This window comes from Sus scrofa, chromosome 5 (assembly GCF_000003025.6).
Source record: "Sus scrofa isolate TJ Tabasco breed Duroc chromosome 5, Sscrofa11.1, whole genome shotgun sequence".
Lineage (NCBI taxonomy): Eukaryota > Metazoa > Chordata > Mammalia > Artiodactyla > Suidae > Sus > Sus scrofa.
In genome coordinates, this window is record NC_010447.5 from 23,425,754 (window position 1) to 23,539,658 (window position 113,905).

The 113,905-nt window shown below is 39.2% G+C and overlaps 1 long non-coding RNA gene and 1 pseudogene across 1 annotated transcript; one reads left to right on the forward strand and one right to left on the reverse strand.

Annotated features, from left to right (window-relative positions):
• LOC100151874 lies at window positions 8,386-9,231 on the reverse strand (annotated as a pseudogene).
• LOC110260854 lies at window positions 9,348-111,618 on the forward strand. The gene is made up of 5 exons (XR_002344374.1): window positions 9,348-9,486; window positions 90,222-90,267; window positions 90,958-91,112; window positions 91,772-91,921; window positions 111,244-111,618. It is a non-coding gene; the product is annotated as an uncharacterized LOC110260854 (long non-coding RNA).

A 113,905-nucleotide genomic window follows, 5' to 3' on the forward strand; every position in this document is an offset into this window, starting at 1 on the left:
AGAGTGAAGGGAAACGAGACTGAAGAGGGTGGCAGGGATAGATCATCCTGCACTTTGTTCTCCGTGTTAGAGTTTGAACTTTATGTTGGTACATGATAGCTCTGAAGAATTTTAATGTAATGAAATCAAATCATCATTTTAGAAATGTCATTTGGCAACAGTAGAAAGATGAACAACTAGAGGCTGATGAGACCGGAGCAGAGACACCGCAAAGAGCTATTGTGGAAGGGAGCAAGGCTAAGGATCTGAACTTAGTCAGTGACAGGAAGCATGGAGTTTATAGAGCTGCATTTGAAGGCTCCTCAGGTAGAATTAGTCAAACAGAGACACACTGTAGAGGAGTGAAGGCTGCCTTTTGTGTTTTTGGTGATGGTTAGGTGGTTGATGGTGTTTTATTTGCTAAGATAAGGAAAGCAGGCTTGCTGGGGGAAGATGAGGAGGTTAACTCTGGTGATGATGGACAAAGGTCTGAAGCACAGGATAGAAGTGTGGGCCCCTCGGGGAAGAGATAGGGTAGTGGAAATTCACAAATCTATCTCAATGATGTTAAAAATGATTTTGTCTACATAATATGGACTTCAGTGTGTTTCTGAAGAGACTCAGTCTGTGGTTCCTTTGCAACAATGATTAAAATAAAAGTGCTTCTACAATCTCTCTTTTTCCTGATGCATTGTGCACGATGGTTTGCAGGAGAGGCCGATGGTTTGCAGGAGAGGCCGAGCTGCACACAGAGGAGAACAAAAGGCAGGACTATAAGGGGCAACACCTCCAACTGCTCACATCACAGTCCAGGTTAGGGGGCATTAGCAATCACTCACTTGCCACCAGTCAAGTAGACCCCCCTCAGTGTCATATCCTTCCTTCCCCACCACCCTACTCTTCCCAAGTCTGTCTTCCAACCTCATGTAATATTTTCCCTGAGAGGAGTTCTGGAAAATACAATTTTCTCTGTCTCATTACATTTCTACCCTTTTAAAGCTGGATACGCATTTGATTAAATTCATCTATTTTTACTTCTGCATCTCTTATCAAATTACAAGCTCTTCATGGGGAGAAAGTACAACTTATTCATCTTTTTTTTTGGCCCCCAGCTCCCAGTTTTGTTCCTAATCAAGCTCTTAATAAATGTAATTGAAAAGTATTTTGTAGTTTCAAGTTTATAATTTTTTTCTAAAGAAGTTTTCTTAAGAAGTACAAGAAATTTTATGAAAGACAAGTGCTTTTTTCTTTCTCATTTATTTCATTCAGAAAAATTTCCTACATTATTAAAAGTGCTTAGAATATAGAAATACTTCTTAGAAAAGCTATTTTTTTGGAACTATGTCATCTATTTTCCTGGTGATCTTTGGATTTGGTAACATCTTTGATTTTATACTCATGGCTTTTAAACTAAAGAATGATTGCATTCCAGGCTGATTGAATTTATACAAAAGCACCTAGATCTCCCATGGGTGTTGGCAAGGATGAGTATAAGAGAATGCATTTACAATAAACAATTCAAACAAAAAATAAGCTGATCTCTGAGTCTCCTAGTTAGGAAAGGCTGGGGTGTATGGAGATTAATGCTGGGTAGCCTAACATTCCTAATGAAACTTGTTAACAAGAGAGAGAGGAATTTAAAAGGGATTTTTCATTTTTAAAGACATGGCAATGGGCAAACAAATCATCTTGTCTGAATGATTTTGTTTTCCTTCTAGGAGCCAGAAGTTTACTGTGTTATGGAGAAAAACCCCTTTCTTCACCCTTTGAAATAATAATAATAAAAAAAGACTTTCCTTTAGCTCACATTCTCTTTCAGTGTTCAGTTCTCTCACACAGCTTTTATTTTTTTATGAAAAGGAAAATTTTCAAGAAGTAATACATAAATTATTGCATGTTCTTAAGAATTCAAACAATACAGAAGTGCATAGAGCAGCTAGAGAAAGTCCTCTTAAACATACCCTCTTCCCAAACCACCTCTTCCTCAGCAGTGACTGCTATGAAAGAGTTTAATGTAAATATATTCAGGCCGTTTTCTATGTATTTACATACATACATATGCACCCAAATAAATTTGAATTTCTTTTTCTTTTTGTCTTTTTGCTATTTCTTTGGGCCGCTCCCGCGGCATATGGAGGTTCCCAGGCCAGGGGTCGAATCGGAGCTGTAGCCACTGGCCTACGCCAGAGCCACAGCAACGCGGGATCCGAGCCGCGTCTGCAACCTACACCACAGCTCACAGCAACGCCTGATTGTTAACCCACTGAGCAAGGGCAGGGACCGAACCAGCAACCTCATGGTTCCTAGTCGGATTCGTTAACCACTGCACCACGACGGGAACTCCTGAATTTCTTATTTTTTATATAAGTCTGAATATTAAATGTATTGTTTTGCAATTTTCTATTCTTAAATGATAATCTTACTTTGTGTCACGACATAAAATCTACCTTACTGTTTGACCTTTGCTCAGTTTTACAGAATATATGTGGTAGATGCCATAGTTATACATGATTTGCTGGTAATCCTTTGATTTTGTCTAGGTAGAGGGCAGATACCCCTTGATCTCAGGGAAGATAGGCTCTTTCTCCAGCCAGTCTTGGTGGCCTTTGCAGGTATTTATTTCCCACCCTTTGCAATAGCTAGACCGACCATGTGACACAATCTGGTCTGTGAAATGTAAGGGGAAGTTGGCAGAGAGGCTTCTGAGAAATCTCCTTCCTTTTTTTTTTTTATTTTTTATTTTTATTTTTTTAATTTATTTTTTTCCCCACTGTACAGCAAGGGGATCAAGTTATCCTTACTTGTATACATTCCCCCCCGCCACCCTTTGTTCTGTTGCAGTATGAGTATCTAGACATAGTTCTCAATGCTACTCAGCAGGATCTCCTTGTAAATCTATTCTAAGTTGTGTCTGATAACCCCAAGCTCCCGATCCCTCCCACTCCCTCCCTCTCTCATCAGGCAGCCACAAGTCTATTTTCTAAGTCCATGATTTTCTTTTCTGTAGAGTTGTTCATTTGTGCTGGATATTAGATTCCAGTTATAAGTGGTATCATATGGTATTTGTCTTTGTCTTTCTGACTCATTTCACTCAGTATGAGATTCTCTAGTTCCATCCATGTTGCTGCAAATGGCATTAAGTCATTCTTTTTTATGACTGAGTAGTATTCCATTGTGTATATATACCACATCTTCTGAACCCAATCATCTGTTGATGGACATTTGGGTTGTTTCCATGTCCTGGCTATTGTGAATAGTGCTGCAATGAACATGCGGGTGCATGTGTCTCTTTTAAGTAGAGTTTTTTCTGGATATATGCCCACGAGTGGGATTGCGGGGTCATATGGAAATTCTATATATAGATTTCTAAAGTATCTCCAAACTGTTCTCCATAGTGGTTGTACCAGTTTTCATTCCCACCAGCAGTGCAGGATGGTTCCCTTTTCTCCACACCCCCTCCAGCACTTGTTATTTGTTGACTTATTAATGAGGGCCATTCTGACTGGTGTGAGGTGGTATCTCATGGTTGTTCTCCTTCTTGATAAAAGCAAATCATCACAAGGTTTATCTGTGCCCTAGGCACTCTTTTCACATCCCCAACTTCTTGTCTTTGAAGAAATTGCAATTTCTGGAACTTGAAACTATTCTGAGACCACAAGGCCACAGGCCAAGGATGGAAAGTCAACATGTAAAGTTTGTTAGTGAACTTTCTATCTAACAAACCACCTTAAAATCTCAGTGGATTACAACTGTAAACATTTTTTCCTTGCTCACAGATATGCAGGTTTTCTCTGGCTCTGCTTGCTCACCTGAGATTGGCTGGGCTTGGTGCTAAGCTGTAAGTTAGGTTTAGGTCTGTTCTATGTAGTTCATTTTTTGTGCATCATTGGCTCTCTAAGGTAGTTCTTCTTATGATGGATCACAGGAGTGCTAGAGAGTGAAGAGAAACACAAGGTACCTCTTAAGACCTTGGCTTAGAACTAGTAGACACAGAGTTAACTTGTACTCACATTCAGTTGGCCAAGCCCAGCATCAGCCCATTCTAGCACACTGCAAGGTTATACTGCAGAGAGTGAAGAGCTGAGAACAACGGTCCAATCAACAAGCAAAGATGGAGGTGCAGAGGGACCCTGATGACAACATGGAACAGCTGAGCAAATAACTGCCATGAGTTTTATTTAGAATGTGTTCAATGATAAAAATGAGGCCCTATTTAAGGCACAATTTCCATGTTCAGTTAAAGGATTCCAAAATGATTAAATGCAGTTGTGTTCTAAATAAACTATTTCTTTGTTGATGGAATTTAAGTTGTTTCCAATTTTCCATTATTACAAATAAGGCTACAAGGAGCATTTTATATACAATTTGACCAAAATGTATGTGTATTTCTATCAGATAGGTTCTTAGATATGGAATTGCTGAGCAGAAGAGTATTTACATTTAAAATTTTCATAGATAATATCAAATTGCCCTCCATAAGACTTTGTCAGTTCATTCTTTATACTAATCCTGTTACTATCACATTAAAAAGAATGCTTCCAATCTATTGGGTGAAATATAGTTCTGCTTCTTTTGTATTGATTTAGTGAAGTGAAATGTTTTTTCATATATTTATTGGCCATTTGTGTTTCTTATTGCATGGCCTGTGTGTTTTTATCCTTTGCTCATTTTTCTACCATGTTTTCATTTTCTCTTAGTAAATTGGCAGAGGATCATTTTATTTTGTGATTTTAATTTTTATCTGTTTTGCACATGTGATAGGTATTTTCTGTCACTTGTATTTTATTTAAAATTTTTAAAATTAAATGTTGCAGAGATACAAAACAATATATAAGAAATATGTTTAAACTCTTAAGAAGGACAATAGAATAAATTCCCAGGAATTCATGACCCAGTTAAAGAACTTATACTTTCTCATTACTCACGAATTCTTCTGTGTGTCCCTCTGGTTCCATTCCCTTTTCTCCACATTTGGAGTAATTACAACCTTGAATTTTGAGTGTATCAAGCTCTTTTTTTTTAATTTATGGTTTTACTATATAAATCTCTGTCCACAAATAATATACTATATAGCTTACATGTTTTGACTTTCATATAAATGGAATCATACTATAAGTATTCTGTTATTCAATGCGTTTCTAAGGTTCATCCACTTTTTTGCATGTAGCTGTAGTTCGTGGCAGCATAGAATTCCATTGCATGAAATAGCGTAAGTTATTTATCTATTTCTCTGCTGATGCCCATTTGAGTTGGTCTGGTTTTTCACCAAGTAGTAGTGCTCTGCACATTCTTCTAGTGTTACTTGGTGCCCATGTGCAAGAGTTTCTCTAGTTTCTTTAGGAATGAAATAGATAGGTCTAAGTCATGTATACCCTCAGATGAACTAGGTAATGCCAGAGTGATTTTTACCAATTTATACTCCTACCAGCAGACATAACTGCTTCTGTTATTCCACATTCTTGGCAACATTTGATAATACAATTAAAATAATAATAAAATTACTTATTTTTTAAAAGTAATATTCTTATTTATTATTTATATATTCATTATTATTTAAATATTTGTTATTATATGACAGTTATATAAATTATTAACTTAATAATAAAATTAAAATAATAATAAAATAATTTTGCAAATCTGGCCCAAGTGAAGTCATGTCTTATGGCTCTAATTTGTATTTTCCTAATTACTAAAGAGAATGGTATCTTTTTCTGTGCTTGGTGAACATCTATGTCTTCTTGCTTTTTTTTTTTTTGTCTTTTTGTCCTTTTAGGGCTGCACCCATGGCATATGGAGGTTCCCAGGTTAGGGGTTGAATCGGAGCTGCAGCTGCTGGCCTATGCCAGAGACACAGCAACATTGGATCCGAGCCGCGTCTGCGACCCACACCATAGCTCATGGCATCACCAGATCCTCAACCCACTGAGTGAGGCCAGGGATCGAACCCGCAACCTCATGGTTCCTAGTTGGATTCGTTAATCACTGAGCCACAACGGGAACTCCCATGTCTTCTTGTTTTAAGAAACCTCTGTTCATATCTTTGCCCATTTTTCTATCACATTGTCTTTTTCTTATTAATATTATATTATTTTATTTTTTGCTTTTTAGGGCCACACTTGTGGCATATGGAAGTTCCCAGGCTAGGGGTTGAATCAGAGCTACAGCTGCCAGCCTACACTACAGCCACAGTACCACAGCAATGCCAGATCCAAGCCACATCTGGGAACTTACACCACTATTCATAGCAACATCAGATCACTGACCCACTGAGCAAGGCCAGGGATCGAACCCACAACCTCATGGTTCCTAGTTAACCACTGCGCCATGACCAGAACTCCAACTTTTCACTCTTTTAATGGCATCTTTTTGTATATAGAAGTTCTTAATTTTAATGTAGTAGAATTTATCCACCTTTGTGGTTAGATGTGCATGTGTACATGTGTATGTGTACTTAAGAAATCCTTCCCTACCGTGAAGTTATAAAGATAAATAAATTTTTTCTAGTCTTTTTCTTCTTCTTTTTTTGAATGTGGAACACGTCTTTATTATAGCAAGATATAAAACAAATATAGCTTGAAATGTTCATAACTGCACTTGGCATTAGCATGACTGATAGTGTTGTTTACTTTGCTCAAACTGGGGGGAAAAGTTAAATATATAACTCTTGAAATAGTTATATATATTATATATAATTATATACATAACTCTTGAGATAGTTTTATGTATAATTCCTGAAATTTGCAGACCATCTTCATAAAAACATTATGAAGTTTGAGTGTGGTACTGAAATGCAAGTACATGTTTGTTATGATATATACATTTTTGCTTTCCTGACTTTGTTCACAATCTTGACATTTTCATACATCTCAGTGAGTTAGCCAAACTCAAGGCCTTTTTTTTGTTTGTTTGTTTTTGTTTTTTAGGGCTGCAGGTGTGGTATATGGAAGTTCCCAGGCTAGAGGTTGAATTGGAGCTAGATCTGTCAGCCTACACCACAGCTCCAGTAACGCCAGATCTGAGCCGCGTCTGTGACCTACGCACAGCTCACAGTAATGCCGGATCCTTAACCCACTGAGCAAGGCCAGGGATTGAACCCATATCCTCATGGATACTAGTCGGATTCATTTCTGAGCCATAATAGGAACTCCCTCAAGGCCTTTTATTACTACTCTACAGTGGCAACATTCTTAAAAGTTAATGAATAAGAACTGACAGGTTACCAACAGGTTTTTGGCCTAGTTCCTCTTCCTATAGAGCAAAGTAAACTTTTACTTGGGTGTAAATATCCTTCAATCGATTCTTTTACAAGACAAACATCACAATTGAAAATGGGCAGTAGACCCAAATAGACACTTCTCCAAAGAAGACATACAGATAGCCAGCAGGCACATGAAAATATGCTCAACATTGTCAATTACTAGAGAAATGCAAATCAAAACTATAATGAGGTATCATCTCACACCAGTCAGAGTGGCCATCAACAAAAAGGATACAAATAGGAGTTCCCTGGTGACCTAGTGGTTAAGGACTTGGCATTTTCCTTGCTGTGGCTGGGGTTACTGCTATGGCTTGGGTTTGATCCCTAGCTGGGGAGCTTTCACACACCATGGCTGCAGCCAAAAAAAAGGTCTACAAGTAATAAATGCTGGAAAGGGTGTGTGGAAAAGGGAAACCTCCTATATTATGGGTGGGAATGTAAATTGGTGCAGCCACTATGGAGAGCAGTGTGGAGGGTCCTTAAAAGACTAAAAATAGAACTGCAATATGATCCAGCAATCCAACTCTGGGTATATACCAGAAAAGATGAAAACTCTAATTTGAAAAGATACACACACTCCAATATTGATAGCAGCACTATTTATGGCGGCCAAGATATGCAAGCAACTCAAATTCTCATCAACATATGAGTGGATAAAGAAAATGTGGTGTGTGTACACACATACACACACATGCACACAATGGAATATTAGACATAAAAAAGAATGAAATAAGGCCATTTACAGCAACATAGATGGACCTAGAATTATTACTTTCAGTGAAGTAACCCAAAGACAAATACCATATGATATCACTTACACGTGAAATCTAAAAAATGACACAAATGAACTTATTGACAAAACAGATACAGACTCACAGACATAGAAAACAAACTTATGGTTACCAAAGGGGAAGGGGTGAAAGAGGATTTGGGACCAACAGATACACACCACTATATATAAAATAGAAAATCTATAGGACCCATTGCACAGCACAGGGAACCATACTCAACATTCTGCAACAATCTACAATGGAAAAGAATAAGAAAAACAATATATAAATTCTGAACTGAATCACCTGCTATGTACCTGAAACACTGCAAAGCAACCATACCTCAATCAAAAAAAAAAAAAAAAAAAAAAAAGTACTCTAAACAGCCATTTCCATTTCAATAGTCATATGAGGACTGTAGCCTTCAATCTGAAAGTCTTCAGTCTTATATCACTCATGTTCTCAACTTTTCCAAGTATTTAGAGCTCTAGGAAAGGCCTTGGTTCTCCCTGAAGCTTCATTTTCAGCGGCTCAGTGTGGTTCAGATAGACGTGTGCATATCCCAAAGCGTGTACAAAGTCGCCCAGCTTCAGACCTGTAACGTGTGTGATCGTGTAGGTGAGCAGGGAGGTAGCTGCTGATGTTGAAGGGCACACCCAGGACCATCTCCCGACCTCTGATATAGCTGGCAGGGCAGCTCACAGTTCACTACACAGAACTGGCAAAGGGCGAGGCACAGGCAGCAGAGTGGGAGAGGGCCACAAGAAGATCTTTTGGATTCCAAGCACACAGGATGATTGTTGTGTTGTCAGTGTTGCTTACGATTGTGTCAATCACCTTTTGCAGTTGGTCCACTTTTCCACCTGAAAAAATCTGCATCCATATCTTTGTATTTGACCCTCAAACGCCCTCACGGTAAGCCATAAACTGGGCCTAAATCCCCTTCTTTGGTGGAGAACCCCAGGCTTTCCAGAAGTCTCAGGATCCAAGGGCATCCCAGATTTTCACTCCCTTGGAAGACAGGTCTTTAGCATTTGTGGATACCTTGATCAACCACAACTCCTTCCTAACACCGTTCTAGAAAACACGTTTGGTTGTCAGCAGGGGAAATTCATCCTTCAGGCTGTAGCGCGCCTGCTTGCTGAACGCCTATACGGTGGCGGTGCCCGTGAGGTCATCCTGGTACTGCAGCTCCCAGACGCCGCATTGGCGGCGACAGCGAGTAAGCACAGGTGCAGGGGCGGCTTGGCTTTGCGACGCGAAAGAGGCGGGCGAGGTGGCCCCGCCCTTTCCGGGAACCTCTTTTCCCGCCCGCTCCGCAGACTCCGCCTCTTCCTGTGACCACTGAAGGCTTTTTGTTAGTCACAGTTGCAAGTCCTTCTCGTATTTCTTAAACGTAGGAAGCATACTTGTAGGTTTCTTAGTATTTGAAGTTTATAGGTTTATGTCGTCTGCTGTTCCTGTTGGCTCTCAGTCACGGTGAGTTAAATCCTGTGGTTTGGGGTTTTTGACTCTGACTTCATATTTTTTTAGTGCTTTCTCCATGAGAATTTTTGAGGCCTTTGTTGAAGGTGGGTTCTTTCAGTTTATTAATTTGTTTCTGCTAGATGTCTGGGGCACTACCAATGTGGGACCATTTTATCCTGAAGTATTTATTTAAGTTTTTTCAATCCACCTAGGTATTTAGGCTGCAAATTTATATTAAGGATTCTCAACGAAGAATTAAAAATTCTCAAGGGATTTTTTTGTTTGTTTGTTTGTTTCCTCCCATCTAGTGCATTTAGGGCAGGACAGGCAATTTTATTTACTGCCTCCTTGGGCTGGCTGGTTTCTTGTTCATCCCAAAATTGTGACTTTAGTTGTAACTTACAGTTTATGGAAAATGCAAGGGAAAGAAGAACAGGTTGAACACTACCATTCAGAAACAGTCAGGGAGTTCCCGTCTTGGCTCAGTGGTTAATGAATCCGACTGGGAACCATGAGGTTGCGGGTTCGGTCCCTGCCCTTGCTCAGTGGGTTAACGATCCGGCGTTGCCGTGAGCTGTGGTGTAGGTTGCAGATGCGGCTCGGTTCCCACGTTGCTGTGGCTCTAGTGTAGGCCAGCGGCTACAGCTCCGATTTGACCCCTAGCCTGGGAACCTCCATATGCCGTGGGAGCGGCCCAAGAAATAGCAAAAAGACAAAAAAAAAAAAAAAAAAAAAAAAAATCAGACAAATCAGAATGAGGGTTATTCTTGGCATTCCCTCTGTGGCGCAGTGGGTTAATGCTGTGGCTTGTCTCTGTGGCTTTGCTGGTTGGATGGCCCATCTGATAGGGTGGGTTAAGGATCCTGGGTTGCCACAGCTGTGGCTTATGTTGCAGATGCTTGGATTTGATCCTTGGCCTGGGAATTCTATATGCCACAGGTGTGCCAGAAAAGGGGGGGAGGAGAATGAGGATTATTCTCCATGACAACTGACCTAGTCTTTTTAAACAAGCCAATGACATGAGTGAAAAACGGGGGTACAGGCGGGAGTTAAGGATACTGTTTGGCAGATGCCCTCAGAGTAAGTGTCAGCTTTGAGGCTCTGCTTCCCTGTTTCCCTTTGGTCTTGATTTTGGGGGTTGGAAAATTTTTTATTTTCTTGGTGAGCCCATAAATACATTGAGAAAAGATGTTTTCAATATTCCACCCAGAGTTTTTAATTGTTGTGGGAAAAACATTCTTGGCAGAGGCAGGTTTGGTTGCTTCCCATTTCTTTGGTCCCATTAGGAGACAAGAATTTCTTCCTTTTGGCTCTGAGTTATTTTCTTTGACAACTTAACAAATCTCAGTGTAACATTCACATCCTCTCTATGAACCTACATATGATCTCCTCTAAATTATGAACTTTTAAAAATGACTTGAATTTTTTTTTTTTTTTTTTTTGCAATATGCCCAAATTGGCTTATGTGTAGCTTTTGCGGAATGTGTAATTGGCTTCTCTTTGGGCCATTTTGAACCCTTTAATATACTGTCCTAAATGGAAATTGAAGCTTATTTACGAACAGAAATCAGTGTTGAGAAATGATGTCGTATGAAACAAAATTTCATGCATGTTTCTACTTTGGAGAACAGCACCCTTGAGTATAATATAGGTTACCCCTTTCTACTTATCATCCTCCATAGGATGGATACAGTAGTCTTTATCCCCTTGTTTCAATCCTTGACATAACCATTCTGGAAACTTTCTGCCATCTTGGTTGGAATAAGCAGGTGTTGAGAAGAATAAGAGAGTTTGAGGGGCTCTCAGATGTCTTAAAAAATCTTAGGAATAATAAAGTCTTGTGGGGGAGTGAGCTCTCAGGTCCAGTGATGGGGAATGATGCTCACACATGGTTACCTTAGATTTGAATTTGGTGAGTGTGGAATTTAGTGAGTTTAGATCTCACTAGACATTTCAGAAACATTCTTGGGGAAATTTTCTGCCTTGAGAACTGATCAAGGCTATTGTAAATGGTAGGTTAGATCCAAGGCAATTTGCTTAATATTATCATATAAATTGTTGATCTTTCTTCTATAGTTTAAGTTCCTTTTGAACATTTGAACATTAATTTTTGAGATTGCTTTAGGCTGTGTCTGTGAATGTTTATGTTAGATACATACCTGTGCATATTACTTTGGGATGGTATCCCTACTGTGCACCTATATATTTTTTTCTTAATCTTGATTACAATTTACAAGACAGATCACCTAGAACCAGTTTCTATCAACCTTTCTCTGGTTAATTCATTCAAAGAATATTTGAGTGCCTCCCTTGAGCCCAGTGCTGTGCTATGTGCTCACTCAAATTTATTTAGGTCAGTAAGTATTGTGCACTCTATATTTGCTAGATACTACATGGAAGAATAATGCACACTCCCTGGACCCAGGAAAATCAGTTTTGTTGGAGAGAAAAATTTAAATTTTAGGACAAATCATTTGGTAGTTTTGTGTCAACAAAAGTATAGCTTCTTGCTGTTTGTGAAAACCACATCTCATGTAATTATGGATTCCCCTTAATCCAAGTGAGCTACAAAAATGTTACTTTTTTGCATTCTCTTTTACAGTTTACCTCTCTTTGAAGGCTGCTAGGGTCTAATATCTCCTTTCCCTTCAGCAATTAGTAAATAGGACATAAGTATGATTTCCAGTATACATAAATGACCCATGCCAAAGACAAAGGAACTTTATCTTGGGTCCTTATAGTGGGGAATTTTGCAGGTGGGGAGATATTTTATAGGATCTTATAAGGATCTGACAGGACTCAAAGGAATTGGGTATTGGCTGGACAGCCTAGGTTTACTTTAAATATAGAAAAATATCACCAATAAAAAATAAGTAGGGTGGAGATCCCTTTGTGACTCAGAGTTAATGAATCCAACTAGGATCCATGAGGACACAGGTTCAATCCCTGGCCTCCCTTAGTGGGTTAAGGATCTGGTGCTGCCATGAGCTGTGGTGTAGGTGGTGTAGGTTGCAGATGTGGGTGGGATCCCCCATTGCTGTGGCTGTGGTGTAGGCTGGCAGCTGCAGCTCCGATTTGATCCCTAGCCTGGGAACTTCCATATGCCATGGGTGCAGCCCTAAAAAGCAAAGAAAAAAAAATGTGGGGAAAACCAAACTATAGAAAGTTGTTTGTTTATTTATTTATTTTTAAAGTACTGCAGTTTTTGTTGTTTTCTGGCTTTTTAGGACTGCATCTGTGGCGTATGGAAATTCCCTGGCTAGGGGTTGAATGGGAGCTGCAGCTGCCAGCCTGTGCCATAGCAACACAGGATCTGAGCCACATCTGCAACCTACACCTCAGCTCATGGCAATGCCAGATCCTTAACCAGCTGAGTGAGGCCGGGGATTGAACCCACATCCTCCTGGATACTAGTGGGTTCATAACCCACTGAGCCACAAGGAGAACTCCTCTTATTTGTTCTTTTTTCAAAGATACTTAGTATTGTGAATGAGGCAACATGGTACTGCCTGCTAGAGATTCTAAGGAAATCTGCTGGAGTAATTATTTATTATGTGCCAGGAAAGTATCTTGTTCTCTAATCTTTTTTTTTTTTGTCTTTTTGTCTTTTCTAGGGCCGCTTTTGCGGCATATGGAGGTTCCCAGGCTAGGGGTCTAATTGGAGCTGTAGACACTGGCCTACGCCAGAGCCATAGGAACGTGGGATCCGAGCCGCATCTGCAACCTACATCACAGCTCACGGCACCGCCGGATCCTTAACCCACTGAGCAAGGCCAGGGATCGTTCCTAGTTGGATTCGTTAACCACTGTGCCACGACGGGAACTCCTTGTTCTCTAATCTTGATGACAATCTACTATGAAGTGTGTGTTATTACAATCTCCATTTTACAGGTAAGAAAATTGAAGTAAGATTAAGTAAGTTGTCCAGTTCATGACAATGGTGAGACAAAATTCACCATGGTCCTAAGCTTTTCTGCCTCCAGTTTGCCTTTTAATTACAATGGTAAGAACATTAACGCTTTTCCATTTTGTTTTCCATAATATTTTTACTGTATTCACTTAGCAAATCTTTTTTTTTTTAATAGATTGTGAAAATACCCTAAGACACTGCCCAGTATATTTTAAGTTGAGATTAGTGGAGTCCAGGTGGGATATTTTTACTGCTGGTGGTTTACATTCTGAAATAGCTATACAGTATACATATATCTAAAAAGTATTGTTAAAAAAGCAGAGAGAGGAGTTCCTGTCATGGTGCAGTGGTTAATGAATTTGACTAGGAACCATGAGGTTGTGGGTTCGATCCCTGCCCTTGCTTGGTGGGTTAAGGATCCAGCATTGCCGTGAGCTGTGGTGTAGGTTGCAGACGCGGCTAGGATCCCGCATTGCTGTGGCTCTGGTTTAGGCTGGTGTCTACAGCTCCGATTAGACCTCTAGTCTGGGAACCTCCATATGCCGCTGGAATGGCCCAAGAAATGGCAAAAAAAAAAAAAAAAAAAAAAAAAAAGGCAGAGAGAGAGGGAGAGAGGCACCTTACATACACACAAAACTCTGCAGTGATAAATTGGATAATTCACAGTGATGTCTAATCATCTTAGGGCATGGACTGTTTCTTCTAATCTTTGAATGTTCATACTGATATTTAGAGGAGCATATCCTCATTAACCCCTTCCATTAGATGGTGTTCTACAACTATGCTTCCATTGTGTTTCTGTCCTCCCTTGGGAAGAGAAAGATGATGGATTCAGCATAAAGCTGGATCTCACTGTATAAGTAAGGAGCCTGACTGCTGTGCACATCAGGATAACTTTCATGATACATAGAGGTAACACAATGGAAATCACAGTTTAGAAATCCAATTTATCTTGCTGTGAATAGAATTGCCTCCAATCCTGATGACAATTAGTTTTGTTCCATAACACTGTTATAGAAATGTGACATTGAAAAACTACTTGCAGTCTACTAAAGCATTCATCTACTATGAGTTCATGCCAGGGAGGGAAAAATGTTAATTCTACTTAGGTGAAGAAACATAAAAGAGGTTTTTACAAAGAGGGGCCACAAGGTCAGTGTATGGCTGCTGAGGTAATGAAGTGAAGGCTTCCCTGAAACTTTTAGTTGCTAATACATTCTATTAAAGCTGCAAAATTCTGCTGATTCTTGTTTCTCAAAACCACTGGGGTTGCAGCTCAGTCACATTATAGATTAAGCAGGAAGTGATGCCAGCCTTTAATGTTTCCTGGAACTGCCCCAGAGCCTGCTGCTGATGCTCTTGGCTGGCCTTGGCTTTCCTTTCTGGCTCCAGCATCCTCGTCTTCTGACATTGCTGGTGAAGTCTGTTTAGTACTTGGACTATTATGTTGAAAATCCCCAAACCTTCACACTCATTGTGAGAATAAAAAGCCCCCTGCTATTGAATAGTCTAGAAATTTAAAAAACCTGAAATGTGGAGTTCCTGCTGTGGCTTAGTGGGTTAAGGATCCAGTGTTGCCATGAGCTGTGGTGTAGGTTACAGAGTTGGCCTGGTCTTGCATTGCTGTGGCTGTGCTGTAGGCTGGCAGCTATAGCTCACTGATTCAACCCCTAGCCTGGGAACTTTCATATGCTGCAAGTGCAGCCCTAAAAAGCAAAAGCAAAGCAAAACAACTCCAAAAAACCCGAACCTGAAATATGGGTAACTTAATTTTCCACCCATTTGTAAGCAAGCATAAATCAAAATAAAAATCTCTAGTTTGGTAAGATTGGATTTAGACATCTTGCAACTCAACTGTATGTGTGTTTATTGGTCACCACAGGAGTGAGGCACTGTCCATGGAGAGATCTGGAGCAGGGCAGACTTGGGTGGGAATCCAAGCATCACCATTCACCACTTGTGTGGGCTGGTGCAAATACTTATTTGGGCATATGTTTCTGAATTTGAGTTTCCTCTTTGGTAAATGGGTGATAATAGCTATCTTGTATGATTATTGTGGAATTAGACATTATGTATATACTGTGCTTGGTATATCCTAAGTGGTATGTGTTAGCTACTATTATTAGGCAATGTGAGATTTTTTTTTTTGTCTTTTTGCCATTTCTTGGGCCGCTCCAGTGGCATATGGAGGTTCCCAGGCTAGGGGTCTAATCGGAGCTGTAGCCACCGGCCTACGCCAGAGCCACAGCAACGCGGGATCCGAGCCGCATCTGCAACCTACACCACAGCTCACGGCAACACCTGATCCTTAACCCACTGAGCAAGGGCAGGGATCGAACCCGAAACCTCATGGTTCCTAGTCAGATTCGTTAACCACTGCGCCACGACGGGAACTCCTGCAATGTGAGATTTGATTACCACCTTTAAGGAAATTGTTCTGGAAGGAGAGAGAAAGCATGTGCATAAATATCTATTCCTCAAGGCAGAAGAGATGAAGGTTATGAAGGAGCCTCAAAATATCTTGATGCAGAGGCTATGGAGAGAGCCTATTGGCTGGGGTATGGCAACAACCTCCTATCTGGTCTCCCTGACTCTTGTCTTGCTCCCTCTAATCTACTTTTCATAAAACAGCCAACGTGTTTTTTGTTAAAAGCAAATATGATTACACTTAAAGTTCTCCTACAGTTTTGCATTCCCTTTGGGAGGTCACTATATGAACTTCCTAATTCTCCCCCTTCCTCTCTTTCCCTTCCCCTTTCTCATTCCCAAATATATATATTTCATGTGCTAGCCCTACTAAATCTTTTTTAGTTCTGTATTAGTCAGGGATCTCCAGAAAAACAACCAAATATATATCCTACACATTACATAACACACACACACACACACACACACACACACAACATACAGTTGACCCTTGTCCAAATTTACAAATTGCAAGATGGGATTTTTTAATGATGGTGATTTACATTCTGAAATAGTTATACAGTATGCATATATAAAAAAGTGTTATTAAAAAAAGCAGAAAGAGTGAGAGGCACCTCACATACAAAACTCTGTGGTGATAAATTGGATAATTCGCAGTGATATCTAATCATCTAGGGAACAGTACTGATACTTAGAGTAGTGTATCTTCACTAACCCCTTCCATCAGATGCTGTTCTGCAATTATGTTTCCATTGTGCTTCTGTCCTCCCTTGGAAAGAGAAAGATGATGGATTCAGCATAAAGCTGGATCTCACTGTATAAGTAAGGAGCACTGTAAAAAATCCAAGTATGATTTCACAGTCAGTGTTCTGTATCCTCAGTTCATCCCCAATTCAACCACCCTTGGACTGTATGGTTCTATAGTACGTATTTACTGAAAAAAATCCACAAGTAAGTGGATCTCTGCAGTTGAAACCCATGTTGTTCAAAAGTCAACTGTATATATATATATATATATATATGTATGTATATATATGTATCTATGCAAATTATTATTATTGTTATGCTTATGAATTGTCTCACATAATTATAGAGGCTAAGAAGTCCCTAGATCTACAGTTCGTCAAGCTGGAGACCCAGGAGATCCAGTGCTTTTTTCAGTCTGAATCTGAAAGTCTGAGAACCAGGAAAGCTGATGGTCTTAAATTCCATTCTGAGAACAGGAAAAGACACTTGTCGAAGTGTCAAGCAAGTGAAATTCTCTTTTACTCGGCCTTTTTGTTCTATTTAGGTCTTCAGTTTATTGGATGAGGCCTGCCCACATTAGGAAGGGCAATCTCGTTATTTAGTCTCTCAGTTCAGATGTTAATCTCATCTAGGAATATTCATAGACACAATAATGTTTGACCAAATATCCGCGCATCCCATGCTGAGTCAAGTGGACACATAAAATTAACTATCATAAGTTTTAAGAACATAGCTTGTTCTCATTTACTGCTGTTCTTTTGTACATTCCACTCCCTATGCCTGGACTATGCTTGGTCCCTGGACCCCTACCTAGCTTACTCCCACTGGATCTTCAGGTCTCAGGGCACAAGTCACGCTTTTTAGAATGGGTTAGGTCCTTCTCCTGTGGTATCCTCCAGCTTCCTGTCATAGCTTGCATCTTTTTTCTTTTTCAACCTGCACCACAGCTGCAGCAATGCTGGATCCTTCACCCATTGCGCTACAGTGGGAGCTCCCATAGCTTCCTTCTTGGTGCATTCTAACTTCCTATTTACTTGTCTCTGTCACATAGACTATCAGCTCAGGGACAGTCAAGAACTTGTCTTTATTGTTTCTATATCTCCTGCATCAGTGCAGGATCCAGCACATTGAAGTTACCCAGTAGTTACTCTAAATGAATGGGTGGACTTAGTGAAGAAGATGGCAGTTGATATGGGTCTTAGAGGAAGTGGAAGTTTTCAGAAAAAGTATAATGCCCAATTTGGGAAAAACAATGACAGGGAATACCAAAATATTCACTGCAGAATTAAGACTTCAGATGTTTGTGGGGAGATTCTGAAAGCCAACAGTCACTTTTCTACACCAAAATTATTGTCATTATGAAGTAGTCTCTGGGAGGCAAGGGGCTTTGTTTTTCATCATATTTGAAGAAACTTTTAAATTCTTACTGATGAAAAAATTCAAACATATAGAAATTGAAAAATAATGTAGTTCTATATACTTTTTTTTTTTTTTTTTTTTTTGTCTTTTGCCTTTTCTAGGGCTGCTCCCGCAGCATATGGAGGTTCCCAGGCTAGGGGTCTGATTGGAGCTGTAGCCACCGGCATACGAAACAGCCACAGCAGTGCAGGATCTGAGCCTCGTCCGTGACCTACACCATAGCTCACGGCAACTCTGGATCCTTAACCCACTGAGCAAGGCCAGGGATGGAACCCGCAACCTCATGGTTCCTAGTCGGATTCGTTAACCACTGCGCCACGATGGGAACTCCCTCCATATACTCACTTAAACCATTATTAACATATTGCTGTATTTGTTGCTTTTTTTTTTTGGCTAAAGCATTTTATTTTATTTTTTCCAACTGAGTTTGCCATTTATTCAGACATGCAACACAAATCTCTATTTCATCTTTCTTCAAACTTTATATAACTCCACTTTAAAGTCATAATCAAACTAAACATTTTATTGAGAAAATAGATGCGATCAAACAAAATCACCTCATTTTTATAGATTTACCAGTCTAAAGCATTTTAAAGCAATCCTGGACAACCTGATATTTTTTTTGCCCCTAAATATTTCAGTGTATTTATATAGCTTTAAAAATAAGAATATCTTGGAGTTCTCTTGTGGCACAGTGGTTTAAGGATCCAGTGTTGTTTACTGCAGTAGATTGGGTTGCTGCTGTGGCATGGATTCAGTCACTGGCCTAGGAACTTCCATATGCTATAGGTGCAGTCCCTCCCCATGACAAAAAAAAAGAATATCTTCTTCTTAACCCCTATACTCTTATGATGCCCCCCAAATTAGAAATATTTCCTTAATATCATTTAATATGCAGCCCAGGTTCAAATTTCTCAAAAATGACTTTTTAAAAAATTTTAGCAACTCTTGAGCCCCTTTAAATCTTTAAGAGTCTCTTTACCCCTTCTTTTTCTTATTGTCATTCACTTGTTGAAAAGACCAGGTTATTTGTCATGGAGAATAACCCACACTCTAATTTGCCTGATTTTTTCTGAATGGCAGCATTTAACCTGTCCTTTCCTTTGTATTTTCCACACACTGGAAGTTAGAGCTAGTCTTAAATTCAGATTCAACATTTTGACAAGAATATGTCATAGGTGAGTTGGGTACTTCATGTTACATCATATCAGGAGGCATCTATTGTTCTCTGGTTTTAGGGATGCTAATAGCGATTGTCTGATCCTTTTGTTGTAAAGTTGCACATTCCCCCTTATATCCAAAAATAATCAGTGGGGTGTTACTTTGGTACCCCATGGATATTCAGTTATTATTCTTTCATCTAACTGTTTTAGCACATGTTGATGGTTACCTGAACAATTATTCTATTAGGGGTTATGAAATGGTGATTTTCTAATGCTATAATTCCTGTTGCATTTATTAGTTGGAATCCTTGTGAAAAGAAGAGGTGCTTTCTCTTGTCAACTAGAGCTGTTTGGTTTTATGAAATTAAGCTTTTTTTTTTTTTTTTTTCCTTAAGAAAATAAAGATAAATTCTAAGTTCATTCCCTTTAAAGCTTTTTTTTTTTTTGTCTTTTAAAAAAGTTTCATCATGAATTTTTATATATTCAGTGTATTTCAACCAGGTGTGATCATTATTGTTTTTGATGCTCAAATTGTCCCATTTCTGGCCGGTGAGAGTTTCCTTAAGGTGGTTTCTGTAAGTTTTTGACAAGTCCCTTTAAAGTTTGATGATTTCCTTGCTTTCTAGAGCAACAAAGTGCTCCAAGCTCATCTTATATAATTTCCTGCCCTTGGCCTGGAATCAGCTTTTTCTCCAAGGAGTCCTGGTTCCTTTTAGTGTTTCTTTTTCTTTTCTCTTCTTTTCTTTTCTTTCTTTCTTTCTTTTCTTTCTTTCCTTTCTTTCTTTCTTTCTTTTCTTTCTTTCTTTCTTTCTTTCTTTCTTTCTTTCTTTCTTTCTTTCTTTCTCTCTTTCTTTCCTTCCTTCCTTCCTTCCTTCCTTCCTTCCTTCCTTCCTTCCTTCCTCAAGTCTGGTTAGTAGGTGGTTAGTAGGGGTTCTCATTGCTGAGCTGTTATGGTTTCTAAGACTTTTCAGTAGACAAGAACTAGAAAAAAAAATCCATGAATTCATCTTGAAATTTCCAATTCAGATTGAATTTTGTAGGAGTTTTACTTGAAAAATTATACGTTTGGCTCTTTTCTGAAAAATCTTGGTTCTTAATAACATACTTTTCTAAAGCATTATCGTACTACATGTATGAATAGTTAAAAATAACCATACCAGTATTACTACCAGCAGTTAGACTACTGAATAAAGATTAAGTTGTTTGTTTGTTTTGTTTGTTTTGCCCCTAGACTGTATCTTATTAAATAAGTATGGTCAAATACTGTGTTTTAATTATTTCTTTGAATTATTGGAATTATTTCACTTCTCTGTGTGGTAAATTATCTTTTCTAATGACTTATACACTACCACTAATGAGTTTTCATTATACTTGAATTCTAATAGACTTGGTTCCTAGTGGGGAGGGAAACTGGAGATTAGAATTACATTCTAAATCAGAACAATAGAAGACAGAGAAAATCTGTTATGTAAATATGTGGTCACACAGCAGATTCTATCTTACTGAGCCTTGTCAGGGAGTAGAGAACAGCAGATGCAGAATTTTCTTGGCTTCCTGGTTAATATCAGACTTTTGCATATTTCTTAATACACAGCAAACTGTGGATAATATCAGATTTTACTTACTTGGTTTCCAGGTCATGTTGGTGTAAGCATGTTCTGAACAAAGAAAATGTGGAAATGTGGTCAGAAGCAAAGAAGGCAGTTGTTTTTCACTAGTGTTGAAATTTGGGGAGTTCCCTTGTGGCTCAGTGAAAACAAATCTGACTAGCATCCGTGAGAATGCACATTCCATCCCTGGCCTGCCTCAGTAGTTAAGGATCTGGGGTTGCCATGACCTGTAGTGTAGGTCACAGGTGTGGCTTGGATCTGGCATTGCTGTGACTGTGGCATAGGCCAGCGGCTACAGCTCCTATTCAGCCCCTAGCCTGGGAATTTCCATAGGCTGCAGGTGTGGCCCTAAAAAGACAAAAAAAAAAAAAAGTGGAGATAAGATGCCTGGTAATTTTGCTGCTTCAATGGTATACCCTTTGAATCCAGCTTGGGTAGGAAGAGTGAGAATGAGAAGTCAGATTAATTTTAGGGAAAAGAGATGGAAAGAAAGGGAGGAGGGATAGGAAGGTAAACATTATAATAGCTCTTTACCGGATACTGTTAGGCAATTTAATTAATTTAAATAGTTCTCAGAACTTAAATCACTTCCACACTATATCTTTAGAATGGACTGGAGGGTGTGTATTACTATTCCCATTTTAACAAAAGATTTTGCCTCTTTCTGGGTTTGGTATATATAGTGGTCTCTTGAATTAAACATTTTTCTTAGACTAGGTGTATACTTTGGGTTGAGGTTGAGACCAGGTCTCTCACTCAGTGTTTTTGTAGAGAAATAATTAGTAACATCAATATTATAATCACTTTCATTTATTTTCCCAAGCCCCTAGCTTAGGCCCTGGCACATAATAAATGCTCAATATATGTTGAATGATTGAATTGCCCAATTACTTTTCAAATCCTTCCAACCCCAAGATGGAAGGAGGAACTAAAAATATACTCATGAAAATTTTATACAGGCACACAATTAGATAAGCAAATATACTGATTGGAAATACCTTAGTTGTTGAAATAAGCATATATTCTCTACTAAAAGGAAATATCACAAAAAAACTGTGGATAATATAATTAGTTTTCAGTGCTAGAAGGAGCCATGGAAATCATCCAAATATCCTCATTTTGTAGATAAGAAACCTGGGAATCAGACATGACTGTAACTTGTGCAGGGCTACATCCCTGATTAAGGACAGAACCAGCTGGACCTTGTTTTCTGATTCTTCCATTCAGGCACATACTACACCCTAGCATCACACCTAATGCCTAACTAAGGACAGAGAGGAGGAACTGATTTCCACATTCACTGAACTCCATATAATTAATTTAGAACCCTGGGAGAAATCAGGTAGTTTTCTGAGATGAGAATTAAGTCCATAGGTCATGCATTTCAGAAAATAAATGAGAAAATTCAGCAGATCAAAATAAGCCTGTTTAAACTTGAACCAAATACGGAATAGTTTCTCAATAGACCATGTAGATCTTGCAATATTAGAAACATTTTTGCAGTGATGACATAAAACTATTAGGGTTTCTGGGAGAGAGTTAGTCTTCCATCCCACCAACAGCTTGAATAGAATGACTGGTTCTATTTTCAGTTTCCCTCATTTTCATTATCTGTGTTTGGGATGGACAATCACAATCTTAATTATTTCTGGGGTAAGGGTGGAGGACAAAACTAATGATGTCATCAGAGGAAGCACACAGAGAGTATTTACTATCCTGGAGATCAGTCAACTGAAAATTTTGCTAGCACATCACTCCTAGGGCAATGAGCTCGGTGGGAGCCGAGAGTAGCAATGAGTTGTGCCAGCTACCCACGGAGGGTGACAGTTTAAAAACAATGGACTGAAAAATGTCATAAATTTGAAAAACAATGAACTGCCTGGTGTCAGGGTTTAGAGATTGATGGGACTGTGCCTGGAAAGCCAGAAAGCAGTATAGAAATTCACACCATTTTAACATTCAAAATGTCCCTTTCAATGATTCATTAAGAGCCATGTAGATATAAGTACATGTCTATGTATGTATGTGTATATATATACATACACACATACATTATTTATACTATTTCTATCTGTGTTTAAAATGCTCAAGAGCTGAAACTTGTTTGGAAATGTTCAGTCAAGCGAAATGGTTCCTTTTGCAAAATGCTGTTAGCTTGGGTAGCTCAAGCTGCCTTTAACTTTCTTTTCTCTACTCCCGTATGTAATTAAAGGTGAAGGGCAAGCAGGAGGGAGAGGGTTTTGCTTATTCTGGTGCTCTCCCAGCAGTGTTGCCGCATACAGCCATAAAGGCTCTGCATTGCACAATATAAATTATGATCTGAATGGTCCTCTTACTTCTCAAAGTGGTACGTGAGGCTCCCAGTCTTATGTAGTCAGAGGGAATTGGGGGTTTAGAAGTATTATCAGCTAGTTATTTAATACCCTCAAAGTTTGTGGTTTAAAACAAAAGCCATTTATTGTATTTTAAGAGTTTGGTGGTGCCTGGGATCTTCTGTGCATCTGTGTGATCATCTGATGGGTAGACTGGTGGCTCGTGGGTTTAGGATGACCTCGACAGAAACAGTTCATCTGTCCTTCATGTAGCCTTCCAGCAGGTTAGCTTGGGTTTGTTATGTTAGTGGCAGTTGATGTATAAGTGTATGTATGTATTTATTTATTTATTCATTCATTTCTTTTTCAGCAACCCCACAGCCTTGGAGTTCCCAGGCCAGGGATCAGATCCAAAACACTGTCCTGATCTAAGCCACAGCTGGGGCAACACCGGATCCTTAACCCACTGTGCCGGGCCAAGTATTGAACCTGTGTCCCAGTGCTCCCAAGATGCTAACGATCCTGTTGCGCCACTGCGGGAACTCCAATGTACAAGTGTATTTAAAGCTTCTGTTCAAGTCAGATTTGCTGCTTCCTCATTCACCAGAGCAGATCACATGGCCAAGTCCAGAGTCAGTGTGAGAAGGCAGCTACCAAAAGGTATGGATACAGGGAGGTGTGAAAAATTGGGATTCTTAATTCAATCACTCCAATAAAGTAAGTTAGCAAACGAAAGGCTCAGGAGAGACTATCACATGTGCCAACAGTCATTATTGTTCAGGTCAGTAATGTTTTACTTTGGGGTTTGTGTTTATTCATTTATTCGTCCATCTGATATTTATTAGGGGACTATCATGTGTAGGCACTGTTTTAGAGGCTGGGACCAACTTTGTGCTTAAAATGATTTCCTGACAGGACAGGATTTTCTTTGCTCCTACCACCTTCTATTTCTTTTCTCATCTTAGGTTTGAAAGGGGTCTTTTATAAATTGGAATAGAGAGGTAGAGATTTTGTTAACATGGTAATAAATCCAGAGTTTACTCTAAGAGATGGTCAATGTTAACTAAAGAAGATTGGAAGGTCCTAAAGCCTAAAGAGGAATATATAGCCCCTCTGAGTGGAGCGAGGAGGTAGAAAAGGACCAATGAGATGGGGTGGAGCAGGAAGAGAGGGAAGAGGGAAGAAATCCAGAGAGAGAGAGAGTACAACTTTAGATGCTTATCTGAGGTGGACTGAATTAACTGAACTATGACATTATGGGAAAGCAGAGAGGTTTTGCATTTTCCTCTGGTTTCCGTGTGTGTATGCATAATTGGTGAGTGCTTTTCTTTAATGTGTTGTCTTAATGTGATTTCCCAGATGCGATGGGGATAACTAAGGTATTTCATTATGTGGGAATATTGAAGAGTTAATAATTTAGCTTGCTTTGTTCTTTGCCTCACATCCCCTTACGCCTACCCAAACTTCTCTTCATCCTTATCATGGGCCGGTCACCATCAACTGCCTTTGGCTTGAGGAGTCTCCCCCTTCACAAGGACCTCAGTTATTAGTCATTTTAATTTTGCCTCCTGTAGAATTCTAGAATTCTCATCCTCTTGACCTTTATTCTTCACCAACATTTCCACATCCTAGCCCCCAGCAGATTATCTTGATTCTGATTTCATTTGTTCATGGGACATTTAGGAAGCTCCAGTGATCATGCGAAGCACGCTGGCTACAAACAACACTATGCGAAGAATAACAGTTGAAAGGCAGCTATGCACAACACTCTACCAACCAATGCCTCTACAAAGAATAACATTTGAGTGCTTATTATGTAAACACTCAGTAAGCATTACTATTCTTTTTTTTTATATATAATGATTTTTATTTTTTTCCATTATAATTGGTTTACAGTGTTCTGCCACTTTTCTGCTGTGGAGCAAAATGACCCAGTCTCATAACACACACACATACCCACACACACACATTCTTTTTCTCACATTATTCTCCACCAGTAAGCATTACTATTCTAAGCACTTTTGCTTGTATACACTCAACTTTACACAATGATATGATTATCCTTATTATAGATGAGGAAATGGAAGCACAGAAAAGTCAAATAACTTGCTCAAAATAACAGAATGGGTAGCAGAGCTGGGATTTGAATCCCAAGTGATCAGGCACATCTACACTAGATAAAAAAGGGCCATTCCTTCCTGTAGGGAGTGACGGTGCCTTAATTTCTCTGCATAGCATCTGTACCACAACCTCTCATTGCTTCACACATTTTCTGCCTTCATTCCTTTTTATTTTAAAAAAATTTTTATTTTTTATTACTCAATGAACTTATTACATTTATAGTTGTACAATGATCATCACAATCCAATTTTATGGGATTTCCAACCCATGACCCCAGAGCATCCCCCCACCTTCCAAACTGTCTCCTTTGAAGACCATAAGTTTTTCAAAGTCTGTGAGTCAGTATCTGTTCTGCAAAGAAGTTCAGTCTGTCCTTTTTTCAGATTCCACATGTCAGTGAAAGCATTTGATGTTGGTGTCTCATTGTATGGCTGACTTCACTTAGCAGATAATTTCTAGGTCCATCCATGTTGCTAAAAATGCAGGTATTTCGTTCTTTCTTTTATTTTTTGCCTAGGGCCGCTCCTGCGGCATATGGAGGTTCCCAGGCTAGGGGTCGAATCGGAGCTGCAGCTGCCGGCCTACGCTACAGCCACAGCCACACGGGATCTGAGCCGAGTCTGCAACCTACACCATAGCTCACGGCAACACTGGATCCTTAACCCACTGAGCAAGGCCAGGGACCGAACCTGCAACCTCATGGTTCCTAGTCAGATTCATTAACCACTGCACCATGACGGGAACTCCTATTTCGGTCTTTTTAAAGGCTGAGTAATATTCTATTGTATATATGTACCACATCTTCTGGATCCACTCCTCCGTTGATGGACGTTTAGGTTGTTTCCATGTCTTGGCTATTGCAAATAGTGCTGCAATGAACATCGGAGTACATGTGTCTTTGCGACTCGTGGTTTTTTTCCTGCATAGATGCCCAGGAGTGGGATTGCTGGATCAAATGGTAGTTCTATTTTTAGTTTTCTGAGGACTCTCCATACTGCTTTCCACAGTGGTTGCACCAATTTACAATCCCACCAACAGTGTACTAGGGTTCCTTTTTCTCCACACCCTCTCCAGCACTTATTGTTTGTAGACTTTTGGATGATGGCCATTCTGGCTGGTGTAAGGTGGTACCTCATCGTGGTTTTGATTCGCATTTCTCTAATAATGAGTGATGTTGAACATCTTTTCATGTGTTTCTTGGCCATCTGTATGTCTTCTTTGGAGAATTGTCTGTTTAGATCTTCTGCCCATTTTTTGATGGGGTTGTTTTTTTGGTATGGAGCTGTATGTCTTTGGAGAACTCTCTGTTTAGATCTTCTGCCCATTTTTTGATGGGGTTGTTTGTTTTTTGGGTATGGAGCTGCAGAAGGTGTTTATAAATTTTGGAGATTAATCCCTTGTCAGTTGATTTACTTGCAAAGATTTTCTCCCATTCTGTGGGCTGTCTTTTCATTTTGTTTAGGGTTTCCTTTGCTGTGCAGAAACTTTTAAGTTTGATTAGGTCCCATTTGTTTATTTTATTTTATTTTATTTTTTTTTTACTTTTGTAAACAAAGTTTTATTGGAACAAAGCTTGCCCATTCGTTTACGTATTGTCCACCGTGCTTTCAGGCTACAGGAGCAGCGTTGAGTATTTGATCACGAAGAAGAGGCACTCACATGTAAACTCGTTGATGAATGAGGGTGCAGATTGTTTCTGGGCCACCCGTGTACCCACAAGGCTCACACGTTTCTGTGTGTTTTTTTTGTTTGTTTGTTTTTACTGTTATTACCCTAAGAGGTGGATCTGAGAATATGTTGTTTATGTCAGAGAGTGTTTGGCCTATGTTTTCCTCTAAGAGTTTGATAGTGTCTGGTCTTATATCTAGGTCTTTAATCTGTTTGGAGTTTATTTTTGTATATGGTGTTAGGGAGTGTTGTAATTTCATTCTTTTCCATGTGGCTGTCCAGTTTTCCCAGAACCACTTGTTTTTTTTTTTTTTTTTTTTTTTGTCTTTTGTTGTTGTTATTGTTGTTGCTATTTCTTGGGCCACTCCCGCTGCATATAGAGGTTCCCAGGCTAGGGGTTGAATCGGAGCTGTAGCCACCGGCCTACGCCAGAGCCACAGCAACACAGGATCCGAGCTGCGTCTGCAACCTACACCACAGCTCACGGCAACGCCGGATGGTTAACCCACTGAGCAAGGGCAGGGACCGAACCCGCAACCTCGTGGTTCCTAGTCGGATTCGTTAACCACTGAGCCACGACGGGAACTCCCCAGAACCACTTGTTGAGCAGGCTGTCCTTTCTCCATTGTATATCCTTGCCTCCTTTGTGATAGATTAGTTGGCTGTAGGTGCGTGGGTTTAATTCTGGGCTTTCTATCCTGTTCCACTGATCTATATTTCTGTCTTTGTGCCAGTACCATACACTTTTGATGATTGTTGCTTTGCAGTATTGTCTGAAGTCCAGGAGCCTGATTCCTCCAGCACCATTTTTCTTTTTCAGGATGTCTTTGGCTATTCTGGGTCTCTTGTGCTTCCAAAGAAACTTTAGAATATTTTGTTCGGGTTCTGTGAAAAATGTCCTTGGTAATTTGATAGGGATTGCATTGAATCTGTAGATTGCCTTAGGTAGTATAGTCGTCTTGATAATATTGACACTCCCAATCCAAGAGCATAGTATGTCTTTCCATCTATTTGTGTCATCTTTGATTTCTTTCATCAGTGTCTTATAGTTTTCAGAGTACGGGTCTTTTGTCTCGTTAGGTAGGTTTACTCCTAGGTATTTTATTCCTTCAGATGCATTGGTAAATAGGACCTTCATTCATTCTTAAGAAAAGTTCCATTTATAGCTGTCTCTACCATTTTCTTCCCTCCTTTCCTCACTTCCTCTGAGACCATTCTCTTTTCATTATCTTGGCTTTTACATCTATCTTCTATCACTTTATCTCTGCTAGTTCCTTCCCCTCAGTCAGCAAATATACTTAGCATTAAAAAACAATCCTCTAACTAGTTACTTTCTTGAATGACAAAATAAAAAAAAAAATTGGACCTTTGATAATCCACTACTTGTTGGAATATGCTCTCCTGGGGTCTCTGAAGATCACATCAAAGCTGACCATCTTTCTCTAGTCATACTCCTCCTTCACTTTTCTGAATGTACTTTCCTACTTTTCTGATTTGTTTTCCTATTTCCATAACTGGCTTTTACTCCTTCTATTCTTAGCTCTCTGTGGGCATTGCCCAGTGTTCTGTCCTTTGAGCTCTTCCCTAATCTTATTACTTTCTAAGGGATAATGTGGCCAAAACATTTATTGCCCAAACTGGGACACTGTTGTCTGGAACAAATGCTAAACTGGATGGGATGCCAGGACAGTAGGAGTAAACCAGAATTGCAACCTTTCTTCAGGCTCTTTCAGTTCCACTTTTTCACCCCCTCACTGGTGGTTTCTGTGTTTGTTAAGGGCAAATGCCATCTACCCTAAATCACTCTCTTCATTATTCTCTTTCCGTTCTAACTATTCCTGATTTTCTTACTTTTGCCATCTTGTAATGACTGAGACTTGAAAACTTGAGTCATTTCTGAATGCTTCCCTTACACACTGCCTTGACATTAGTGTCCAGGTCTATTGATTTGGCTTTTATAAAGTTTTCTTTTTGTCTTTTGTCCTTTTTAGGGCCACACCCGCGGCATATGGAGGTTCCCAGGTTAGGGGTCAATAGGAGCTGTTGCTGCTGGCCTATGCCACAGCAACACCAGATCTGAGCCAAGTTTGCACCCTATACCACAGCTCACGGCAACACTGGATACTTAACCCACTGAGTGAGGCCAGGGATTGAACCCACAACCTCATGGTTCCTAATTGGATTTGTTCCCGCTGCGCCATGATGGGAACTCCCATAAAGTTTCATCTTATTCCTTCCTTTGCATTTTAAATGCTGCTATTTTAGTTCATGTGTTTATCACTCCTATCCAGAACGATTTTTGTAGCCTAATCCCAAACATTTTTTTACCTTTGTCTTCTCCTACTTCTCCCAGAACTCTGAATATCTACTCCAGGCCCTTTACTGTCGCCTATCCTGCACTGAATACTTTGGTTTTCAGCAGTTTGACTATGATGTGTCTAGTTGTGAATGTCTTTGAGTTTGTCCTACTTGAAGTTTGTCATGCTTCTTCGATCTGATTAATGTTTTTTTCCTTCAAATTTGTCCATTATTCTTACAAATATTCTTTTTGCCCCTTTCTCTTTTTTTCTCTTTCTGAGACTCATGTTGTGTGTATATTGGTAGTTTGATGGTATCACATAAGTCTCTGAGGATCTGTTCATCAGACTGGATAATTTCAATTGGCCTATCCTCGAGTTCACTGATTTTTTTTCTCTACTCAAATATGCTAAGTACTCTACTGAATTTTTCATTTCAGTTATTGTACGTTTCAACTCAAGAAATTCTCTTTGGTGAGACATTGTGCTCCTATTCTTTTTTAGCTTTGTAGTCATATGTTCCTTTAGTTCTTTTACCATCTTTATGTAAGTTAAAGTCTTTGTCCAGTAAGACCTATATCCAGCTATCAAAGGCACAGTTGATATTTACTGCTTCTCTATCCCTTTCCAACCTGTACGAGCCTTATTCTCCTGCTTCTTTGAATGTCTTATAATTTTTTTGTGAAAATCCGGACATTTAAAATAATATAATGTGGGAATTCCGGAAGTCAGATTCCAGCTCTACTCATCCTTATCTGGGTTTGTTATTGCACTGTGTTGTTGATGCTGCTGTTTTTCTTAATGACTTTCCTGAACTAATTCTGTAAAGTCTATATTCTTCATTGTATATGTGGCCACTGGAGTCTCTGCTCAGTTAGAGTAGTGGTCAGTTAATGATTAGACAGAGATTTCCTTAAATGCCTTGCACTAAGTTTCTCTGTGGAGGGAGTGTATGTATATGTGTGTGTATGTGCATGTGTGTGTGTCTTTGTGTTTGTGTGTGTCAGGGAATGTCTATAATGCTGTGGCAGACAGTTTACAAACTACCTTAGCCTTTACTTCCCACTTTCCCAGAGCTTCATGGACAGTCAGAGGTGAGGATTATACCCAGCCCTGCTGAAGACCTTCTAAATATTCAGAAATAGGCCATAACCCTTTAAGTTTCCCTGTGAACATTCCATTCTCCAGCTTTTCTTTTTAAGTTTTTTGATTAACTTCTCATTTGTCCTAGATGTTATTGCTATCTCAGGTAGCTGTAATATTAAACAATTGCTGTTGATTGTTTTTGAATAATGCCCCAAGGGAAAAAGGCTGTTTTTGCTGAATGAGCTCTGGGTTGGAAAATAAAGATGAATCTTGAAGTGGGGGTTTTCAGGGAAGTGCCAGATAGGTCAAATAGTGGGATAGGGCTTTAGAGGAACTCTTAAGTTTATTCTACCCATTCCAGTGGTTGCTAGGCTGCTGGTTTTCATGACTCTTGTGATTATAAGGCTGTTGGTTTTCAAGATTACCACAGAACTTGGGAGAGAAAGGTGGGAACAGGGCAAACAAAATTTCCTGTTTCTTATGGGAGTCAGCTACTTTTTTGAATGAATACATCTTGGATGATTATAAGCCTTTGGCTAATTTCTGGAGTATTTAAAAAGATGATTTTGACAATTTTTGCTAGTATTCTCATTGCTTTTACAGGAGGAGTGGATTTTTGGAGTTCCTTACTCTATCATTCAGAAGTCAGAATCCCTGCATAGAATGTTTTGAGCTTCAGTTCCCATATAATGAAATTCTATTAATCAATTCTAAATTTCTAAACCTTTCCCTAACCATAGCATCTAAAAGAGATTTTTTTTTTCTTTTTATAATTTCAACAGTACATTGCATGTATCACTTATACTATTGTCCTGAAACTTTCGTGTTCATACAAGTCACTGGTTTCAGGAGAGTTAGAGAAAGACTAAAGGATCTACATTTTAAACAAGTCCTAGGGAATTGGGGTGCTCACTAGCTCATGGACCAAATTTTAAGGAACAGAGATCTAAATGATATTATTAGTACTTAATGTATAGAAATATGTTACATATATTTATTATTATTTTTTTCATATATGTATCTTCCCTACTAAAATAGAAATTCTTTGTGTACAGGAACAATGTCCTGCACCCTCTGAATCCCCAATGGATTCAGTATTATAGGCAACCTAAAAGTTTGCCGAATGATTCGATAAATAAGAGCAATGTTTTCATCGGCAATAAGTTCTTAATTCCAAACTAAGGCTGACCAAGTAAAAACTTTTGGAGTTTTGAAACACATCGGTAAATTGAAAATTGCGAGCAATTGCTTTCTTAATTAAGAAACCAGTTAATTTTGTAGAGATTTGAACTTGGAAAAATGACTTCAATTGTTTTTGCAAATTGTTTTCTTAAAAAGTGCTAAGTAGTCAAACCTGCAAAAGGCATAAATGAAGAAAGTTTCATCTTAGATGCTTTGGGAGAAAGGAGGGGAAGCATTGAACTGCAAAAAGGTATATGTACTGCTAGTTAGTAACTTCTTTTTCACTCAACGTGGTGGTTTTAGGTGAAATGTCAACAGCTTTGTCATAATTCATCTCTTTAGTCTCAAAGCTGATAATTTACAGGCTTTCTCTACTTTCTCTGCCATATGGCTTTTTGTGCATAAAATAGGTGTGGGTTGCCAGGACTGGTGAGTCTGGCTCAGACACAGATGGCAGTATTATCCCTGGTCTCAGATGGTCTTTATAGTCCTGTGGTGTGAGGTGGTTTCCTGGTTGATGAATTGACATTCTCTTGCCCAGAGAAACTATAGGATATTAAAGGAGTCTTGTGGGAGAGAAAGGTGCAATAGGATGTTAGACCATATGGGCATCACTCCAGTTCTCTGCCAGAGAGAAATAGATTAAGTTGTGAGTCCAGCAAGTATCCCATAGAATTTAATTGTCTTGCTTCACAGGAAAGGAGCTTATTTAGAATTTGTTAGGTGTGTCTATTTAAAATTTTTAAACATATGAAATACAGTTATAATAACTGTTTTAATGTCTTAGCTGCTGATTCTAACATCTGTGTCAATTCTGATTTACTTTTCCTCCTCACTTTTGGTTGTATTTTTCTGGTCCTTTGTATGTCTGGTAATTTTCTGTTTGGATAGAAGACATTGTGAATTTTACATTGTTAAATGCTGGATATTTTTGTATTCCTAATAATATTCTTGAGCTTTGTTTACAGGCACAGTTAAGTTACTTGAAAAGATTTTATCTTTTTGGTCTTCCTTTTAAGGTTAATTTCAAGGGGTAGAGCAGCATTTAGTCTAGGGCTGATTATTTTCCATTGTTGATACAAGTTACTTCTGTGTACTCTACTCAATACCCTATGAATCATGAGGTTTTCCAATCTGGTGGGAACAGCTGGGCTCATTATATTTAATCTTTTCAGATGGTCTTTTTCTGGCCTCCCAGAGAGTTTCTTCACACACATGTACTCATCAGTACTTAGCTGAACACTTGGGAAGACCCTCTTCAGATAGCTGAAGTTATGTCTCGGTGCCTCTCTCTCCTCTCTAATACTCTGTCTTGTGAATTCTAGCTGTCTTGGTCTTCCCACACTCCCAGCTCTATCTCTTTGTCTCAGGTTGTCAATGGGCTCTACCAAGATTCCTCCTTCCTGTGTTGTGTCATGGAACTCTTTCAAGGTAGTAATCTAGAGCAATGATAGGGCTCACCTCATTTATTTTCTTGTCTTTCACCGTTCTTTGTCCTGTGTCTTGAAAACTATTATTTCATTTACTTGTCCATTTTTTGGTTTGAGTGCAAAGGTAAATCTAGTCCCTGCTATCCAATCTTGTTGGACAGTGGCACTCTCTGGGAGTGCTTTAAATACCAGCTTGCTTCATTAGTACTGTGACCAAGCCTGAAGACCAAGTTACATGTAGTTCCTAAATAGGTCTTTTCTTCTCTTAAAAAATATTCCACTAATTTCTTACTTTTACCATTTGATGCCCATGGTTATATCGATAATTTTTGCCTTCATCAACTCAATTTGCTGTTTAGCAGGGTGCCGGTAGAGTGGATTCTATTTTTAATTGAAAAGATATTATTGTGCTCATTCTGAGAAGAAGAAAAACTGCTCTCTTTGTGGAAGAACATCAGTGTTTCAGTTCTTTTTTACATGTGGGAGTGAAATTCTATTCAGTGTACTGGCCTGACTTGAAAGAGTTCACCTGTCTTTAGATAGTGGGCAATTATTCACTGGTTTAACCAAGCTCCAAATTTGTCTGATTTTGCCTTTCTTGGATATTTCCCTCTGTTTCTGAGAAGATGATAGATGTTCTATTAAAAAAGGTTGTTGTTGCCAATATTTGTGCATCTCAGCGTAGATCAGGTACCTTCTCAGAGCCTTGCTATGCTGATGTGTATCTGGTTCTCCAAGCAAGTATACAGTATGAGGCCTTTTCCAAACTTGTAACTATTGGATCATATTTTCTTGGAGCATCTCTTGGGGTTAGCACTCCACAGAGTTGTTATGAAATGCTGTGTTAGAGGTACATGAAAATGTAGATTTTAGATTGCTTTCTAGAATACACCACCAAAAGCTTTTCAAGTCAAGATCCAGGAAATTTTCTTTTCCTCCTTATTTCATTTTATAATTTCCTTCTCTAATCATTCTTCAAGTCCTTGCCAAACAGAAATTCTGAATCAGGCACTTGATACATACCAAGACAGTTAAGACAAGTTATTTGTTTGATCTGGGCCTCAGTTCATTCATGTGTGTAGCAAGAAGGTTGGATTATGGTTGTTAATATCTCTTCCACCTCTTTAATTCTGTGCTTTTTTGATTCAGAGAGCATGATTCCTGACCCCAAGGTACTAACTACATTTTGGGGTACAAGGGTAATGCAAATGACATAACTAGCAAGCAATTCAAAATTGCACCTATCTCTGTGCCAAGTTGTGCGGTGCAGATAACGGGGCTATACAAGTGCAAAGAGGGGAAACCAGTGAGGCCGGAACACTTCTAACTCTCTGTTGTTTTTTTTTTTTTGCTACATTAGGCACTCAACAAAGCCCCTAAAACAATGATTTAATGGAAATGTACTTGGCTATGGAGATATAAAATACATTTAATTCATGGAAAGACTTTGTTCCATGTCTGCTTAAGCTTACTTAATAAGAGTGCAGAGGTTAGCTACAATGTGAGATTAATGAAAACACTTCTGTCATTATAAGCACTTAATACTTATTAAAGCAATCATTAGATCACTAGTCCTTTCGTGGAACCCAAAGACTTGAACTAAGAGATGTTCTAAAGGCATGAGTAGAGTCCCAGAATGTTAGAGCTGTAAGAATGCAAAGAGGTCAGCAGACTTTTTCTGTATAGGGTCAAATAGTAAATATTTTAGACTTTACAGGCTGTTAGCTCTTTGTCACAATTATTCAACTGTACTATTGAAGTGCAACTGCAGCCACAGACAGTATGTAAATTGTATGGGGTGTGGCTACATTCCAATAAAACTTGTTACACAGAAACAAAAAGCCTCTGGGCCCTAGTTGCAGAACCTTGATCTAGATGAAGACAGAGGAGTTTGGGTTTGATCAAGGTCACATAGATATGGATTGAATTGTGCCCCTCACCTTCTAATTCATGTGCTGAAGCCTTAACCCTCAATGTGAATATGTTTGGAGATAAGGACTACAAGGAAGTAATTAAGATTAAAGGAAGTCATGGTGGAGAGGTCCCTGATACAATAAGATGTAGTGTCCTTATAAGAAGAGACACCAGAGAACTCTTTCTCTCTCTCTACCATGTGAGGACATGATGAAAAAATAACTGCGAAATAATAGAAAAAGACTTGTTTCTGCCCCTGGTTCCCAGCACAGATCTCCAAAATGCTTTGGAATTTCCCCACATGATAGGAGCAGCTTTTGTTCTGATGAGGTTACTCTTGGTGGACTCCTGGATAGAGGCTGGTCACCAGAAGGACCAAGCCATTATTAGAAGCTTGGAAATTTCAGCCCCATCCCCCATTCTCCAGAGGGAGGGAGAGGAGCTGGAAATTGAGTTGATAATTGATCATACCAATGTGTTGAAGCCTCCATAAAATCCCAAAAGTACAGGGTTCATAGAGCTTCCAGGTTGGTGGATATATCAACCAACCTCCTGCTGGGAGGGTAGGACACCCAAACCTCATAGGGAAGACCCTTCCAGACCTCACCTGTGTATCTCTTCATCTGAATGTTCATTTATATGCTTTAAAATATCATTTGTAGTAAATTGGCAGTAGTAAGAACTGTTTTTTGGGTTCTTTGAGCCACTCTAACAAATCGTTAAGCCTGAGGTGAGGGTTATGGGACCTTCTGATTTATAGCCAAGTCATAATAGAAGTTGTGGTTAACCTGGGGACCTACTACTTATGATTGGCATTTGAGGTGAGGGGCAGTCTCATAGGCCTGAGTTTTTATCCTGGGGGGTCTGCACTAATTCCAAATGGTGTCAGAATTGAGTTGAATTTTAAGACACTCAGCTGATGTTGGAGAATTTGTCAGGGCAGGGAAAAAACTCACACATCTAGTGTCTGAAGTGTTGTACATGTGAAAGTAAAGGAAAAAAAAAAAAACAGTGAATTTCCTTGACATTGGCCATCTACAGGCCAGGTAACAAGCTCTCACCAGAGCCTGGCTATGCTGGCAATCTCATTTTGGACTTCCAGACTCTAGAACTATGGGAAAATAAATTTCTGTTGTCTAAACCATCTGGTCTACAGTGTTTTTTAAATGGCATCATGAACTAACACACACACAGCAAGTTTGGAGCAGAATTAGGGCTGATGTTCAGATCTTCTGATGGCATCCCAAGGAGCTTTGGGTAGAGAAGAAAGAACATATTGACTTAGGTTTGAAAAGGGAAGTGATAACTTTTTTCCATTTCACCTTTTTATACTTTGGTCCAATATATGAATTAATTGATTAAAGAATTAGATCTTTATTTTGGAAAGCTAAAGCATTGAGTAGGATATAAAATCTGATAGGAGATTGAAGAAAGCATAGATGAAAGTTGGGGCTTTAGATGATATTTCCTAACTTTGCCCCCATCTCTTTTGGGGAATTAGTATCTTCCTTCTCTGGCTACTTTTGTTATTCATGTGCTTCTCCCATCTTGTCTGTTACTCTATGTCTGTCTTCATCTCTAAATCTTGAGGGTTGGGTCATATTTTATTACTTTACATTACCACAGTACCTAGCTTGTGTCATGCATAGAATGGAATGAATAGTCATGAGTAAGTATTACAACCCATTCATTCATGAGGAGCATTTACTGAGCATCTCTTAGGTGTCCAACTCAGTATTAGCTGATGACAGTGACGGGAAACTTAGAAGATACCACCCTTGCCCTCATGGAGCTCATAGACTGATAGGAGAGATTGATCCAATAATATAATCATCCAACTTAAAGTACATTCACAAACTTTGATAAATGATACAAAGGAAAGGTACGATGCAGTGAAGCTATAAAATAGGGAACCCCCCCCAAACTAAATAGCTACATGCAAAAGAATCAAACTGTACTACTTTCTTACACCATATACAAAAATAAATTCAAAATGGATTACAGACTTAAATGTAAGATCTGAAACCATAAAATCCCTAGAAGAAAGCAGAGGTAGTTTGCTCTTTGACATTGGTCTTAGCAATATTTTTTGAATCTGCCTCCTCAGGCAAGGGAAACAAAAGCAGACATAAAAAAATGAGACTATATCACACTGAATAGCTTTTGCACAGTGAAGGACACTATCAATAAAAGGAAAAGGTAGCCTACTGAATGGGAGAAGGTATTTGCAAACAATATATCTGATGCGAGTTAATATCCAAAATACACAACAAACTTATATAACTCAATGTCAAAAAACAAACAACTCAATTAAAAAATGGTCTGAGGACCTGAATAGTTATTTTTCCAACATCTTTAGAGATGGTCAACAGACGCATGAAAAGATGCTTAACATCACTAATCATCAAGGAAATCAAAACCACAGTGGGATATTACTTCACACCTTTCAGAATCTCTATCATCAAAAAGACAACAAAAAACAAGTGTTGGTGAGGATGTGGAGAAAGGTAATGCTTGTGCACTGTGGGTGGGAAAGTACACTGGTGCAACTACTGTGGAAAACAGTATGGAGTTTCCCCCCAAGTTAGAAATAGAACTACTATGCGATCCAGCAATTCCATTTCTGTTTTTCTGACGAAAAGAAAAACGCTAATTTGAAAAGATATATATACCCCTGTGTTCATTGCAGCATTATGTAAATAGCCAAGATAGAAGGGACCTAAATGTCCACTGATGGATAAATGGATAAAGAAGACATGGTACATATATAATGGAAAATTAACCATAAAAAGAATGAAATCTTGCCATTCATGGCAGTGTGGATGGGCTTAGAAGGTATTATGCTGAGTAAAATAAGTTAGGCAGAGAAAAACAAATATGATTTTACTCATATATGGAATCTAAAAAATAAAACAAATGAACAAACATAACAAAACAGAAACAGAATCATAGATAGATACAGAGAGCAAATAGGTATTGCCAGAGAGGGATAGGGTAGGGGATGAGAAGAAAAAGTAATTATGTGAGGTAATGAATGCTAATTTGCTTGATTTTTGTGATCATTTCATAGTGTATACTTACATGAAACCATCACATTGTATACACTCAATGTATGCCATTTTTGTCAATTATACCTTAAAGCTGAAAAAAAATTAATTTTTTTTTTTTTTTTTTTTTTTTGCAAAAAAGGGAAAGAAATTCTGACATATTGTACCATGGATGAACCTTGAAGATATTATGCTCTGTGAAATAGCCAGTCACAAAAGGACTATAAAATATAGTAAAAAATGCATCATGATTAATTCGGATGAAGTACTTAGAATAGCTAAATTCATAGAGACAGAAAATAGAATGGTGGTTGTCAGGAACTTTAGGGAGAGGAAAATGAAGAGTTTGTGTTTAATAGATGTCAAGTTTCAGTTTTTCAACATAAAAAAGTTCTGTGGGTATTTGGTGGTGATGTTTGCACAACGAAATGAGTGTAGTTAATGCCACTGAACTGTAAAAATGTTTAATAAGGTAAATTTTATGTTGCATATTTTTGTCATAATTAAAGGAATCATGTTATATCTGTGACTCAGGAAGCAAGGGGCACTGATAGTACTAAGATATATTATGTCCTGTGCAGTGTTTGGGATATACTTATACGAAAAAGTGATCTGTTGTTTATCTGAGATCCAGATTGTTTGTCTTACTTTTTTTTTTTTTTGTCTTTTTGCTATTTCTTTGGGCCGCTCTCGCGGCATATGGAGGTTCCCAGGCTAGGGGTCGAATCAGAGCTGTAGCCGCTGGCCTACGCCAGAGCCACAGCAACACGGGATCCGAGCCGCGTCTGCGACCTACACCACAGCTCACGGCAACGCCGGATCGTTAACCCACTGAGCAAGGGCAGGGATTGAACCTGCAACCTCATGGTTCCTAGTCAGATTCGTTAACCACTGCGCCACGACGGGAACTCCTGTCTTACATTTTTATTTGTGAACCTTAACAAAGGACAAGAGGCCACACTTTCCATTTGAACCAGAACTTGCTTTGAATGATGAAAGCTAGCAATAGCATCCTAAGAAATATAAAATACCCCAAGAACTCTATCTTGTCCTTTTCCACTTGTGTAATTTCCTTATGTTTTTCAGCTACTAACAGTGAAAATACTGGTGTTAAAGGAAAGAGAAAGACCAGGCCACCTAGGTTCCTATTCCTTTCAGTCCTTCCTTACTCATCGTTTAGCCTAAGATAGAGAGTTGCTAGAATGTGCATGTATTAAGAAATGCAATAAAAACAATTGGATTAATTTTGTGCAGTGTTTCCATTGTTTTCATGAGAGCTAAATGAATATACAAGCTATAAGAAAATAAAATAGAGAATACAAGGAAGGATTCCTAAGGAAGTGATGTGTGTGGTGAGATCTGAAAAAGGAATAGGCATTAACCAGGTGAAGGAAAGGTATGAGGTGTAAAAACAAGGGCAGAGACCTTGAGATTAACGGAAGCATGATAAGTTGAGGAATTGATTGGGGCCAGGATGAATGAGTCTGGAGCGAGTAACATGGCCTCATCACTAAGAACTTCATAGGCTGGATTAACAGTTTTCCTAAGCATATTGAGAAGTCACTGGAGAGCTTAAGCATCTTTAAGACTATTCAGCCTGCAGTGTATTTCAGGAGAACAAAAGTGACTGTGAAAAGGCCAGTTCAGAGGTGCTTGCTTTCTGATGGTGGTTCGAATCAGAGATCTCCTTGGTTGAGCTGGAGAAGCAGATGGAACTGAGAGTTTTAGGAGAACTTGGTGAGGATTAAATATGGGGGTGAGGAAGTGCAAGGTGTTGGGTAATTCCCAAATACCTGGCTTGAAACTGGGAAGGTGGGGAGCACTAGGAGAGAGCTGAATTTCAGAGGACAGGTGGGAGTGGGCTGTGATTGAGTTTGAGGTACTATGAAGGTATTGGCTAGGTCACTGGGTATGTGGAAGTTTGTTTAGGTTCTACCCTAACCATAATTAAGATTGTGGTACCTTTCAAAGGGAAAGGGAAAGTAAGGTATTTTGGGTAAAAAATGAATAGAGAAGGACTCACTTGCCTGCTTCTGAGTGGTGATCCTAGGCAGGTACACTGGAGCTGTGCCTAATGGGAAACCCCAGTGCTGGGGGTGACTTGAAGTAAAATGATACAGACCGGGATCCTCCTTCCTAAGCTTTATAGATGAGGTGGTCGTTTCTTCAGATTGTGATACCATAACCTTTTGTATCTTCCCATTCATATTTAAAATAAAATCTGATCTTCCTTCTTATAAGATCTTGCCTGATTTGGCCTCCGTATACCTCTGTCCTGTCATCTGGCCCGCCTCTCCTTAGATTCTAGCCAGCCTGGCTCCCTGCTTGTTCGTCTCACAAACCAAACTTGCTTTGCCTCAGGCCTTTTGAACTTGCAGTTCTCTTCTTGGAGTGTACCTCCCTTGCTCCGAGCTCCTTCTCTTGCATTAGCTTTTAGCTTAAATTCTTCCTCTTCAGTGGAGCCTTCCCTGTTCACCCAACCTAAGTACTTGCCCCACCACTTTCTATTCCAGTACCCTGTTTTATTTTCTTTGTTGATTTCACACTTGCTGAAATTTACCCAATTTCGTCTATTTCTCCTTATGGAGTGAACTCTTACGAGAATGGCAGCTGGGTCTGTCTTGTTCAATGCCTTTAAACTAGCACCTATCATAGTGCCTGTTAATTTGGAGGTGCTCAGTATGCTTCTGTCTAGGGAATGTGTTCTGTTGGGTATTGGGAAGACACAGATAAATGTTGAGTAGGACTCTAAACCTTGAGGGCTACAAGTGTCAGACTTTGGAGAAATGTTGGTGCTCTGGAGAAGGCTGGGTGTGGGGTTCAAGTTTTGAGCAGAGACACTAAGACCAAATAGTTCTGGAAAGTCCACCAGAAACAGTCTTAGCCCTCCTCAGCCTCATTAACCTACTATGTTAACCCAAATCCCCTTCCTTATGAAAACGTGTTCACAATACCTCCAGCCCCTTGAACACCACGGCTCAAAGGGGACTGTCTAGTACCCTACCGTTGGTTCTGCTATTGTCAACAGGTAAGTTGTATATAGAAACAACAAGTTCCCTTTTTGAGAAGGAAAATATAAAATCAGAAGCATGAATCTCCTTTAAGAAGAAAATCATCTTTAATTAAAGGAAAACTAGTAAACAGTCTACTTTGATCTAAAATTGGTTAGTTTCTGTGTGCCATAAGATCAGATTTATGATCTAGTAAAGCAAACAAAGGGCTTTGGAGAGCTGAACAGTCAATCGAGATGAAGATTTTTGAGAAAGATGAAAATTGATAAGCTCTCTGTTCTCTACCATAAGGGACAATTTCTTCACTGGATTTTTCTTCCACACAATATAAAGAGATAGGGACTGTCTTGCTGTCATATTGTCTTGTTACAAGACTAAACTTCCATGCTTGTAAACCCTATTTTAATTATGGTAGAAAATCATAAAAGATGGCCAGGATAGGCAATAATCACAGGTTAGAAATCTTACCCACTTAATCAATTCAGATACAATTGAACCTAAAATGAACTTTCTAGCAACAAGGTAGAGCATGAACCCCTCAAATGAAGAGCTGGTTCTCATCTGAATCCGGAATAGTATCAGTCAGTGACAGACTGTGGCACTTGTCTTTAGTATCAGGTGGGGTCATCTCCAAGGTCATAGCCCAGATGGAACTTGGAAAGTTACTGTCAAGTCTGCCTCTCTAATCCTTTAGGTCATCTTTTATATGCTTAAATCCTTGATCAACCTACTTATGGTTGAGATAGTCTCTTAAAAATACAATTATTTTTCTGAATGTAAGTTATATCATGTATATATTGTAGAAAATATAGAAAAATATAAAGATAAAAATCCCTGTATCATATCATCAAGGGGAGGAAAAGGCTGATATTTTGGGATATTTTTACCTGGGTTAAGTTGTTTTATTTTTAGAAACTTTGTTTTATGATGTATTAGTTCCTGTTTTTTTTTTTTCACTTAATATATTATGAATATTTCCCCATGACATAAAGTATTTTTTTATGTGACAGTGATTTTAATGACCCCACAAATATCCCATTATACAGATTACCATTCCCCTACCTTTAGACAAGTGGATTTTTTTCCAATCTCTTCCCTCTCTTTTTCTCTCTCTCTGAATTTTGTAAACCTCAATTCATCTGTTAATTTGTTTTGAAGAGACCAAATTGAGTTATTAGTTTGTCATAACTTGATAATCTCTAGTATTATATCACATTTAATTAAAAGCAATTTATTCATCAGTAGTCACAGAAAAATGAAAAAATACAGAGCTGGGGGAGATGCTTGAGTATGTATTGCCAAATTCCAAGCTTTCATTTTCAGTGAAGGTAAAGTTTAGTTTTAGGACAAACATTATACAGAGAAAGGTTTTATTGTCATACAGACTAGTTTCCATTCAGACTACAAACTGCTTCCTGCTCTGTCATGTAAAATGAGATGCATTTACAGAACTTTCTTTTTTGCAACTTCAAATAGGAGTTGCTCTTGGTATTTGTCTCCTTTCCTGCCAGGTAGAGATGCTCTCACAGTTTCTGCTCCACCTCACTGGCCATTTGATTCTATTCCTTTTGACATGTTATATTCTGCATGAAATTGTGGTAGCCCATGTGATTATTTTTTTCTTTGTATTTTTTATCATATTGCCATTTTGGGAAAGAATCTTTGAAGACTGTGAATATTTTCCTCATGAACATCAAACAGATAGAAGGACATCTGAACCAAGACCTCTTACCTTTTCCCAGTCAGTGAAATCCTGGATGTGCTTGATCAAATCTTGCTTCACTCTTCTAGCTAGGTGAATTGTTGCCACTGGGTTTATTGGCTAATTCTCCTAGAGTTAATCCATATTCTTTCAGTTACAGGGATGAGCAACAGAATGTTGCAATGATAGAAAAGGTTAGGAGTAACAACAGAGATATCTTTGAGTAGAAAATGTAGGATAAACTCTGTGCAAAGCCTATAAAGTTCAGATTACAGGTTTAGGATGAGACTGAAAGAAATCCTCAGGGGTCCCTCATGACAATTTTTCTTCTTTGTTCAGGAGGAGATGATAAAGGATCAGATGTGGTAGCCCTTTGGTCTTATTTACTCCTTTTCCAGGGAGAGCTGCATTCTTCAAAGAAGGAGCTGCAGTACTAGTATCAGAAAACGCCACATGGAACAAAATAATGAAAGTCCAGGCAGTGAGCAGCCTCAGTGCACTTGTGGTTCAGATAGCAGACCTAGTCAGCTGTGGCGCTAAGAAGGTGGATGCTGATTTTTTTAATCAATAATTTAAATAATGTAATATACTCAATCCATTTTTCATGTGAAAACTCAGCTGCTTTTTCTCTGTTTCTTTTTTAAACCTATGTTGGTGGAAATCATACACTCAGTCCTTGGGAGGAGTCTGGGAGAGTTAAGGCCAGCTCCTGGAGTTCACAGAGCCTGTGGGGATGGCGCTGGGGTCCAGGCTGCTTCTCTGTGTCAGCAGGGACATGCTAGGCTGAGGGCTCTGCTTGCAGCTGGCATTTCCTTTGAGAAAATATTGAGCCTTTCTCAGGATTTCAGGTCTCATTTCTTAACATTGCTGCAAGTTCAGGAAGAGGTGGTGTAATCAGGGCAAAAACGGGTACTTGGGGCCACATTAGGAGTGAGCAGGAGAGGACTGTGTGTAAGTTACAGGTGGAAGCATCCTCACAGCATTGATTGTGTGTATTGATGGAAGTCCTGGCTGATTATGTTATTATTCATGGCAGCAATTTTGGGTAGTTAATTATTTATTACACCTTTTCCCCCTAGTGGATGTAATGAAGCAAGAACCCCTTTATACCAGGGCTATATAAATTGTTGTCCTTTTACCTTATGTAATGGAAGGCACTTTTGCCAGTTAGAGATAATAGCTATCATTAAATATTGATAGAGCATTTTAAAAAAGTTTCCAGAAGTAAAGAATGAAGAGAATAACTCTGGGAAATATAATCAATGTGCCCTGGGCTTTTCATCCAGTGAGACCTGGACCTCAAAAAGGAAGAAAAGTATTTGGAAGGAGGATGCCTTCCTTTTTGTTTGTTAATAACAGACCTCCCAGGTCTGAGATATGAGAGAAAGGAGACATTTTATAAGGCAGAACATGAGAAATAACTAATTTAAATGATCACACCAGAGCATAACTCTGTCTTCTGTGACTGAGGGCATGCTCCCCAGGAAAGAGTACACAGGGAAAGTATAAGTTGGCTTTGGCAATTGGAGTGAGGCTAGTTGGAAGAAAGTAAAAGTCTCTGACATTTTTGCACAGAATGGAGTCTGAGACCTGAACACCGGAAGCAATGGCAGGCCAAGGACAGATGAAAGTGAAGGGAATTGTGTGTGGGAGTGGACCTTGACTACAGCACTAGCAGGAACAGAGCAGTAGAATCCAAGAACCCTCTTCTGCAGGACCTTGGCCTGCCTGGAGAAAGGCACACACCTTGCCCTCTTCCTCCTGTCTCAGGTTAATCTAAATGGCATTTATTTTTATAAAAATAGAATGAACTTATTCACTTTCTCTTTCAAAAAGGATTTGAAGAAGTTAATGAAACATCAAAGGTTAACTTTTTAAAAATTTTTTTTTTATAATTTATTTTTTTCCCCATGGTACAGCAAGGGGATCAAGTTATCCTTACTTGTATACATTTTTTCCCCCACCCTTTGTTCTGTTGCAGTATGAGTATCTAGACATAGTTCTCCTTGTAAATCTATTCTAAGTTGTGTCTGATAAGCCCAAGCTCCTGATCCCTCCCACTCTCTCCCTCTCCCATCAGGCAGCCACAAGTCTATTTTCCAAGTCCATGATTTTCTTTTCTGTGGAGATGTTCATTTGTGCTGGATATTAGATTCCAGTTATAAGTGGTATCATATGGTATTTGTCTTTGTCTTTCTGACTCATTTCACTCAGTATGAGATTCTCTAGTTCCATCCATGTTGCTGCAAATGGCATGATGTCATTCTTTTTTATGGCTGAGTAGTATTCCATTGTGTATATATACCACATCTTCCGAATCCAGTCATCTGTCGATGGACATTTGGGTTGTTTCCATGTCCTGGCTATTGTGAATAGTGCTGCAATGAACATGCGGGTGCATGTGTCTCTTTTAAGTAGAGTTTTTTCTGGATATATGCCCAAGAGTGGGATTGCGGGGTCATATGGAAGTTATATGTATAGATTTCTAAGGTCTCTCCAAACTGTTCTCCATAGTGGTTGTATCAGTTTACATTCCCCAAAGGTTAACTTTATTGGAGGACAATAACTTACAAATGGTTAATATGGAGTCTCAGGTAGGGGATTATGATGAGAGAGGGATGGGTTTGCCTGTTGTCAAGATGATGGCATGCTATGGGGGTGGGGAGCTGTTTAACAGAAGATTGTGAGGGTGTGTGTGTGTGTGTGTGTGTGTGTGTGTGTGTGTGTGTGTGTAGAGGTGGTTCCATGTAACCTACTACCACTGGGGCAGTCTGCAGCCTCTGTTAAGGCTCCATAGATTTGGAAGTGATGTGTGTCTCGTTTGGGGCCAACAGGATGGGGAAATTTAAAAGTTTCCCTTAACATTTAGACACCCCTGGAGCCCCCCAATCTGGTTATGAATGTTTCAGTGGATGAGTAGCAGAGTTCTTTGGCACTGACAGCTGGAATCATGCACATGCACACTTCTTCCTTTCTCTGTGTTAAGTCATCATAGCCCTTGGACCCCAGGGCTGGCAGTCTGGGGACGTCCCTCCATTGGTTGTGTCAGGGCAGTGTTGGGAATTTTGGGGGCATCTTTTCCAGCTCTCCAAATTTTCTCAGGTACATCTTGATGAGACCTACAAGAGAAAAGGAAATCTTATTGGGATTGAAAAAAAAAAAACCCCAACATTTGAAATTAATTGAGTATCTTAATGTTGGTTGATAGCAAGGGAAAGCTCAGGACTGTGGGAAGTTGTACAATAAATTCACACGCCTCACTCAGATATGCAAAGAAAAAGGAGTTTCTTTGTTTCCTAAAACTGATGTGATCTTCCTTACTAGACCGTACTCAGCTGGGTAGGGCTAGGTAGTGGGAGGTGTGGAAATTAAACTTGTCAACTTATGCTGTCCTTGCACCTTTGGGTTTAAATATTCTCTCTTGGATGACCAAGTCCCCTTCGAGTAAATATTCAGTCTTTTAGATGCCCAGTCTCTGCTCCTCTCACTTTAAGATGGTACCAATGTAGATCAAAGTGTGGGCACATGTGACCTGATGTTAGCAGGAGTTGCCAACCTATGCGGTATCCTTTGGCTCCTCACTGGTCTTCACTGTGCCATAGCTGATCTGGTCTGTTCCCTGTGCTGCTGTAGGAGATGAACCTTCCTGGTCATTTGGAGGTAAGTTTCCCAATATTGAGTTCATGCTTTTGCCTCTGATCATGAAGTCTTTGATTGCTGCAGCCATTTTGTCCTAATTGCAGCCCTCCTCAGGCCCCCTCTGGTCTCTAATACCCTGTTCCAGAGCAGGTAGAGGTCCCAGATCTCTTGCATGTCTTGCTCAATCCTTGGGAAGCCAGGCACACTGCTAGAGCTCCTCTGGGCTCTTCTTCCTACCAGGGCTACACTTTATTCCTCTGCTACTTAGAATGAAATCTTGCCTGTAGCCTCACAGGCTTCCCAAGCTCTGCCCAGGAAAGCACACCAAATCACAGATCCCACTAAAAGCTGTTTCCTGGTATCTGTCTGTGTGGGTGTTTCTGTCATGCCTCCTCCTCTCAGAGTTCCACTTCAGAGGGGTCCATGAATCACGGACATTTGATCTCTCCTCCCCATATTCCACTGGGATTTGGAAGCAGAAGTCTTTCCATTTTCTCTTCCTGTCTGGAAGGACCTTCCTCCACATCGTACTCTCCTTCCTGAGATGGCATTGACTTTCCCCTTCCGTCGCATCATCATAACAGAGTGGCTTCCGGGGAACATGAACCATACATCAATTATAGTTTCACAAATATTTCCCCAGTTATGTGCATATCCGGGACAGTGGAGACCCCCTTTAGTCCTTGCAATTATTGTGGAAGTTTTCTGTTGTTAACAGTTGTTGGGAATGGAAGAGGAGTGGTGACTGATCAAATTCTATTTATGGTTTTACTATTTGAACATGAAAATCATGAATGTGGGAACGGGAAACCTTTTGCCTCTGCAAATTGAGCATCCACAGCTTTTGTGTTAGAAACTGCTATTAACGCTTCCTGTTTTCAGAACTTGGGATGCTGTAAAGGACCTAAAAAATTGCGGTTGGGCTGGAAATATTCATGCTTGGTTTCAGCACATTTACAGAGCATTCACAGGAAATAATTGCAAGTTCACACAATATGCTCTGTGGGTATGATTTGGATCAGCTCTCAAGAGCACAGAATGAAGGCTCTTAGCCATTTCTGCAAAGAAATAGTATAATAATGATAAAAGGATTCAGTATGATTGAGAGGAGTAGAGAAAAGTTAGATATTAAGGCACAGTTTTAAAAATCTTTTTGGGGATCAAAAGCTTCTGGGCACACCAGTGGATTTGAACTTGTATTCTCTAGAGAAGAACCCTTAGGGGTTTAAGGATTTGAGTTATGTTAGTTTTGTTTGCTGAATCCTGGTCATAATAAAATTTCATTTTGTGGGGGAATAATAGGAGGCAGGAACAATAAAGGAACACAGAATGGGGCTTACTCTTTACAAGACAAAAGGTGCTGAAGATTTGAAGCTTGATTCTTGGCTAATGGGAAAGAAAGTATCTGTACAGCCAATCTTGTCTCCTAAGAGTCCTTTGAGTACTGGTCCTTGGTCTAAAAACTGTGAAGGCTGAGCTGATGAATGCAAGATGGGACCCTGACTTTAAGATTTATAAGCTATTCTGGGAGGTTGAACATGCTCACATGGAAGGATGCCTTCACAAAACTAAATACAAGTTAACACAAATTAAAGTTTGTCCAGCTGAAAACAGAAATCTGAAGACCTGAACCTGGAAGACTACAATTGTGTATATAAAACAGCTGTTTGTATGACTAATGGTCAAATATAGTTTAAAGATGTAAATATATAGTTCAATTTAACAATAATTATAGCTCACATCTGTGTTGTACTTGAATGTTTCCAGAGCATTTTTACATACTTATTTTCACCATTTGACTTACTGGCCCATTTTTCTGGGATGCAGCTAAAGTGGGAGACATAACCCCCTTAACTAAGAGACATAACCCCCCTTGTCTGAAAAAGCAGCTGCAGTGCCTTTTCAGCTCTGCTGGCCTCATACCATCCTTCTTGTAATTATGTAGCAACTATGTGCCCTATGTCCAAGCCAGCAGCCCAGCTAATCTTGCTCCAAGCATTGCTTATCAGTTTTGCTTCTGTAACCTTGCTTGCTCAGTTTCTCAGGCTGGAACACTGTCTGCTCTGGGAAGGGGGAGGTCCTGGCTTCTTACATGGGAAAAACAAGACTCTATATGGTATAAAAGTTGCTAAGGCAAGGACCTGGTGCTCAGACTCTGGAGGTGACTCCTCTGAGGCAGACACCAGTGCTGAATAAACCTTGCTTTTCCCCATCTCTGAGTTCCCTTTGCCTCCTTCTGCTGCCACGGTTTCTGCAACATTTTCAGCTATCAAGCAATTATTAGTGCTTTATACAATTGTTACAGCGTAGACTCACCACTGCTGTCCTTCACCACTAGAACTGTGCCTTATTTGTAGCGGGCACTCAGTTTTTTTTAACAACTTAAAACAAAAAACATTTATCATCTCACACAGTTTCTGTGTGAGATGCTTCCTCCAGGATGAGCAATGCAAGAGAGAGCAATGACTATTTGTTGATGAATGAATCACAGAATTTTAAGGAACCTTAGAGATATTCTAGATCCTCCTTCTGGACTCAGTTAGGTCCCTTCACTCATAGTGTTTATTTATTTGTTATTATATATATGTGTGTGTGTGTGTGTGTGTGTGTGTGTGTATTCTTTTTATCACATTATCCTCCATCATGTTCCATCACAAATGACTGGATATAGTTCCCTGTACAGCAGGATCTTATTGCTTATCCACTCCAAGTGCAATAGTTTTCATCTGTTAACCCCAGACTCCCAGTCCATCTCACACCTTCCCCCTTCCCCTTGGCAACCGCAAGTCTGTTCTCCAGGTCCATGAGTTTCTTTTCTGTGGCAAGTTTCATTTGTGCCATGTATTAGATTCCAGATGTGTGATATCATATGGTATTTGTCTTTCTCTTTCCGACTTACTTCATTAGTATGAGAGTGTCTAGTTCCATCCATGTTGCTACAAATGGCATTGTTATTATTTTTTTTTTATGGCTGAGTAGTGCTCCATTGTGTATACATACCACATCTTCTTTTTTTTTTTTTGTCTTTTTGCCTTTTCTAGGGCTGCTCCCGTGGCATATGGAGGTTCCCAGGCTGGGGGTCGAATTGAAACTGTAGCCACTGGCCTACGCCAGAGCCACAGAAATGCGGGATCCAAGCTGCGTCTGTGACCTACACCACAGCTCACGGCAACGCCGGATCCTTAACCCACTGAGCAAGGGCAGGGATCGAACCTGCAACCTCATGGTTCCTGGTTGGATTCATTAACCACTGCACCATGACAGGAACTCCCATACCACACCTTCTTAACCTATTCATCTCTTGATGGACATTTAGGTTGTTTCTATATCTTGGCTATTGTGAATAGTGCTGCAATGAACATAGGGATGCATGTATCTTTTTCTTCTTTATTATTGTCTTTCTAGGGCTGCACCAGAGGCATATGGTGGTTCCCAGGCTAGGGGTCCAATTGGAGCTGTAGCTGCTGGCCTACACCACAGCCACAGCAATGCCATATCTGAGCCATATCTGCAACTTAAACCACAGCTCACGGCAATGCCGAACCCTTAACCCATTGAGTGAGGTCAGGGATTGAACCTGAGTCCTCATGGATGCTAGTCGGATTTGTTTCCACTGAGCAATGATGGGAACTCCAGGGGATGCATGTATTTTTTTCAGTAAAAGTTTTGTCCAGATAAATGCCCAAGAGTGGGATTGCTGGGTCATATTGTTGTTCTGTATTTAGTTTTCTGAGGTACCTCCATACTGTTTTCCACAGTGGTTGTACCAATTTACATTCTCACCAACAGTGTAGGAGGGTTCCCTTTTCTCCACACCCTCTCCAGCATTTGTTATTGGTTGACTTGTTAATGATGGCCATTCTGGCAGGTGTGAGGTGGTACCTCATAGTAATTTTGATTTGCATTTCTCTTAATAATCAGTGATGTTGAACATTTTTTTCATGTGCTTCTTGGTCATCTGTATATCTTCTTTGGAAAAATGTCTATTCAGTTCTTTTGCCCTTTTTTAGTTGGGTTGTTGGTTTTTTTGCTGTTGAGTTGTATAAGTTGTTTATATATTTTAGAGATTAAGCCCTCGCCAGGTGCATCATTTAAAATTATTTTCTCCCATTCTGTAGGTTGTCACTCAGTGTTTCCAGTGAGCACATGGCCTCTTGAAGTGGCCCATTCCATTGTCATTAATGAAACCAGCTACCTTGTTGGACATCACGCTAGATGATCTTCTTACAAAACTGTGCTCCCTTTTGTTGAATACCTCTGGTTATAAGAAAGCTCTTGCTAACTTTGAAGTGAAATCTGCCTCTTACCACCTTCCTCTGATTGTATTAATTTTGTTTTTCTAAGCTTTAGATGGGGTGCCTATAAGGACACTTTTGAGAGAAATTAAGAGTTTTGTGAGAGAAAGGAGCTGCAAATAATTAAAATGCAAAGTTTTTGAAGTATTTTTCAATTAATGGGCAATTTTTTTACATCTTACATCAGTGTCATTAAAATTTTTTCGAGTTCAATTACTGTAAACATGTACATAAATAAAAAATTACCATGCTTATATTTTTATTGGTGGAATATTACAACTTAATTGGATATAATTACATAATTATAAATTATGTTGTACCATACTCAATGCCAAGTCATTTCTGTTCATAGGTTGTATTGATACACACACACACATGTGTGAATATACTTGTTTGGCACTAGGAAATACATCAGGCTTATCAGAACAGCCTTGGCACAGTGGGATTAGTATACGTGGACTTTTTTTTCTGGAATATTTTACTTTTATTAACTCATTGAATCTTAACAATGCTACAAAGCAAGTACTACTTTATTATCATCCCTGTTTTATAAAACCGAAGGTCAGTGAGGTTGAATAACTTGCCTAGCTCACATAGCAAGCAAGAAGCAGAGCCTGAGATCAAACTTAGGCAGTCTGGCACCAGAGTCTGTACCTTTATTTCCCTCTTCCACTTGTCTGTAAGTTAGGAGGTATCTTTTTATTTTTGACCAATTTTTCAATGGAACCACAGATATGTAGATTTACAAGTTTATTTTGTTTAATCAAATTATTTACAATTATTGTGGTAATTAAGGCGATTTGCACTTTTAAGAACTTAAAAGTTATTACTAGTTCTTTGAAAAAATGATTGTAGAATTATAAAATGTTTTATTTTGTGGATAAAGATTGAGACAGATGAGGGAAGTTACACTCCCACCTCCCTTCATCTTCATGTTATATTCTTATTCATCCTTCAAAACAGCAGTTCATTACTTACTCCTATCAATCTATACACGTATCCCATAATTTCACTCATTGTATTGCATTGTAATTATTTGTGTGTCTCATTTATTTTTATCTTATTTTGTTTTTTTGGGGGGCCACACCTGACAGGACGATTTTTTCTTGTCAGATAAAGAAGAGGAACACATTATCTTGGAGACAGAATTGAACTTAATTCTCAGACTTTGCTGCTTATTGCCTTGAAACGTGCTGTGTGCCTTTATAGAACTGCTGGTTGCTCTTTAATTTACATGCCTGTTGTATAAACCATCAGGCATGAGGAACACACTCTCTAGTCTCCTAGAGAGCTTTCCTTCAATTCTTTTCCCTGCCTCACCTGTGCTCATTCCATTCCTGTCCACACGGCTCCAGGCAGAGCGTGAAAGAACGGGAGGGAGATATCAAGGAGATGAGTGCAAGGCTGGACAGCTTTACAAAGTGGTTAGTCAGAGCAGAAGACTGTAGATTATCGGTGATGTAGGGGTTCCACTCTTCACCCCAAAATAGGGCAGAGGTTAGATTTGCTAATGGAATCACAGAGTGCTATTCCTGATCAGAATCTTTGCAGTCGTTTCCAATCCTTTCGTTTTATAGAAATCATAAGTTCAGGGAGGTGTCAATTTGGAAATAGAGTATGGGTCTCTTGATTATGTTCATTACAGTGTCTTCTTATTTGTGGGTACATGGCATAGTAGAGGTTGGGGGACAGTAGAGAAAAGAGCAGGAATGTTGGGAAGAGCATTGGTCTGGGAGTTAAGAAATTTCTATTCTAGTAGCAGTTCTTCCATAAAATATTTGCTTGTTTAGGAAGTCACTTTCCCTTTTTAGGCATCAGTATCATTATTTGTGAATCGATGATGTCTAATGTCTCTTCCATCTCTTAAGTTCCACCATGTCTTTGCTTTTCTTCTAGCGTTTTCTGAGACTTACTACTATGAGCTAGATCCTCTGCTAAACACATAATTACATTTAACCTGTAAATGATTCTGTTATTATCCCATTTTATAGATGAGGAATCTGGAAAATAGAGATTGAATAAATTGCTCAAGTTTCCAGAGCTAATAAGTGGGGAAGTTTGGAATATAACTACAAAGCCCACCCAGTGAATGGAAGATAAATGTGTGTGTGTGTACGTGTATCAGTAAAGAAGTTTCTGAAACTGCAGTATTTATCAGGACAGTTTAGTAATAAAGGCTGGGCAGTATTGAATTGAGTCTTAGAAGCAAATATAAGATAGAGGTTTTGGATAAATGTGTTGACCACTGATGCCAGTTTAAGTCTTTGCAAAGATTGTTGAAAATGAAAGTATTTTCTTATTGAGCAACCAGGCATAGGCTATATAGCTCTTAATTCATAGATCTCAAAGCACTTACCAATCACTCCAGCTTCATAAAATGCCTTTGTTTGCTGTCATTTGCAATCACATTTCCCTGATTGCCTCCTCAAGTTAAAATATTTTTCTCCACTCTCATAAAAAAGAGGCTAAAAATAATAGGCAATATTATAATAGGCAATTCATCATCAGAGAATTAAGATCTCTTATGACAGGCAAGCAAAAGTGAAATTTTAATGAAGGCTTTTGAACAACACTTTTTCCTCTTTGATTCCTCAATAGACCAATAGTTTGTCATTTTCAAAAGGGTTTATATTTTGCAGTGTCATTATGTTGGGTATAGCACCATATTTTCTTTCCTATGAGGTGATGTCTGAAATAGAACAATACTCCAGCTTTCCCATCTCCCAAGGAAAGGTGCATATAGCATTATTTCTTGAAGGTTTTTTGTTTTGCTGCACTTGTGGCATAAGGAAGTGTCTGGACCAGCCAGGGATCAAATCCAAGCAGCAGTTGTGACCTATGTCACAGCTGTGGCAATGCCTTAACCCACTCTGCTGGGCAAGGGATCAAACCCACACCTCTACAGCAGCCTGAGCTGCTGCAGAGACAGTGCTGGATCCCTTACCCACTGTGCCACAGCAGGAACTCCTGAAGTGCATGGTTTTTATAAAGCCTTTATCCTCAAACTTTTTTCTTTTTGAGGAATAATTTACATACAGTAAAATGCACAGATCTTAAGTTCAGTGACTTGTGATAAATATACACCTGGGCTATTGTCATTCAAATCAATATGCAAAATGTTTTTATTATCCTTGAAGGTTCCCAGGTGCCCTCTTTTAGTCACATCTTCCAACCCAAGGACAACCACTGAAAATACTTTTTTTTTCCCCCTATTGTTCAAATTTTATGTAAATGAAATAGTCAACATATTGTTGTGAGGTTCATTTATGTTGTTGCATGTATTCATAGCTTTCTTCTTTTTCTTGCTAAGTAATATTCATATCCCATTGTGTGAACATACCACAATTTGTTTACATACCTGTTGGTAGGTGTTTGGGTTGTTTCTGGTTTTTGAGTATTATTAATAAAGGTCTATGTATATTCATGTACAAATGTTTGTGTGGACATATGTGTTCATTTCTCTTGGGTATAAACTTTGGAGTGAAATTGCTGGGTCATCAGGTATGTATGTGTTTAATGATCCTCAAATTTTCACATCCTGGTTCTACCTACAAAAAATAGTCTAAGAGATTTGCTAATATAATATGTGACTGTGGTAGGGTGTTCCTTATGTCCAGTATCTGATTTATTTTGGGGGAAGGTAACCTTCAAGTCAACTCAGATCATGAAGTCATACCTTTAGCTAGATAGCCGGTTATTTTTTTTTTTGTCTTTTTAGGGCCACACCTACAGCATATGGAGGTTCCCAGATTAGGGGTCGAATAGGAGCTGTAGCTGTCAGCCTACACCACAGCCACAGCAACGCGGGACCCAAGCCGCATCTGCAAACTACACCACAGCTCACAGCAAGCCAGATCCTTAACCTACTGAGCAAGGCCAGGGATTGAGCACATTTCCTCATGGATACTAGTTGGGTTCGTTAACTGCTGAGCCACGACGGGAACTCCTGGTTACTTTTTCATTAATCGATAATAATTTATCAGTAACTTGTTCAGAGTCTAAGATGTCTGAGTCCTCCTGAGTGTTGGTGATGCAAAGATGTGTGATCCCTTCTCTGTAGGAGCTCACAGTCAAATGGGGAAGACAGTCATATAAACAATTGTAGCATCAGGAAAATGCTGCAGTGGTTAGTTTGTTGTCGAGGCATTAATCTCTTTCTGTGGGGATCATGAGAGGCCTTACAAAAGAGGAGACATTTGAGCTGAGTTCTGAAGTATGTCTAGAAGTTCAGTAAGTGGCAGAAATGTGAGCCATTGCTAGAGGTAGGAAGACGTGAGGGGAGCTGTATGTTTGAAGGACTTTTATGGACCTTTGAAGGTGGGCAAATGTCAGGTTGTGAGAGTTTTTATAAGCTCTTTGGACTCATGATTATAGAAATAGTGATTTTGTAAAAGGAAAATAATATCACAAAACTAGGTGTGGCTATGATGGTAAAGAGAACACTTCACAAATTCAGATTTTTGAATAACCCCCATGTCACTTTGGATTACCCAAGGCATCAAGAAACTTTATGTTCTGTGGCCACACTGAGGACTCAGGCACCAGAGCCTCTGCTTCTGCCCTGTCCCCAGTGCTCTGACTGCCAGTTTGAGAAAGAAAGGGTGTTAAAGAATGACCTCTGAAGATGGTATCCTTCTTATTGCCTTTCCCAGGATGAACATTCTTCAGCCTAAAATAAACCTGGGAATCCTCAGCAAGGACAGTGACACATAGATGATGCTGACTTGTTCTCTGTCTCCACTGAGGACCAAGCAGAGGGCAGTGGCTCAAATCACGGTAGAAAGTATTAGGTCAACAGCATTATAAGGCCATGCAATCATCTACCCAAGAGCAGGATAAAATGACCTTCCTGTAATCCTGGAGCTTCAAAATACAGTTGAACTGTAATAGCAGAGTATATATTTACTCATTCATTCATCAAATATTTTTAAAGCTCCTGTTGTGTGTCCAGGGCTTTTCTAAAAGTTTGGGAAAGAGAATCAATAAGATTTGATTCTTTCCCTCCTGAAGCTCACAGTCTAGTTGGAGATACACATGCACATACATATAATACCTCACAAGGTATTGAGTCTTATTACAGAGTCATGTACAGCATATCTGAGAAGTAGCACAACACCACATGGAGATGTAGGCAAGGTCTTTCATAGATGGTGATGCCAAGTTGAACTTGAGAACAGGTAGGAGTTCCCCAGGTGGGCTTTAGGGTAAAAGTCTTTTATCCCTTTTCCTGACCTCAAAGCATTGAGGCCTAGGATGAAAGAGATAACATTAAAGGTGGAAAAATGGGGAGAGAGAGGACACAATTTTTCTCATTGAACACTTGCGACTTATATTAGTCCAGGTGAGAGTGAAGTAAGTTACCTGTGGTGGGCAGAAGTGGCAGGAGTTGTTTTTCAAAGTAAAGATCATTTGATGCAGAACTTTGTGCCAACTTTGATGAGAAGAATTTCAGGGGCCATTGCTCTCCACTTAGGTCTACTCTTTGGATTCTCAGGGTTATCATACAGGATCATTGACCATGATATTGGAAGGAATGTTAGGAAGAGATTTTCTAGTTCTTCATTTTTCTTTAGTTGCTTTAATTAATTATCCTAGTTTTATTGAGGTGGAATTAATACATGCCTCCAATTTTAAAGTTGAAGAAACAAAGTGACTTGCCCAAAGTCACACTATTGAGCAGGCAGTGGTGTGCACATCTTTGCAGCCAGCAGTCTGCACTGAGAACAACAGTGATAAAGGCAAATGACAAGGCACTAGGTCTGCGGCGCCTCTGGAGAGAGAATGGGCAGGAAGGAGGCCAGATTTGAACAACAATGCTCAGGAGAGGGTAAGGAAAGTCAGTCTGCCAGGGACACACTTGGACATCAGTAGCACACAGGACTGTGCTCAAGTTGGGCAGGTGGCTGTAAAGCTGGATCCCTGCTCTGAGCCAGAGGGTGAGGAGAGTTAATTCTTTGTGGTCTCCACCACTCCTTTTGCCTGGCTTACAGACTTTTATCTCCATATAACAAACCCATCTCTGGAGTCCTAATTCCTCTAGGCTCTGCACTGTCACACTCCCTGCCAACTGGATGGTGCATTTTCTGGGATGGTGATCTTAAGCCTTCCTGGTGTGTGGACTCTTCTTCTGAGATCACATTCTGTGGGAATAACAACAACATTGGAGTGATGGAATCTTAGCATTTTAGAGCTGGAGGCTTGACCATGTGCAAGTAGATATAGAGGAAAAGAGAGGCCATACATTTACAACCTGGGACCCTCAAGGAACATTTGAGAAGATCCTGGTTTGCTGAGCTAAAAATGCTTTCTTCTCCCTTCCTTCATCCTCCACCACCCCAATGAGATATGTGCTTGGTTGGTATTTTAGCAATAACAGAGCTATATAGAAAACCAAACTATACCAGTGAATTAAACAAGATAGAAGCTTGTTTGTCTTTTTGGTAAAGTGTGGGAAGATGGATCAGGGATATATCACTCCATAGAGTCAGAGAGCCAGGCTCCTTCTAGCTTTCTGCTGTCTGTGTGTGACCATAACCCCATGGTCCAATATGGCAACCTGGTGCTCCAGCTCGTGGGAGAAAGGGATTAAGGAGAGGCAGAGCCTGCATTCATGAAGATGACCGAGTTAAAGGTGGTGAATGAAAACTACCACATGACACAGCTCTCTGCTTCCCATTGGCCGTATTGTAGTTCATGCCCATACTTAACTGCCAGGGAGTCTGGGCAGTAGCGTTTATTCCAGGTAGCTAAGTATCTAGCTAAAAATTGGGAGTCCTCATAGCAATGTGTGCCGCATATACATTATCTTACTTGATCCTTACAGTGGTTCAGTCAAATGTGTGTCATTGACCCCTTTTTTCAGAGGGAAGTAAACATCAAAAGGCTACACAGGGGAGTTCCCATTGTGGCGCAGCGGAAACCAATCCGACTAGGAACCATGAGGTTGCAGGTTCGATCCCTGGCCTCGCTCAGTGGGTTAAGGATCTGGTGTTGCTGTGAGCTGTGGTGTAGGCTGCAGACGCGGCTTGGAACTGGCATTGCTGTGGCTCTGTCATAGCTGACAGCTGTAGCTCTGACTAGACCCCTAGCCTGGGAACCTCCATACGCTGTGGGTGCGGCCCTAAAAAGACAAAAGACAAAAAAAAAAAAAAAAAAAAAAAAAAAAAAGCCTACACAGGTGGAAGTGTCAAAACCAGACCCTGGGCTGTCTGACTAGTAGTACTGTGTCTGTCTCAATATGTTACATTACCCCCAGTGTTTAGCACATAGTAAGTTCTCGGTAAATGATAATTATTTCTATTTCTGCAATCATATGTAGTATAAATAGAGGTCTACTATTTCTTTGGATTATTTTAAGCCTTCTTTTTGTTCCCAGGGTGCCATTTTTTCCACAGTGTGTATGCTTTCTTGTACTGCAGGATGATTTCAGCCCTGTGACAAGACCGTATCTCTCCCAGGGAAAAGAGTCTACTTACATATTTGAATTGTTTGGATCTGCATTGCTTTCCAAAGTGAATCTAGCCAATAGTGTTTGAAGGGCAGTGGATACACCCAATTCTTAATAATTGGATGGGTTTTCTCATTTTGGTCTTGTTAGCCAATTCACTGCAGTACAATTAAATCAGGAGAGACCGGGCATCCAGTTAAATGGCTTCTTTCCCAGACTCCAGCATCTCTCTTCTGTACTGGAACATTGTTTGGATGAGGGATTTTTCTTTTTTTCTACCTGAGGTAGCCAGTGTGCAGTGGCTTAATTGATTTCCATGAATTTTATTTCTATGGGGCCAAAGGTTGCGAGATCATATTAGGAAAAGTGTTCACATAGGTAGTTGAATTATTTAATTATTTGGCCGATTAACTCTTGTAAATCTTGTCCTCACAACAATTGAGTGCTTAAATAGAAGTGGCTCACAGTAATTGAGTACTGCGTGAACTGTGATATCTCCTTATTTTGCTTTTAAAAATCATCTTGTCCTGTGCCCGAGAATGTACTGTGGGCACCAAATTAAATATTTATTCTCTGAAATTCAAATGCATTGTCTTACACTTGTTAGTTTTCCCATAGCCAGTTAGATATTATCTGACTAAAAGAAAGGTCTTGGAGTCTATATATATTTAAAAAGCCATTTTATTACAGTCATAACATTTTTCACACTTTAAGATTTTTCTCTGCTCTTTATTTCCCCTTTAGGTCTTACCTAAGAAAATACAAGTCCAGAGTGTTCTGTACAAAAAAGTACATGAGCATACAAACAGAATATTTATTTATTGAATTGAATAATTTATCTCTACATTTCCAAATACTTTGTCAAGAAGACTTTTTTTTCCAAACCTCAAAATAGTAAAGCTGCTTCTGAAAGCCTTGGTCATTGCTTTACCCAGAGACAGTGGGAGGTGTGAAAATAGGAGCATAGTCTCTGTGAGAGGGGGTGTAGGTGGTGGTCAGGACCTGGCCCAAGGCATTAGCCTGTCTGCCTTTGAATCTCAGCATTTCCATTTGCCAGCCATGTCACCTTAGGCAATTTACTTAGTTTCTCTGTCTTAAATTACTGTCTGTAAATTAGTGCTGACTGTAATAATACCTAATGCATAGGCTTTTGAGGATTGAAAATAAATGTGTATTATATTTAGGGAGTGTCTGATACATAGTAAGTGCTACATTAAGTGCATGCTGTAATCATCTGGTCTTTCTCTCTAAGGCATGGTTTTTACTTGACATGAATGTTAATAGAAGACATGCAGCAGCCCCAAGATGGCCTGAAAGATACACAGCACCACTACAAATGGCCTGAGGCAGTCTCTGGGCCATTTATCTTTCAGAATAATTCAGGGCTCACATGAGTTGAGCCCAGAGTGGAGCTGTCATGAGTGAGGGCCTTTGGAGTCAAGCAGGATAGGGATTAAATCTTGACCCTCTGACCTGTAAACTGGGTGACCTTGGGCAGGTCACTTACTTGTGAGCCTTGGTTTCTTAACCTGTGAAGGATCTTTGGAGAGGGATTAAAAGAGGCAAAGTATGGAAAGCACTTTGCACTTGGTCCGTGGTAAGTGCTCAATAAAAGCTAATTTATAAAATCATTATGACTAAGTCCTGGAGGGAGGCAATTCAAAAGCTTAGACTAGGAAGAGTCAAACAACATTTTCTCCCTTTATGTCTTTATTTTCCCTGGGTGTAAGGTTAAAAAAAAAAAATCCTTTGCTGGAAAAAAAGTCTCAAAAAGCTACTAATGTTAACTGCATGTTGATTAGTTAAATTCAGTTATTCAGGATAGGTGGGAAATGTTTGACAGATTAGACCAAATTACAGCTGAAGTGTAAGAACATAAACATTCCTGTTTGCAGCGCAAATCAGCATTTTACTCTAGGGCTGTATCTATGTACATATTAAAAAACCTATGTTCTTCTAAATCACCATTTTGATGGGGTTTTTAAAACTTTTCAAAGAGTTGCTTTTCTTCCATGTTTTAAGGGAAATTAAACTATATATACAAATTAAACTATATATACATTTAAGTGCAAAAATCACTGTTGTTGATATTTGCCTCTAATTTCATAATACAGTTGTAGTTATTGTGAGATGTAGCATACTTATATGAACAGTGTTGAATACAGCTGCTTTGTAGCTGTAACAATCACTTTTTGCTCTTACAGTCAGCTCAAATTTTAGATATCACATCAACAAATGCTTAGTGCATTTCATAAGCAGAGGAGCATGATAAACAGAATAAAACTTAAAGCAAAGTCTTAAAAACTTGTCTCAAGTAAATGGCCTTTTATTTTAGCCCAGTTGAAATAATTACCCAAAAGTGAAAGACATTCTCTCTGATGGGACATGATATAAAAAGTGATGGGGAAAGTAATTGAGCCCCCAGGAGTCTGGGAACGAAGCCCTGGCCTTTTCCTCTCCCTTTGCTTCCCTGGGTACCATTGATTCCTGTCCCAGAAGGCACATCAGCTTCATGGAGAAATCACCTGTTGATTCTCAATGGCTCCTCATGAATTGCTGGTCATTTGAGACAGACATTAGTGCCAAGATTTTGCTTACTTCATCTAGGCTGTTCAAAAAATGTCCACTAATGATTAGAAAACTTTATTAAAGAGTTCCCAGCTTTCAAAATCGACTTCATTGTATTTTATTTAAAAATATTTACATAAAAACTATTCAAAATAAAACATTAAAAAGGTTTATGATGAAAAAATTAGAAAATATTACTATGGTACACTCACTGTATTGTATACCTGTAACATATATTATACATCAACTGCGATCAATAAAAAATAAAAATAAATTTAAAAAAATGGAATAAAGGTAGGATATACTATTAACATAAAAAGGTAAGACCCAGAATCATAAATTGATTTGTAAATGCTATTAGTAACATCATGTGTATATTTTATTGTAAGGACTTAAAAAACCACATAGTCTGTGAACTAAGAACTAAGAAAACCTAGAATGAAACTACATTACTTTAAATGGAAAGTGCTGAAATGGAGCACTCAGCATTAACTAGTCTCTGGTTCCAGCCTATTCTGCTCTCTAATACCCTTTTATTCACATCGCTTTGTACATGTTGCTTTTTTTGCCTCACCGTCTCCCACTCAAACATAAGTTTAAATCTAACTATCACAACTATCTAACTGGTGATAATAACAGTTCCCATTTATTCTTAGCCAGCTATACACTAAGCGCCGTGTGGGGTTTTCTAACATTCCATCCTCACAGCTACTATATGAGGCACATACCCTCATGTTACAGATTAATACAAGATAAAATGCAGGCAATTCATTTTCTTGTCCAAAGTCACATGTTAAGTGGCAGACTGGGAGAATCAGTTCCCACCTGACATTTAAGGCCTTCTTCCATCTGGACCATGCTTCTATTAAGAAATGCTACACTGTAGCCCCATAGGTCTATTTACTGTTGTCTAAACTCTCTATGAGGGTTTCTTGTACTACAGCTCCATTCTATGAGAGCCAGTTATGTCCCATCTTCATTATCCATCCATTTGTTCATTTGCTTCATGGAGAAATCACCTGTTGATTCTCAATGGCTCCATATGAATTGCACACCTCAATATGCCAGGCACTGTGGTAGGTGCCACTGTGGATCATTTCCAAGTCTATGTTGACTGCTCCCTGATTGTTAAGGTCTTTTTGTATACTTTGTCTCCCCAGTGGTTTACAACTACAGGTGGGAACCTTTAGGGAACATTTGAAAATGTGTGATATCTTTGTTATTATAGTGTCTCTATACAATAACTATGATGTATATTATAGAGGTGCCACTGGTACTTGGTGCCTGAAGGCCTGGTATATTAAATAATGCACAATGTATGGGATAGTCCCATACAGTGTAGAATTGTCCTACCCCAAATTATAGCAGTGCCCTCCTCCAGAAGCTCTGCTGCAAATGGATCTAAGGTAAAGGGTTTTTTTTTTTTTTTTTTTTTTTTTTTTTAACTAAATCCTCTGTATCTTTTCCAAGCTTTGTATACTACTTATTGAAAGCGGCTTTCTATAACGATGATGTTCTTGTGATTAACCACAAAGCTTAGGCAAGATTTTCAGAGAGATTCATTCTGGGAGACCTGGGATGCGATGATTTCTAAGACTGATTTAGATGAAAGAAAATTATGTTTTCTGGAGCAAATAGGAAACTTCTTTCCATTCATATGTGAAAACTTGAGACTATAGAAATATAGCAACTCCTTCCTTGACTCATTAAACATTCCCCCCAAATATTTCCATGTACCTCCTAAAGGAGGCAGTAGAGTTCACAACTGTTTCGAAGGTTATGTTTACTTGTTTTCAAGTCACCAGGCCATGAACCGAGGCCACAACCCCTTCAAGATGCACTGATTTTAAGCAGACTAATAAGATGCTCTGATAAATGATATTTGAGAGAAACAGTCTGTTCCTCATAGGCAGTGGACATTTGTCATTTTTATTTGGTCGCCTAGTATCTAAACTTCTTATTCTTGGGGAATCCTTGATCAGGTGTAGTCTTGGTGGGAGGCAGGATTTCCAACTCACCCCTTCTTAGCTGCCAGGACACGAGCACAGGATTTAGGCCTGGACAGTCAGATACTGAGGCTCAGGATCTTGGCGCTCAAGTGGGTGACTCAAAGATGAAAGGTCAGCTAGAATTTATTCCTGGTAGTAGGAAGTGATGCCAACTGCTGATGGTGGCAGTGCCCTGCACCAGGGCTACTAGTGGGAGCCTAGCCGATGTCCTTGTTCAGAGATAATGTCTCTTCTGCTTCTTCATCCTCTAGAGCTTCCTGGGGTCTTGGTCTATTCAGGCTGCTATAACAAAATGCCACAGATCAGGTGGCTTATAAACAATAGAAACACTTTTCACAGTTCTGAAACCTGGAAGTATGACATCAGGGTGCCAGCATTGTTGGGTGAGGACCTGTTTCCGGCTGCAGATTTCTTGTATCCTCACAAGAAGGGGCTTGGGACATCTTTGGGTCTCTTTTATAAGACCCGCATTCATCCAGTTCAGCAGGGCTCCATCCTTGTGACCCAATCACCTCCCAAAGCCCCTACCTCCTAATACTATTACATTGGGTGTTAGGACTTCAACATATGAATTTTGGGGAGATACAACCATTCAAACCATAACATTGGGTTTCTGTGGCAGAGACTACTAGATTCCTCAATATACTTTTAAGAAAAATTCCCCCTACATCCCAAATTTTAGCTTGGTGTTGAGCTATCTACCTAGAGACTCGATTTTTCTGGCTTCCCTTGTAGCTAGGTGTGACCAAGTGACTAATTTTGGCCAGTTGGCAGAAGGTGGGAGTGACGGGCACAACTTTTACATCACAGCTTTGAAAGGAAGCTGTTTACTCATTATTTCCTCATTCTCCTTTCATTGGCTGGATGTGGTGCTAGTGAGGCAACCTCGTTGATGAAGACAACATCTTAGAGAATAGAAAGCCAAGGGGAAGGAGCCCGGTTAGAGCAGCCTATATTCCTTGTTCCCTTCTCTTCACACAGGAAAGAAACAAATTTTTTGTGTTGGTTAAGTCACTGTTACTTGGCCTCTGCTAAAGAAGCAGGATCTATATCTTAATTACTAGATTTACTACTATTTTCTAAGTCTAGAAACTTCCTGTTGTTCCATAGCCCCTCAATGACTTTCCAACAAGTTTCCTTTTGTTTAGAATTATCAGAATCTATTTCTGTTTTTTGCTACTGTTAATAGGCATATTTAGATAAATACACCTAAAAATGTGGAATTGGCTGATTCCAGGGATTTGAGGTGAGAGCAATGAAGTCTCACTATCCAAATCTGGAAAACTGTTCTTAATCCTAGTAATGGAACAGCTAGTTGACCTAAGCCCCACTGTGATTTGATTCTTAGATCTTTTGCCTACAAGGGCAGCAGCATTAGGAAATTTGGCAGACAAAAATGAGGATATTGGAGTATTTTGACTCCTTGCAAGCTTTAGTAAGGTCTTACTAAAAAAGGTATGCTTAGCCTGAAATTGAAAAGAGAGAGAGGGAGTTCCCATTTGGGGCACAGTGGAAACGAACTGGACTAGGAACCATGAGGTTGTGGGTTTGATCCCTGGCCTCACTCACTGGGTTAAGGATCCGGCATTGCCATTGAGCTGTGGTGTAGGTTGCAGATATGGCTCAGATCCTGCATTGCTGTGGCTGTGGTATAGGCCGGAAACTGTAGCTCCAATCTGACCCCTAGCCTGGAAACCTCCATATGCTGCAGATGCAGCCCTAAGAAGCAAAAAAAAAAAAAAAAGAAAAGAGGGGAAAAAACCCACAACTTTGTAGAGAGGGCTTTGATGTAGTAGTCTATAAAATAGTTTAAGGTATAGCAGAATTCAAAATCTCTTTCCAAACTAAAGTTAATGCAAGCAAAAGCAAAGAAGTAAAAGACTCAGGTGCAAATAAGGTCAGAACTGAGAGAAGCCTGATTCTTCTAGTCTCCTCTCAGATACCTCCTGCTGTGTACTCCCTGCTAGAAACAGTGCTTGCAGGAGGATGCAGCTGGGCTGGGGCCCTTGGAGAGGAAGTCTGTTAGTGGTGCCTTCCTTTCATAGTCTGCTTGAAAGTGGCCCAAGGTGAAGGTCACTAAATCCAGAGCTATAGCAGATAATTAGAAAAAAAGTTTTAGGGTGTTCCTGTCCTGACTCAGTGGTTAACGAACCCGACTAGCATCCATGAGGACTTGGGTTCAATCCATGGCCTCACTTAGTGGGTTAAGGATCCAGCATTGCCATGAGCTGTGGTGTCGGTTGAAGACTCGGCTTGGATCCTGTGTTGCTGTGGCTCTGGTGTAGGCCGATGGCTACAGCTGATTGGACCCCTAGCCTGGGAACCTCCATATGCCACGGGCTCTAAAAGACAAAAAGACAAAAATGAAAAAAAAAAACCTTAAAGTCTATGACATGACAAAATATCTGCCTTGGTTACTAGTCACATTGATTAGTTTGGGGATAAGCACAAGATTCACACCACTAAGAGTCAAGAAAATGTTTCTAGAATCTAGAAAAGGAGCTTTGCTGAGGTTTTGTGTGTGGTACTAGAAAACTACCCTTTGCTCCTGAGCTTGAATAAGGAAACACAGACCCTGGGAACTCTCTATGACCATGAAAGAGAAAGGCCTAGGATAAACCTGACCCTGTGGGAGACAGAGAAGAGAGATGGAAATTTTTTTTTTTTTTTTTTTTTTTGTAATATGGTTGAGTGGTATATCAAGTCTCTTTATCTCTGGACTTTTTAGTTAAGTGGGCTAATAAATTTATTTTGCTATTTAATCCCTGCCAAACAGAATTTTCTCTTAGTAGCTACAGAAAGCAAAAATGATATATATTTTTCTCAGTCATCTAATTTAGCAGCTTGGCCTTTTAACCTGTAAGATTCCTCAGGTTCTGTGAGGTTCTATACCAATATTACCAAAACTGTTTTATGACAGGTCTTATCGACAAGAGATTCTTATAGGTACTAAATATTTAACACTAAGTCCAACTTTCTTCCAAGAATTCACTCCCATATTAGTTAAGATCTGGGTGGTTCTTTTGGATAGTTCTAAAACCCCAGGTACCTCCATTCCATCTTTACGATTAGCCCACTCACTCTGTGAGTAACATTCCAATTATTTGTGCTACCTGGGGCAGAGTACTTCGCAAAGATTTATCTTCAAACTTTATACCTGCCAATGAGAACTTCTGTCGTCATTCGTTCCAGGAGCCCTTAGTGAAGTCATCATAAGGATCATCATATTTAATATTTCTCTTCCTTTTCCTTGGGAAAGATTTAAAGCTAACAAATTGTTTTGTGTAAATATCACCAAAACTGGTGCACACCTTTCTCAGAAGACAATGTTTGCATTATTGTACCAAATAGAATATTTATTCTTGCAAAATTGTTGTGAACATCTTGTTCCAAAAACGGAGCCAGATCATTCCTTCTTGTGTTTAGTAAAGATCAGCAGTTAAAAATCTGCTCATTTAATAATCCTTAAATGGACTAAATGAGTGATGACTGGATTTCATCATAGCCAATCATTTCTGTCCAAAAAGATTTAGAAGCATTGGGTCCTTTCCTCTTTCAAGGAGCCATTCATCTGAGTGTCAAACCCTGTATATTTACTTGCCAGGGTTAGAAGTTTCAAATCCTCATATGAGAAAAAGAATCCAGTTCATAAACAGGGCTCAGAAAAGAGCATTAACACCTGAATGCTGCATAGGGTTTTTTTTGTTTGTTTGTTTTTGGAGTATGGAATTAAGGACAGAGTAATTCGTGACTCTCTAGGTCTTGTGGTCAGTTTCGAAATTTCTACCTCGTTGCTTACATTTAAAGAACCTTAAACCAAGCCTAACCTAAAGAAGGGAATCACCCCAAGTGTGGCAAGTACCTAGTTACAGGTTACACTAGTGAAAATCCTCTGGCAGTGGAGGTGATGCTCTTTCCTAATCCTAAGAAGTAGAAGATGCATCATGGATGCTGTTTACATTCCTTTGAGGCTCAACAAAGTTAGTGTTTATCCAGTGATTTCAAAATAACCTGATGAGAATAGTCTTTGGAGTAAGTCATCGGGTATGCACAAAGGAAATGCATTTTGCTTTGACACCCCTTCTTCTACTCAGAAATGATGATCTGTGCCCTAGGCTATCAAACATCAGTGCTCAGAATTATTCACAAAGCGTTTGTGGTTCAAGTGGTAAATCTAGGCATTTGCAAAATGTTGACCCAAGTGAGTCAGCATGGAAAGCTTGATCTTTCAGTTTGATGAAAATGTAATTTTATGGATGTCAAGTTGAAGTTCAAAAGTGACATATCGTGTCACACAGATAAATTGTTTTGCCAAAAGCAATGCCATAATTCATAAGCACTTGTCTAGCCAATATTAACTATCTGGCTGATTAAGTGAAATACTTGATAATAAATGCAATCTTTATCATACATTATTATATGTATTTATTGATAAATACATTATTAATAATGTATTTATGATACATTTAGTCTTTTCTTAATAAATATTGTCTCATTTAAGAATTGAAATTAGTGATAAAAGTCAATATCCAACATAAAACACATTTGTTTCTTTTGTGCTTCTTTTGGCCTCACAAGATTAATTTTAGAACAATACCAAACAATGAAGTATCTGATAGTGGTTCCCATCTTGTCTCCCCTTAGACCAACTGGATAACAATGCTGGGGGTAAAAAATACATATAAAAAAAGTTATTCTCAACGTGCATTTAGTGCTGAGAAGGATAGACTTGTACATAAAGAACCTTCTTTATATTCTGGCCCAGATCTACTTTCTATCAGATCTTCTGTAGTTCCTGACACTTCTCTGCTCTCAGATTCTGGAAAGCCCACCATGGAGCCCTGCAAACGTTGCATGGTTATTATGTCTGGTACGGCCTTCTCTCCCACTTTTATGGAACCGTCTGTTCTCCTCTTAATACTTAATTCAGTTTCTGCCTTTTGAAAACATCTGTCACTTGCCAGGTAGAACTATTTTTTCTGCTATAACTTGATTACACTGTTACCACTCTACTCACCTTTTTTTTAAAAAAAATTGAAGTATAATTGATTTACAGTATTATATTCGTTTCAGGTCTACAGCATAGTGATTCAGTATTTTTACAGTTTCTACTCCATTGAAAGTTATTACAAGATAACAGCTATAATTCCTTGTGCTAGCCAATATACCCTTGTTGCTTATCAATTTTATACATAGTAGTTTGTATCTCTCAAACCCATACCCCTAACTGCCTCTCTTCACTGGTAACCACTAGTTTGTTCTCTGTATTGAGTCTGCTTCTGTTTTACCATATATATTTATTTGTATTACTTTTTAGGTTTTACATATAAGTGATATAATATAGTATTGGTCTTTCTCCACCTGACATTTCACTAAGAATAATATTCTCTAAGTCTTTCCATATTGCTGCTAATGGCAGAATTTTGTTCTTTTTTATGGTTTAGTAATATTTCAGTGTATATATAATACATCTTCTTTATCTCTCCATCTGTTGATGGGCACTTAGGTTGCTTCCATGTCTTGGCTATTGTAAGTAGTGCTGTTCTGAACATTGAGGAGCATGTATCTTTCCAAATTAGTGTTTTCATTTTTTCCAGGTATATGCCCAGGAGTGGTCTGTCTCCTTTGTTATGCTTTCCGAAGACGGGATTCAGATACTTCATTTTTTGTATTTAAAGTGCTCAATGCAGTGACTGGCACATACTACATAGTGAATGAACCAATTGGGGCTTAAATAGAGCGATGAGTAGAAGATCATTACAGGAAAGCAATGTTCTGAGACACACCTCCCTCTAGACTCTAGTCAAAATTTAACTTTTTAAAAAATTTTCCCTAGCATAACAGCCTGCCAGCTCCCTAATTCAACAGCAGTTATTCCTTTATTTGTAATTCCTCCAACTATTAGAGACATTCTTTGTATCAAATGATCTTACTCTTGTAAAATCATGTTACTTTGCATTTTTAACCTCATCTTAATAATTTTGCCTACTTAAGCAAATTCTTTGGCCTCCTTAATAAAATTTTTGCCTTCTTAAATAGGAGTCCCTATTTTGTATATATTTTGTCTAACTCTCTTCTCTCATGTTATAGATGTACAGTGCCCTGCTCCTAGGAGGAACTGAGTACATATTTGTTGAAGAAAGGAAATTAAAGAGATTATCTGGTATATTGAAATTCTGTTTTTGATCTTCTCTCATTTCATTATTCAATAAGAAATCAAAATGGTGGTACACCTTTAATTTTAACAAGTTGATTGATATTCAAAAAGTTAGTGTGGTCATTATCTTGAATTTATAAGGAGAGCGGCTCTTTGAATTTCTGTGAAAAGTAAAGGTCAAACCATAAATAATTAAGTGTATTAATATTGGCTATTCCTGTCAGTCATGAGACAGAATGGAAATGTATATATTTTTGATGGAAAGAGCTTTTGATCACAAATCACTCTTTTAAGACATCCTTGATAAATTGATAGCAAGGCTTTTTTTAAAAAAATGGATTTACTGCTCTTTAAGTATTTCATTTGGCACATTTCTTGAAGTGATACAGGTGAGTTCCTTAATTCCTAAATGATGTGGCCTTTGAAGGTGCATAACAGATGGTGAGGAAGGGAGATAATGCAATGTCATCACCAGGAATATTCTTTGTTTCTTTGAATTTAGGCCATTTGATATCACTCCATTTCTCTGGCACACTGAAAATGCGTATCTTATGCATGAATATCTGCAGTGTTGGTGCAAATCTGAGGCTTCCTTACAAATAACAGTAGAGATGCTTCTGGAGCAGCAAACCCATATTGTTGGGGAGGCCAGCCACTGACAACACACTTTGTACTCACCATGTCATGTCTGCTAGCTAGGTGTTGACAGCAGAGAAAGTGCCACCTCCTTGGCCTGATTCATCCCTTATGTGATTTCAGCCTTGGGAGCTCATAAAAAATATGTTTTTGGTAATAGCCCAGATAGCTTCTATAGATGCATTCCACTTTAAGAGAATATTTCTCATATACTTTCTTTACTAATTAATTCAGCTGCCTGTGCCATAAATCTCCACCAAATCATGAAGCTCTTGGCTTGGCTGTTTTCATGAGGGCTGTGTCAACACATCTGTAATTCTAGAACATATCCAGCTTCTTGCCAGTTTCCCTGTCCCTCACAAGATTATTTAATGCTTAATTGTGAGTGTGGACATACTAAGGAGGACCTTTCAGTGTCAAGTTTTATCCTATCCAGAGCCTACATTTCAGTTTAGCAGATGTTGTACTTTGATTGATGCTCAGCATGATGATCCTGCCTCATTCCTATTTCCAGGGAATATTATGAGGGAGAGTTAACTTTTTTTCTTTGCACAGTTTCTTTTCAAACAATTTTCTGTTATTTGAAAAGCCCTGACATGTAGATTTTATCCAGAAAAGCATTTTATTAGGGAATAGATAGTGCAAGAAGTGGAATTGAAGTAAGCTTAGTTTGTCCTTTTTTTTTGGTCAGGGAGCTTTTAAAGTTATTTTAATTCTGTCTGTATCTTATTTCCTGACATGTTACCCTTTCTTTGTTTTGGTAAGTCGCTGTTTGTTACAAGATCAGGAGCCACTCAGTTTCATTCCAGAATTATATTTTATACTATTTACTTCATCACATCGACTAGAGCCTGAATTCAAGGCTCTCTGGGCTGATTTACTGAGCAAGGCCTTTTCATCAGACAGGGATGTGCTGCTGTGAAGTCATTGCTTCTCCTCATTTGTAGGTCTCTCCCGGTCTCTTCTCTAAGTTAAACCTGCCTCAAGTGTTCAATGACCCACTATAGACTCTGCTAGCAAAAAGACAGTCACAAAACCAACTGCACCTAGTGGGGATATAATGACATTACCGATCACTCAAATCTACCTGAGGAGTGTGGTAAACTATCTTTCCCACTCTCCCTCTCCCCTTCAAAAGAAAATCAAAGCAATGAAATGAAAATGAAATTATTCATATGCAGCAAAAATCAAGTAAAGCTGACTCATAAAGAAGGCAAAGAAACTCATTTGTTCAGTTTAATCCCCATCACCAGAAAGTGCCCACTTGGATTTGACACCTTAGAAGGCAAGTTCAGAGAGCATGATTTTTGTCCTTTGGGGGGTTTTTCTGTTTGTTTGTCCTTTTGCTTTTTTAGGGCCAGACCTGTAAAATATGGAGATTCCCAGGCTAGGAGTCTAATTGGAGCTATAGATGCCGGCCTATGCCACAGCTACAACAATGCAGGATCTGAGCTGCATTTGCAACCTGTACTACAGCTCATGGCAATGCCAGGTCCTTAACTCACTGAGCGAGGCCAGGGATTGAACCTGTGTTCTCATGGATAGTAGTTGGGCTAGTTAACCACTGAGCCCTGATAGGAACTCCAGGGATTTTTTTTTTTTTTTAACATGTAAACAGATGTGTAAAAGATTTGCTATGAACATTAAACAAATAAAAGAATAAACATTCATATTTTACAGAGTAGCTAATGATGGACTAATGCCATTAACATCTACAGCAAAAACATACTTTAGAATTATTTTTCTATAGTTTGGTTTTAGAATTCTGTTTGTTAGCTTTAACCAGAGCATAATTAGAAACTCATCTTGGGAGCTCCCATCGTGGCGTAGCAGAAACAAATCTGACTAGGAACCCTGAGGTTGCGGGTTTGATCCCTGGCATTGCTTAGTGGGTTAAAGATACAGTATAGGTAGCAGATGTGGCTTGGATCTGGCGTTGCTATGGCTATGGCATAGGCTGGCAGCTGTAGCTCCGATTAGACCCCTAGTCTGAGAACCTCCATATGCTGTGGGTGAAGCCCTAAAAAGCAAGGAAAAAAAAAAAAAGGAACTCATCTTGCCAACTCTTTCATGGGGTTAATATCTGGCTTTATTTGTATTAACTCATGCCTATGTAATACCTATCATGTGTCAGGCTAGTCTCAGCCCATTATAAGTAATAACTCATCTAATCCTCATAACAACTCTAGAGGTAAATAACATTTTTTTCTCTTTCTACACATGGGGAAATTGGGACATAAAGCAGTTAGTCAGCTTGCCCAGGTCACTTACCTCATGAGGTTCAGAGCCAAAATAGAACCCAGACACTCTGGGGCTCAGGAGGCCAACATTTAAGAACTAAGCTATACTTACCTTAGTGTTCAGAGACATTTCCAAAAGGAGAGTTCCAAAGCTGATGTGGGCAATGCCCACATCAATGTCAATGACACTGTATATATTATTGACATTAATGTCAACAACTTAAGTATGTGGCCTTCCGAAAAGACCACACTGATTTTGCTGTTTTCCTGTCACTGAAAAATCCATCTTATTCTATCTGATATAGCTCATATTTCAGAAACTATTAGAGACATTGACCACATTAGTTGTTGATGTAAAATGCAAACCAAATAAAATTCTTATTTCAAGCACAATTCTGACACATATGACAATGATGAAAATAAAAGATTATTATTGGCAGTAATTATCAGCCTGGATGCTCATAAGTCTTATGACCAGAGGCAAAAGCATTTTACACTCTTCATGTGTAAAATGTGGTTATTGGATAGATGATCTCTAAACTCTCCTTTCCAAAACTAATACTGTAGTAGTTTATAATTCCATGTACAAATATTAATTTGTGAATCAGTTTTCCATACTGTAAACCATAATGGACAGTCTTTAGCTGCTATGTACATTTAGAATCTCTGGCCATCCCTCTCTACATATATTTATAATTTATAAACACACACACACCCCTTACTCTTTAATGGATTCCAGTCATGTTCAGGATAAAGTTGAAGTTCCTTGGTTTGGTACACAAGGTCCACCATCATCTTTGCCCACCTCTCCAGTCTCTTCTCTTGCCATGTTTCCTCCAATTATGCCCTACAAACTACTTATTATTTCATTGAAATGGGTGTTTTGACACAGGTGTCTGCCTTGAACATTATACTCTCTCTCTGGAAAAATTTTCTCCTTTTTTTCCCACCCATGTAAACTTATCTCTCAACATTCAGTTAGCTTTTTGGGAGCATTCTTTGAATTCCCCTTCCCCATCTCCTGTGTAGAGGGAATCAAGAGCCCATACTCTGTGCCCCCATAGGACCCTGTGGACCCCTTCCATGCCACCTGCCACATTCTCTGGCAATCATTGGCTTTCTTGCTTGTTTTCCCCATTGGACTGTGATTTGAAGACAGACGGACTATTTCAGCTATGTCTATCTTGTGCCTCCTAATGATTGGCAAAGTGACCATTCTCAATGCATGGTAGTTGAATAGAGGAACAAATGAAATACAAAGGTCACCTTTGTCTCTGCAGGATGTAGTTAGATATAATGATCAGTTGTCTTCAGGTTTCATATGGGAACTATTTTGGAGGTGGAATTTCTAGGATGGATTCAATGTGAGGGAGTGGGGAAGAAACAGGGGTCATGGAGTTGGGACCTGATATACTTACAGAATGAGGGAATGTCAAAGAAAAGAGTTGAAGGAACAACTCAAATTTTTTGTTGACTGAAAATTATTGTCCATTTTTTCAGCCTAGGTATTGTGGAGGACGCTGACCAAGAGGAGCACACATAGTTTCAGTCCTCTAGAAGTTCTCTAACATGGGGAAAATGATATGAAAATATATGAATACCGGCAATTTCATATACTCAGCCTATGTAAGGCAGAGTAAGAGGATAAATGGAAAAGTTCATCCATGAGGGTTCAAGGGAGAGTAAAATATTAGTCAATTGGAGGATCCAGAAAGGTCTTCAGTGGGAGATAGTCTTTGAGATGAATCTGAACAGGTGGGAGGGCTCTCAAAGAGAGAACATCACAGGAGGCCTGTTTCACAGAAGTGAGACCCACCAGGGCATGTTCAGGAAAGAACAGTAAGCCATTGTGCCTGTATCCACAGGGGAGAGAGTAGTCATTGATGAGGGTTTTGAATGCCAGGCCAGGATAGACAATATGGAGCCCTTGATGCTTTCTGAGTAGAGGAGAGATTTGATTGGAGCTTCACTGTAGAGGAATCTGGTGACAGTTTGAGATTGGATCTGTATGCCCTGTCTTATTCTTCTGTCCCTGCCTTCCCCATTCCTCTCAATTGGGCACCTGCATAAGGCACATAGCTACTGAGCCTCTGCCCCATGGATACTGTGCTAGGCTGTGGTATATAAAGAAGACAGAAATCTGATTCTTGTGCTCAAGAGTCTTAAACAGATGTCCACCAAGCCTGCTTTCCAAACTGGTGCTTTTCTCTGGTTTGCCCTTGATCCAGCTAGGTGGGAATTTACATGCTATTTTGCGGAGCTGTGCTTTGGGGAGCTGTTTACCTGGTGTCTTCCTCATGTTGTATAAGGTGCTGGCTGTGCTCCCAAATCTTGAGAGAGGCAGTCACCTCTGAACTCATCACTGCTGTCTTGGTCTTGACATGGACCCACAGGTAAATGTGGTGTGGACAGAGTTCTGAGACAGCCTGTGCTCAGCCTGATCCACCACTGACTAAAACTGTGACTTCCTGCCAGGGCTTTAATCTCTTTGAGACTCTATTTCCTCATTCTTAAAATGGAGATAATACCATTGGCTCCGCCTGCCTTGCTGAGCTGTAGTGGGATAAATGGGCTACATGTATGTATTCATGTTTAGATTGTTACAAAGTCCTGTGCACTTTTATTGGCTCATTTACTCCTGGAGAAGATTCTTCTGGAACTTACCTGCTGTGTTTATTACATAAAGAATATTGCCTAATTTTAAGACTTAAAAGTATATAGTAAACCAACCAGGAAAGCTTAAATTTGCCTCCAGTGTCAGGTGCTTAGACTCAAAAAAATTAAAAGATTTAAATCAAAACTAGGCCAAGGCTTAGCCCTGTTAACAGGCTTTTTAGGACTTTAGCGATTAAGGCTACTGTAGCTATTTTTCCTGCACTGAATTTGCTAAAAGCAATTTCCTGTTTGTAACCTAAGTAGATAGGCCTAGTCCCCCAGGGGTTCATTAGCTTGGTGTTCCAGGGGCAGTCTCTTTCCTGCTATTTGTCTGCAGCATGAAGGTAGAACAACAGATGGAGAAGGTTCAGCTTCACCTTTGTGGTTAATGCTTACAATCTTATTAAAGGCTAAAGAAATACACGATCAGCTCTTTGTATCACTAAAAACTGATTTACCAGTATCACATCAAATATTTACCTTGCCCTAAGCTATCAGTAATTACAAGCTGATATTGTTTAGGCTCAAACACACACAAGAGTAATGAATTTCTGCTAATTATTAGGCACTGATGAAAAATGCGATTTGCCCACTCCCAGAGCTATCCTGGGCACCTCATCTTTCTGCACAAGGGAAAACTTCAATTGATATGAATATATTCAGTGCTGCTGGAAAGCACTTCAGTGGTGTCAACCAGAAGTAATTACCAGCGTGTCTGGGAAAGTGATTAAAATGGCTTAAAATTAAGATTTTGGTTTGCTATAGTTATTTCTATGCAAATATGCCACATTTTTCAACTGACATGGGTGTCTTAATTAAAAACAGGCTAAAGTTGTAGAATAACAAAAGATTTTTAAATTCCGCCAAACCTCACACTATAAAAATAATGATTCCAGCCTTAGCTGCAAATGAAAGTAATTTTTCTCCTAGTTTTAGATCTTTCTGGGCTTTTCAAAAAAGTCCCAGTGCAGACTTACTGAGTTGGGCATTTCCTGATGGAATACTCAAATATATCTGATATTTTATTTTGTGGCCACTGTGTTCGAAGACGGGGGAAGAGTACCTGTCCTGTCTGTCTGTCTGTCCCCTTGGTAAGAGTCAGATGATGCCCTTCTACAGTTGGCACCAGCAATGGACCTCCAGAGATGACTGATTTCTTTTCACTTCTGACTTGAAGTGGGATGGGGGGAAAGAGCACAGAAACCCACATTGGGCCCAGAACCCTGATCCCACCTTGAGGCCCTCCTCTTTCTTTGTACTTCCTGTTTGTTTCTCTTAACTCTCCCATTCAACCAGCTATGGAGGATTCAAAAGGTATTATCAGGGACCTTTCATACTCTGTAATTCTTTCAGGCCCACCCTGAGAAATCAATTATAGACCAAGGTTTTTTAAGATGGTCACAAGCCCAACGGTAGCGCCTGTTTGCTCCTTTCATTTTCCCACTCTCCTTTTAATTAGGTGCTTTATGTCTTTTTTTTCTAGGTGGTTATCCTAGCTCTGTTAGTTTGTATTCTTACAGTCCAAAGTTATAGAGATAGCATTTGATTTATATCAGAATGCTTTTAGTGATTCAATCCGAGGCAGAAGCATATGAAAATTTTAGGAGTTAAAAAGATTTTTTAGGAGTTGTAAGATCAATAAGGAAGGTATTTTAGGGCCAGGATTAATTTTTCAAATTGCACTGGGGAGAGCTTCTAATGATATCAATTCTATCTTCAGTCCTCTCCCCCACTTTGTACACACCCTCTTGGAAAACTTGTTAATTCCCAGGTCTTCTGCTATCTCTTATGTATGCTAATACCTTCCAAAGCCGCTCCAGTCCTGATCTTTCTTAGGAGATTTGGATCCTGTTGTCTGCTGGATATTGCCACCTCAATGTCATTATGTTTAGAACTGCATCTCTTCCTCACACTTGCCTCCCTTCAGTGAATCACCAACCCGCTCATATCTTGAGATCTTAAGCTTGTTTATTGTGCTCCCATCCAGCTGCTAGAGCCAGAAACTGGAGAACCATCTCTGACTATTTAACATTTCTCATTTCCAGTCTCTCAAGTTCTACTGATATTCCTAACTACTTCTCAGTTCTGTCCCCTGTGTCCCCCATACTCCCTCCCCCATCCCCAGCTGGCACTGCTTTATGTATGTGTTTTACCATGTCTTGCCTGGGCTCATAATACTTCCCATCCCTGACTTTCCTTCCTTTAGTCTTCGCAACTTGTCTTTCTATCCATTGTTTATGTCTCTTGCCTGGAGTCTTTCATAATCATACATTGCCTACAGATAAAGTTGAAACTTCTGACCATTCTGTGATGGGCATCACATTGTGCCCTGTCCACCCCTAGCAGCCAAACATTCCTCTAGTATCAGTAGCACAATGACTGATTCTGTCTTTATTTAAAATTTGTATGAGCTTGAGGCAAAAAGAAAAGTCAGTAATCCTGATCTTATGTCTTTAAAATTTTGATGTATTGGAGTTCCCATTGTGGCTCAGCGGAAACAAAGCCAACCAGTATCCAAGAGGATGCAGGTTTGACCTCTGGCCTTGTTCAGTGGGTTAAGGATCCGGCATTGTTGTGAGCTGTGGTGTAGGTTGCAGATGCATCTTGGATTCCGTGTTGCTGTGGCTGTGGTGTAGGTCGGCAGCTACAGCTCCAATTCAACCCCTAGCCTGGGTACTACCATATGCTGCACCTGAGGCCCTAAAAAGCAAAAAAAAAAAAAAAGATTTTTTTTTATCACAGATTTCTTTGCTTTAATTTTTAAGATATTGGATTAAAATTTTATTTATATTGATTACTAATTTTTCAAGCGACCCCCTCAAATTTTGTGCCTGAAGTAATGAGTGCTTTCCTCATCTTAGTCTGGGCCCTGGGTGGATTCTGGAGCTAGGCTTGTAAATTTCCAGGTAGAGTCTGAGGATGAAGCCAACTAACTCAGCAGAAGGCTGGGAAGACCCTATGCCCTAAGGATATCATTTGAATCCTAAATGATATCCAGCTGTGTCTGAAGTCAACACCTGGATCTTTCATTTTTGTGAAACAATAAATCCTGCCCACTCCCCCCCCCCCCTTTTTTTTTAAGCCAGTTGGAATTGGGTAGCAAAAAAGTTCTTGAATGATAAAAGGGGCATATGAGGCCTTTGATGACACAACCCCTCCTTTTACTTCTCCAGCCTCATCTCCATGCTGTTTATAAGAGCACCTGTGCCTCTGTCCCACTGCATGGCATGCTGGTCCCTGAAGAAATCCCTCCTTTTTGTGCTGTGTTCCTCTGTGTATGGAGTTCCTTCTCCCAATGTTCTTCCCCTCCTGGTCTCTCTGGTGAAAACCCACTCATTCTTTTTTTTTTTTTTTAATTTATTTAAAAAAATTTTTATATAATGATTTTTATTTTTTTCATTATATCTGGTTTACCGTGTTCTGTCAGTTTGTTCTACTGTACAGCATAGTGACCCAGTTACACTCATTCTTTAACATAACATTTAAATGCCATCTCAGGTGTACCTGAACGACATCTATGGTTATTTTCTTTGTTTTAGAGGTTTTATTTTTCCTTTAAAATTTCAAATGTATGAAATAACAACTCATTCTGTTACAGTGCTGTTAAATTCCCTACTCAGCCTATTCTGCAGAGTTAGACTTTTCATCCCCAAATTATGTCCTATGAAATATAATGCAGCTTAACTGTGGAAATTAAAAACTTGGGACACTCCAATGGTAGGTAGTGCCAAATTCTAGATGTTTCTTCAGAGAGGCCCTCAGTGCCTTTTCTCTCTCTCTCTTTCTTTTAATACACCCTAACCCAATAATGGAAATTTTCTTCTTACAAAATAAATATGGTATTTAATAACATAGATGGTAAATGCTGGGCTTTCTATATCTTAGCCAGTCTTAAAAGCCTCATGATTATGAAAAGAAAATGAACAAAGGAAATAGTTTAGCAGCCCCTGGACTTCTAAGATTTAAGCACCCTCTTCCATGGTATTTTTTGTGCTCATGAATTCACAGTTAAACAGATTATAAAATCCTTGGGACAGCATTTTTCCCTTCTAGCGTTTATTTTACACCGCATGCTCTGTAGCTTCTGAACATGTGCTACTTCAGCTGCTCTATGGGGGAAAGAGTCACTTCTTTCCAAGGTTAGAGCCCAAAGTACCATTCCAAATACTAGGAATCCATTTTCGTTCCCACAGTTCTGCATTTTGCACTTGGATTTCTTAAACTATAGAAAGAAAGGTAATGAAAACATAAAAGACAAAAGCAAGCCTGACACTTGAAGGCCTTAACAGTGTTTTCAGAGACTAAAATTTAAGCATCCAAGTTTCTGCTAAATAATGCACATGCTCAATCAAATTCAAGGACCCTGATTTCTGGGTGTGGCTCCTTAGGGGTCCTGAGCCCTCACTGTGAGGACTCTCTTAACCCTTTCCTAGAGCCTCCTGTCTATCACTATAGGTAATGAAGCTAAGGGAAGGCAGGTTCCATCAGATTTAGTGACATTGGAATTGGCATCTGGGAAGGTGAGGTGGGGAGAAGTGACAGGGTTCTAGGAACCTAGGGAATATTTTAAAGTAGGCTCCTTCCCAGATCTCTCTTTGTGTCCTGGTTACTTTGCCACTTATGAGACCTTTTTGCTCCGTCCTCTCATGCTGTGTCCCACATGTATCAAGCTCCTCATTTTCCTCAAAGATGCCCATGCTCCTTAGTTACCTCCCCTCCTCTCTGGAGTAGCCTTAAGAATGTGGATGATGTGGATGATGTTGAATTTTATAAAATTGTAGATCAATGTTGGATTTTAGAAAATACATTTTCTGTACTTTTAAAGATGGTCATGTGGTGTTTCTCTTCAATTCATTAATGTTGTAAATTATACTCATGGAATTCTAATGTTAAGCCATCCTTGTACATTAGGAAAACTCTTAAGTTGGTAATGGTATATTGGGGTATATATTGAAAATATTGCTCCATTGTCTTTTATCCAAAGTTATCCATTTTTTTGTTTCTTTTAATGTTGACTGATCTTTCTCTAAGATTTAGAGTTTTTCTTTTTGACATTTTTTATTTTTTTTTGTTTTTGCTTGTCTGAATTTTTTTTAAATTTCATTTTATTTGTTAATTATTTCCCCAATACAATTTTTTTCCTACTGTACAGCATGGTGACCCAGTTACACATACATGTACACATTCTGTTTTCTCACACTATCATGCTCCATCATAAGTGACTAGACATAGTTCCCAGTGCTACACAGCAGGACCTCATTGCTAATCCATTCCAAAGGCAATAATTTGCATCCATTAACCCCAAACTCTCAATCCACCCCTCTCCCTCCCCCTCCCCCTTGGCAACCACAAGTCTATTCTCTAAGTCCATGGTTTTCTTTTCTGTGGAAACATTCATTTGTGCCGTATATTAGATTCCAGATATAAGTGATATCATATGGTGTTTGTCTTTCTCTTTCTGACTTACTTCACTCAGTATGAGAGTCTCTAGTTCCACCCATGTTGCTGCAAATGGCATTATTTCATTCTTTTTTATGACTGAGTAGTATTCCATTGTGTATATATACCACATCTTCCTAATCCGATCATCTTTTGGTGGACATTTGGGTTGTTTCCATGTCTTGGCTATAGTGAATACTGCTGCAGTGAACATGTGGGTGCATGCATCTTTTTTAAGAAAAATTTTGTCTGGATATATACCCAAGAGTGGGCTTGCTGGGTCATATGGTAGTTCTATGTATAGATTTCTAAGGTATCTCCATCCTGATCTCCATGATGGTTGTACCAGCTTACATTCCCACCAACAGTGTAGGAGGGTTCCCTTTTCTCCACATCCCCTCCAGCATTTGTTAGAAAAGCTGAAAGCCTTCCCACTAAAATCTGGAACAAGACAGAGATGTCCACTTTCACTACTGTTATCCAACATAGTACTGGAAGTCCTAGCCACAGCAGTCAGACAAAAGAAATTAAAGGCATCCAAATAGGAAGAGAAGAGGTAAAACTGTCACTGTATGCAGTTGACATGATACTATATATAGAAAACCCTAAGGACTCAACCCAAAAATTATTTGAACTGATCAACAAATTCCGCACAATAGCAGGATATAAGATCAATATTCAGAAATCAATCTCATTTCTGTATACTAACAATGAAATATTAGAAAATGAATACAAAAATACAATACCTTTTATTTTTTATTATTTTTATTACTCAGTGAATTTATTACATTTATAGTTTTACAATGAAAAATATAATACCTTTTAAAATTGCACCCCAAAAAATCAAATACCTGGGAATACACCTGACCAAGGAAGTAAAGGACTTATATGCTGAGAACTATAAAACATTAATCAAGGAAATTAAAGAAAATGTAAAGAAATGGAAAGATATTCTATGCTCCTGGGTTGGAAAAATTAATATTGTAAAAATGACCATACTACCCAAAGCAATCTACAGAGTCAATGCAATCCCTGTCAAATTACCCATGAATTTTTCACAGAACTAGAACAAACAATCCAAAAATTTATATGGAACCACAAAAGACCCAGAATTGCCAAAGCAATTCTGAGGAACAAAAACCAAGCAGGAGGCATAACTCTTCCAGACTTCAGGTAATATTACAAAGCCATGGTAATCAAGACAGTGTGGTACTGGTACCAAAACAGACATACAAACCAATGGAACAGCATAGAGAACCAAGACACCTATGGTCAATTAATCTTTGACCAAGGAGGCAAGAATACAAAATGGGAAAAAGACAGACTTTTCAGCAAGTATTGTTGGGAAACCTGGACAGCTTCATGCAAATCAATGAAATTAGAACACACCCTCACACCATGCACAAAAATAAACTCAAAATGGCTTAAAGACTTAAATGTAAGACAAGACACCATCAAACTCCTGGAAGAGAACATAGGCAAAACATTCTCTGACATCAACCTCATGAATATTTTCTCAGGTCATTCTCCCAAAGCAGCAGAAATAAAAGCAAAAATAAACCAATGGGACCTAATCAAACTGACAAGCTTTTGCACAGCAAAGGAAACCAAAAAGAAACCAAAAAGACAACTTAGAGAATGGGAGAAAATAGTTTCAAATGATGCAACGGACAAGAGCCTAATCTCTAGAATACACAAGCAACTTATACAACTCAACAGCAAAAAAGCCAACCACCCAATGGAAAAATGGGCAAAAGACCTGAAGAGACATTTCTCCAAGGAAGATATACAGATGGCCAACAAACACATGAAAAATGCTCAACATCCCTGATTATTAGAGTAATGCAAACCAAAACTATCATGAGATACCACCTCACACCAGTCAGAATGGCTGTCATTAATAAGTCCACAAATAACAAGTGCTGGAGCGGGTGTGGAGAAAAGGGAACCCTCCTGCACTGTTGGTGGGAATGTAAGCTGGTATAGCCACGGTGGAGAACAGTATGGAGGTACCTTAGAAATCTATACATGGAACTACCGTATGACCCAGCAGAGCCACTCTTGGGCATATATCCAGACAAAACTTTCCTTAAAAAAGGCACATGCACCTTCCTGTTTGTTGAAGCACTATTTACAATAGCCAAGACATGGAAACAACCTAAATGTCCATCAACAGATGATTGGATTTGAGAGATGTGGTATGTACACACAATGGAATACTACTCAGCCATAAAAAAGAACAAAATAATGCCATTTGCAGCAACATGGCCATACAGAGTGAAGTAAGTCAGAAAGAGAAAGACAAATACCATATGATATCTCATACTGAGTGAAGTAAGTCAGAAAGACAAATACCATGTGACATCACTTATATCTGGAATCTAATATACAGCACAAATGAACATCTCCACAGAAAAGAAAATCATGGACTTGGAGAATAGACTTGCGGCTGCCCTCGGGGAGAGGGAGGGAGAGGGAGGGAGTGGGAAGGATTGGGAGCTTGGCGTTAACAGATGCAATCTATTGCTCTTGGAATAGATTTACAATGAGATCCTGCTATGTAGCATTGAGAACTATGTCTAGATACTTACATCGCAACACAACAGTGGGAGGAAAAAGTATGTATACATGTATGTGTAACTTGGTTCCCATGCTGTATAGTGGAAAAAAAAAACCCCAAAAACAAAGAGTACTGGGAGATCATCAGACACTGGTAGCTGATCTGTACTAAGTAAAATGCACATAGGGCTGGTTTAAGCACAAAAAATGTCAATTTATGAACTTAGAGTGAGAAAGTACTTAGTAGGAACCAGAATAAGCTGTCTGATTAGGACTGTATGAGCAGATCATTTTTCTCTATTCTTTAACAAATCAATAAGTAGGTCAAAATGAAAAGGATTTGGTTAATTGCAAGAAAAATCCTTTAACAAAATCTCTCCAGAACCTCCCCCCTCTAGAGGCAGCCCTGATTCGGGCCCAATATACTTGGAGTATGCTGGCCAGGGCACCCTCTTCTAGACCAGTGTCTGCTTTTTCCCTGGGGCAGTTCTGAATATTTTCTACTGCCTCTCTCTCTGTCTCTGGACTTTAGATATTTCGCAACTTTAACATGATAATAAGTTTTGCTTTGAGTTGTCTTCACATTACTTAATTTCAGCCGTTATGGCCAGTAACTTCTCCCAGTAGAAGTTCATTTCTTAATCTAACTCTCAAAGGGAGGTCTTGTTTGTCTCACTTCCAAGTTCTTGAGAAATAGCTTTCTGAAGGCTTCCAGTATCAATAGGAAATTAATGAACAAAATGTAAATACAATTATATAACTCAAAGAAAGCATATATACTGTGATAATAATGTCCTGTAAATATTAATTTTAGTTTGATAAACTCTATGTGAACAAAGGTGCATAGAAAAAGAAAAATCCAAACTTACTTTTTTTTTTTTTTTTGTCTTTTTGCCTTTTCTAGGGCTGTTCCCACGGTACATGGAGTTGCCAGGCTAGGGGTCTAATCAGAGCTGTAGCCACCGGCCTACACCAGAGCCACAGCAGTGTGGGATCCGAGCCGCGTCTACGACCTACACTATATCACAGCTCACGGCAACGCCGGATCGTCAACCCACTGAGCAAGGCCAGGGATTGAACCCACAACCTCATAATTCCTAGTGAGATTTGTTAACCACTGTAGCACAATGGGAACTCCGAAAAATCCAAACATTTAGTGAGCTTTTAGCAGAACTGATAATTTACCTAGTATGCTGTGGTCTATTCCTACTAAAAGTTTATAGCTAGTGTTTATTGTGATTGGTGGGTGACCATGCCATAATGATGATAAAATATTTTGAGTATCATCCCTGGCTTCTACCAGGTTCTGGACATGGTTCTAGGTGCTTTTACCATGTTAGGCATTTGAAACTCTAAGTATTAAATTCTGTTTCCTCCTGGAGTCCTAATAGGTAATGCTTTGGCACTTTTAAAAGTTTATCATCTACTCAAAATCTATAGTAGTTTGAAGATCAGAATTTAGGAATAAAGGGGTGTGTGTCTGTGTTTGTGTGTGTGTGTGAGTATGTATTTATAGGACTACAAAATATGTGATAGATTTGAATGAAGCATAAAGCTTGAAGGGGCCTCCAGAGAGCCCGTGTCATCTCTCTGCTGCATAAAAGAAGTTTGATATATTTTATATGATGTATTGACCAACCTGTGATATAAGAAGAAATACATGTTTGGCCCCTGCCTCTAGTTCCTGATGTAGAACTCCTAAAACCCATGTAATTTCCCGAGTGATGTGAATGATAGGGAGCATCTTGCACAGAATTCCTAAATCCCTTGGAAATTCCTGGATGATGGGATGTCTTCTGTTCTAATGAGGTGACTCTTGGCGGACTCCTAGACAGCTTCAGGATGGGGCTGGTCACCCAAGATCACACCATGATTCGAAGCTTGGAGCTTTCAGCATACTCCTCATGCTCTGGGGAGAATGGAAGTGCTGGAGATTGAATTAATAATCACTTGTGGCTCTGTGATGATGCCTCGGTAAAGATTGCTGAACTGTAGGGTTCAGAGAGCTTCCAGGATGGTGAAAATACTGGGAGAATGGTGCACTCCAGCTGCACAGGGACAAAAGCTCCTGTGCTCAGGACCCTTCCAGACCTCAACCTATGGTACCTCTTCATCTGGCTTTCATTTGTATACTTCGTAATCGCATTTATATTAAACAAGTAAACATAAGTAGTGTATTTCCCTGAGTTCTGTGAGAAATTATAGAAAATTACTGAACCTGAGAAGGGGTTGTGGGTACCCCCGATTTGTGGCCAAGTCAGACTGAGGAGTGGGTAACCTGGGAACCCCCTACTTGAGATAGGCATCTGAAATGGGGGGGGGGCAGCCTTATGGGACTGAATTAACTTCTGGAGTCTGTGGTAATGCAGGATAGTTAGAGACCCATTAAGAAGCATTTCTTCACATATAGACCCCGCTCTCTTACTGAATTCTTTTATTCAAAGTGCATTCAAAATATATAGTGTAATTTACATTTTGGGTCCTAAGCTGTGGAAACAAGATTGACGTTTGGTTGCACAAAAATCTTTCCCATCAATTTACAATGAAAAAGCTGTCAGCTAACTTAAATACAGTATTCAAAACAAGAAATCAGATTTTCAGAGATGGTAAAGATGGGTTGTACCATGTAGCGGAATTGCTTGACAGCCTCCCTATTTTCTCTGGAGACAAAACAGCCTTTCTTCCACCAAGAAAGTTTCAGTTGGGATGGTAATAACCATAGCTGTATTTCAAATTATAGTTGATGCAGTTATTTTTTTTGTCCAGCTGAATTTAAGATACACATTTATTGATGTAAATTGTCCTCCTCATATTGTTTCGATTAAATGATCATCCTTTCAAAACGTGGGGGGTGGATACAGTTTAGGAGGCCTTAATAGGAAATTACAATGTTAAGGAGACAGTGTCATTTGAACTGATGTGTGAGTGAGTCAATCACAAGCACCCCTTCTTCAACACATTCACTGAATTGAAGAGGGTAACTGGAGAATGGGTCAAGGTATTCATTGTAATTATTTTTGTAATAGTTTATAAAGATAAAATATGCTCACTATAAAAATTAAAACACTGAAAGGCAGTTTAAGTAGAATAAAAAGTGATCCCTACTTCACATTTACCTTCATTTGTGAGCATAACCACTGTTAATTGTTTGATATAGATCATTCCAGTTCATTGTGTATTAACTTGTAAATTATGTGCACATTAATCAGTAGGTATGTATGTATTTATGTATACATATTTTATTAGTATGAAATTAAAATTATTTTATATGTACTCATTATATTAAATATGCAAAAACATATGCGGGATGATTTTCAAGATGCTGGATACAGGATAACAAAGGCCAGGGCTCCCTGAGAGGAAACAAATGAGGCAAGTTCTGTGATTGTACCACCTTATTGTCTTTGGCATCTGTTCAAATCTTTAGTATATCACTGTGCTAAAGATATACATGTAAATATTGAAGGTGCTAGAAGGATGCATAGGAGGAAGTTTTGTTATATTGAGTGTAGAAGGTCTTAGAATGGCGTGCAAAGCCGAAGTATTAGAAAGTAATTTAAAACTTCTGTTGGGTGAAGTATTTCACAAACTTAACAAAAGAAGTGTCCAGCAAAATGTTGAGGCCTGTGGCCCACCTCTAAATGCTTCAGGGCTCAGATTGAGGCCCTCTTCCCCTCTTAGTTTCATGTTCCATGCGTTTAAACACCATAAACGTGCTCATGACTCCCAAATCTATATCTCTAGTCCAACATACATACAGTTTCTACTTGGCACCCATCTTGGGCACTTGGCTATCTTATAGGCATGCAAGATGTAACATGTCCTAAATGCTTGATTCCTAATTACTTGCCCCATCCCAAGATCTTTCCTTCTCCAACCCCTCTGTCTCATTTGAGTAAATGATGATCTACCCAAGTGCTCAACTAAAATATGTAGTGGTAATTTTTGATTCCTTTCTCTCTTCATGCCTCATCGTCAATTTATCAGCAAGTCCTATTGGTTCTACCTTCAAGATTGCAAATGCAATCCCATTTTTTTCTGTCTTCACTGTCCAAGTGGCACCATCACTTACTTGGACTATGGTAATAGCATCTAATTGTTCTCTTGCCTTCCACTCTCTTGCTCTATTATCCATTCTACACAGAGCAGCCAGGGTAATGGTCTCAGTGTTAATTCAAGTCACACCATGTGATTGAAAACTTTTAGTGACTTCCCAGTGAATATGTTAAGGTATCATTTGTCCATCTTTCTGTGTTAGAAGTTTGTGTCAAGCCTTGTCTGAGGTTATTTCTTATTCTCTTATCTTTGTCTCTGCTTTTTAACACCTTTTCAGTCCTTGGCAGTGGTTTTACTGGAATTTTGAAGAGAGGGGCATATATAAGGGGCTCGCTTGCTTTCTTTCTTTCCTTCTTTCTTTTTGACATTTTATTTTTTAATTTTTTCCAGTGTTTTTTTTTAATAATGATCTTTATATTTTCCATTGTAGCTGGTTTACAGTGTTTTGTTAATTTCTACTGTATAGCAAGGTGACCCAATCACACATACATGTATACATTCTTTTTTCTCACATTATCATGCTCCATTATAAGTGACAGATCCTCTAGACAGAAAATCATTAGGGCCTCTTTTCAGTTAACTGTTTATCTAGTCACTTAATTTTTTGCTTATTGTCCACCCTGCCCCCATATAAATACCTTGAGGGTAGGGACTATGTCTTTTTTTTATTATTCCATATCAGGCCTCTAACAGTGCCTGGCATAGAAGAGGGGATTAAAAAAATATTTGAATGAATAGATAAAGGAGTTTCATAGGTGTGGTCACCTTGTGACTTAATTTTAAAAGTGTATTGTGATACAATTCATATATCATTTCACTCATTTAAAGTGTATAGTTCAATGGTTTTTAGTATATTCGCAGAATTGCATAATAATCACCATGATCAAGTTTAGTACATTTTCAATAACCCCAAAAGAAATCCTGCACCTATTAGAAGTCCTTCTCCATTTTCCCTTATCCCTCAGCCTTAGGCAACCACGTATCTACTTTTCGTCTCTATAGATTTACTTATTCTGGATCTTTCATACAAATGGAAAAGACCAAAGGTCTTTTGTGGTTTTCTTCTTTCACTTAATGTTTTCAGAGGTCATCCATGTTGGTGGGAGGAGGTCAAGATGACAGCACAGGAAAACCCTGAGCTCACCTCCTCCCATGGGCACACAATCTACAGCGTGTAGAGAAATTCCTTCTGGAGAAAACTGAGAACCGATGGAACAGCTACTGCACATAGGAGGACAACATAGAAACTGCTGGGAAAGATGGGGACGTGGTATCCACAGGAGCCCCACCTGTCACAGCTACCTGGAATAGGGAGGGATAGAGCTGAGGGACCTGAGGGCAGACTCACCCACCCTGGGACACAGCAAAAAAGCACAAGTTTAAAAGGCACCTAAACTATATGGGAATAAAGTTCACTTACTAATGTAAAGCTTCTGCCAAATGAGAGCCCTCTCTGGATTGGAGGCACTGGTGAGTGCCATTGGTGGAGTTCCCCTAGCCCACATCCAATCCAACTCCAGTCCCAGCCATCTCATCAAGGCAGCCTCAGGTGCAGTGCTCTTCAGGGAATGCCCTCCACCCCGCCCCCTACTCAGCCCTGACCTGCACTGCTCTGGCCTCAGCAAGCCTGCCCAAGCTGCCAGGTACAAGCAGTCTACACAAGGAATGCTCCCACACAGGGCCACTCCTTCAACCAGGAGAGGTAGCTCTTTTGCCCATTTCATAGAAACAAAAACTGAAAGTCATACAAAATGAGGAGACAGAGGAAGAGGTTCCAAAAAAGAGACCAAAATAGGAGTTTCCTGGTGGCTCAGAGGGTAGAGGATCCTGTGTTGCCATTTCTGTGGATTGGGTTGCTGCTGTGGTGCAGGTTTTATCCCTGGCCTTGGAACTTTTGGATGCCTTATGCATAGCCAAACAAAACAAAACACAAAATAAAACTCAGGAAAAACCCTAATGAAATGGAGACAAGTGGTTTACCTGATAAAGAGTCCAAAGAAACCATCATAAAGAGACTCACCAAACTCAGGAGAAGAATAGAGGAACTCAGTCACTAAACAAAAGCAAGAATAAATGGGACTGCATCAAACTAAAAGCTTAAAGGAAACCACTAACTAAATGAAAAGGCAACCTGCTGAATGGGAGATGATATTTGCAAATGTTGTATCCAATAAAGGGGTAGTATCCAAAATATACAAAAAACTCATACAAGTCAACATAAGAAAACAAATGATTTTATTAAAACATGGTCAAAGGACCTGAATAAACATTTTTCCAAAGAAGATACCGACCAAGCAGATGGCCAAGAGGCACATGGAAAGGTGCTCAGCATCAAAAATCATCAGAGAAATGCAAATCAAAATCACAATAATATATCACCTCACACTTGTCAGAATGACTATTATCAAAAAGACAGGAAACCACAAGTGTTAATGAGGCTGTGGAGAAAAGACCTGGTGCACTGTTGGTGGGAATGTAAATTGGTGCAGCTGCAATGGAAAACGGTATGGCGGTTTCTCAAAAAACTGAAAACAGAACAACTATAAAATCCAGCAATTCCACTTCTGGGAATATATACATGTATATGGGATTGCTACATAAGTGGAATTGCTATATGTAATATGTATACTGTACACACACACTACCCAACCATAAAAATAATTACATATGTATATTATATATATAGTCTCATATATGATGACTGAAATAGCTACATGTGATGTGTATATATATGTGTGCATATGTATATATGATGAATGAAATCTTGGCATTTGTGAGGGCATAGGTGGGCTATATGTTTTCACTCATATGTAGAATCTAAAACACAGAACAAATGAAACAATAAAATAGAAACAGATTTGTAGATATAGAGAACAAACTACTGGTACAAATTCCAGCTGTAAAATAAATAATTCACAGAGTTGTACATGCAGGGAATATAGCCAATAATATTGCAACAACTTTGTATGTATAGAATTACTATGTTGTACTAATATTGTAGGTCAAGTAACTTAAAAAACCGAAGTTTATCCATGTTGTAACATGTATCGGTACTTCACTTCTTTTTATGACAGAGTAATATTTTATTGTAGGGGTAGACTGCATTTTATTTATCCATTCATTAGTTGATGGACATTGGGTCATTTCTACTTTTTGGCTATTATGAATAATGCTGCCAAGGACATTGATGTACATACATTTCTTTATGTGTGGATGTGTTTTCATTTCTCTTGGGTATATGCCTCAAAGTGGAATTGCAAGATCATATGGTAATTCTATCCTTAACTTTTTGCAGAACTGTGAAACTATTTTCTAAAATTCTTGAACCATTTTACATTCCCACCAACACTGTATAAGGGTTCTGATTTCTCTACATTTTCTTATATCCACACTTGTTATTACTGGTATTTTTTGTTATAGCCATGCTTATGGTGATAAAGTGCTATCTCATTGTGGAAATTTGTGACTTTAATTCAAATAAACATTTGCTAAGTACCTAATACATGCTTTGAAAATTCTGAAAGTGGTTGCATTAAGAACCTGGCCTCCTACATGGATGGCAAATACATGCATTTGAGCTGGATCTTCCTCTCCCATTTTTGGTTCTTACTCATTAACCTTTTCTTCTTTTGCTCCTTTTTTCTCTTTCATTCATAACTAAATCCAATTTTTATTATGACTGAGGAGCATGAAAAGTGCTAGGGAAATATCTGTATTTAGCAAAAAGCGAAGCTCCACGTTCTTAGGTGGAATGAGAAATAATTAGTCCCTGAGAGTGCTCAAATTCTCATCAGAATAGCCTCAAAACATTTCTGTCTACTTCCTGGAGTGACATTCGTTTTTTCGTCTTCTTGTCAACCTTCTGCTCATCCTTTGAGGATGGGATCAGAAGTTACCTCCTCTGCAAGGGCTCTCTTGGTCTCCCCAGGCAGTTGTGTTCTGTTACCACTTAGGGCATATCTCTAACCTTCTCATTTTCTTTGTTTTCTTGTCCCTTCCAGGTTTCTGGAACTTCTTTGAGTCAGTCACTCAGTCTGGCGGTACCCAGTATGTTCTTGTTAAATAAATACTTAAACCTGTTTTTCATTAAGCATTAACATTCAAGAAACTTAACACTGATAACTTTTTGGAAAGTATTGCTTTTTATCTTGTTTACTGCAAGAATTACAAAAGTATTACTGTTTACTGTATTTTCTATAACACCTATGGCATTGAAGTGTTATCCTAATTTAAATAAATTTTTACAATGAGTTGTGTTGGTGCCATTCTACCATTTCTAATACTGTTTCTATGAGAAAAATAGAGCTCAAGTTCTAAACCACTGATTTACAAAGATTTTGAATACAGTTTTGGTTATAAATACTGAGGTCCTTATCTATTAAACCAGGGTATTGAGCATACTGTCCCTTTAAGAGAAAAAGGAGTCCTCTAGTACCAAGTGAGAGGCTGCACTGGGAATGGCATTTTTCTTAACAAATTTCAAATTTAGGTCACTGTTATATAGAGGAAAGAGTACTTCTAAGGGGAGAGGTAATCTTGGGCAAGTCACCAGTGCTCTTTGGATCCCATCTTCCTCATCTTTAAAATGAAAGAATAGGATGAGGTGATTTCAGAGGACTCTTTTAACTCTTATGGGCTACAGTATATAAAAGGCAGAATTACTAGGTTCACTTGTGAGTTTTCATTCCAAGTTTAAGATCTTTTGTTTTAATAATTGATTCTTCATTCCTCAAACAGACTCATCAAAACACTACCCAAGGTAAAATCCGACTCCAGCTGAATTGAGGTCATAGCCCTACTATAGAACGTCGGAGCTGTTGGAGAGTTTCCATTTATCTGCTGGAAGTGCTTCCTCCTGGTTTATCCTTGAAGTCATTGGACTGCTGACAAAAGTAATTAAATCCAAGTGTATACTTCACACAGTCTGCTTTTCCATATTAAAAATCAATAGTTCTTTTCCATGGATGATATATTTTCCTCATCCAGGAAAGGGCACATTAGGGATATTAGCTAAATAAATCCCAAGTTTGCAGCCACAGACTGGGGTTCCAGAGCACCAAGTGCTGTGTATAGAATAGGTCTGTGGGGGATTTTCTTTGGATACTGAGGGTGTTTTCAGGACTTGTTAGAAACTTCCTTTAATATTGTAACCTCAGGAGAAGGAGTCTTTGGGACTTTTTAAGCTGTTTATTCTGTTTTCCTCTTATGGATGGTGAAAGAAATTAGAATTAAGATTTTTTTTTTTTTTTAGTCTTTTTAGGGCCGCATCCATGGCGTATGGAAATTTCCAGGCTAGGGGTTCAATTGGAGCTGCAGCTGCAGGCCTACACCATAGCAACACAGGATCCAAGCTGGGTCTGTGACCTACACCACAGCTCATGGGAATGCCAGATCCTTAACCCACTGAGTGAGGCCAGGGATCGAACCTGTGTCCTCATGGTTATTAGTCGGGTTCTTTACAGCTGAGCCACAATGGTAACTCCTAAGGTGGTTTTCTGTGTTGCAGCTGTGTTTTGTTAAACTTTTAATTGTACTCAACTTCTTCCCTCAGGAAGTTCCTGGACTTTTGTTTGGCAGATGACCATTAATTTGACAGAGTATGTGGATGCTACATATAGACTAAGGGTCTGTCACTACATAGATCACATTTCTTGGAAAAGATGGCATTCAGTAAAGTCCTGAGGTCCTTGGAGAAATACTTGTGAGTGACTATTTGCATTTTGGTCCTTCCAGTCAGTGCAACCATTTCTATAGAGTAGCCCTGAAGCAGTGTTTTCGAATTTTCCTAGGTAGTCACTGCTGCGGCCTTTTCATTTTCTAGAGTCTTAAGCTCTGGTCACTTTCAGAAAAGCCAAGGTATGCTGGGATTCTTACACAGGTACTGAATTCCTCAAGTCAATGTCAGAGGAGTTTTGGAGCCTGTGGTTTAAATGTGGCCCCATCCATAGGGGCAGGCACAAGTCCCATAGTCCTTGTTTGTTTTAAACAATATTGTTGCCATGCTTCTCCTGATAATTTGTCTAGTCCTGATCCTCCTGTATAGCCTCAATATCAACCTGATCCCTGTGACTGCTGTTGTCCCCATCCTGTCCCTACATTACACTTCACCAGTACTCTCCACCCTTGGTGCATCCTGGGGACTTCACACCCCTGACATCTTTCAGATGTTCCAAATAATAAAATAGTATAGGTGTGAGCCGTGCTTCCCCAGTACCACGCTAATCAGTGGTATATTGTGTGTGTGTGTGTGAGCACGCGTGCGCATGTGTGTGTGATAAAAGCATATCTTTGCTGGTGCACATACATCTGTTTCTCACATCCTTAGAACCTCACTTTTATTGACTTGGCTTTTTCTAGTCCTGCATTCTGGGTGCCAGATCTCCACAAAAATCAATTCATATTCGTTTCTACTTTCCCCTTCCCATGTAAGTGGGGCTTTGAGTTCTAACATTTCCCCAGAATGGTAGAAAAAGGGTTCTTTTTTATCAAACAGTTTGAGAGTAAAATTTTTCTGACTCTGTCTCTCTCTCTCTCTCTCTCTCACACACACACACACGCTACACACTGGAGCAGGGAGGGTTTGTGTCTTTGTGTGTCTTCCATTCTCTGAATGCCTTACAGAATTGTATAGCTGACCTCTACTGCCACGTAAAGTTATTGGTAATAGTAGAAATCCTCTCTAGGGCTCCCTGGGCTAAGTTCCCTTTCTTGCATTATCTCATCTCCAAGAACCCTATAAGGCAGGTACTACTGGCAGTCCCATTTTACAGACAAAACTGAGGGCCAGAGAAAGTGTAACTTTTTTAGGTTCACACAACCGCTAAGTATATACTGAAACTGGCATCTGTCTGACTCCAAATTTGTGTGTGTTATTAACTGCCGTTCTCACTGCCTATGGATCTGTTGAATCCCTGAGAAACCTGGAGCCTCCCTCACCAGTTGACCTTCATCTTCTGCAGGGGAGTTTCAGTGGTGGAGGAGGGCAATGGCTGGGTAAGCAGACTTCTTCCCATTGTCAAGATCCACTGATCCTTTCCTTTGGCCAATCATCTGCTACTGACACTTTCTGCCCCTACTTCAATTTTTTTTCTCTATTCTTCTGTTTATTTTACTTTGAGTGTATCACCAATTAAATCTTCTAAGGAGGATAGGAAGTGAGAAAATGACTTGTCAGGTGTTGAATCAAATTTTAGATGTGGGCAGCCGCCTGTCAAGAGGCAAGGAAAGAGTGGGAAGATTGGCCAGTGCATTCATGAATGCAAATCACATTTTGTGGTTTAATTTTAGAATTTTCCACTCAGTGAAACAGCTCTTTGAAAGGTCACCCCTTAGACACAGACTCCTCACCGTGGTGTGCCAGGCCCTCCACAGTGTGGCACCAATCAACTGCATTTCATTTTGTAGCCCAGGAAACCAAGTGACTGTTCTAGAAGATACCCACCCTTTAATGGAGCCCCTCATCTGCCTGTTGACATTCCACCCACCTCTCTATCCCAAATGGTACCCATGGGGTCATTGTTGAGAATGTCTAATTCTTTATGACATGTGTGATATTATCTATAAATGCCATGGTTAATGTGTTTGCCTTATTTCCCACTGTATCTCCCTAACTAGACTGTGAGCTCTTGGAAGGCCAAGACTATTGCTGAGTCAATTCTAGGTTCCCAGTGCATAGTACAGGGTTTAGTATGCCAAGTGTTCCAGAGATTGGAGAGACAGGAATTAGATTAGGAAAAGCCATGTTGTAACAAGTGTCTGATTGTGCCTTTTATTCTGGGACCATGCCCCTTCATTTTTCTAATCACTCCTCTCTTCTGGTTTTTGGTAAAAGAATAGGTATGCAGGGTATAGAAATGATGCCTCTACTAGGCCTCTAAATTTTATTGGTTAGTGTACCTTCACAGAGAAGGTGGCACTATATCATCCTTAACAGAGACTTAATTTATTCCACTTGTTATTTTGCTTTTGCTAGTTGTTTTCAGGTAGATAAAATTGTTTTGGCAAACACCTTAGAGCTCATGATATAGTTGGATGAAAAAGCACTATAAATCACTTTATGACTTTGTAATTCTCTGCTAAATTAGATATTTTGTAAGTTTTTATCTATGACTTCATGACTAGGCTGAAATTTCCTAGGATCTTTGTGGGCTAACTGGAAAAGGCATTGATGATCTCCTGTGTTCTAGTCCCCTCCTGGATGTCACATTATCTCTGTCTTCACAAACTTGTTGACAGGAGAGTCTTAATTTAAGGAGGCCACATGGTATAGCGAAAAGATCATGGCCTTTATCACAAACTATGAGCTCCAATTAAGCCACTTAGGAATGTCACTCTGATCCTCAGTTTCTTCTTCTTTGTTCTTTTTTTTAACTGCTGTATGCAGCGGCTTGATGTGGCATCTCATTTGCCAGACCAGGGATCACACCTGGGCCACAGTGGTAAGAGTGCTGAGTCCTAACCACTAGACTACCAGGGAATTTCCTGATCCTCAGTTTCTTAATCAGTAAAATGAAAAGTAAAATACTCACTGCATGTGGTTATGACACGAGATAACATGTTAAAAGTGAGTGATAAACTCAAGTCAGTGCTTAATTAATATAAATCCTCTTCATCCTAATTAGAACTAATATTATTCAGTATCTAAAATGTAAGAAATTCATCTGCTACATTTAAATAGTAACATTTATGTGACCCATCATAATGCTGAAGAGGATTTGTGTGAGGATATGAAAACATTTTAAATTTCTCAAGTTTATCTTATGAAGGTAGTGTTTTTGTTTGTTTGTTTTGTTTTGCTTTTAAGGGCCACACAAGCAGCATATGGAGGTTCCCAAGCTAGGGGTCGAATCAGAGCTACAGCTGCCATCCTACTCCACAGCCATAGCAACTTGGGATCCCAGCCGCGTCTACACGCCAACGCCAGATCCCCAACCACTGAGTAAGGCCAGGGATCAAACCTGCATCCTCATGGATCCTAGTCAGGTTCTCTAACTGTTGAGCCATGAAGGGAATTCCCAGTAGTTAACCCTTTAATTAAATTTTCTCTGGGTGCACTTAAACCCATGAATGTATTTTTTTTTTCTATAGAAAGTGTTGAATATCCTGTGTTGCTTGTTCTTAGTATAGATTACATTAACAATTATGATTGTCTATTTTGTAAAGATTTTAGCATTTTTTTTACTCCTTTTTCAGATTAATGTTGTCAGTCAATATCTATAACCATTAAAAAGCATAATGGGGAGTTCCCGTCGTGGCTCAGTGGTTAACGAATCTGCCTAGGAATGATGAGGTTGCGGGTTTGATCCCTGGCCTTGCTCAGCGGGTTAAGGATCCAGCGTTGCCATGAGCTGTGGTGTGGGTCGCAGACGTGGCTCGGATCCTCCGTTGCTGTGGCTCTGGCATAGGCCGGTGGCTACAGCTCCGATTAGATCCCTAGCCTGGGAACCTCCATGTGCCACTGGAGCGGCTCAAGAAAAAATGCAAAAAGACAAAAAAAAAAAAAAAAAAAGCATAATGGTAGGAAACAAAGACTTGAAAAAAATTTTAAAGAATGAAACAAAAACCTAACTTAAATATCTTTATGGATAATATGAATATAAATAATGAGCTAATATACTGAATTCCTTATTTTGAATGCTTTCGAAGGTGAACACTATACATTTTAGTCATGTAATAGACCATAGGTAAGAGAAATCTAATTTCTTAAAACCAAACCAAATCAGAAATAGTAAAAAATAGGAGTTCCCATCATGGCGCAGTGGTTAACGAATCCGACTAGGAACCATGAGGTTGCGGGTTCGGTCCCTGCCCCTTGCTCAGTGGGTTAACGATCCGGTGTTGCCGTGAGCTGTGGTGTAGGTTGCAGACGCGGCTCGGATCCCGCGTTGCTGTGGCTGTGGCGTAGGCCGGTGGCTACAGCTCTGATTGGACCCCTAGCCTGGGAACCTCCATATGCCGCGGGAGCGGCCCAAGAAATAGCAACAAAAAAGACAAAAAGACAAAAAAAAAAAAAAAAAAAAAGAAAAAAAAAGAAATAGTAAAAAATAGCTATTTTACTGTTGAAAAAATAAGTGTAATACAGAAGTGATATTGCTTTAATTTGGTGACATGAAAATTAAAATGAATACATGTGAATACATGGTTTACATGTATTTTCTAAGTCTGAAATGCATTTTTAAGGAAAAATATAGAACAAAATCCACCTTAGCTCTTTCGTTTGAAAGATTTCATAGTATAGTAATGGAGAAAAGAGTAAAACTGGTATAAAAGCTGAGTGAAGATAATAGAACAGGGCGAAATGCAATAGTGAGAAGATTCATTTCCCATTTATGAGGAAGCAGCCTCATTCCAATGTTGGCAAAAAATATTCGCTATCATTAGTTCCAGGCTAAAGTAATTTTCTTTAGAACTTGTAAAGTGTTAGAATACTAGAAAACCATTCCTTGGCAGAACTGGTTAGAGCTAGAGACCTACACTAAAATGCACCGAGTGCCTCTATCTTGGGTTATCCTTGGAACTGGGATGGGTGTTTCCTATGCACCACCTGCCCAGGCAACATGGACATCCAGAGGTTAGATAACGTAACTCTGCTGTATCGATGTGCTGTTCTCACACATACACACTGTGATTTATAGAAACATACTTTGGAGGTTTTGAAGGGGGAAAGATCAACCTCTGAATCTTCACAGAGGAGAGTGATAGGAGTTGGGTCTTGACTGATGGGTACCATTTAGCTAAGCTGTTAATGGTGGGAGGGCTTTTCTTACAGAGGGAACAAGATCAACAAAGGTAAGAAGATGGGATTGCACTTGAATATTTAAAACAAAATGTATTTAGAAATGAAAAAAACTCACAATTTCATAAAATAAGAAGCTTATAGGTGTAGTATCCAACAATTCAAAACCCTTGCATTGCGGTGGTGGTGACAAGAGCCCTGAAATAGATGGCAAGGAAAGCAGAGGGTTCCATGTTTACTGCCTACACACCCAAAGACACCTGAGGCTCTCTTATCACCCTCAGGCTCCTGTTCCAGATCTCAGAGCTGCAAGTTCAGGTAAAATTTTAAATTAGGTTAAGGGAGTTCCTGTTGTGGCTCAGCAGAAACAAATCTGGCTCGTATCCATGAGGATGCGGGCTGGATCCCTGGCCCCATTCAGAGGGTTAAGGATCTGGTGTTGTGTGAGCTGTGGTGTAGGTCACAGATGCTATTTGGATCTGGCATGGCTGTGGCTGTGGCTGTGGTGTAGGCTGGCCGCTATAGCTCTGATTCAACCCCTAGCCTGGGAACTTCCATATGCTGTAGGTACGGCCCTAAAAAAAGAAAAAAAAAAGTAGGTTAAGATTATCTTTAGTGAATCCTGTGTTGTGTCTTTCCAGAGCCTTCCTTGTTTTCTCCCTTCCTTGTTAGACACCCACTGTTTGGTGATGACTGTCCAGACCGTCTCTCTGGCTTGTCCACTTTACTCTGTTCTTATTAACAGTACCACCACTATAATTCCTTGGTCCTTTTATCCCCAAAAGGAAAAAATTCAAATGAGAGACATAGAACAGTTTTAAGCAACAGAAATTTTATTAGGCAAAGCAAACTAACGTATGCCCCTAAAGAGAAGAGAAGAGAGCAGGCTGTCTGGCTGGAAACTAGAAGCAGCCCAGCAGTGAGGGGAGGGCTGGTTTTTCAGAGTAGAGAAAAGTCCCTCCTTGTGTCCTCCAACATTTATTTGGCAAGGTGATTGACAGCTTTAGGTTATATACCTTTTCTCCTTTTGTGCAGACACTTACCCATAAGCTTCCAAATGAAACCCATGGGGTGGCTGTGTGTGTGTGCGCATGCATGCGCAAAACCACAATGCTAATTTATTATAAATGAACCTGGGTCATTTTGGGTCACCTCTTAGGTCTTGGTGTGCCCTGTGTCAACTGGTGCTGGCAGCTGTGTTTTTGACCTTCTACTTGGGCCTGATAAGGCTGGGGACTTTGTAGTCTTTAAACCACAAAAGGGAGGATCTCTGGGTGTGTTCTGGTGTCAAGGTGAGGGAAAAAAAGAGAAAGATGACTCTGTCCAGGATGGGGTGGGACCCACTCATGTCGACTAGTTACCTAATACCATGTCTTGGATGTTTGGTTATGGGAAAAGCTATCACTCAAAGAATGACTCGTTGTCAACAGCAGACCCTTGGGGGAGGCAGCTTTGGCTGGTGGAGAGGAAGTGTGTGGGCTTTCTCAATCCCTCACAGGTCACCGTCTCCGAGCCAGTGATCCATTCAGGGGAATGTCGAGCATCCCCCTGGGAGGAAGTCATAGTCACAGTGGGTGCTGCTTGCCTCTCCATGTCATGGGAATGAGGCTGTTTAATCCTTAGGGAGAAGTTAATTATCCTCCTGAGTGTGGTTATATTTTGTACGTCTCACATGCAATCCTCGGAGCCTGATGACAGTAGGGGAAAGCTAAAAGCCTGGAACTGAACTTGTCACCTTGAGTATCCAATCATTATTGATAACCAGAGTGCCCTTTGTGTTTGAGACCTGTTTGATGTTTGAGAGATTTTGGAATATAAATGTTTTCCAGCTCTTTGTCTTGACAGACTGCGATGATTAATGATATGTGATGTCTAAGGAAATGAAATGAGCAAGGCTACAACATGTGGAGTTTTCCTGACAGGGGACTTTTAGAAGGCATTAGCAAGCACGGATATGTTTCTATAACTGACACCTTGGTTTTCTGTCTTTCACCCTGACTGACAAATAAGAGACCTCCCAATCTCCTTGCCAAAGTGCACTCGGGAATAAACTGATTGTGTGTTGCAATGGCCATGGCTTAGGTTTAGAATCCTGCTTACGTTTAAATCAAGTGGAGCTTTAGTTTCAGTTATTTCACTGTGAAAACTGTAAAATTGTGTTTGGAAAGGATTTCCTCCCTTCTGTTTAAATGTTCTTTCTCCTTAAAAGTTAAGCTTGTTATTTTAAAAAGAGGTGATTTTCAAGCCTTATGAAATGAATTCTGATGTTTTCAATTCTATGACTGCTTCGCTAGGGATTAAAATCTCTCATCTTGCAAGGAAACTTCATTAACCAAGGTAACAATCTTGGTGGAAAGCTTTTGAGGCACCACCTGAGTTCGCGATTGTTAGCAAGAAATTTTATTTCAAGGCATCAGTCGTTTAAGGTGTAACTGGAGAGATGAGTAGTACCACCTATTAATTTTGGGGTTCTCCCAATTACAAACTGGGCTCATGCTCTTATATTCAGGAGAATATTATAATGTATTTTAATTTGTTTCTTCTGAGTGGGAGAAATGAGAGTCCCAAGGGCTTCTGTTCATCGTGTTTCTTAGTTATATTAGTGATAATCCCCACTCTTCCATTCCCCCACCCCCTGCAAAGGAATGCTTTTGTGATATTTTCCTAGGGAGACTGTAAAACCCCTATGGAAGCTTTCAGATATTCATTCACTCACTGAAGAAATTGTTGAGTGCTTCTGTTTTGCTAGGCATTGTGTTAAGTGCTAGGGGAAAGAAAGAAGAACTGGCCACAGATTTGCCTTCAGATTACTTCAAGGTTGGTAGGGGAGGTAGGGCGCACACACACACACACACACACACACACACACACACACACACAGAGGCACATCATAATTATATAGCCCTCTACTTTATCCTTCACTGAGTTGGAATCAAGGCAGTTGTTTAGTCAGTGTTTTCTGGCTGAGGGTTAACCATAAGAGATTGTGGATATCATCTTGTCCAGTTCATTCATATCACTAGGGAGGCAAATCCTCAGAAAGACTTAACAACATGCCAAAGACAACACAGCTAATTAGAGGCCATGCCAAAGACAGATGATTATGAGTCTGAGGACTTTCTGCCTCCTCTAGAAGCTGTATTGCCTGATTTCACTGCATACAAATTTGTACTCCAGATTCATAACTGGCTTTAACTCACTGACTTCGCTTGAGGATTTTGTCATGCCCCAAATTAATTAGAAGTTGTAGACACTGGATTGAGTTAATGCAAAGACATCACAGCTGGCTTTTGTATGTTACAAATCTCATTCAAATATGCAACAGTTTCTCCTTTTCCTTATTATTATTATTTTTACATCTTACATTTTTATCCTCAGAAATGGAATTGGTGAGAAGATTGAAGATGTCAGTTTCAGGGCCTGCCAGCCCTGCTACGAAAGCTAATTATTTTTCAGAGTGAAAATAATGTGATTGAGGCAGGGAGGAGTGTGGAGAGAAGGGAGGAAAGCACCTCAGGAAGTATAAGTGTTTGTGATTATATATATATATATATATATAATATATATATATATATAGCCTTTAATTAAAAGTCAGGTTGAAATAAATCCTGGTTTACAATTAATCTTTTTCACTGAGCAGTTATTGTTGAATTCTCTGATTTCAACTTATTTTTTCATAGGTGTCACACCCGGTCAGATACTAAACTAATGTGTGTGAAATAGATTTCTCACTACCGAAATACATAGATCCCTTTGGGAGAAATATTTTCTGTAAATATGCCTGTTTCCCCAAATGTAACACAAAACCTGTATATTTAAAAAATATAAAAGACACCTCCAAAGCACATTGCAAAAGTAAAAGGGGGGAGGGAATCAATACTCTATTACCTATAACATTACACAGAATTTCTATTCATAGATAAGGAAAAAACCCTTTGATTTCATCTTTTATCAAAATAAATAAATAGCTTTATTTTAAAATCAATTTTCCCCTTTTACATTTACGTTCTTAAGCCTTTAAAACTGTATACAAAATGACAAAACAGGAACTGAAATAATTAATATCACCAATAAATTGCAATTATCATGTAGTAAGTTTTAAAAAAAAATCAATTCTCCAGTGCTGTCTCTAGTGGAGTGAAATGCAGAACTTAAATGAACACATTAAATTCAACACAACCTGGCTATTTGAGGAGTAAATATTATAAGAACTACTTTTCTTTCATTGTCAAAAGAAAGTGGCTATCTAATTAGAGAAAAAGGGTACCCAGAGAATATTGTCAAATTATTGGCTAAATAGGCCTTTGTCTCCTTTTGTCTTAACTCAAATTGTTTTCACAGAGAGGAATGTAGGTTTGAGTGTCAGAGTGTAGGAGAGAAATGCAGTCTTTGAACAGCTTTTAGCCACTTCCATTTATTCCTCTTCCCTGCTTCCCTCCAGTTCTCTTTATTCCCAAGTGTGACCTAGATTAGTAGAGTGACTGCACTTGGTGGGGAGGAACAAAAAGAGGAGCAATTTATGGTCCTTCTTGTCCTTGGCTTTTCATAAGCTAACAGAGTTGCTTCTAAAATCAGTTATAAGCTTAGAGAAACAGTTTTTAGTATGTTTCTGCTACTGATTTCTGCCAAGGCAAAAACCTATGACATATTTGCATATTTGGTGCTTTGGAGAGATGTCTTTTAAATAATCACATTTTTCTTTTGTTAGCATAGTTCCTGTGAATATCTTTCAAAATTCATAGTAATTGAAGTGAAATCTCATGCGTGACCAAGCTCTACCTTAGGCCTCAGTCATTTAGAAGGCCCTACAGTGTTTGCTGAAAGGTCTTATAACAGGACAGAGGTGCCCAAGGCTGGCCAGGTGTACATTTAGTCCACACCATGTCCTAGTGCATTTGAGAATCCCACAGTAGGAAGATGTAGCACCCCCCCCCCGCCCCCGCCACCTCCAGGACGAGCAAGGTAGTCAATTCCCAAACATCACGGTTCTCCATGTCAACTACTGCATGAAGACAAAAGAGCCCATGATAAGAAACACTTGTCAGGAACAAGACAAGGATGTCCACTCTCACCACTTTTATTCAATGTAGTTTTGGAAGTCCTAGCCATGGAAATCAGGGAAGAAAAAGAAATAAAAGGAATCCAGATTGGAAAAGAAGAAGTGACTCTATCATTGTTCACAGATTACATGATACTATACATAGAAAATCCTAAAGATATTACCAGAAAACTACTAGAGCTCATCATTGAATTTGTTAAAGTTGCAGGATACAAAATTAATGCACAGAAATCTCTTGCATTCCTAAAACCAACAATGAAAGTTCAGAAAGAGAGATTAAGGACATAATCCCATTTACCATCATATCAAAGAGAATAAAATTCCTAGGAATAAACCTACCCAAAGAGGCAAAAGTCCTATACTGTGAAAACTATAAAATACTGATGAAGGAAATCGAAGATGACACAAACAGATGGAGAGATATACCATGCCTTTGTATTGGAAGAATCAGTATTATCAAAATGACTATACTACCCAAGACAATCTACAGATTTGGTGCAATCTCTATCAAACAATGACATTTTTCTCAGAACTCTAACAAAAAATTTTAAAATTTGTACGGAAACACAAAGGCCTCTAATAGCCAAAGCAATCGTGAGAAAGAAAAGTGGAGCTGGAGGAATCAGACCCTCTGACATCAGACTACATTATATAGCTACAGTCATCAAAACAATATGGTGCTGGTACAAAACCAGAAATATAGGTCAATGGAACAGGATAGAAAGCCTAGAAATAAACCCACCCACCTATGGTCAACTAGTCTATGACAGAGGAGGCAAGAATATACAATGGACAAAAGACAGCTTCTTTTTGATAAATGATTCTGGGAAAACTGGACAGCTACATGTAAAAGAATAAAATGAGAATACTCTCTAACACCATACACAAAAGTAAACTCAAAATTGATTAAAGACCTAAATGTAAGGCTGGATGTTATAAAACTCTTAGAGGAAAACACTGGTAGAACACTCTCTGTCATAGATTGCAGCAATATCTTTTTCAGATCCACATCCTAGAATAAGGAAAATAAAAATAAACAAATAGAACCTAATTAAACTTAAAAGCTTTTGCATAGCGAAGGAAACCATAAATAAAATGAAGATAACCCACAGAATTAAGAAAATACATTTTAAGCAACTGACAAGGGTTTAATCTCCAAAATATACAAACAAATTATGCAGCTTAGTATCAAGAAAACAAACAACCCAACCAAAAAATGAACGGAAGATCTAAATAGATACTTCTTCAAAGAAGATATACACTTGGCCAAAAAACACTTGAAAAGAGGCTCAGTATCGTTAATTATTAGAAAAATGCAAGTCAAAACTACAATGAGGTATCACCTCACACCAGTCGGAATGGCCATCATCAAAAAGTCTACAAGCAATAGGAGTTCCTGTTGTGGCACAGTGGAAATGAATCTGACTAGGAACCATGAGGTGGTGGGTTCAATCCCTGGTCTTGCTCAGTGGGTTAAGGACCCGGCATTGTGGTGAGCTGTGGAGTAGGTGGCAGGTGCTGCTAGGATCCCGCGTTGTTGTGGGTGTGGTGTAGGCCAGCAGCTACAGCTCCTATTAGACCCCTAGCCTGGGAATGTCCATATGCTGCGAATGCAGCCCTGAAAAGACAAAAAGCCCCTTGCCCCTCCCCAAAAAAGTCTATGAACAATCAATGCTGGAGAAGGTGTGGAGAAAAGGGAACCTTCCTACACTGCTGGTGGGAATGTAGGTTGGTGTAACCACTGTGGAGAATGGTATGGAGGCTCCCTGATAAACTAAATATAGAATTACCTTATGATCCAGCTGTCCCACTCCTGGGCATTTATCAGGAGAAAACCATAATTTGGAAAGATACATGCACCCCGGTGTTCATTGCAGCACTATTCCCAATAGCCAAGACATGGAAACAACCTAAGTGTCCATCAACAGAGGATTGATAAAGAAGATGTGGTACATATATACAATGGAATATTACTCAACCATAAAAAACCTTGAAACAATGCCATTTGCAGCAACATGGATGGACCTAGAGATTATCATACTAAGTGAAGTCAGAAAAACACAAATATCCTATGAGATCACTATGTAGAATATAGTAAAAAATGATATAAAAGAACTTAGAAATCAGAAACAGACTCAAAGATTTTGAAATCAAATTGTTGGTTACCAAAGGGGAAATGAGGGGTAGGAAGGATAAATTAGGGGGTTGGGCTTGACCCATACACACTGCTATATATAAAATAGACAGGTAACAAAGACTTACTGATTAGCACAGTAAGTATTGAGTAATTTACTCAATACTGCGTAGTAACCTATATAGGGAAAGAATCTGACAAGAAATGGATATGTGTATGTGTACAACTGATTTTTCCTTGCTGTACACCTGAAACCAACACAACTTTCAAAGTCAACTATACTCAAGTAAAATTTATTAAAAAAAGAAAAACTTAAAATAATACAAATGCTTTATGTATGAGGGGGAAATGATCAACAAAACATTCTGAAAGTGCTAATGTTTTATCTTTTTCTTTGAGTGGGGATTTGTTCTTGGGACTATTTTATCCATTGACTATTGAAAAAGTACTTAATGGAATACAGGCTTTTCAAGGGCCTACAATATTTGAAATTTTAAATTTGTTTCTTATCTCTAAAATTATCCCAATTCTACAAAATTGAAATTAATTAATATTTAACTTAAATATCTTTAGAGCATAACTTTATATCAGTCTACTGCAATTCAACCAATGAAGTTGTTAGTGATTTTCATGACTTATTTTAATATGTTTGATATATTACAGTGGTGGTACCTCTGAAGTAAGAACTCCTAATTTTTTTTTTTTTTTTATGTCTTTTTAGGGCCACACCTGCGGCATATGGAGGTTCCCAGGCGAGGGGTTGAATTGGAGATGTAGCCGCAGGCCTACTCTGCAGTCACAGCAACAACAAGGTGGGATCTGAGCTGTGTCTGTGATCTGCACCACAGCTCATGGCAACTCCAGATCCTTAACTTACTGAGCGAGGCCAGGGATTGATCCTGAATCCTCATGGATTCTAGTCAGATTTGTTTCCTCTGAGCCCCGATGGGAACTCTCTTTTAACAGTCTTAATATTTTGTGTGTGTTGATGGTGGAGGATGGCTGGGAGAGTGTTAAATATGATAATTTCTGAGAAATTCATACATGGCTTCAGAAGTGTTTCTTAAAGACCAATTTGTTGTCTTTTGAACAAAGACAACTGGATTTTGAAATGAAAAACAGACTTAAATAGAAGTTGTGATGTATGACTCAAGTTTCAGAATTGGCAGTTATCATTCCTGGAGCAATGAATTAGAAAATCTATTCTTAATGACTATGATGAGCATATGTGCAGATGTACTTTTCTTGGAGGAAAACCTGATATACTGGAATTGGAATTCATGAAGCAGATATGCCAAGGAGTTGCTTTATCAAGGGGTTTTGCTTAAAGGGGATTTCTTGCATATTAGGTTTTTTTTTTCCTTGTTGGGTGACTTTTTTCTTAAAACTTTATTGGAGCATTGTTGACTTACAATGTTGTATTTGTTTCAGATGTATGGCAGAATGAATCAGTTATACACATATCCATTCCTTTTCAGATTCTTTTCCCATATAGGTGACTACAGAGTATTGAGTAGATTTCCCTGTGCTATATATATATATAGATAGATAGATAGATAGATAGATAGATAGATAGATAGATATAGTAGGCCCTGTTTACCTATCTATTTTATATATAGTAGTGTGTATATGTCAGTCCCAACCTTCCATTTTTATCCCTCCCTGTAACATTTTCCCTTTGGTAACCATAGTTTGGTTTTGAAATCTTGAGTTGCAAATTAGGTTACTTTTAAGTACATGCACTTGCTTGAAACACTTGTTTAGAAACCACTGTCTTTTTAGGGGTACGATTAGAGAATCATAAAAGCCTAAACCCAGTATGTCTGTCTTAATCTGTTTGGGCACCTATAACAAAATACCATAGACTGGGGGGGTTATAAACAGTAGGAAAAATTTATTGCTCACAGTCTGGAGGCTGGAATTCCAAAATCAGAGTGCCAGCATCATCGGGTGCTGGTAAGAACCCACTTCCTGGTTCTTTTTTCGTGTTTTTTTTTTTTTTTTTTTTTCCTCCCTGCTATGTTGTCACATGGCAGAAGGGCCTAGGGAGATCTGTGAGGATTTTTTTATTTACAAGAGCACTAATTCCATCATGAGGCCAGAGCCTTCAAATGCTTAATCACCTCTCAAATGCTTCCCTTCCTAATGCCACCAACTTGGGAATTAAGATTTGAACATACGCATTTTAGGGGGGCACACACATTCAGACCATAGTATGTCTAAAAGTCAGTTACTATCCAAAATTAAACCCATCGTCACCCTTCCTCCTATTCCCTAAGGGAAGATTCTTGCCTTGTTGCCGAAGGAATTCAGAAATGAGACACAAATTGAGAAAGTAAAGTGAGGATTCATTTAAGTGAGGAATACACCCCTTAAAGAGAGGTGGGCAGGGAGACGAGCAGCTGCCCTGTTTCTTTGGCACACTCATTATAATGGACATCCAGTTGCACAGGCAGAATATTCACTGGGAAGGAGGGGCTTGGAGGTTATATTCCCTAATTTTCATTCCAGCTCCACCTTCCCGAAGGGAGGAAGGATTTTTGTCCTTATTTAGTTTTGATTGGAAGTGTCATGGTGTCAGTGCATGATGGATACTTCTTATGTGCATGAGTAATTTTGTTATAATTTTATTGTAATGAGGGCATAATGAGCTAAGGTTACATTTGGATGCTGGAGATTCATGCCCTTTTCCACCTTTCTTTGCCTCCACAGCACTTACCACCCTAGAATGTGTGGTTTCCTGTCAGTTTGGAGGTTCCCGCTTTTCTTTGTCTGCTCGAGGACCCTGCTGTTTGCATGATGCGTGGTTTCCTGCCATCTGGCCGCATGCCCCCATTTATCTGCTCATACCTAGCAGTCATAGCCTCTACTTGTCCTATCCTCTACCTTGCTTACTTCAATTCAAGGTACCTTTGGTCAGTCTGTTGCTTCAGTCAGAAGACTCTCCCATCAATCAGTTTTTCTTTTTTTTTTTCTTTTTTTTTTGGCTTTTGTTGTTGTTGCTGCTGTTGTTGCTATTTCTTGGGCCGCTCCCACGGCATATGGAGGTTCCCAGGCTAGGGGTCTAATCGGAGCTGTAGCCACCGGCCTACGCCACAGCCACAGCAACGCGGGATCCGAGCCGCGTCTGCAACCTACACCACAGCTCACGGCAACGCCGGATCGTTAACCCACTGAGCAAGGGCAGGGACCGAACCCGCAACCTCATGGTTCCTAGTCGGATTCGTTAACCACTGCGCCACGATGGGAACTCCTCAATCAGTTTTTCTCACTCTCCAGTCATAGTTAATTCTATTTGTGCCTCTTGTGTCTTGTCTTAGGAGAGATCTTTTTGTTACGTAATTTCTTTTAGTAATCATTTTGCCTCTGGAAGGATTTTTTTTTGCAGTGAGTTAGATGCTCCACACATTTTTGGTGCATCATCCTAAAATCAATCCTTCGGGTTCTTTTGTTATGTAGGTTGTCCAGATTAGGAATTGAGGATGAGAGATTAAGGAGGGTATTGGTAGGTATGTGCAAGGAGATAATAAACTAGCTAGCATTCCCTGAACCCCTGTTATTAGCCTGACTTTCTTCATATATTTTATCCAGTTTCTTACATCTACCCTTGATGTAGGAATTATACTTATTTTTACTAATGAGGAAGAAACTGAGGTCTGGGAGTTTAAAACATGTGTTCAAGCTCACACAAGCAGTAGGTGGTAAAGTCAGACTTGGGAACCAAGCTAGTTTCTCATCATTATATCCATCTCCCTTCATTGTCTTGCCTAGCAAGGAAAAAATGTTTAAAATTCAAGTCTTTTGATTTCTAGTCTAGTTTCCAAACGCCTTTCTGCTAGTATATCCTTTGAACAAGTTAATATAGCTGATAGAAATTAATAGAATGCATATCAATAATTAGTAATAGTTCAGTGATAGAGGACTCTAAGTTATTTTGAAGTGATTGCTTGTGTGTTTTTTCTTTTTTTTAATGGCTGAATCCGTGGCATATGAAAGTTCCTGGGCCAGGCATTGAATTGGAGCCACAGCTGCAGCAATGCTGGGTCCTTTAACTCACTGTGTACCAGGCTGGAGATTGAACCTGTGCCTCCTCAGCCACCCCAACCCCTGCAGTCAGATTCTTAACCTTTCAAACCACAGTGTGAACGCCTACTTGTTTTGCTTTTTAAAAATATTTTTAAAGTTTTTTTTAAAGGAATCTTGCTTTTCCAAAGAGGGCCCTAACAACACCTCAGAAATTGCATTTTTTTTTTTTTTACGCTTAATGGAATGTCAATGTATTTTCAGTGGAAGTTTTAAATTGTGTGAGGGAACAGCTAAAGCTGAGCAGCTTGGAAGCTTACCTTATTAGTCACGGTGCTGAACACCTGTACAAAAAGGCTCAGATTTATGATTTTTGACATTGTTAACAGAGCTGAGAACTTATTGACAGTGGAATTTGTATAGCATAAATGTAGACAAGAAAGTAAATACCAAAAAGTGGGTTAGCTCACAATAGAGAGTCAAAAATTGACTGTCTGTATGTAGTTTAAGATCCAGTATGAAGTACATTAAAGAGACCTCTTGATTGATTAGAAACACTGGAATTAGGAGAAAATTTGCTCCTCTTTTGAGTCAGTCAAGAGATGTCTCTACCAACTTTGCCATTAACTCACCATGTAAAAGTGGTTGCGTCTCCTGCAAATAGAAGGCTTAGACTAACTCTCTAAGGCCCTTCAGTGCTCACATTCCAATATATACCAAGATTCAAATTTGTTGCAACAGTTCTCTTCACCTCATAAAGAGAAAGATAATAATTCATTTCTTTCCATATTCATGAAGATTAATGTCATAACAGCTCTCAGTCTTCACATTTGTTCTCTTTATGAATTGCAACCCCAGAACTTGTGCTGTGGTGGATTCATGGAAAAACAAATGACTTCCGTGCATAATTAGGTGCATATCTTGCTAATCTGTCTTGTAGAAACAGAGTCCCCAAGGTATAACAATCATTCTTAACTACACATTTGTTTAGATTTCCTGACATGCAACTCTAGTTTTTTAAAAAGAGGCTTATGCTTTTATAATTCTGGAATAAGACATTGATTTGTTATCATTACTTTTCTGGAAATGATTCCATCTATTTACACAACCACAGTTGAATTGAATCACCTTAAATAATACAAATGAGTATCATGAATAAAGCAAAAATTCAAACTGCCCCTTAGAACATGCCTTATTTTCTAGTAAATTTATGTTGATTTGCCAATTAAGATATGAGGTCAAAATTTATTTCAGAACTTCAGAAAAGAGCTAAGGAATCACCGTAGCCAAAGGACAAACTGCAAAATATAAGCTCTGACAACTAAATGCAACATCCTCCCATCTCCCTTCATTTCTGGTCTCCTTGCTGGATCGTTGCTGCTCTCCACGGGGGAGGAAATGAAAGCTCTCAAGTCCCAGGCAGCCCTGTGGAGGCTGCTTCACAGGACATTTCTGAGGAGATTTTGTTTGTGAGCCACAAAATTGGATCCATAACAAAGCAGGTGACTGAAGAGCAGACAAAAGCCAGAGATTTATAGGGCAGACTGGAGCCCCTGAAAATTATTCATGGAGGGAGAATATTTTATGGAGTTGAATGAAGCAAAGTGTAGAAGATAGGGCCAAGCAAAAAGTTTGAAATGTAACTTGGCCTTATTCAGTTTTTCAAACAGATTGATCCCTTTAAATGTTGGGCAACTAAAAAGAAAAGGTTCTCTTTAGGAAGATGAGCCATTAGCAACTTCATTCCAGGAGGGCCAAAGCTGGGTCTCCGAGGTGAGATGCTGGCTGGGTTTCCCATCACCAGACCTCATGCCTTGCTCTACCAGGGGTCTTTGTTCTCATCTTATACTCTTTCACATTCTCCCTACTTTCCTGTTTTTCAGTGTCACCCTCCATGAACATTTCTAATATTTTACAACTTATCAAAAGAGCTCTTCATGTCACTTTGCCTGAAGATTCTGACGGAATGTCAGCCATACTATCTACCAAGGGAATCTATTATACCTTAACTGTTTTCTTAGGAATGTGACATGTGGCAAGTAGTCTGTGGAGCAGAAGATAGAGGTGTCTTGAAACAGCTCAGAGAGCCCTTCTTTGATGGTTTCTCCAACCTCCCCAGGGAGAGGAACAGTAAAAGTTAACATTTATTAAGGAGTTTATAATGTTCCAGGCAACATAATTTAAATGCATTGTGATCGAATCCTTACAATGGCCTCATGACAGTATTATAGGCATAGCTTCTTTTTTGCACTTTGCAGATATTGACTTTTTTTTTTTCCTTCAAACAAATTGATGGTTTGTGGCAATCTTGGGTCAAGCAAGTCTCCCAGTGCCATTTTTCCAACAGTGTTTGCTCACATCATGTCTCTGTGTCACATTTTGGTAATTCTTGATATATTCAGGTCCTTCACCAGCAAAAAGATTATGACTTACTGATATTTGAGGTGATGGTTAGCATTTTTTTAACAGGAAAGTATTTTTTAGTGGAGCTCCAGTGGTGCAGAGTACTTATAAGAAAGTTCTTTTTTTTTTTGGCTGTCTTGGCCTGAGTTCCCGGACCAGAGATCAGATCTGAGCCATCATTTTTAATCTAGTCTCCATCTCACATTTTCTAAATTGAGTTCTCAAACTTTCATTTCTTTGTATTTCATTACTATGAGTATATTGTTTTGTGCTTGAATAACACAGACATCTAAGATTTGGTAAGTATTTTAAAAATTCTAGCTACATATTTTGGAAGGAATGGTGAAGGTTTTGCATCTCACCTCAAGAAGTAAACATCTTGAGAGAGAGTCTTGAATTACTAGGTAGAACAGGTCATCTTAATTCTTTCAAAAATAGAAATTGAACCTTATTCCCTTATGACACTAAATATTAACTTGTATTATTACTATAAATTTTTCCCTTTAGTTCAGCCTGGATAATGAATTTGGATGATTAAATTGCATGTCTGAATAGGAAACCTATCCTTGAATATGAAAAATAATGAGGGACAAGAATAGCAGAGGTAATTGAAATGCCCCCCCCAATCTATACATCTAATTTTAATATATTTTTTTCAACGTCACTAAGATTTTTAGCAAGTAGCAGGCAAGCAGAATGGACTGATGGCTTCTCTACTCCCTGTTCACCTTCCCACAAAAGTCCTGACCTGCAGCACAATGGCCAAGAGCCCCAAAGGAGGAATCATAAAGAGAAGACGAAATTCTGGTTAATTCAGAAATTGCCCAGTCAGCTACTGGAATAATTGAAAGTGAGCTATAACAAATCTGGTTTCCATCTCAGGCACGAATAATGCTGGGCATCAACTTTCTCTTTTTTTTTTTTTTTTCTGTCTCAAAACCATTCCCAACTGTAAGATTTCTATTACTTTAAAAATAATCCAATAAAGAATAAATGTGTATCATTTTTTGGTCCCCAATACCTGGTGTGTCATCTAGAAAAATAAAAATCTCAACAGCAGTTCAGTAAATGAACAAATAAAACATTTTTTTTTTTTATATTTCTGTGACATCTGGGATGAGTATGTTTATCTATTTTTCTGACTTTTTTTTGTATCTGAGAAATGAAAGAACTAGTTCTGATTCATTACTTGCAAATGCATTGGAGATTTACTGCTCTGTCAGGAAAAATTATATAAAGTAATGGGTGTTTGCAATTGTACCCTCCCCTTACCTTCCTTTGTTCTCTTGCTCTGAGACAGGGTCTCTGCTGTGCTGAAGGAAGTGTGGGGTGGGGAGTGTGGAGGAGAAAGGTAGAAGTTCAGAATAATTTAGGTTACTCTGTGTTAAAAAGAAGAGGAGAGGACAAGGAGATTCAAGGGCAGAGGGAGGGAGAGGAGAGAGAGAAATGGAGGGAGGGAGAAAGACAGTAGGAATGAAGAAATGTGGGGGTTGGAGTATGATGAGTGGCTGGGAGGTGGAGACAGACTTTGGATGTGCCTTGTACTCAGTCTGGACTCCAGGAAGCCCAGTTTTACGCAGTTTACACTATTAAACATAGAAGGCTCAGCATTCATAAGTGTGACGATTCTCACAACTGATTAGATATAAAATCTTCTTAACTTTGTTTTGCCTCATGTCTTTTTTTTTTTTTTAATTTTGTCTTTTTTGGGGGCCTCACTTGTGGCATATGGAGGTTCCCAGGCTACAGGTCGAATCAGAGCTGTAGCTGCTGGCCTACACCACAGCCACAGCAATGCCAGAACCAAGCCATGTCTTCGACCTACACCATAGCTCACAGCAAAGTCGAATCCTTAATCCACTGAGGGAGGCCAGGGATGGAACCTGCATCCTCGTGGATACTAGTTGGGTTCGCTAACCATTGAGCCATGATGGGAACTCCTTGCCTCATGTCTTTTATGGGTTATATTTTTGCATTACCTTTTATTCTCTTGAGGAGAACTAAAACAATAGCGATAGACATGTTTTTGTAACATATTGAGGATGAAATTTAGTTTTTACAGTATGGAATTGGAGTGGTTCCTCTTAGGAACTCTTAAGTATACTTTTCCCTTTAACAAATTTTATGTATTTATAAATTTTTATAAGTTGAGAAAGCTTCATTGGGAAAATCAACTAAATCATGGTCTGTACTCTGAGAATGTTATTACCCATTAATATTAACGTGACTTTGATACCGTACCAATGTGAATGTCTTTTCCTATCTTTGAAAAACAGAAACCAGCTTTTTCTTGCACTGTTTCTTAATATAATTTAAAAAAATTTGTATTATTCATCTTATTTTAAAATCTTTCTCTCCTTTTTTTTTTTTTTTTTTTTTAACCAACCCTGTGGCACACCAAGGTTCCTGGGCCAGGGATCAAACCATGCGCCCTGCTCTTGCTGGTCCTTCCCTTTTTTTCCTTTTTGTAAGTTTCTGTGCACTAAAGTAACTTTCCTCCAGTGCATAGCACAGGGCTTTGCATTAAGTAAATGCTGGTATATTGAATACATGTAGACTTACAGAGTTCCCTCCATAATTAGTTTTAGGGGACAGTGGGTATGATGGCTTCTTGATGTTTCAGTTTGGTTGGACCGAACAGTAGTCCTTAGCTCTTCAGTCAAACACTGATTTAGGGGCTACAACAAAGGAACTTGAAGTTTAAAGTCCCTAATCAGTTGACTCTAAGTTAATCAAAAGGAAGGTTATCCTGGGCCAGCAGCTGCTAGGTCTGCATTTGCTCTCCTTCGATGGATCTTAGGGGTGGCAGCCTGCTTATCATTTTCCCTTCTTAACAGCCTCGGGACATTAAACTTCAGCTTGTGCCTGTGGGGCTCCAGACTGCTTGTAATCTTTCTTTGTGACTGCCTGTGGACGGGAGCTTCAACCTGTTGAGCCCATGGGTAACAGCTTTCTCATTTCTTCCCTTTTTGAGTGTTGACCCTATGGACTTATTTAACCGGCCTTCACAATTGCATAAACCAATTCCTTGTTCGCACACACACACACACAGTTTCCCACTGGTTCTTCTTCCCTTGTCGAACTATGACTGGTTGAATGGATATCTGATTCTTCCTCTTTTATATCCAATAACATTCATTAAGTTTAGTTCTCATGAATTTTGGCTGAATGATTCGTGGAATCCTCAAGGTCTAAAATGGACTCTAGTTGAAGTAGTTTTAATAAGCACATTAGCTTTGGACAAACTAGATACCTTGGGAGGTCACTGTTTCCTTTTTTATTTCAAATGTTTTCACTTGTGTTATTTATTGTTTTTGCTTTTCCTTTTATT